This window comes from Motacilla alba, chromosome 3 (assembly GCF_015832195.1).
Source record: "Motacilla alba alba isolate MOTALB_02 chromosome 3, Motacilla_alba_V1.0_pri, whole genome shotgun sequence".
NCBI classification, from domain to species: Eukaryota; Metazoa; Chordata; class Aves; order Passeriformes; family Motacillidae; genus Motacilla; species Motacilla alba.
Window position 1 is genome coordinate 44,811,790 of NC_052018.1, and position 129,084 is coordinate 44,940,873.

Genomic DNA, 129,084 nt, shown 5'->3' on the forward strand with positions numbered 1-129,084 from the left:
TCCCTTGCTTAGCATAGCAGCTCTTTCCACCTAAAAAAGAAAAAACAAAACCAAAAACCAAACAACCCCACAACAACAAAATTCTGTAGTACACATGAAAAATAATGGTTGGAATAATCCTGCCATGCTCCATTGACTGTGCCAGATCAAATTATCCCAGCAAAGGGGTTTGTCACAGTTGTTTGTGAGTGTTGCACAGCTCCCCACTGCCCACTTCACACGCTTACATATATTGTTACTCAGTATTCATGGCAAGCCAAACGTGCTTCTCACCTCTCTCTTTCCAGTCCCATGAATGCTTCACCAGACAGGCTTGCAGTCCTGGCCACTGTTTCTGCTGGTTTTGTGGTCCCTGCACACTGGTTTTGTGATAGTTTGGCTGTCTGATGTTTAGGGAGTTACTTCTGACTTGCCACCAGACAAGATGAAATAAACATTTAGCCTGTTTTATTTACCAAGGAAGAAGGGGAAAAGCAGAAAGCAGAGATCCTGGGCTATTTGTACCAAAAAGAGCCAGGGCTTTGCTGGTCCCCTTCCCTGTCAGTGGGGAGAAGGGCCAGTACCTGCCCACTAGTGACTGTGAGCAAGGTGAGATCCTTAAGCTCATCCCAAAAGTCCCTTGCAAGCACAAGGTCAGGAGGATGGCCACAGTATTATTTGTTTCTTAGAGTCATGGTTAGAGAAAAACTCTCTGCGTTTTAAGAAAAAAAAATGAGGTTTGGTAGATCCAGGAGAATCAAGGGGGCATCAAGTTGTTTTTTGGGGGTTTTTTTGCTTGCATTGCTACAAGCCTGACAGATACTGTAGGTGCGAAAAATATTTTATTAGCACAGAATTGGAGCAACTGCTTTCTGTCTTCTGTAAGTGGTGTATGAAACTCGTGGTGCTCACAAACAGACTAATAACAAAGCACACAAATGCTCTTCATCCTGGCAAAGACCTGTAATCCCTCATTTTCCCTCTTCTCTTCTCTTCTCTTCTCTTCTCTTCTCTTCTCTTCTCTTCTCTTCTCTTCTCTTCTCTTCTCTTCTCTTCTCTTCTCTTCTCTTCTCTTCCTCTTCTCTTCTCTTCTCTTTTTTTCTTTTTGACAAAATCAGGGTCAGTGGGCCAGCACTCATTAATTCCCTTACCAGAGTAAAAATGGAGGGAACTGGACCACCATGCAAATTCCTGTTTTAAGCTCCTTAATGGGATAAATGGGGAAGTAATGACGAAAAATTGTTACAAAATCCTTTAGAAAACCTCTCTTCTCTTGTAAGCCATTTAAAATTTTGAGCATGAGTCTTAGCCATCCCTGTCATTTCCCATTGCCTCTGCAGATCCATTGCTGCTGTGGCTCGTCACACCCGGTGCTGTTGCTTGTGTCACACCACGTTACCGATGTCATCTAGCACGGTCAGGCTGGCACAACCTCACAGCATGGAGGCATCAGCTGCGGCCTCTCACAAAAAATGCCATATTAATACAATGCAGTGCAAGAGAAAAATGTTGGGGAGGTGATTGGGAATTTTGCTTTCCCATCACTGCTGCTATTAATGCTATGTATAATTTTGCAGACAAAAACCAAACCAGACCTCAAACCAGCCAAATCCCCACTGCTTTGGGAGCAAATGTTGCACAGTGAAGGATTGCAGAGTTCATTGGAATATGCTCTTTGCAGGGCTGGTTTGACAGCCTTGAATTTGAAGTTTAATTTAAAGAGTTGAATTTTAGTTTAAAACACACAGCTGGTCTGGAGAGCAGCTTAAATCACAGCTAAAAGCAAGGGTGAATGAGATAGTGTTGGGTGGATGGTTTGAAGTGTTTACATCTGCTGTGGAGTCAAATGCAAGGCTCATTCCCTGATCTCAGGCTTCCCAAGAGGGGTAGAGAGAGATGAGCCAGAGATGGAGCTGAGGGAGAGCTGTGCCCTGGGCGCTGCAGGGGAACTGCCTGTGCTCCTGTGGCACGCTCACACAAATGTCACAGCCACGGCCACCCACTGGTGGCTTCAACCCAAAGTGCAGAGGGACATGCCTGACTGTGGGGTGAGGGGAAGAGTGGCTGGAGGAGGTAGGGGAGCTTTAAATTGCTGCCCAAGTAAATCTGCCTCCCCAACATCAGGAATGTGATTGGGCGGTGAAATCACTTGCCCCATTTCCAAATGAAAGTGAAAAAGGTGATAAAGTGGTGGTGGGAAAAGAAAAGGTTGTGTTCACATGAGGCAATGATTGTCACCCAGCCTCAAAACCTTTGAAACACTTTCTTCTGCAGGCATAAGTTTTTCAGATGAAGAAGGCACTGCAGAGAAATATTAAGGGTCTCCGCACACAGAGGCAGGCAGTAGCAGAGCAAGGAGCACAGCTGGAGCCTCCTGCCTCCTGTTACTGCTTCCCCAACTATTTGAGTCACGGGTCACCATCAAAATTATTATTATTTTTAATGCAAATCCTATTCACACTCTTTTCACCAGTGTCCTGATGTTTGTATTTTTGTACTGATTATATTTCAGCCCTTCTTTCCACTGCTTTTCTTCACAGCCTTCTCTGAGGAGGAACAGATCCCTGACATGGAAGTGAAGCTTTTGGGGAAGGTGAGGGACAAAGGACCAGGGCTTTAAAGACCAGGCAGGAGGCAGGTGACATCCAGGGTTTGGACATGGGGCACTCAATGTGGCAATGGGCAAAAGCCCCTTATCCCCAGGGCAATCCCTGCCACTCCCTACAGATACCCTGAAACTGCCTCAAAGAGGGACTGAGCTACCAGATCTTGCCCAAATAATTTCAGATGGAAGACAAACCTGGCCAGGGTCTGGGCTCTGCCAGGGGGGGACGAGTACCACAGAGGGTACACAGTGCCACCCACTCAGAGCCATGCTGGATCCCGGCCCTGATCCATTGCCCTGCCCAGCCTGTGGCTCCCTGGCACAGCCAGCCCAGTAGTCCTGTGCCGGACACGATGGCACACATCGCTCTCCATCCACCACCAGCATTAATGAACTCACACAGATTGTCATTTTATTTCAAGCATTACCCCATAATTTAAATAATTTGATCCTTGAAACAATTACATTCAATTACCTTCAGATTTCCATGAAATCAGAAAGCATTCAGAGTAAGTGAGAGAGGAAATTAAATATCCCAAACCAACGTAAACGTGTGCAGGCCAGCCTGCTGTTCGGGCAGATGATCGGGGCAGGGGCGGGGCTTGGAGCACGTCTTTCCACCTGGCTGCAGGGGTGACACTCACCCTGTCAGTCACTGCAGCACAGAAGACATCAGCAGGTCTTTTGGGGCAGCTGCCTGCCCAGGTGATGCCCTGTAGGTGATTTTTCCCTGCATCTTTATTAGGCATTTCAGTTTAACAAGATTTGAACCTATAAATCTTTCCGGATGATGAATCAATCCCGTGACACCCGCCCCGACCCTCTTCAACCCTGCCACGCTTGCACAGACACCGTGGCTTAAGTTATGATGGAGTCCGGTTTAAGGGAATGAATTTAAACAATTACCTTAATTACAAGAGCAGTATCATCTTTCAAGAAAGAGGGTCTCCAGGGAGGACAGCTGCTGAGAAGTCATTTAGATGCATGAACCTTTGAAAACAGCGGCGAGAGGAGCTGCGACTCCTGCTCCCAGCTCCTTCCAGCTTGCCCAGCAAAGAAGGCGGTGTGGGATGGCAGCGCTGGGGCAATCAAGAAACCCCCAGGCTGCCGGGACCCCACAGCACCCGACAGTCACGCCCTGCCCAGCCAGGTCCTGGAGGTCACCTTTTGTTTAGGCTCGTCCCTAAGTGGGAGTAAAGCCTCAGAGACTCAGATGTGCTCCGGCAGTCGGCTGGGGAGGATGAGCTGAAAATTAAGCACATGCCTGAGGCAAAGAGAAACCCCAGATTTCAGCCTGACAGCAGCCGAGATGGGCGAGGGGTGGCAGGAAACAGGAGTCCCATCCTGCTCAGACCCCCACCCAGCCCAGCCCGTGCCCACTGAGCACCCCACAGCCCCCTTTGCCCCTGGGACAGGCTCCAGACTCCTCCACCCCTGGAGCAGCAGCCCCTGCAAGGTCACCCAGGTACCTCCCTACCCCAACTCACTGCTCGCTTGAGGATATGACTATTTCCCAAATCACCAAACATCAGGAGCAGCTTTGTAATTTTCTTGGTTCTTTATTACATTTATTGATTTTAAAATATTTTAAGGGCTCGTTTATTGCTGTGTTAAAGAGCTCAGAAAGGCAATAAAGTCACACAGCATCCTTAGTGATAAAAGAAACAATCCCTTGAGCTGCCAAAATCGTGCCTTCTCCTTCCCTTCTGAGCCTCTTTCAAGCAAAAAAAAAAGAAAAACCCTGAGAGGAACTGCAACCAAAAAGGCAAAATCCCATGCACCCAGAGTGGATAGGTAGAACAAAGTGAAATAAGCTGTAGCCAAAACAGCAACCTGCTTCAGCTTCAAAGCAAACTGCTGCAGATAAAAAACAAAGAAACCTTATTCATCCCCAAGTTTAAGGTGCTTGACACACGAGGTCATTCATTAAATGTTTGTTTACCAACTCAAGTGGCTCCCCATGGACCATCCCTCTCTGGCCAGGGTCCACAGTGTGGCTAAGACAGAGGTGAGCCTCCAGGTCCAGAGCAAGCAGCTCCCATGGATGCTTGCTAGGGTGTAGAACACTAACTTGTTTCTCTGCAAATATTTAGGAGCCCTGCTCTCCCCTCCAGCCTTGGGTCCACTTTCCCCCTTGTACATGTCACCCTGGGGGATCAGCCATTCAGCATCTGGACACAGCTTCCCCGTGCTGTGGGCAACCTAGCAAACCCCCGCCGTGGGGAGCAGAAGTGGCAGAGGGATGGCCCCTCATGGACCCATCTTTGAGCATCTCTCTCAAATAATTTTTCTCGCTTCCTGCAGTAGAGATAACTGGGTCTGAGCAGTAATTAAAAAAATATCCTCCAGGTGAGGGGTTTTGTTCCTTGGATTACTCTTCTGTTTCTGCAGTCATTTCCATCCCAGAGGCTCCCCAGGCACTTAACCAATTCAACACCTACAGCCTGGCAGCTGCCAGCAGCTCCCTGCTCTGCAGCAAGAGGCCCCAGCCAGCAAGGACATTCCTGTGTGGAGCACCACCGGGTTCCTCTGATCAGCCCCCAGCTCAGCAGGAGGGCAGCGCAGATGCCTGTGCTCTGCTTCCCCGTGTGCCTGGCCCTGCCTCCCGGAGGCAAAGCCCGAGATGTTGGGACGCCCTTGCTGCACGGATGTGAATAAAAGAGAAGAAATGGCAAGCTGTTCTTCATCAGAGGAGGTGGGGGGAGAGGGGTGCTCTCCCTCCCCAGCAGCTGCCGCAGTGCACGCCATGTCCCTCTGTGAGCTCTCTCCCCTCAGGCTGGGGCAGGATCACATCTTCTCCAGCCTCCACCCTTCCTTTAGTCTTGGAAAACTGGTCTGGCAGTGGGAAAGCAGATGTTATTCCCCCCCACCACCCAAAAAAAAAGGACACTTCTGAGAGCAAGTTAGCACAGATATTCTGAAAGAAATCGTGTCAAAGATGTTAATGGGCAATGCATGTCACACCTGAGGGGATTGAAGGCCAAGAAACCCATTCCCAGCCAGGGATTCAGTCCCAGAAGTCATTTAGTAGTCATTAAGACTCCTGCAAGGAGGAAACTATGCTTCCACCAGAGTCCTCCGCAGCAGCCACTGCCCAGCCATGTCACAGGGAAAGCTGTTCTTCCCCAGACTAAACACTTGCTCACACACCAGAGAGACAGGAAAGACAAGGTGTGATGGTGCCATCTCCTGCCTCCTGCCAGACGAGCACTGCATCTCATTAGCAGGATGGGCTCAGCTGCCACCTTCAAGCAAAGCTCATCAGAGAGAAAGACATTGGTAGCAATTTCATAAAACAAAATTTTATCAAATGTCCAAGTCCAGTAGGTTTTATTTTCCTCCATAGCAAAAAGAGCAGTAAAGAGATATATCTCTATATAAGCTATGTTTGCATACTCCTTTTCCTAATTCAATAAAAAATAAAATCAGCTGCAATCCAAATTCACTGTAATTATCTCTGTTTTTCTCTTGGCAAGTGCTATTTTTAGTCAATACACATGCATAGCCATACTATAGCATAGCTATTTTTTAAATTACATATGCCAGCATAGTTTATAGATTTTAATTCGCCAGGAAGTTGGATAGCCATCAGCAGTCAGGAGCTGAATGTTGTTTGCATACAAACTCAGTTGAGAAACTTCTCCACACAGCATCTGCTTGTAGAACTGAGGAGGGGCAAATCCTCCCCGGGAGCCAAAGCTCGGGACAGTTTTGAGCCTTTTGAACCAAAGGCTCAAATTTCACAGCTCCTGGGGGATGGAAGGGGAGCCTAGGTGGAAGAGGGGACATCAGTGATGGCATGGATCTAGGAACAGAAATGCAGCGCTACACCTGCCAAAAACCTGACAGATGGGCACATGGGACATGGCAAAGGACCGCCTCTGACACCAGTCACAAAGGCCATTTTCTGCTCTCAGGGTGCATCTGCACGTCCCCCCCAGAGATCCCTCTGCATAAACACACAGGAGGTCAGTGGTGGGGGGAGAGGCACAGGGTGCCCCAGCACAAGGGGTGTGACATGTGTGAGTAGAGCCAGGCAGCAGGGCTGTCCTGAAATGCAGCTGTGCAGCTGCCCAGGCAGCTGTGATGCCTACAGATGTTTGCCTCCCTAAGGAAAATGGTACCATCTCTACAGCATGCACTAACTTCCTTTAACAAAAAATAATACTAGCAGAGATCAGAAATAAACCAAAATTTCAGCGCTCAGCTTCAGAGGATAATCTGTGTCTGGACTTTATTTTACTGGGTGGTGGGGAAGTACTTTAGTATAGTTTAGCCCTTCATCACCCCAAAGTCGCATGAAATTCAGAATCCCAGGCCAGACTCTGTTGTCCTCCATCCACACGGACCTCTGCAGAGACTTGTTGGATCCTGTCACAGGTGGGCAGATAGCTGAACTAGCAAAGGTGATTTGAGCTCCTCAAGTGACCTCTGCTGTATGCCAGAGAAGGCTGCTTCTTTTTTTTTCAGATGTGGAATAGCTGCCAACAGAAAAAAAGGGGAAAAAACCCACCCAGAACTAAAACATACTTCCCAGTGGTATTCCGAGCTAGCTGATTAATTGCTTGCATGCTAAACTTCAGAAATCATACTGTGGTTATAAAACTAATCTAATTTTAGTAGGGATATCATTCAAATTAAAGGATTTATTTTAGGGTTTTCCTCCTATTTTCCCTCTGCTATTTTGACACGTACTTCATTTTTGAGGCTGGCATGATGCGCATACCAAAAAGCCTTGCCTGTGTCTAACAAGCTGAACTATTTTATTATTGCCTAGCCTGCAACCTCGCATCCACAGAGACCTGGCTTACAAAGGCTGGTGTCAGCTTCCACATCAGTGCTGTTGTAATGTTTAACACCGAGCACTAACATAAAGATTCAAAGCAGTGTGCTGATTAATTGCTGTCACTCCTGCGAGTCTCCCAGGCTCACATTTGACCAAGAGGTCCACGCTTCCCTTTTAAGACAGTGGGGTTTGAAGAATATTGCTCTATTTTTTTGTTTTAATGGGCTTTTAGCAGCAAGCACAGAAGACGCTGTGCTGGGCAGGGCTGTCCGGGGGTGTGCGGCCAGCTGGAGCTGACCCAGTGCTGCTGCCGGGCACTGACACGCCAGGGACATCCCACAGGCACCACTCAAGGCTTCAGATTTGGAAGAAGAGGTTAGAGGCACACAGTGCAGGGATAATGTCAGCACTGATGTTGCAAGGAGGCAATGGACTGGACAAACTAAGCTGCTTTCATCACAATTATTTCTCTTTAAAGCCTTCTGCTTCTCTGAGCTCATAACAAAGATGATCCCACTGACCTTGCCACCCATCCCTCTCTCTCCTGGTCTCATTGCCCCCACAGTGCTCAATGCAGCACCCTGCCTATTGCTGTGTGCCTGGCAGAGTGTCATTGCAAGGGGCACACCATCACTGAACCAGAACCCAGCACCCTGCATCCAACACCCTCTTTCCAAGAGACAATCCTTCACATGGTGGGGGCCACCATCCTGACTTTCATGGCTCCCAGGCAAGAACAATAATGGGGAGAAGAGGTTCTTCACTCATCTATAAGAACCTGACCCCTCCTGTGACTGGTTCTCAGGATGGGGATGGGCTGGGGCACAAGCAGGTGCCACAGGCAACTTGCACCCCACTGTGAGGTCCAGCCCCAGCTGCCCTGCCTGATCACCTCCAAGTCTCACAAGCTTGCTGAGAGGTGGGACAGAAGGAGAATGAAGAGCCCCTGTATAGTCGTCTCTGTATTTCAAAAAACCAGTAACTTTTATTGTACATACTATAATTAAATACAAATTTGAATGCAAAATATAACAGGGTAGCTTTGCATCTTTTGAATGAACACCTCAGTCCCGACTGAATGAAGGAGGTAAAAAAAAATAAAAGAGATCAAATACACCTAACAAATCTATATCAGGAGGGAACCATAAAAAGATACAACCAAGATAAAACCTTATGTGGGGAAGTTAACTGCACAGAGTAAATCCTCATAACTTCAGGAAGAAGTACCTGTATGAGCAGCCCCTTCTGCCCCAGGATGTTAGAGAGAGTGAATGATGTAAATGAGGTTGCTGAAATTGCCTTGGGAGGGGAAGCTGACACCCACTGCCCTGTACCTGAGGCCAAGAGAGCAACAGGCTCCTGGGAATCTGAATTGATCCAGGGGGACCTGCGCAGCTGGCCCGTATGGGTGGACCAACAGCTGGCTGCAAAATGAAGCAAAAGCTGTCTCATTTCAAGGGACCAAACTGATTGTCATCTGGGCCTCCAAATCTTATCACCCTGTCATGGTCTGTCTCTATTTTACAGCCATTATAACCTAATCTCAGCCAGAGTGATTTACACATAGTAATTAATGGAGCTTCAGTGGTGAGGAAATTGGTCATTCAGTTTGAGTTTAATTTACTGCATGTGCATACATTAGGAAGCACAAATTCCATAGCGGTCTGGGAGCAGAGAAAGGGTTGTGTGCTGGGAAGGAAAAAATAAAACACCCAGTAAACAATTCACCACTGGCTTTCATACCTCCTGCTCTGCAAGTCTCTCCTCGATGGGAGCATGACACACAAATAAACCTGGACAACTCGGTTTGGATCCTTGCAGGTGGAAGACAAAGTCTCGCTGCCACTGCTATCACATTTCCCAGCTGCAGGAAGCCTCACCCTGGCATATTGGTGAGTATGGCTTCATTCTGATCCCTGCTCATGGGTGGCTGTGTTTCCATCAGAGAGGACAGAGCGGGTTGATAGAGTTCAGGGTGTAAGGGCTACCAAAGATGCTGTGTCTGTGGCATACACATGAACAACTCCAGTGAAGAAGAACCATGCCTAAAAACCAGGACAGACTTCGACAGCAAAGGCAGCATTGCATTTTCAGCTACCTTAAGTTAAAGGTGGCCTCATGCCAACCTGGACTTTGGAGCACCTACTAACCACACCCCAGCAAAGCCAAAAGCAGTGCCTGGCTGATCCCCATGAGGGACCAGGAATGCCCCAGAGGGACTGGGGCTCTTCCAGCTCAGGGACTACCCTGCACGAGGTACCTACAGGATGTTCAGCTCTTCCAGGGTCTCTCCCCTGAATGCCTTGATGCCATGAAGCATCTAGCTATGCTGCTTGCATAAAAAGGAGAGCACTCACACCTTATTTTAAAGTGAAGGTGGATGAATTAAAAACAGTTGCTCAAGGTGGTCCATGCAGCTTCCTTTGTGCTGTTAAATTCCACCCATACAATGTAAATGTAATGCCTTCCCTGTTTAATGATTAGAGCATGTATATGGAAGGCTTACACACAGTGAAAGATGAAAATTATTCAGTGCTTCCTGATTCAGCACACATTAGAAATCAAATTCTAGGTAGATTGCATGCAATTTGGCTTTAAAATATTATTGTTAGCTTTACAATCCATCGTGCTAATTAGATTTATTAACAGATTCCATTACCAGTGATAGTTCTGTTATTAAACTGAATGAAAAATATAAACAATTTTGGCACAAAATTATTTCTACCGACTCAATAGTGTCTGCCGGCTCAAACTGCATCTTAAAACAAAAGATCATCACATGAAAGAAATTAGGTGCAACCACGAATATCAATACATGTACTGTGAACAAATTTGGTATCTTAGCTAGAGTTCAGTAGTGAACACGAGCCACCCAGCTCCCTCTTCTCTGCATTCCAAACAAGCACCTGCTTTTATCCAGCGCCTGGGTGCTCTGCCAAGCCTTCAACAAACCCAGAGAAAAGAGGCTTAAAGATGCTGCTGCCAGGGGCATTCTTACATGTTTCCCTGCACATCATTTAAAACTCGGGTGATCACAGCGTGCTGTGGGTGCCCACAAGGCACCCCAGGTACCCCATAAATCAGCTCTTCAGCGTAGGGGCACCCCCATGGTAGAACCATCTCATGTACCTCCCTTTGCAGGGCTTAAAACACAGCTGAAGTGCAGATACCTTCACAAAGATAATCTTCTGCACACACTTTAACTAAAACTAACACAAAGCAACGTTTAAAGCTCAAAATGGACTCATTAACACCCCAATGACCCCTAAGAAAGGAAGCTCGGCCTTCCTCAGGTTTTTATTTTAAAATAAATTCAATAATACACTGATCCAAATATTGAAATGGGTCACCTTCAGCAGGTTTTAAGTGGTCAGCAAGGGGGTGGGGGAAAAACAAATCCCAGAAAAACATACAGAAATCAGTAGTTTCTTGAAAACAAAAAAATAGATCCAAGAAACTTCCATCAAAGCCCTCTTCCCCACCAGAAAGGGGGAGCACAAAACTAAACCTACAGCTCAAACACGATTGGTATCCCCTAAAAAAAAATCCTAGGGTTTCCTGAAGAAATCCATGCCCCTGCCTCCCCCTGCTGAGCGCGGCCGGGAACTGCGCCTGCTCCTTGAGAAAAGCACCTTCTCCTCCACTACAGCTCAATGGTTTTCCCATTCCCAGACACTTGCCAGTCATTAAACCACTTGATTTAATATTAATCAACCATTGTCAACGCTTGCGTAAGGGGGGGGGCAGAAGTTTAAATCATATTACACAAAATAGCCGAGAGAAAACATCACTTTTATAACTTCTTTCTTTTAGCTACACTTACCTACTTCAACAAGCAGCATAAATCCCTCTCATGGTGGTGCCTCCCTGCACTAACTGCAGTCACAGCAGCCTGCACACATCCTTGAGATGGAGCAGGAGGAGCCGGGCCAGTTGCACTGCATCACTCTCCTGCCTGGGCCAGCCAAGTCCCAGTTCTACCCCTCGGAAGTGCCACAAGCCCTGGGATTTGCAGCATCTCTGGTTGGGAGGACAGTTGGGCTCTGCACAGTTGCCTCTTCTGGCCTAGAACAAGGTGCTACAAAAAACAGCACGACAGCAAAAGGGCAGAAACAAATCTGTTCAGGCTAAAAGAACAGTAGCTGCTTCCCAGTTATGCTTGAGACACCATTGCCCAAGGAGTGAAGCAGATTTTATTTCCTGAACTTTTTTGTTGTTGTTGTTTTGTTCTTCAGTTACTAGCCCAAAGTTTCAGAACACTTAGGTAGAAAATTTTTTAGATTGATTCCTAAACCCTATCAAAAAGTGAGGCTTACACAACAGTGAATGCAAAACGCTGCTTGTTCCTGTAGTTTTACCCATCCTGGTAACTGTTATGCAGAAAGGAGTTGATCAATGTTTGAATAACAATTCATATTGTTAATAAAAAAATAGTTATTAATGGACACACCACACAACAGAAGACCAACAACTCAACGTTGGGCAGCTGCAGTTGGGTGGTTTTAATTGTGTGAAGCTCTTCAATACTTCCTTGGTCTCCTTCTGTCTCTCTCGGGAGATGTGGTAAAACCATGCACAGCTACATAGTTGGTATTTCCATGAGAAAATATCAGCATGCCCTTCTCACATTATCAAGATTTCCAATATCTCCACAATTTTTCTCCTCTCATTTTTTACTAAGTTACCTTGACTATACAAGAGACACACCTTTGAAGTATTAGATTTAGCCTTTGTTGGCTCAACAGAATTATCCCCAGCTGTCACCTTCAATATTCAAGAAGAAACCAGTTCAGTATTCAGACCAGAGACATGATTTTTTTCTTTTTAAAATAATTCCAATGCATTCACATCTATATACCTTGACTGTTAACAGCAAAATTTAGAGATTGGTGGTCAGAGTGCAGCCCAACCCATCCAGAATGCTCTTATTATCAACTCTACCTCCTGACTCACCACTCTCTACCCTAAACAACTGCAGACTTTCACTAGGAGTTGTTCAGTCATCTTAGCATTCACCTTTCCTACTTGCTTGAGGAAGAGTCATTAGACTCTTTCCTATCATTTCTCTCACCAGTGCAGTATTTGGCTCAAAAGCCTATGGACTACAACTAGAGCTTTTTATTCGTGTTGCTATTTCTCTACTGCAGTTTGCAAGTCAGAACTGGAGTTACAAGGCATCAAGTGTAGAAGCCATTTAATTTATACCTAGCTTTCGTTCTTGAGTTTGAACATCTGACACTGCTTATGGTTTACAAGTTTTTTCTGCACAATGTGCACTTCAGAAGTACTCTGAAAAATACCATGATCTCATTAGAACACCTTCAAATTTTATTTGCATCTATTGTAATTACAAAGAATATAACAAGATAAATTTTCATTTAAAGTGACAACCCTTTCTAACAAACAAGGCTGCAAATTAGTGTGCACCTATTCTGACTTCGGGCAATTTTTATAGGATGGAAATTTTCCTGCATGAGAACTTGTCACATTTTACAGCATTGTATTTTCATAGTTCAATACACAGGAACAGAAATACATCTATTCCTACTTGCAGAACACTCGTAAGTATTTCTGAAGTACAGAAATGCAACATCTCACTTGTTTTATTGAGAGGAAGAAAAGGAAGAACCCACCCATGGCTTTTGTAAAGTTTCATAGAATACACTAATAGCCCTGATGCTCTCCTCCCTGCATTTATTCTCTAATTAGACTTTTTTTTTCTTTAAAAGGGGTAGGAATAGAATCACTAACTTGTTTACAACCTTGCAGAAGACTAGGGTAGGGGAAAAAAAACAAAACAACAAACCAACAACCTCAGACAAAGATGCACACTATTACAAATGCAAACAGCCATCAAATTGTCCAGTTTATTGATGGGAATTCAAAACTGATACAAAACATGCCCTCTCTGCATGTTGTATTTTACCCTTAAAATGTTTCTGTGTCAGGTAGATTGAGAATTAAGAATATACTTCGGCTTTCAGCATGTACCTTTTATAAAGGTATTACACAAAAGCCACTAGCTTACATAACATGTGGTCCCAAAATTACTTACAGACATTCTGTTTATCAAAAGATTCAGATCTCCTGTCGATCTGATGAAATAAAGGCTTAAAAATGTTTTAAGCCATTAATAAGTATCCTATGGCAGAGTCAAGAAAGTTTATGATTTCCATTGTAATCTCGGGCATAAAAAGGCAACAGTCCTAAAAAAAGCAGCCCTCCAGAATATATGGAATGTGGCAATGGATATGATGCCAATTTGTAATGATCAAGTTAAGTAAAACAGATTCTTAAAGCTATGACTGATGTGAGCAGTATCACCACAAAATAGTTAATGAATACCACAGAACCAAACAAGTTTGAAAGTGAGCAAATGTTGCTTCAATCAACAGATATTTGTAATGTCAAATATACCAAAACATTTTCTAAAATAAATTCCTAATGCAGAAAAATTGATTGAAAGTTTGCTCCTAGCTAACAGTACCTTTTATTTAAATTGGACCTTAAACTGATCAGACAATACATAGCCCACACTTTTGGACATTTATAATAAAAAAGCTTTTATTTTCAATTGAAACAAATGCACCATCCTGCACTTTGAAGGCTATGAGCCATAAGCATATTCCAAGGTGTATCAATGGCAACAGATTTGTTTCACCTCCACTGAGAAGTTACATAATGCACTCTTAATTGGTAAAGAAAATTTAAACTCAGCCTTCTCAAAGCTTCTGTACTGTGTTTCTTGGTTAATTGTACAAGTTCCACAGTCAGACCAAGAGCTTGCACTGTGTGCAGATATTGTAGTCAATCAATAGTATGTTTAATCGTCATCTTCCTCTTCTTCCTCTTCCTCCTCAAAACTGTCTTCAAAACCCTCACTGTCTTCCTGGTCCTCATCACCTTCTATTGCTGTATCCCATTGTGGGTGATTTTCTGGCACTGGTTTTGCTTCGTGAACTTCCAGCTGTAATTGGTTAAGGAAAGAGAAGAGAGGGGGAATAAAGGTTACAGACAATAAACAGCAATTTGGGAAAACAAACAAACTCACACACACAAAACAAACAAGCAACCCAAAAAAGAACCGTTTAAAAAAAACAACTACATAACAAAACAAATCCCATCCCACTCCCCAAACCAAAAACAAAATCAAGAGCTGCTTCCAGAAGTAAGGCAGCCCAGATTTTTCTGATTAACTGAATGAATCTAGGACTAAGGAAGGGCAGGGAAATGGCATGGCAAACTTCAAGGTATAAAAAGCCACAGCAAATCATACTGCAGAAACTGAATAAACATTACAAAAACATGAATTAAAATGCACATGCATGGAAAAGCATCTCAAATTTTAGTCCCACTTAATCCATCGTAAAACTACCACTGTACATTAGGCAGAAGCCATTTCTAAGTCCATCTTTCCCACTTCTTTTAAAATTAGGACAGGATGAATTCTTATTAACAGGACTTCTGGTCTTTTAATGACCATAAGAAATAGTTTTCAATGTAATACAAGTATATAACAGAGTCAAACATCACCTTCAATGGTTTAATCTGGTCCAATCCCATATATGAATCTGATCTCAAATAAACTGTGTACTGATAGTTTCCAGGCTTGCCTGGTGCTGGGAACTTCAGCTCTACCTACAAAAGAGATTTTACACCATAAAGTTCTTACTGTTTTCAAATGACATTGAAACAAGTACGAGTCCTCCAATGAACACTACTACAGAATAAGAGAAAGTTTTAGTTTCTTACTAGGGACACTTCTTTAAATATCTCTTTGTAATAAAATGCCTGCAGAAAAGAGCAACAATACATAAACACAACACCTGCCATGAAAGCTAAAAAAATAATTGAATTACTCAATCATTTTTTTCTGAATTAGGCCAAGAGCTATATTAAGAAAACAATTTCACCCTGCTGTATGCTAAGCCTCAAAAACCCAAACAGGTTAAAATATTTAGTCTGCAGAAAGTTTTATCTTAACTCTGCTGTTATTTGAAATTGAATGTAACATCTAATTTGGAAGAACAAACACATTAGGTCTTCATTTTTCAGAAAAGTGGCAAGAAGAACACTGCCAAAGGTTACAGGTTCAGCAAAGTTTATATGACCCAAAGCTAATTAATTTGTCACAGCCTCTCCTGTACAGAAAGAGAACACTTAATATTTCCAACAATTTGAGTAATTTTAGGAATTTCACTGCGTATGAATACTGCTTTTCATCATCTTTTGGTATCAAGGAAAAAATAAACCAAACATATTCCAAAAGAAACTTCAAAGTTGTCCTAAATTTTTCTTTCTCCACTATCAATTTGCATAGTTAAAAGGCACTTCTCTCCTTTTATCAAGAGAGTAAAATTTGTTTTCCATCTTAAGAGATAAGAATTTAAAAAATTAAAACCTACATATATTTGCATACCAGAGACACTTCAACAGAGTTTAGTAATACACCCCAAATAAAACTCTCCAAGTACTTTACCTCTTCTTTATCTTTTAGTGTACAAACGTGGTATGGCATACATATTAACATCTGCTCCTTCCGATCTGCAATATACAGCCACCACCATTCTTGTTTTTCCTTTCATAAAGGGGAAAAAAACAACAGTTAGAAAACCACCAGCATTACAGAAGTCAGAGAATAAGATGCCCCTACACTTTTCAACAGTCAATTAGGATTCACTGGTCTTTGTAATACAGACAGAAAGGAAAGTTTGTGTCTGGTGGCTTTTTCAAACTCTTGGATGTGCATGAATAAAATACACGGTGGACACTGCACACTGAAAGCAAACAGGTTATGACAAGTAACTGCTGGTCTCCAAAGGCTTCATTCCACATATTCAACTTCAGCTACCATGCGGGACATGGAACCACCCCGAAGAATTGTGTCCACTGAGGATTAACAAGCAACTTCATGCAATATAAAACAACGTTAGGTCCTTCAAGAGAAATCCAACCTGGATAAAAAGCTGAGCATATAAAGCAAGGAAAGTGTAAAAACAGATAAAGAAGTCTTCACAGAAAAGTCTTTTTTCAGGCAAGTGTGCTCTGTCCCACTGCTTCTCCCTCCAAAAAGTGAAATGACATTTGAACACATTTGAGATTTCATTTCAAGGAAATGACTCAGTATCAATCAATATCGATGTATATTTGTAAAGAATGCCCAACAACTGCTCCCTATCACAGACAGGTTTCCAAATAGCTGCAGGTCTCAAGGTTTTGCCATCAGAGATGCTAGAACAGAGTTCCTAAATTAAATTAGTACGATCCTTCACACAAGACAGCAATGCTGTACAAAAATAGTGGTCTTTTCCTTCAACTGAAGTCAGGATTCCAAGACTGCGGCGCAGTTCAGCAGCACAGACACAACAACCATTCCCAAATGGTAAAGACAGTTCTCTAACATCAACTGTTCTTCATTTAAACACTACACCTTTTTGGTTAACCCTCTGGCACTCATTTTAAGCAAAATCCACTTTGTTTTAATAGTAGCTGAAACCGTTTTTTGTAAAAAAAAAAAAAAAAAAGAAAAGTTTAGTACTGCAAAGCAAGTTCCTGTTCCTATACTTCCTTAAGCCTTTGTTTAAAACAAGTGAGAATAGTGAGGGACAAGGGGGAAGACTTCTAGATGGTTATGAAGAAGTGTTTTAGTGGACAGATATTAGTCATGACAGCATAATCTTACCCTTTAGGGAAAAAAGAGGAGTACACACATTCTTTTTAGATAACCCAAATGTTGAACTGTCTTCCAAACCAACTTTTACCCACCCTGACAGTTTGGTAACTCAGGTTTATAACAGACTGGAGTCCTAAAAAGTGCATCTTATTAGTTACAAGTCAAAGCTCCAAACCAGGGAGCCAATTTTTATTACATTTACACCAAAAACAATCAGGCAGTTGCTTCACTGTCCCATAAAAAGTAGTTGTTTTGTTTTATTTTTAATCTAACAGCATTAGAAGGACTGAAATAAAGGATGCACTGGACTTTCAACACCACCAGGGAGCAACTTCTGAACTCCACCCTTGGGAAGCAAATGCTTTTAATATGTAGAATTTGAACAATTTTTGTCTCTACCGGAGTAGTTGAAAGTTCAGTAGATTTAGATTATTTTAACACTTCAGAAGCCAGTGTTTGGTGAGCTGAGATTTAAATCATGCATGTTGAAAAATTACAGAAGCCAAATTAACTTTTTTTCTTTTGAAGTGACTAATTGTTATACTATCACAATTTCACTGAAAAATTCAACCATTTACAACAGCAAGACACTCACACCAACAACTAAAAAAACCCATTAGCACTCCTGAGTCCCAGAACAGAGAAATGTAAAATTAACTCAACATATTAAATACCCATTTTGAAGTGTATAAAAGCAAAAGCATCACAGTGAAGCATCAGCATTCCCTCGTGTTCTTGGAACGGGCACAGAGAACAGGACAAAAACCTATTTGTATGCTATTTAATGCCAGAATGTGTAGAATTCTAAATCCTTCTTACAACTATTCCAAGTGATTTTCTTTAGGAAAAACCATCCCGTGTGATTACAAAGCATAAGTTATTTTATCTGTAAGTTTCAACAGTAAATATATTGCCAATCTTCTTGACAGCTGTAGCAAAGAAGATTCTTAGGCAGTCAAAGTGTTTATTTCCTAGCCAAGAGGCCTCTAGGAATAGAAAGATGAACAGTATAAATAGTACAGATGAACAAGAGCTACAGAAGCAAGATCCATTACAGAAATGGCTAATCCATTTTGGGCCTATGAGGACTGTGACCATAACAAAAAGGACCTGCAGTTGTATCAATGTTCCTTTTGGTTTTACCAAAACATTGTGCTGACTAACTATGCATTGTTTAAAAAAAAAATTCCTTGCTGTTAAGTGATGGAAAGAGACAAAGATCAAAATCATCAAATGGCTTTTCACAAACACTAGTAAAAATAACAGCCAAGTGGGGGAAAAATACCAGGGCAAATGACAACCGTTGATGTAAAGTTCAAAGGACTCTATATTTTTTGGAAATTACAGGAGTGTTCCTGACCCTGAAGTGCCATCACTTTTTTACAGAAAGGACAACTGTGCAGGACTGTGATTTTCCTCTTGCTTATTGGGTGGAATTTAAAGTTTATGCCTGTGAGAATCTGGCAAACTAACAGGCAAGTGGGCAAAACGCCCTTTAACAGATGGGTGCAAGGTTTGGCATGCCAGGGAACCAGTATGTTCATGAAATTGGAACACCAAGGCCAGTTTCTACCTAAAAAATGTCAAAACTACAATCTGTGCAGTTTCTAGACCCATGGATGCAGGAGCAGAAGATAATTCTTTTAGGAACCTGCATAGATTAAAGACACATCTCTGGCAGAGTAATCAACTGCCCCAAAACTTGGATGAAACAGCATTAGGGCGGCCTCCTGAGAACAGGTATTATTATGCTCAGCTACTACTCAAACATCTTTAAAATCTGGAACACGGCATTTTATCTCTAATTTTTTATCTCTGAACTGGCCATGACCACAGTACAAATAATACTCTAAATAACAGATGAGAAAAAAAAAAACAAACCAGAGTATGATGGTTTTTGTTCTTCAGATGTTGCAAATCAACTCTATCTGAACCTGCTCCCACTGCAGCTACAGCACAAAGTACAGCTGCATTCAACTTTCATTAAATCAGTGAAGAGAAGTTGGAAAATTTACAACTGCAGTACAATGAGAGGATATGTGTATCTTTTAAGTTCAAGCATTCAGATCAGCCCTAGATTTCTTTTTAGCAGAAAGGTGTATTTAGGTCTTTTATCACAAAGCCAATTGAAGCTTATGCAGCCCAATACAGAGTAAGTATAAGCAAAGTCTCTGCAAGGGCCCTAATTTCAGTAAAAGAGAAATACAAATATTCAGCATCCCTGAGGCACTGGGCATGGCACTTACTGCCTGTGAGCTTCAACTGATGACCAAAGCCAGCTGCCTTCACAGCAAGGAGGTATTAAGACTCTGCAGCACATTTGACATGATCTAAGGCAGCCAGAAGAGCAGACTGCCAGCACACCTTTTTCCACTATGCTGGTGTACTGGTGGAAGCTGTACTGAGAGATGGGAGTGCACTCAACTACTGTCAGGAAAATACAGCTTCAAGTTCAGCCATTACAAAACTAGATGTCAGCTAAGGCCTTCAGGAAGACAATTTATTTGCCTTATTGGAGATAGCACAACAACAGAGAAGAGATCCTAGATTAGTTCCTTAGTCAGACTGCAAGGAAGGAAAGGAGTTGATTAGCCATTTCTTGAACCACTGGCCAAGAAAGAAAATGTGGCCAAATACTACTCCCTCCTGGTTCCAATCAGGTCACCCCAAGGACCTAACTTATCTGCTCAGAACACAAACCCTCCGTTTGGAAAAATCTCCTCTTTTTCAAGGTTCCACTGCTGTTAAGGGCCTGTCAGACAAGTGAGTGGCTAGCAGTTAGTGCAAGTAAAAACTGATTTATCAGGTAATACTTTCAACACCAAAGGCTGCTGTAAACACACCTTAGCCTATACTGAGTCACCACTCTCAAATATATAATTACCACTCTCAAATATATAATTCCCTCTGACACTCATCCACAGTAGAACTTGTACTTTTGAACTCTATAGGAAACACTGTTCCACAGCTGGCTTTTGCCACTTCCAGACTACACTGTGGTGAACAGAGACAGCTTTGCCAAGCAACCCCATCTTCCATAGTGCACACTGTGCTGCCATCACATTGCTGCATTGAGACTTGAAGTCAACCAGTAAGCCAAAACTACCTGCTGATCCAAATGACCCCCAAACTCTCCTGTGATTACTCATAACATAGGAAGGGTCAGGACCTCCCCCAGTCACAGGCACTTGCCGTTAGACGTAGAGTTAAAAACACCCAAATGTTTCACCTTAAGTTTTATACAGGTTTGCAAGTCTCTGGGAACCGAGTCGAAAGAATAATGAAGAAAAAGGTTTTAGAAAAGTATCTGAAAGTGTTTAATTTTGTAAGTTAAGATTTTTTAAAATTAAAACTAATTTTTCCAGGCATTAAGCTTTTTTAAAAGCCCAATATTTACAGTAAAAAAAATATAAGTGGATGAATTAATTTATATTATTATTAATTGTCATGTTTCACAATGGTAATGTTTTTTATTACTGACCTCAGGAAAAAAAAGACTGTAAACAGGATGTGTTATCTTTGACTTCGTTTCAAGAAGGGCTCGCTCCTTTCTCTGTATACTTTGCTGTAATTCTTGCCACTCCTGTCAAAGATAAAGTTAAAGAATTACCATTCATCTTTTGAATTAAAAAGACAGAAAATGGTCCATGAAAATGGTACATGTGACTAGTTCTCATGCAATACTAAACATTATAAATAGAAAAAGCAGATCTGCGGGGTCTGCACACATTCTTCAAAACTCAGTTCTACAACACTACCTCTAAACACTCTCTACCTCATCCACAGGAGTCCTGATTACAAGTTTGATGATTCCTTTCCCATCAGAAGCTTAATCTCACCCTGTATGGGCCATTCAGCTGTCACTCAAGTCTTCTGTAAGATTTGTGGGGCAGAAATCATCTACCATCACAATGTTTCACTCTCTGTTACACTATTACAGTTTCAGACACATAACCTGACAGTTTACTAGAGTTTACTAAGCACCTGTACAAGTTTGTTCAACTACTCCATCTTTAGAATGCACTTTGCAGCATGCAACTTTACAGCCACTGCCTGTAAAGAACACATTTCAAAGAAGAGACTTTAGGTGAGAAATCTGCAGCAGATAGTAATCAAATTAGGCTGAAAGAAATATTTTTTCTCCTGAAGTTTAGCCTTTTTCTCATGTCATTTCTAAGTTTTCTGACCATACTGAAAAGACTCTCTGCTACTCATTCTGGAACAAACTTGCAATGACAAAGCTCTTACACCAGAATGAGGTTTGAAAACCTCTGGAGAACCAGCATCACTCCTTCATCCTAGTGTTGACTAGCCTGAGAGGATGCTAGAGGATTAAAATGCATTTTCTCTCAACCCCAGAGGCAACATTACCCTTCAAGAAAAAGTAAGGCTTACAGCTTCATCATCTTTGTTTTGCTTCTCGTCTTGTTCTCTGTCAGAGTCTCTGTCACTTCCATCATCTTTTTCACTTTGAGAGTCTCTGTTTGTTTCTTCTTCTTCAGATTCACTTCCTTTATCAGAGACCTCCTCCTCCTCTTCCTTCACAACAACTTCCTAATGGGAAAGAAAAACAAAAGCCCAACACCTCTAACTTAGTTTGTCGGCATTACTGCAGTACACAGAATTCACAGCGCCTGCCTTAAGGCTGGGTCACAGGATCTATGCTCTTCTTGTGTCACAGAGTTATGTCTACAGTGAAGATTAATCCTTTCCACCTCATTCACTAAGAGGAGGACAGAAGCCATTTTCCTTCTCCATATGGCTCTCACAACAGGAATAGGAAAAAACAGTATTTGATTCCCAGACTGGATGTCCCATCTCAGCAAGTGTTCAAAGCCAGACTGGGTGGGGCCCTGGGCAAATTCATCTAGTGAGTGGCACCTCTGCCCGTGGCAGAGGGGTTAGAACTAAATGCTCTTTAAGCCTAATGATCTTTCAACCCAAACCATTCTATGACTCCAGGACTGCATTTCATGAAGTTTTAAGAAAATTACAGAGAACTTAAACAAGTACCTACAACATAGCCCACGAGGTGGAGAAAACACCATGCAGTGAGAGCATAAAGTTACTAAAGCTACTTAATTTACCAGAACAAAGTCTCATGTCAGTCTTCATCTTTAAAGAAAAAGTAGAAGTTACAGAACAATTCACCTCCAAGAAGGAAGCACAACAAGAACAAATAGTAAGAAGAGACTATGAAGCCACATTTTTAAAATATTTGAGCAGAACTTTCAGTGGCCACTGCAAACATTATCATGGTGGTTCCCTGATTACTTCACTAGTAATTGTTAAATGTAGAGAAAACAAATGCTATTTTAGAAGACACACTTCACAAAAGCATAAATAGAAACACAAGAGACAGATACAAAATCTCCAATCAGATTACAAGTGATAAACTGAATAAAATTACAAATATCATTGAATCTATGAGCTACCCCATTAGCTTGTTTTTGCTTCTGCTGTTTCTGTGGTTGCAATGAAGGTGGCACAGGTTTCTTTTTCAATGGTTTCTTTTTCTTTGATTTTGAAGCTTTCTTGGTTCCTTTATTCTTTTGTTGCCATCCTTTGCTCTTAGCTTTGCTGGCATCTCCTTGCTGCAGGAAAGCAGTATTAAAATATTTATTCTGTTCATAAAATTTCAGTCATTCAACTCTACTTTAAGTGTTTTAAGCTGAGAACCAAAATTACAAAGCACAGTTCAAACGACACTTCAGTAGGCATTTCTGAAAAAAATGCTTGAGAAGTGCACAATTAGTAATTCAAGATCTGAGAGAAAGTTCTCTTTAATTAGCAAAAGGAACATTCACTCTTCACTTACCCCATCTTCTGTTGGTTGCTCTTCTGCTGCACATATAGACTGTTCCTTTTCAAACACTTCCTGGTTAGAGAAGAATGGGAAAACTACTAATGCCTCTCTGTACCAAGAGCAAATTATTATTTCATATTTGAACTTAAACTAAATCACCTTAATCAGGTCTGAATATTTTACTCATGGCAAATTCTTTTATCAGTGACAGACACAACAGGGGATTAAGAGATCAAAATTAAACTCTACTTCGAACATTTGGTCTTAGATTTTTCCATCGCTTGTATTATAAAAAATTTAATAGCAACATGTCACCTTGTTCCAAAGAATCTACTTGTTTTATAAAGCACAGAAATCCTAGATCACAAAAGCAAGCAGTAGCAAAATGCTAATTCTGCTCCGGTTGTCAGAGTATTAAAAACTTCAATAGCTGCTCTGCTACTCAGAGACACAGAATAACAAATCAAACCAAAAATGTGAAATGTTAAGACACAACACAATGTTAACATACTGTAGACTGGGACACCTCTCTGTAAATGGATTTTTTAATGGCATTTTTTTCTTGAAAATATACTACATGCCATTAAAAAAATCCCACCCAAACAAAATAGTCACAAGGAGCTGTTATATATAAATATGGCAAATAGGAAATACCACCACAAAAAACATGCATCATACAAAAGGCTAGCTCTTGTTTTACAGTCATGTGTTTCTATGCCAGACTGCCTAGCGAAGGTCACACAGGAAACATCTTAAATGAATCTTCTATCTGCCGTTAGACATTTTAGTTTCTAGGCACCGTTCAATAACCTCATCATTTTCAGTCTCCTTTGCCATTTCCTTTTTGCAACTCCAGCACTGTGATACACTGCTTCTACTTTCTACCTACTGCACCCTTGGCTACCACAGCACGAGCACATGGATCTCATATACACAGACCTTCTGCTGAACTGGCTTCAATGGTCTGATCTCACCTGCAATACTCAGGCTTGTGTAACTTAGAGGTGTAACTCAGACCTTCTGTTTACTTAGACAATTACATCATTAGTACAGATGCAAAAACTGACATTGTAGTCTTTGACATGTCAAAGCTTGTTTAAGTTCTGTGTATTCAAGTTTTTTGTTCAAAGAAAGCCATTAATACATTTTAAGCTTGAAAATAAACACAAGTCAGAAGTGTAGCTGCTAGGGTATAGTATTGTTTTGGTTATGCCCCACTGTCTCCTACACAGCAGTCAATGATCTTCATGTGACACTGGTGAACTTCCTTTATATTCAGTTACACATATTCTGCATTCCACTGCACTGTGTTTCTTTCATAAAAGTGTCTAAAACACCCAAGAGATTTGTAACATTATAAGCCCACATAAGGCAAAATCAAACACTGTCCTGAGGACTTGAGTGAATATTTGATTTTAGTTCAAGAACCAAGTTTCTGAATGTCTCTTTTCCTGCTGTTTACAAAACTCAGAGCAGTATCACTTGCCATATTCTTTTACTGTTCCCTAGACAACTGCAATGGGTCAGAATTTTGATTTTATTCCAGGAAAACTTTCTTATTCAGAAACAAGACCATAAGGACGGATTAAGAGCACAAGTTCTCAATTTCAAATCTTAACCTCACAGTTATGTTTCCAAAACAACCAGAAATGCTTTTTTACTATGGTACACCCACAGCTACCACAAAAGAAAAAGTATTCTTAATACTTACTGCCATGGTCTGTCTTGTTAGTGTGACCAGAACAGTGACAAGAGAACCTACTGTGATGTTGTTGCTGTCTTCATCATCCAAAACTAATTCAAAAAGAAAAACACACCTATTAGACTTCCTTAAAGCCTTTTTCTCCATTAAACATTGCTTCTGCTACTTCTAAACGTAAGCATTCAAATTCCAGAATTTTTAACAAAAAAATAACTTCAAAGTATTATTTAATAAGTCTCTTGCAACCTCAAATATAGTATCAGAATGAGAGCTGGTAATTCAGCAACCTATAAAACCGCAACAATGAGTTTGAAATTTTAATTGCATGAAAGTTGGAAAATTCAAAGTTATAGCTGCTGTGGGAACCATAACCCTGTAATATTGTGCATTATATATTAAAGCATAAAACTTCAGAAACATGAAATACCACACATGACCAGAGGGACCCTGTTATATTTGTTCTGGGAATCATAATTTTCATTTTCCTGACTTTCATATTATTAACAACTCAATTTCAGTGCCACATTAACAATCATGCATTTAATTATTTTTTAAGGAGAAGGCAAAGGAAAATAAAAGAACAGCAATGATTAGTTTAACTGAAACATCAAACAAACCCCACAGGGGAGCCACTAAGGAGTTGATACCTCCAACCTATAAAATAGAGAAGGTCTCAGGTAGGAGAGGAATAGAGTTTTATTCCAGTGTAGACTTTTTATTCATTCCCCTCTAGTCCCTCCCTGGGAAAGCTGTTTTACTATTCACTCGTCTTAGATATTATTTTATATAAGGGCAACACTGAGCTAAACAGAAAAGCATCTGCATGGTTTAATCCTTCACACCACATTTGAGTGCAGCTGTGTGACAAATGAATACTACAGGCAGGAAAACGTTTGTCAAACTATGGGGAGGTACTTCAACATTGAATTTAAAGCAGATTAACAAGACTGTATACAATCCTAAACTACAGTAACATAAAATTTTCTGTTTATTTGTTTAAAAAAGCCCAACAAAACAACACAAATAACATTCAGAAACACCAAAATTAGCAGACATTTGCTTCCTTAACAGATATTTCTTCTAACATTTGCTTCTCACAGGGGACTACACATAAGCCAAATTACAATCAGGATCCCCAAACAAAGCACATCACATTTTGAATGCGATCATTGCTATCACAATGAAAACATAAACCGGAAACAAGAATTAGAACAGACTTTCAAATATCACACATTTACTAGCACTGATCTTCTACAAAGAAAAGGAGACCACAGAACCAATTCAGCTCCCACTGCAAAGCTGTCTAACAGGAACTGCTTACAATATACCAAATCTTCAGAGAGGGAGAGCATTATACATTCACTGAAATAGTGCACACAAAACGTAGCTAAGCATAGCTTGGACAAAATCTGCCAGATTCAAAAACTACACCAGGATTATCACAAAGGAACCCCAGAGGAACCTCACAAATGCTGAAGAATGCTAAACATAAATTCTGGAATAAGTGTAACTGTTTAACACAGCTAATAAAAGTGGTATTTCAACCAAAATTCCACATTGCTCATGAAATATTAAAACAGAAAGACAAAATTTCAGATAAGCTCCTGTATGAGAAACTACTGCTGGCTTGGGAATACATGGAATGTTTCAATGTATTTTATCTCCTCAGACTGTAACTCCCATGCACAAGAATGCACCACTCCAAAGAAGTATGTAATTTCCAGGTCACATAGATAGCAGTAAGTTGTGTTTCAACATCCTCCAAAAGCTTCCTGCCAGCAGACTATCAAAATGTCAGAAGAGTGACATACACAGAACAAAAGGACCTCCCACTCACCCTGTGGTTTTATATCCATAGTGACATATGGAAAGCTGCCAAGGACAGCCATAACTTCTTCGTATTTCTTATCTTCTAGAAAGTGCAGTAAATTGCGACGATCTGAGCCTTTCAAACTCACCAAATCCTGAATACTTTTGATTTTATACTGAAAAAAAGAAGAAAGGAAGTCCCATGGTATCACAGAACACAGTCCACAAATAAGCTCTTCATAATACATCACTGTCGCCACATTACTAATACGTACACACCATTACATTTGGTCTTATAAAAAACCCCACACTTTAGGAAACTAGCAAGCATATATTTCAAGAAACAATAAATCAAAGAGGTTGCACTCAAACCTACTAAACAGAACTGCTTTGAACACTGGTGTGTTCCTTAGTATGTCACCCCTTAGAAATGGTTCTTTGTATTTCTTATAAAATTGTTACTTCAGCCAGGTTTTTCAGAAAGTTGAGCTAAGAAATCTTACTAATAGGGGGTTTTATTTAGATAGAATATCTCAGTGCTTTCAGATTTACAGTAGCAGAAACAACCAAATACAATTTTAGGAGTTTTTGTATTGAACTGCCAACAAATCTAAATCCACTCCTTCTAAGATTTGCAGAGCAGAGCTAAAAGGATAAAACAAACACAAATTATTACCTCACCATTATAAATGCATGTACTTTATTAAAAACAATTTCATGCATCCATGTATACTGATCATACTGCCAATCTAGAGCACTGTATTTTTTAAGAACTCTATGCATGTGATCCTGTGAAACTAGCCTAAAGAACTGGGGTTTTCCCCCTCTTTCATAGCAGACAGAGGTGGGATTATAACATAGCCAAATTATTTATTTTTCACTTAGCTACATGTCAAAAAATACATCTAAACTTGCTTATTTTCTCATATGTTCCCTGTAGTTTAAGACTGGATTTAAAAAGTAAGTCTTTAATGATACCTGTAAGAGAATCTTTTACTTTATCCAAAGGATATGACTACCTGAATATTTCATGAACAAGCATCTTCACAGAGAATTAAAAAAATGCAATACCTAAGAATTCTTAGTCTTGACACTAACACAGAAGCATTTAAACACCCCCTAAGGCTGTAGTTGAAGTGAAACAAAAATTCCATCAGATAAAAAGAATATTTTCAAGACTCATCCAAATTAACCACTGTAATAAAACTATCAGAAAAGTCAACAGCTTCTAGTAGAAGCAAAGGGCTGCTTCTAACTGTTTCTGGCATTCCCAGAAGACACACTAGACTCAAACAAACAAGCAGGCTGAAATGCAGAGACAACTGGTGAAACAAAGTGAAGAAACATATGCAGGTATTCAGACAAGACTATTCTTTCTCATCCTTAAATTCTACAAATCCCAACACTTACCCAACTACAGTTACATAGCAAAAGCTTTGTGAGACACACTCTTTCACACAAGGGATCACAAAACCTGGAATGCCTCCCACAGTAACTGATTTTTTTTATTTTATGAACTCCTCTATGTAAGGGTCCAAATATATTTTCTATCAAAGCACATTAAGAACAATGTAAGGCCAAACAAGCCTCCCACCATCACCCATCCCCAGAAAAAAAGTCCCAGTAGGACATTCCAGACACATCCTGGAAGAATATTAAATAGGAGATAGAATCTGTTTTTGTTGTTTCTTAGGTCAACACAGACTGATCTTTTACACTTCTTTACACTTAACAGATCTCTGATCCTAATTCCCACCTCCTAACTGAGATGGACATCAAAAAAACCAAAAGCAGACAGAACAACTAGGAAGTAGTGTATTGAGTTCCTTAAAAATAAATCTATTTTTATTCTCTTAGTTAATTCATAACCTTGCTTCCTTAGCCACAAATAGGTAAAAAGCAGTAGCAGATAGCATTTTAAGAGGTTAACAAGTATCATTTGTATTTTTATACCTTTTTATGATTGGAAACTCTTCTCAGATTGTCCTCTTCAATGTGAGGCAGCTGTAAAAGGGGAGACTTGAACTGCTGAAGTCCCTGGACTGTCATCTGGGAAAGCTTCATACAATTTTCCAAAGATCCCAAAGATGGAGCACGGAACTCCCTTTCTTGGGGAGAATGAAACAAACAACATAATTTTAATTTTTTTTCTTCTTATACTTTTCCAATGTATACTTGTATTACAGAAAACCTTCTTTCCAGTCCACCAAGGAAAAGAAAGAGACATCTTTAAATGTTCAGTATAATTAACTAGGGAGACTTTTTACTCTCACTCCAGCCACACAGACCAGAAGACACTTTCTTCCCTCTATTTAGGATGTCACAGCTGAACACTAACATGGTCTGAGGGGACAACTGCACAATGTATCTACGTAATTATTATAGACAAAAATTTCACCAATTCAGTGTAAAAAATTTCAGCATCAAAACAAACTTATTTTACATTTGTATGTTTCATGAGTGTGTGTATAACATGTTTCGTGTATCATTTAATATAATTTATCACTAAACATTAATCTTCTACAATATAATATTTATAATATTTTCATCTTGAGAAATGAACATATAGGTAGCAGCCTATCACATACAAGAAGAAAACTGTATTTATAATTGAAGCTAAGAAGAGCATATTATATTATGCTAGAAGGCAATAAGAGCTGTAAAAATATCAAATGCATTACTTTTATAAATAAACTTATTGGTTAAAAGGGGTGTCTAAGCAAACACGTATTTGACTTTTCTTTTAGAAATTACCTATAATTCTTTTCATATTTTAATTTGCAAAAAGACCTACAATCATAATTAAAATTATTATAAGTAGACAAGGAGAAATAAGTCTCAGTCAGAACAGAGCAAAAGAAAACAAAAAAACCAAAAAACTCCACTTAGCAATTATTAATCCTCATCACATCTGCAAAGAAATGCAAAAGCAAAGCAGACACAAACTGCAAGAACTTTGTTTGACAACCATTAATTCATAAATAAAACTTCCCATAAACCCTGTTTAGAGAATTCATTTCAGACCACTTCTTATCTTGCTGATGATTTCTAAGCAGCTATGAGGCACAGTAACAGTGTACATGGAAGATCACTGTTCCCTCTGCCTCAGCTGCCCCTCTCCTCTTCAAATCGTTTATTTCTTCACTAATTACACCAACCTATAAATATCATCAGCGATCGAATCAAATTATATGGAAGGACGTGTGACAATTATATAAAATGCAAAAAGAAGAAGAACACACAAATAGAACTACCTGGCTAGACACACAGGTAACTAAGAAAGATGTAACTTCGACCTTTAAAAAAAAGTAGCAATGGAAAGATTAATGTTCCAACCAAGTAACACTACATTCACCCATCTTACTCAGCTTCCACCTCCCCTATAATTTTTTTGGCTGCTGCTCCTAAGGAAAGACACAGGATTTTTTTTAAGTTAAAAAAACACACGGCAAACCAAGGCAATAAAAGAATCCTAAATAATCTCTGACAAACTGTCTTTTGCAGGAAATTCACCTAGAGCTTTGAGACCACAGAGCACTAGTCAGGGTTGAAAATACTCTCTTTTTTAAAGGATTGACTCATCATCCATCTGAGAGCAGAAAAATATTTTAAAGTTGGAAAGTATGATCTTGGTTTCCTGAAAAGAACACAGGTCTTTATGCTCCCTGAGAGTGGATGTGAGGACAGTATAGCTTTTAACATCCCCCAAATGCCCCTACCATAAAATTAATGTCATTGCTGTACCTATTTTGACAGCTTCTGATTGTCAAATTGCACAATAGAAGATGACCTTTAATGTAGGTTATTAAACTGCCCAAAATAAAGGATCATAGAATAGTTTGTGTTGACCTCAAATATCATCTAGTTCCAACCCCCCGCCTTGGGTAGGGACACCTTCCGCTTGACCAAGCTGCTCAATCCAAACTAGCCTTGAACACTTCCAAGGATGGGGCATCCACAGCTTCTCTGGCAACCCATGCCAGTGACTCCCCACCCTCACCAGCAAAGAATTTCTTATCTAAAACCACCCTCTTTCAGTTTAAACACAACATATGACATTGAAGTAGTCAATCCCAAATGTAAATGCAAATTTTAGTTGCTTGGCAAGGACTGGCATACAACTGGGTCAAGCCACAGCCTCTTCATTACACTGCAGCTTCCAACCTGAATTAAGGAATGTGCTTTGACTGGACAGCTGAACGCATGCCTAACTTCTGCAGGCACTTAGTGGAGCACATCCCACGTTTTTGGCAGCAAACACCTCATTTGGCAAGGCAGCTATCTACTTATCATATTTAAGGATGATCTCAAGGAAGCCATGAAAATAATTTACACCTGCTGGTTCGCAGGTATCAGCTAAATAGCCACAGAACAATGGATGCAGGCAAGGGATGGCACAAAGCAAAGCGCCAAGCTCGAGAAGATTCCTATCAAGTGCCTTTCTCCAAAAGACCTGATTACAAGGTAAGCATCAATTGCTGCAGACATTTTTAAGCTTCTAATAGTAACAAAAGCATTTCTGAATATTTGAAAGACAGGAATGCAGCACAAAATGAGAGACTTCTCATCCCACTATCAATTTAGGTTTCACGAAGTATGATTTGTCCCCAGAACATTTTTTACACAGTATTAACACATGCCATTGCACGTTCATAGAGCCAGGACTGCTGAAAATCTATGACTAATTAGAGCATGTGATCCCTTTATGTACTGCGTCAAGGTTGATTTAAGTGAAAATTAGAACTAGCCCCAAAACCAACTGCAGTTAAGTTTTAAGTCACTTAAAATTATGGTGACAAATATAAACTTAAGCAAAGCACTCTCTTAAAAATTTCAATACATAACTTCAATTTTATTCACCTTTAAAAAATACAACACAAAAGCAAACCAATGCCACCTTTACAATTTCTAGTTGTTTTCCAGGGCAACACAGTTCTCTCTACATGCACAGTCATCAAAAAGAGAGTCAATGCATTAGATTTGCTAAATAAATAGTAAGTTCTAAAAGCAGTGACTTCACTTTAGACCAAAGACCAAAATTCTTAAACTATTTACCTTGAAATCTCCAATTCCATTACTGTTAATGGGCAACTGTTGGGTGCCACCTTCTCTTTAACACCATGTGCTGAGAGCACTGGCATGGAAGCAAGAAGAAATGTTTGGCTGCTTGGTACAAATTTCTGGCTACTACCACTTTCAAAATTTGGAAATAAGTTTAAGAAAATCTGTTAGAGAAATACCAGACAAGTCCTCAACTATAGCTATGATACATGCCTACTTTTTTCCCAAAGCTAGGGAAGTCATTTCTACAGTACATAATGACAGCTATAAATCCTCTTCTGCTTTCACAAACTGATTGAGGCTGGAAGAGATAATGATAACCCCTGGAAATTGTTAGTGGTAGAGGTTGTTCAGATTTGGTTTATAAATAACCATTTTGCATGCTAATAAAAAATTAGTTTATACCACTGTACTTCAAAATACTGTTTCCTTTTATTTTAATTTAAGTTAAAATCCAAAGTTCTGGAAAAGCAATTGCTTGAAAGCAATTTATAAAGAACAATGCATCTATAAATATTTATTTTACTGTCAAATTAAGAATGTATGTCTGTGTATATTCAGAACTGGAGGAAAAGAATACAGCTACCTGAAGGTCATTTAGGTTGCAAAGTACATAATGCACTCTGTTCAGTATCTTATTTCAGCTTTTACAAGAAAAACTATAGGTCTTTCTCATTTTTCAAAGACTTCCAATTCCGTTGCATAAAAAAAGCTTCTGCCTGTGTTATTTTGGTTTCATTTTGCACAAGAGAAAACAACTGTTTTCTAGTTGACTAATATATACATAGGCCATCTAAAAATGTATTTTTCAGAGCTTTGAAGTATTTTACAATATCACAGAGGTTCAGGTATTTTTTATAAAACACTATCCAAATTTAAAGAAAAAATAATCTAAGCTAGAACACAACATCCGTATCTGCTCACATCCCCTCTCATACTTTATTTTGTTATGGAGCACAATTTCCTGCACCACTTGCAATAGTGGTGCAAAACATCTTTCCCCAAAGCATTCTTACTAGGAGGCTATCAATGCTCAAAGGAGTTTTGGTCTAGCAAAGATCAACCAGTCAGTATTGCTTGATAACAAAAAAATGGTGACCAGTTTGACATAAAAAAATGACTTGACTATGTTTGGTGCAAAAAGGGAACAATATCCAAGTCTTTGCTTCCTTACACTGCAAGGAACCATCTTCTGAGTAACTGTTTACAGTGGGAAAAAAAAAGCTTAAATATTATATTTCAATTAAATTATAATTTCTATGGCAGACATACAGCTAAAGCACCTGCCCCTACAACTTCAGAATAAAACTACATAGCAGGCTAAAGAGCATAGAATTCTGATATGGAGAAATATGAGCAACATACAAAGAAATAATGGCAAAGAAATGATCTAAAAAACAAGAGGCACTCATAACAGAAGAGAAAAAAATGTAGAAGTGCAAATGGAAAGAACACAAGTCTTATACTAAACACTGTGCTACTGAAAATGAACCACATCTTGAAGAAAAGGTTTTCTATTACAGTTAAGGATAAACTTTAATTGCAAAAATCACAAGCAGGACACACAAACTCAGGATTTCAGAGCAGCAGCAGCATTTCAATCCTCAAAATAGAGAACTCTCATTACAAAAAGAGCAGAAGAGCATTTAGGCGTTTCTAAATATCAAAGGGTAAGTATCCCACAAAAACCAAAGACTTTATGAAGTATCACAGTGAAGAAACATATTTACTGGTTTTAATTATACAGTTTCTTTTCTTACCTTCCCTGCTTCGAGCCATTATTATTAGTTGGCAGATCACATTAATCATTTCTTGAAGTAGTGCAGGACTCTTCTTAAGGATAAACTGCTGATCTGCAAGATACAACTGGCTGCAATGATGCTGTACTACTTTTACGTAAAACAATCAGTTTACATGAACTGGACCATTTAATGGCATGGTCTTCACTGCTGTTCATTCTTGTATTACCAAAAATGCCACTTTATTCTCACTGACATATCCATCTGTAACATTTCTTAAAAAAATAAACAGGAAAATGAAAGTGCTAAGAGGAAACAAATTTTGTATACCCACTTCCACACCAAATGAAATAATATTTATTAGACCCATCTAAAAAGAAACAACAGGATGCTATAGACAATTTACCAGTCATATTAAAAATCACATTAATTCTTTAGGTAATCACAGGTTAAAACTAGGATTTTTAAGTGAAACACCCGTTTTGCAAAAAACATTATTTGCAATGTATCAACTTTTTTTGAATGCAGTTCCGTGAAGTTTTAAGTACAAACTGTAACTAAGGAAATGAAAGATGAGATATTTTTCATGACTTTTTAAAACTGATTATTTTTCTTATGAAAGGTACTGAAAATTTTGAAGCAAAGCATTTTCCCTGGTTTGTTGGTTTGTGTTTGTTTTTTTTATTTAATTTCTATTCAAATGCAGAACATCTCAACTTTGCTGGTCAGCCTAGAACTATGGCTGTCATGGATGAAACTTAAGAAATGCATTTAGAAACATTTCGGTTTCAATATTTAAAGGTATTAACAATTCCAAAACACACACCAAAGCTCACAGGCAACTGATATTTAAAGCTCTAGTCTTGTCATCTTTACTTCACATAGTAGACTAAAAACCTCCAAAAATAAATACATATGGAAATGCTATAGAGAGCAGCATTATGCTGATCTTGGATTTCTTTGCTCTGAAAAGCAAATATACTTCATGTTTAACATTTTATTCTATTACAAAAATCAAAAACAATTTATCTAAGCCATTTGTAGACAATAGCTTTAAAAGGTAAAATATCAATATTGCAGGGCTGTCAACAGAGTGAGGAAATGCTAAGTAAATGCTCTAAAGGGTCATTAAAGTTGAAAAACTAAGCAGCTTGCATAGAGACAACTGAGCAGAGATCCATTCAACTCTTTACAGGACAAGAATCAAAAGTACTGTAGCATGCAGCATCTTGCTCTGTTTCCAGTAATATCTGATTAGGGGAGAAGCCATTACCTTCTTCAAGGACCTCAGGAACTTGCATCCGGGCAAGATGGGTCAACAGCAGAACTCTGGCTTTCAGACTGTAAGGGTAGGTGAGAGGAGGCTCATTCTTCTTTAAATTTATGCCACCAATTTCTCTAATTAGCTGAAATAAAACAGTTAAACAGCTATTTTATTGCAAAATACAAGCAAATACAGGAGAAGAGTTCACAAGGGAAAAAAAAAGCATGTTCACAAAAGCAAGAGTTTAAGTAACTTTTCCTTGGAAATTTCTGCAGAGATGAACATTAGCCATTTTTATTCAAAACCCAGTTCCAAAAAGTTTAAAAGTGTCTTTATAAACCTCTTTCCAATGTGCGAACAGGTGGGTTGTAAAGATTTGCATGCAATAAAAATGTCTTATGTAATATTAAGTAAATTTGTATTGACAGACAAATATTTTTAATATCTGATTTTATTGCCAAAGTTTACTAGGTTCAACCATATTTCTAAGGCATTGAACTTAATATGCACAAGCAACAGCATAACCTTGAGACCTTTCCCTCATCTAAGACACAGTGAACTTTCCTAGGAATAATTTCAGGTAAAACAGGAAGGAGGTTTACAAGCCTGAAATCCCTGGTAGACTGAAGATCAAGTATTTTAACTTCCTTATAAACCACACCATCTTGAAGTAAGCATGGTGTTCTTTACTGAGAATGACCTTTCCTGCTCCCCACAGGACCAAGACCCACAGCTCAAAGAGGTCTGAGTAACAGTAGCTCAGATAAAGTAGCATTAGTACATGGCCCAGAAGCTTCACTTTCTAAGCTCAAAAATTCCAAAATCTTAAGAGAAAAAGAGAACTTTGGGTATCAACAGCTAAGCTACACCAACCAGTCTTTTCTCTTGGAAAAAAAGAAAAGATCTTCTGACTCTGTGCTTGTAAGAAACTTTAAAGAAGCTTCTTATAAGCACATCCTGGTGTAGCCCCAGATCAAAGTAAAACTTAGAAAAGAGAATTTTGTGAAAAATGGGAACATTGATCGTGGCCCCAAAAGCAGGATACCCTAGCAGAAGTTATTAGCAATACCCTTCTGTGTTAATGCTTCAGTGAATTGTTCTGCCATATAGTCAGAAAAAAACACAGATGACACTGAGTACTGGACCTTTAGAAAGGGAACAAAATTCGTCATAATATGCAAAGTCATGCACTTGCATACAAACAAGAACAGCACCTCAAAGATGGGAACCTGTTAGCTGGAAAACAGAGATACCTAAGATGGGGAAATTCTAAAAACTTACTCATCCCTCTCTAGTTGTACTAAACCACCATATAAAAAAACAGCTGAGAAAAAAAGTATGCTGAAAATCATTCCCTGCAGAAATACAGGAACTGTAGCGGCACCAACTAAGGCACTATTAAGACTTAGCATAGAATACTGTGGACAATTCTAAACAGATAAAAAATAATATAAAATTTAGAAATCTATCAACTGGGAACAGTACCCTGCTCAGCACGTAGCAGGAGGAGCTAAATGAGCCTTTTGGAAAAGAGAGGAATGAAATACAGCAGTTTTTCTAGTTTAGCAAAACAAAGAAAAAAAGATGACTAATGGGCTATTGCTTGTGTCTACAGATGCATAAGGATATACACAGCAACAATAGTTTAGACTCCAGAATAGTGATGATAAAAACCAAGGATACAAATTGGTCACAAACAAGACTCCTAATCACTATAACAGCAAGTTCTGGAAGAGCTTCTCAGCAGGATATGGTTACAGAAGGCTGGACTGCTTCTTAAATAATGAATGATTAAATGTAAAAGGCCTTGCAGAATGCCAGTGCTGGTAACAGCATGGGTGAAGAACCATTGATCAAGATCTTTTCCAGACTTTTGCTCTCATTGCTGAAAAACCCCACTTTACTGTAATTCCATCTTCTACTCAAAGTCCACAACATGATAAGGAATTTGTAAAAGAGACAAAGACAACCAAGTAAATAAAAATAGACTGACTCTTACATTTAGGTCACATTTAAAACATGAAAACTCAGCTGTATGCATGCAAAGGTTAAATCTGTGAGACTACTTCCCCCCTCTTTTTGCCAACTCAAAACACTTTTATTGGAGCATTTTGTATACTGCGTTTTTAACTTCTTAAATCCAAGTGTCAGTTTCTGATAAATAAGACTTTCTAATACTCTGCTAGTAAAAATTATTTGCCACAGTATGCATTTATGGCATCTCTGATGTCGTTGGAAACACTGAATGGAAATAAACATAAAAGGCAATCAGAGGGGAACAGATATTCATGGAGGAATAGTTGTGATACTTGAAGACATTACTAATTCAGACATCAGATAATAATTTTATTTTACTGGTAACATACTCAACCAGATTTGTGTTAACAATTTAAAAGAACATCAAATGGTGACCACCTCCTTATGTCAATTCTCAAAATTTTTAAGGGTTGACACTCTAATTTCCTATTTACTTTACCCCTCCCCAAAAGTCCAATACAGCAGCCTATATACTAAACCAATTAAATTCAAAATAAGCATAAGCACCATTAATGCTGTCTTTTCTTTTTAAAAAGTTTAAATCAACTCTAGCTTCTAACTCCTATTTCTGAAGGGATACAGTTGTCTCACTACAAAGTTAATGCCTGAATAACTTGGATTCTGTCAGCTGGTCATCCAGAAGCATCACCTCCCTCTTCCCTTGAAGGGGTCAGTTAAAACACCTCTGGACATTACTGACCTGTGGTATCTGGATGTTGTCCGCTGGTCTGCTCGTCGCATCTTTATTGTACTGAGGATCAAATTCAGATGCCCCTGCTAAAACCATGATAAGCCCTGCAAAGATAATTGGAGTCAGACAAAGAAAATGTCAACATCCTAAGCCACCAACGGATTTCTTCAGAACCTTCAGCCATAAAACTTATTCCCGTTCCTCCCCCAACAACCATGAATATCTGTGTCCTCTACTTAATGGATCAGTTACTACTGCCACAGGGCAAAGAAGGCAAGAATCAATGTCTGGCACAAAACAAAAGAGAAGATTCAAGGCTCAATTATGCATAGTATGAAGTCCAGCATTTGACACTTAATGTCTCGAAAAAAACATAATTAGACTTCATTAAGACTAGCAGACATCACTGCACAGCAGTTTGACTACTTCTGCATGCTCACAGAACCATTCCTCTCAGCAACCCATGTGCCTGCAGCAGTATCACTATGTGTATGGAAGAGGGAGGCAGGAAGGATAAAATTTCAGCTCCATTTTCTGCTCAGTCAGCATTGAAAATTCACCAAAAAAATTATTCTAACTATGAGAAAAGCAATCTAATAAATAATCCTACAAACAAATTGCACAAAGATGATGGACCACTCTTTTCTTAATGTGATTAGGAAAAATCCATATTACCACAAAACATTCTGTAGTCTAATTAAAATTAAAGCCCTAGACAACTGGATATTTTAGTCACATTGTGAGCTTCCTGCTCATGAACATACCAGACCCCTCAGCCACAGACAATCAGAGAGAGCTCACACAATCATTTGCCCCAGTTAAAATAACTTTTTTAGCAGTAGTTACTCAAGCTTCCTTCTTAAATTTTGAGCAAGTGCTCTTATGAGCAAGTCAAAGTTATTTTTGCCTATCTGCAGTGCTCAGTGAATTCAAACTAGTAACAATGAGTCAAGTTCCCTAAGCATTAATTTCCATTTCCATGCTCAATTATCCATTCACTTCCTCAGCATAGCATATTGAAGACCTTCAGATGACAATAAATATCTTCCCATTATTTAAGATCAACAACTGAAAATCTCCAGGAAAGAAGATTCTGAAAGTTTGTTTGTCCTGAGGCTTGAAAAAATACCTTAAAACAAGGCAAGTCATGCAGATTTATCTCATCATTTTCCTAGCCTGGTTTGATTACATTTGCTGACACTGATATGCCACACTACAGTGGAATTCACAACCAAGCAAAAGCCTTACCTGATCACTGTGTGGTTTGTCTAAGCCACCTCAACTGCACCTCAGTTTTCATTCAGACTGCACAACAGACCTCAGTAGAAAAAACTGACCTGCCTCTGATCCTGGAACTACCTGGAAGTGTCAAGTCCTTAAATAAAGCCACTTAAACCTAGAGTTCACTTTTCAACCAATCTTTAGGAGGAACAAGGGAAGCCTCAAAGCTGGGTTCTGAGCAAGATTCAATATGAAACAAATTACTGTTAACAACAAGCTTGAAAAAAGAAAATGATCTCCCTAAACTTCTAAAGTCTCACCTACTCTACCTGGAGATAGGAAAAAGCATAAGAGTATGACAAGAGTATAAAGCAGTCTGAATTAATCCCACACACAAACCCATGTGTCCTGTGAATAAAAGGGTTATATCTTTCCATACTCTTATTCCCTACACCATTTGGATGATCTGCAAAGCATTTCTGCTTTATTGGAGAAGGATGGATCAAGAGCAGATTTCAAAAATCTTCCAGCTGAAAAACAGTGCAATTCAAAGGAGTAAGAAAATATACTTATGAACCCTTTTTTAGAAGGTTTTGGGGGTTCCTCTATTCTGTTTTTCACTTGCACTGAGCATGCAATCTAGGTAAATCCAATCTAGAACTAAGTAGTACTGTGCCAATTCTTCAGGCTCAATCCAGCCCCTAAACTGTAAGATACAATTTTGCAGCAACAAAGTACACCTACAGTTTTCAGTTTTCTGAAAAAAATGGGGGGTGGGGGTCCTTTAAAATCAGGGAGTAGACAAGAAAAGGAAGTATATTGAAATCTACAAACAAGTAACAAAATAACATAAAATTGATAGCAATTTTTAAACAGAAATTTAGCTCTCTATTCTAACATCTAGAAACAAGAAATGCTATTGCATTCTTTATGCAGACAAAAATATGAAGCCCCTAAAAATTCCAAAGCCTGTTTTTTTACACTAAGAGAACAAAACACACAGAAAACACAGAGCCCAACTGAGGGCTACAGGCAGGTCAGCATGTTTTTCCCAACACACAATACCTCTTTTTCTTTCTTTCTTTTTTTTTTTTTTCCCCGCGGATAGACAGACATAAATATAGATCTATGCAATTCCCTCTCCCAAACATTTACTTTTTACAGAGTATTCTTCACCTGCAACAGATTAAAGTTTTAAAAACACTCTAAAGGAACCAGAAGCATTACTTTAACCTAATTAAGGCCTATAAAATAGAAGCATTTTAATATCAAGCAGACTGACACTTCCAGAGGAATACGTCTACAGTTCAAGATGCCTTTTACTTACGTTTCATATCCATGTTCCGGGTTTTATAGACAAAATATGTATATATTTGAGTTGTTCGAATGAGAATCTGATCTCCACTGTATCGTATTGATCGGTACCACCAGGAACCCTGAAATATTCAACAAGAGCAGACTGATGTCAGCTACAAGGAAACATCAAAACAGCCATACTGCATGACCTGATCTCTGTCAACAACCAGGAAACTCAGCCCAACTGATATTATGTATGTTGAGGTGAACTGAATTTCAAAAAGGAGAGGGAAACAAAAATATATTTGCTGACATAAACTTTAAAAGCACACTGATAAATTCATCTGAGAGAATCTAACATTGAATATTTTTAAAAGACCTCTAGCCTAGAGACATTCTCCCCAGCACATACACCTGCACACATATTCCTTGGTTTATTTCTGGTGTTGTTTTAATAAATCCACTAAACAGTAAATTCACTCGATTTACCACTTGCTATATATGATGTGGTAACTCCTTATAGTGATATTCAGCATTCAAATCTAATTAAGCAGGCCAAGAACAAAGAGATTTCTTTCACTATGAGAAAATCTGCAAAACTGTGATTTAAGTCACCTGACCACAAAATGGTTTTCAGAAGAGGAATCTGGAGGTGGCATGGGGCCCTCACGGTAAATTTTCAGAATTAAGCCATACACCTTCAGGTTGACAGATGAAGAGCAACACTCTGATAATTGCCTAATTAGCATTCCACCAGTGACTCAAATTACAGAACTCACTCTACAGTGGTTGTACTCTCTAATATATTTTTTAATAAAAATGGTGTGCTGGGTTATAAACTGCAATCTGTTCATTAAACTCCTCCCTGTAAGCAAAGCTCATTTAACATAAGAAAACACATTGAAGATACTCCTCAATCTACTGTGAAGTTTACTGTCAGTGAAGAGCAACAACCAGTAAAGTAGTTAAGTGATGCTTACTACTATTAGTTTCATAATAGTTTCTGCAATCTACTTAATTATTTGGGAAATACTAAAGGACTGGCTCCAACAATTTTTTTAATAAATTAAGTTTGATTCCTCCATGAATACATGAATGCTGACAAAATATATTACACAACTTTCTACAATGTTCTTCTGCATAAAAAAATAATTATAATCCCACAGCTATCAAATATTTATAGAAGTAAAAGTATTGGAAGAAAAATGTACCTAGCCAGTCCAAACCTACATGAAAAAGGCTGCCCTAACTGCTTCTGTAGATACAGCTCCTGTCTCTTGCCTCATGTACAGGACATTATTTAGGTCAGCGGAAGCCTGGAAAGAACTACTTATTCCTATTGTCCTTCTTCATTAATCTGGATTCAAAGGGTGGAAGTAGCCTTACTTTATTTTAGATGCCCATCAAACACAGGATGACTACACTGCAGTTAAGTTTGCCTTCTTTATCGATTTATGAAAGAGAAACAGACCCATTAAAGGCATGAATTATCCTGTATGTCTACTTTCAAATGAAATGATAAAGTAACTTGCTCCATAAAAATGACTATTCCTCTTCACTGATTTAAAAAAGAAATTTACAGTGACAAGTCTGAACCTACAAGTCTACATCTGGTATGGGGCAAGAAGAGACAGAACATTTTTTCTGTGCTCAGAACATTTGTTTTTACCAACAGCAAGGTTGTTCTTTCACTTGTGCTGCGATAGACCTGGTGTAAATCACTAAAAGTATCTGTATACAAAAAAGCATCAACTGAATCCTAAAGGGAAAGGCATGAAAAAATTTTGCATACTATATTTCAGACTTTTTATTCAACTATTTGTTGAAGTCAGCACATTTAACTTCTAAACTAAATTTTCAATTACACAGAAAGACTCAAAGGAAAGGAATAATGTCTCTCTGAGTCTCTGCACACACTGATGCAAGCAGCTGCCAAGACCTCAGGACATTTTTTCAAATTAAAATCTTCTTTTCAAGAACACGAGGGCCTTCTGGTGTCAGTTTTCTGAGTCTTGCTTCATGCCACACCCCAAATGCACAATCACCGGGTAACAAAATTTGTTCAAAAGCAATACTGTAGGGCAAACCCAAGCTCTGAAATAATACTCACCTACCAACTGATTCCTCACACAAAGCTATGTCAAGGGCAGACATCTCATGGTGTAAAGAAGATCAATAAAAACTGAAGTTATTTAAACAAAGGCAGGCAGGAAAAACCAGATCAACCACCTGCTTCACCTGCAGTAATCACTCTAGCACCAACAGCTAGAGACATCTCAGTCTTTACTATAACACCACTGAACATCTTCTTGAGCTCACCACCTCAATAATTTTCTTGAGAAAGAAGCTACAAGACAAATTACGTAACTTAATAATTCTTGTGATAGCCAGTATTTTCCCTGGAGTCTCCTCTCTATCATGGCACTGCATTTTTCTGTAAACTCTACAGCAGCTACACTTTTTTCACAATAAAAGAAAACACCACCTTTTAAAAAACAGCTCATCTGCACTCTCTACAAAAGGTAAGAATGAGAGCTCTAAGACAGCTTTGTTTACAACTTGGTTACAGAGAGAAGAATATCAGATACTACTTACCACAACAACTGGAAGAATCACCATAAATGCTAATCCATATACAAACAACACCTACAGAAAAACACAAAATATATTGTATCAGATACTGTGGCTACTTAATAGCACTCTTGTTTACTCTTTATTCTAAAATAGTCAAGTAGTACTGCCACAAGCTTACTAAAAATTATCACAAGCTTATTGCATAATAGTGTAATTATTTCTGAAGAGCAACTTGCAAGTAACATAACCAGGTATGGCTTAAATAAGGAGTGTCAGTTTAGTGTGATCCACATATGAATCAGTTTAAATGATTCACACACTGTCACAGGTCAGTTTCTTCAATAAATAAAAAGTTGGCAGCAAGACTGATGCAGTGGACAGATGATCAAAAGAAATCAAGTCGCTAAGAAAAATACCTTGCAGCAACAAATACAACAGGAAGAACACTTAGATACTGTATGATTGGAGCCTCACTAGCAAACCAAATGGAACTACAGAAACCCAGCAGACAGCTCTGTGTTTCCTTGCAAGAGTGAACACACACTTTGTAGCAGGGGTGATCACAGTAGAATCTCTTTGTCATTGGAACGAGATCCATCTAAAAATATTCATACTTTACTCTCGAAGGTTAGATTTAAGCTACTCTAACACTCATGACTCCTGAAATTTGCTTCAAAGATGTGCACTTGGACCAAGTTTTGACTGAAAATGTGCAGCATTAAGCAAATGCTTTTTTTCAAAACACTTGAAAGTTCACCTTAAAATCTTGAGCTAAGTAAGCTGACTCACCAAAATTGAATTTTTCTGATCCACAATCCAAGCTGGCAAAGCTATACCAAAGCTTGTAGCTGTAGGATGAAAGAAAATAAGTTCATTATAAAATACTGAGGAACATTTTTGAAGTCGCATTATGTCTAACAAAAAAACAAAACCACCGACCCACAGAAAACCCGCTTGTCTTTATAACTTCCATAAGCAAAGTTTTAACAAATACAGCAAAATCAAGCAGCAAATTAGAAATACACCAAGTATGCAATAACAGGACTTAAATTCAATACCTGAAATACCAAATATTTTTGCTTAACATACTGCAGTGAAATAGATAGGCAAGATTTATTCACATACACATTTTAAAAATGGGAAGATTTGTGAGTTTTGCATTGCAGAGTTTTCAGCAGTTTAAATACATATAGTTAAGTAAGCAAATGAACTGCAAGAAAATGGTCTGAACAAATTACTTCTATGGGTAGTTCTGTTGGTTCGTCCCTCTAAGAAAATGTTCTAAGCTGTACACTGTAAACATAAAACCTTCTGTCAGTTCAAATTTCTGTGATTGGTAAGAAAGAAAGAGGAATACTTTCCAATTCAAAATAAGTTAGGCTACAGAAAACAGAAGACATAATTCTCTAACATCTCCAGTATACAGATCTGAATAGAGAGTAGCATAAAATAGCTTTTCAGACACAGGCAGTTAATAAATTAAATTTTGCAAACACTATCTATCCCAACGCTAAGAGTTCCATGAAATCAACCCAGGAAAGAAAAGAAAGACTTTATTGATTTCTAGGACCTGCTTTAAAGGAAAAAAAACCATATTTTCCTTACTACCAGCAGTTCTCCATGAGGAGCAATGCCTTAAATAAAGATGGGCTAGGATCCCTCTGTAGTTAGGCACTACACTGATGTCATCTCCAACAGACTGTGACAGCCATCAATTCAGATAAACAGTTGTTATCCACAAGCCTAACGTGACTTCTCTAAGTTGAAAATTACTATTCCTTGAGTCTCCAATCAAACATCTGACAAGCCTGACCACACCTCAGCCTTAGCAGTTCAGCCAGACGATAGCCAGTGAATTCACCACATTAAGTTACAGGAAATGGCTTGCACTGGAGAACGAAGATCTCCAGACTCTAATTTGTTTAACGATTACGGATTTTTAGAAGAATCTACTAAAAATCTGTCTTTTATTGATGGAGCAAATTTCAATTGACTACAATATTTTTGACCTTTAGAATTGTAGCCTTAAATTGTTCCAGGAACAGAAGCAGTTCAGTAAAAAGCTCTTTCTCTTCTGCTCTGAGAGTCTCCTTGCCCCTACTAATGCTCACTGAGCTGAAGCACCAGCAAATACCAAGGGGAAATAGGCTTTAATCATATGGCACTTTTACTAGACTACCTTTATACTCTTCAAATCTTCCTCACCTGCTTGTAAACACTCTTTGAATGATTTTGCATTTACTTTTAGTGAAGCAGCAAGTCATGCAAATGCAAAAACCCCTTGTTTGCCTGCCTCTGGCCTCACACTGCCTCAGCTGGAGAGAGAGGAACGCTGCTCCCTGTTTCTCTGTGCTGGGCACAGAGGGTGGGATGTACCACATTGAACTTGGTTGAGCATGTCTAACCCCAGGTGTGCTTCATCTCAGCCCAGGAAATACCTCCATGAGGGACTGTATCCATCCTTTGTCTGTACAGAACTAGAAGACTAGAGTACATAGCTTGGGTACATGTTTTTACACCACAAATGTATAAACACAGAGAAGAGGAATTTCACTAAATTAGAAAGCCCCTCACACTTTAATGTGGAACAAGGTTAGAGAATAGAGGAGAGAGAGAAAAGTTCAGGGACTTCTCCCACTCTTCAGATGTCTCAAACAGTAACGAGAGGTCTAGAAATAAAGCAGAGAATTCTAATTCCACTGAAGTCTGAGGCAGAGTTTTCAGAAGAGCAGGAGGCTTAACACTCACAGTACAACTGCTACCCTGCCAAAAAATCATTTCATTTTTCCCTCTGGGAATGCAAAGTCTCTTAGGTTTGTAAATACAATCACTAAGCCAGCCGAGGATCTTTGTGCCTTCTCAAGTTTTAGCTGAGTTTTCTTTTGAAGTCACAGCTTCAGGTCCATTCAAGGACACTGACACAACTGCCTAACTTCAAATCCTATGCCTTGTCAACACTAAGTGAGTATCTTATGGATGTGAAAAACAATTTAGCATCCAGAAAGGTCCTAGCAAAGCTATTAAAACTTACAGTACCGTTTTGCTGATATTGCGACAGCATTTCTGAAGAAAGACTTTATCTGTATTTTGTAGCAAGAGGGACAGAGACCTCTTACTTGCCAAGCAAAGAAAGTACTAGAAGCTAGGAGCTGATAGAAATCTGTTATGCTATAAAACACAGAGATTAAAGAAGCTGATCCACCTCCTTAGTCCATCAGAAATGCTTTTGTCAGACTGTGATATAGTTCGCAAAAATGTTTTTTTGAAGGAAGAGGGAAGATTTTTATTTCTTTGAAACACCAGTTCAAGGGCTGGTGTAGGCTTTCATAACTTTAAAAATCAATGTTCTATGTTGGGTGGATATAATTTAGAAGAAGAATTTACAGAACAGATGACAGAGTACCCTCATGTCATCCTGTAACTTCAGAATGAAGCTACAAATTCCATTTATTATTTCCAATCTGGCTGGAACTCATTCTACACAGATATGTTGTATAACTTGCCTTAACAAATGGCAGATTTCCATTTTGCCTGTAATGAGTATCAGCTAGAAATAGGTAACATTTTTCCTTAGTAGGCCACTTAAACAATCACAAAGGTGTTTTACAAGCAATTCACACAACTGCAATTCACACAACTGCAAGTAGGGAAAAAATTATGAACTTTCAGTCTTAAATTCATTTAGTTTGAATGACCTACTGTAAAACTTTAACACACCACCACCAGGATTATTTTCATGGAGCAACCTGCCCAGAAACAATAACCCCATGTGCATCCTTTCAAAGTGTGTTTACTGCACTATGGCTACTCTTTCAATATACATGTCTAGTATTTGATCATAAGCAACAAAAAATGTTTAGAATCTACAAGTTTCTGATAAGCAGTATTCTTTTTTTTGCTTATACCTCCATTAATATTGGTAAGTCTCCCTAGATGCTGAAGCTGACTAATTAAAAAAATTCATCTCTTTTCACCATAATAAAAAGTTTGAGAAGTGTAAAGCAAACTTTTTCTTGCCCTTCCCTGCTACCATCCCCAGAGCCGGTTTCACAAGCAAAGAATTGGTCAGATGTGTTGCTTTAATCACAGGAGAAAGTTATTATATAAAGCTCTAAGTGCTTCTTGACTGATCAGATATTACACATCTCAATGTACAGTGATTACAGAACCTCTGTCATTCATAATTATTACCTTGTGGTCCATCTGGATTACCAAATTCTTCCCAGTTTTTTCGTGACTCCTCATCAGTTAAGCTAGTTACAAGAAGAAATATTAAGTTAATACAGAAAACATTTCTCTAAACCATTAACAAACAGAAACTTTAAAATGTGGCAGTCACACTATCCTTTAGAGGTGGTTTGGAAATCTAAACAGCTTCTGGTATTTTTTTGTATGAAATCTAATAGGAAACAATACTCCTGTATTCCTCCTTGATAGACAAGCGAATTCTTTAAGGACTCTGACAGGCAATCAGACACAGAAGATGCACATGCAGGAGATGGCACAATCACATCTCCCTTTCATGACAGTGACTGAATACCCATCAGCACACAGTATTTCCTGATGCCAGGTTACAGCACAGAAAATTTTGATAGAAAGAGGTTGAAATTTATCTTATTTTTTGGAAGGAAGGTAAATATGGAATATTGATCAGAAGTAGTCCATATGGGCCTATATCTTATTCTAGACCTTTAACGTTTGGTTAACTAGTGTTTGGTTGTTGTTGGGTTTTTCCCCTGGAACTACCAAGTTTTATAATTTAATACTCTTTCATTAAATAAGATACCACCTCCTAAATCTCACAGTTTCTGTGCCTGTTCAGTAATGACAGTTTTTTGGCAATTGTGCGCCTCCTTGACAGAATCCCTGTTACTAGAAGGAAGACTACTCTTTAGAAAACAGAACACCTGGCTTTCACTGTATGAAAGATTTTATCTCACATAAGAAATCCAGTGAAGAAGTCAGGCCTCTCCTGATCAGTTCTAAGTCTCCCATTTGTTGACAAGCAGAATCACCAAATGGGCAGCTTTTATAGTGTTTCAAGACATCGTGGCTAAGGAACTTCACCATCATTTACCTCACAATATACCTCTGCCACAGCCCATGCACTAGCGTTTGAAGTATCAACCTAATGCACAAAGTGTTTTGAGTACTGACTTGTAAAGCAAATAATTTACATGTTTCAGGCGTTCAAAAAGGCACACCAGAATTTCCTACTGAAGACATTTTCGAAGATACAAATGTGTTTAAGCAAAAAGTATGATTTCCAAACTGCTCAAGTGGGCATGGTGTTGGTTCTCCTTCCCACCACTTCCCAACCAGGAGTCTCCATCAGTAAGGTTAACCACACACACAACGGACTTTCAAGGCAGAAATCACCAACTTCCTAGGTTCTCTGATGATGTGACTGGCCCAATAAACCCCAATAACTGAAGAAGTCTCAGAGGCAATGGGCAAGAGTGACATGCTGTGACCACAGTGACTCAGCACAGCTGCTGCAGAGAAGCTGACTCCACCTCAGCACAAAGGGGACATGAAGGTGGACTTTTTTACATAAAAAACCTATCAACAGCTGAGGGGATCAACTGGTGGTATAAACATTTCTCTTTGAGTGCTTAAAAAAATTATGAATGTCTCAAATTTGAGACATCAGCATGGGGGAGTAAATACCTGGCTGAGTCCACCAGAGTACAAAAACTAGACAACTAGAATTCTGTAGAGGACAATGGGCTCCAGCTGGCTTCAAGCCACACGCCTTCCCATCAGCATCCTGACAGTGAGTGTATCAGAGACACCAGTAATGGGAATCCCACTGGTATTGTGATTGAACTGTGTACTGAAATGCCTGTATTTTGATTTCCTTTATACCAAATTCTTATATTAGATATCTCTCAGGTACTAAAAAAATAAAAATGCTGTAAGAGATAAGACCAAAAAACGCTCTAGAGGAAAATCAGATTCAAGGATACAGCTTTTAAGAACTATACAGGAATTATGAAAAGTCACCAAGTAAAAAATCAGGACTGCACGGCAAGCATAACTGGAAAGGGATAGGGGCAAACTGAGAGAAAACGGATCCAGAATGAAAACCTCCTTTTCACTGGACGGAACAGTTAAAGTACTGTCTTTTACTCCTTGGCTTTACCACGAGGTAAAATGAACAGTAAATATATTTTCTAAGCATCGCTTCAAAACTGCGGTAACAGAGTCGGTTGGTTAAAAACCACAACACCCATTTTGCTCTCTGTCATCTTTAAGATTTAATATGTGTTACACTGGAAACACTTTTCCTAGCTGACATGAAAGTTAACACAAAGAACTAACAACTTACAGTATTCTGACAGGTGCAAAACAAATTATCCTTCCTAACTCGTACAAAGCAAATACTCCCTGCAGGAAGACATGTTTTGACTTTTGTAACATATCTGAACACATTTCTTCCTGCCTGCTTACACCACCCTTGCTCTTACTGTAAAGGCTGTCCTCCCCATAATATTATGATTCCCTTTTTTTCATAGGCAAAAAAGAAACTTACGCTGCATAGGCCTTAGCAATCCTCATGAACATAACTTCATCTCCTCCTTTATCTGGATGGTATTTTAGGGACAGTGCACGGTACTGTTTCTTTATTTCTGATATACTTGCTCCCTTCAAAAGGAAAGGTTTGCATTTATTAATAAATACGTTAAATAAAATTCATTCTTATATATAATCCTAATACACACTGCATAGTATTTTTCTGAACCATTCACTGAAGAATTCTATTCTAACACAGGATCATGAAGCTATATTTCATTAAAACATTATTATTTTTCTGATAACATTCTTACAACCATTATTAAGACAGAAGTTCAGAGTCTAACTAAAACACATTCAGATGACTGAATACTGGGTTTTATCTGGATTATTTTGCTTGTCCATCCATAGGAATAAGAAAAAAAAAAAGGAAGGCTTTCTTATCTGTTTGGTGAATCTTAAACATATTCATGAATACAAGGAATTCTCATTTGCAGTATTCTTCTATTTAAGCGTAGTTCACAGATCAAGTATGATGGTCCACTTGCAGTTTGTATGCAGAAATAAATCTGTCAGTCACCAGGAACAGCACATTTCCCTGTCCCTTAAAAACACCTTTGACTAGAATCATCCTACCCATAAATTATTTCAAACTTCTTGAACAAAGGGAATACATTACCTCTACCTGAGAAAGACTCATTTTTATTCTACTCCAGCATCCTGTTAAATGCCACCAACGCAATCCCCTGTGCATTAACTTCCAGCTTGGACTGTCAACTTCACTACTCAAGACAACAAACAAAACTTTATAGTAAGTTCAGCTAAAGTTTTTTCTATATGTTATCTGCTAAGTTTTGCACAACAATTACCACAAGACTTTTCAATATTTTGTGCCAGAGAAGCCTAGCATGCTGACCTTAACTGCATAATAAACACATAAGAATTTATTCACAGATGATGGTACTGTTTCAATAAATTTAAACCAGAAATTAAACTACCCTGAGGCTTCACTTGCTGCTACTTTATCTCACTTTATACAGGCTGCCATATTCCAACACTATTTTTCAACAGCGTGCCTAATTTAATGCACAGGATGAATTTACTCCATTATAAATTAGACTTTAACTAAAACCAGGTGTTTCAAGACTACTGAAAGAATGTCAGATAAGGAGAAGAAGCTACAAAGTAGGGGAAAAAGAACAAAGGGAAGGAAAAAACCCCAAGCTGTTTGAGATGTGTTTTCATGGCTCACAAGAATGCTGCCTGTAAAAAAACAAAACTAATTTTTTCTCTCTGACACAGGTGCACACAATCCCAGAAAAGTTGACAAGTTTTTCATCTATATTAATTTCTTACTCCTCATTTTCAAAAGCTAAGGTACGGAGGTTAGGCCTGACTAAGAGAAATGCTCAGTAGCCTTGGACAGCTGGTGTCAGTCTGCTTGGAACACAGAGCGTGCTTGTATATAATCACTTTTGAGATTCATCTTTATGCCTTGGATCCCATCTTCATAACTGCAGTACAGATACTTATTAAATAAATAATTAATATTTAAGCACCTTATGTGTTAGTGAATTCCAGTGGTATGTTTCAAAAAGAGCTATTCTATGTTCAAAACACAGTGCTGATATTGCATATAAAATCTGATGTAAGTACATTATCTGGACTTTGTTGGTGCTGTGGTTCTTCTCAGGAAAAAAAAAAGCCTCTTGTTATAAATTGATACGCTAACATAAAATAAAAAAAATATCTTGACCAGAGTGTGAATCCAAAGAAGTGAGTTACTGTGCATCAAAACTTTGAAGTGCTTGCATCTGCAACCATTTTAAATTTTATTAAGTTTGGGGGGCGGGGGGGGGGCAATGTTTGCTGGTGTTTTAGGGGTGTTTTTAACACCAATAACAGTTCCATTATCTAACTCCACTTCAGCATCTGTACCACTTCATCAGCAGGACTGGCTACAACTCTCAAGGCTCCACTTGAATGGTAACAGAAGAAATCTGTTCATTTTCCACATAGTCCAAACTGAAAATCTTTCAAGAGATTTAATAGAAATTGTCCAGATTTTGAATTATTTTCTTGAGCCCTACTTCAACTATCCATCTTCACAGCCAACTTTTCATCCCCCTCTTAAAACCTCTGGCTTTCATTCAGCTTGTCCTTATGAGAACATGCTCCATCCCTCGGTTCTTGAGGCATTCCAGAACTGGTTTCTTTGCCTGGGTAAGTTGCACATGTCTTGAGCATGTGTACAAGTTTTCATCAATAAACATAAAGTTATAATTCACTACATGCATTCATTTCTTTCCCCTCTGGGTTGCTACTTGTAGAAATTTCAGAAGGATAACAAAGGAAAATACTCTGATGACCTAATCCCTAGCCTGATTTGTTTAATCAAAGTTAACCCAGTTATACAAACATTTAAACTGCATGGGTCCAACAGATACCACTTAACAGTAAAAATTTGTATTGCTCCTTCCTGTGCATCAGTGAGAGAGGTCAAGTCAGCAATCAGTGAGTTGAGCAGCAGCTGAATTGCAGTAACTTGGCTCCAGACATGATAGGCAGGTTCTACCTGTCTAGCTAGAAATAGGCTACAGACTTCTCACCTGCTATAAATGGCTTTCTTAGCACAAGGTGCTGCTTTTCTTCTGCTGACAAGTCAACATCATTTAAAGGCAAGAGATGTGTTTGCAAAAGTTCACATACGTATTAAGCTCTCACACTAACAATATACATCACATTTAATCAAAACAGGTACATTCAAAGCTCATTCATGTTCTTGTGCTGAGCTGGATCCACAGTGTATTTCTTCAGACTCGAGAGTGAAACATACCTCAGACCCCAGAACTGGAAAGATGACTCTACTGTTATTCAAAAGAGGAGCCTTGGATCAGGAAATAATTAACATAAGCAGACAGTCTGCTCAAGATATTGTGGTTAAGAAGAAGAGTTTAAAAGCAGATCAGAAAGTCCGTCCTTGGGATATGTAATTTTTTGCATCCATTTTGAATCAGTCCTTCAGTATAAACCAAGCACTGCATCTACTTTCTACATAGGCACTATATCTTTTTTTTTATCCCAGTTCAATAAACCTATTGGCTGGGATCACTGTTTAGAATTTGTTGTTTGCATTCACAGATACAACCAAGATTCAAACTAGCCTGCACTACATCAAAATGTGCATCACCAACACCCTTCAGTGAAACCTCTCATTTACAAATATTGCTCTGTACAGAAACTGTAAATCAAATGAATTCACATTCTTGTTTATACAGTTACTTCAGCATCCCTAGAAGTTCCTATTCAGAAGATTTACACAGGGCAAACAAAACAGTTTTTTTGGTTGTTTTCTTGTACACAGAGAGGAAAACAGCATCAGAATAGGATTTTAAAACACCCACCTCACTACATTACTAGAATTTTGAAGGAGCTAGATATAAAAGTTATAAATTGGTGCAGATAAAGGCAAAAAACACATAACAACTGACTTTATAACGTGCAGCAGTAACTTTCACATGCCAAAAAAGAACAAAACCACTAGACAGATTCACTAAACTTACTTTGTTTGAAAAAACAAGTCCAAGATTAGACATCTACACACAGCATATACAGTTACAGTAGTACAGACTAGTGAAAGATGTTATTACTTACAGGATCCAAATGTAACACTTCATAAGGGTTGTATTCTTGATATTCTCTGTCTGTTTTGGAAACTTTGTATGCAAGGAACAAAAATAATGCCCAGCCAGCAAGGAGGACTATTTTCCTGTTTGGAAGAAAGAGAATTTTTAAATACACAAATCACTAGCTCTAGCACCATTCTAATAACACTGAAAGACATCTCATATCACTCTTCAAGAAACAGTATTAAAACAGCAAGAAACACTAAAGCAGGTATTAGTATTTCAGTTTTAATAGCATTTTCCTCCTAGCTTTTAACAAGGACAATCCACTACCACAAAGTCTCCATTTTTTAACTGTCTCTCCTCAGCAGGTATACACTATTCTTTCCTATTTTTAAAGGATGATTTTAACTAGATCCTAGACAATGTGTTAAAAAGAAAAAAAACAAAACACAAAAAGCTGACACAGGTGCATAACAGACAGCAAAACATTTTGAGGATGGGAGTAACAAAGAACTGATAAAGGGTTCTCCTTCAAACATACAAAGTTATTATTCTTCTATATTTGAATATATATGTTCATATATTAAATATTTAAATCAAAAGATTGCCCTAGCACTATTAATTTCAGTGAAGGAAATTATTTTTTTGAACAAATAAATGCATTGTTTACTTTTTCTACAGCTGAGGCTCACTGGTCTCATTCCTCAGGTATTTTATACAGGACAAACAGTAGGCATCTTGATTTCAAGCCCTACTAGACAATAATGATTACCTACTATTCAAATATTGCAAATTGCAAACGTGTCTTTAGTGATGCAAAAGTAACTAATCCCTGCTTTGATTACAAGCCAGTGTATTTCTACATAAAATAAAGTAAGAATTGCTTTAATGGAAAGCCATGCAAATGAAACGTACGTACTTCACTGTAGGAATTATGTTCTGCTGTGGCTTCAGCAGTCGCAAGCGGTACCACAAACACCTTCCATACACATTCCTTATATTCTTTAATCGAATTTGTTCTATAAAAATAGAGAGATTGTGATTAACCAAGCTGACAAAACACAGAACAGCAAACATGTCCACCTCACCCCGAACAGGCAGTACAAGGTCAGTTGGAGGACTAACATAACGTCCGGCATTACCAAAGGAAAGAATGCATTCTATCCATTTAAGTGATGCTGTACATGCATAAACGTAAGAAGTTGGTCAGATTACTCTCTCTACCTAAAAGGAATCTGTTCTCTTCTCTATATGCCACATAGTAACCATCACATGTGAACCCAACCTTTGCCTAACATGCTTCTGCCACTCAACTCCAAAAGTTTCTCTTTTCAGTATGTCAGCTACCGCATGCAGGAAAAACAAACAGAATGCAACCCACAGGCAAACTGGTGTTTGTATACAAAGAGAGTACAGCAGGAGCAACAGTAAGTTGTGGATAAATCAGATCTTTTTTGCTTTGCCTTTGTCTGGCAAAAGGAGCCTCCTTTTTACACAAGTGAATTTACCATGCCACAGAACTGGCACACTGCCTTGCAATGTCCTGCAGACCCTGATCACACTGTAGTGAACACCTTACACATTCCTCAAGGTAAAGCTCTACAGTGAAATATGAATTGTACTTTCTCTGGATCTTAACTCTGGAATCCATATTCTGGCAGGGAAAAAGGTTCAGAGCTTTAAAAGCAGACAAGTCGAGTTCTCTCATTTCTTCTCAGTCCAGATCATGGCTTCCCATTACAGTGTAAGAGCACTTCAGACAACATCCTTTGATATGGGATTACAGGGAGACAAGTGTGTGTGGGGTGGGAGTAAATGCTTTTCCTCCAGTCAAAACCACTCCTCGTTCAATGGGCAAAATCCTTCACAATAGTGAATCTCTCCTACGGTTTTAGGAATAGGTATTAGAGAGCCTTGGAAAGCAAAGGCATAATGCACCCGTGGGGCTTTTGAGTTAATCTCACTAACACTAATCCATGCATCAAGGTACTGTTAAAGCACCCCTCTCACAAGAGGATGTAGACTGCCACCTCATTGCTGTAAATAATCTGGGAAAGCACCCCATGCTTGCTTTATTTTCTTCCACATGCTTCTCAATGCATCCAAAGTTCCTGAGATTCACAAGCAGATCTTCCCCAACACAATTCTTACTCGCAAGAGTTCTCACAAGTGCATATTATAGTAACTTTAAAAATGTATGTGAATGTCCAGCCAAAACTACATCTTACATGCTTTTCAAGTTCAAGAAACGTAACTAGTACTGATACAAAAGAAAACCTGAGTGCCATCTCTTTCATGAGTTTGTCAGAAGCCTTACAGAAGTTTAGGTAGATGACATAGGTTGGTCTTCCCTTGCTGACTGCTGCAATCACTTCTTTTGTATTCTGGGCATCAAAACAGGTACAAGTAGAGAGTGTTAAAGTAAACAGTTGATTTATCTTGATCAGAACTTAAGCAAACCTCTTGAAAATCCAGTTCTTTATGCCTGAGGCATGTGCTTCTTCTGCATGGGTAATGCAGACCACACAGTTCTTGGGTAAAACAGAACAACCTAACGGGTTGGAAAGGGTGGAAAAGACCTCAGGAGATCACCTAATCAAACCCTGCTGCTAAGAGGAGAGTCAAAAAAGCAGCTGCTCAAGGTCTGGCTGTATGCCTTTGGAGTGGCATCAAAGACAGAGCTCACTGTGCCTCTGAACAACCTATTCTACAGCTTGACCATCCTCATGCAGCAAAAATTTCTCCTATCTGTCTCAACCTCTGTTCTGATTTACCAATCCCACAATGGGTGAGGAAACAGGACATAGAGACACAAAAGAAACCTAATTACAGGTTGGATTTCCAATTTTCAGAGATTATATTCAACCTGTGTTAATAATTCAGCCATGCCTGGCTTAAGTTTGGTTTTGAAGTTCATCCATCTTACATACTTGCTTCCAAAGAAACAGGAGGATACACCCAGTCCTCAGGAATGCCTGACAATTGATCCCTACCTAGACCTAATATTTTTTTTCAGGTTCTGGAGGTTCCAAAAAGTGCTTTAAAAAAATTAAAAAAAAAAAATAGATACCTAAGGGGAGATTCTTTTTTATCCTTCTGAGAAAAAAAGAGAAAATTGCACATTTATTGTTATTGGACACAGGCAATTCTAGAAGAGAGAGAACAGAAAGAGGTACAGCTGCAATTATACTGAGAAGTTTTAATTTCCAGAATCTTGTTTCAGCTGCAACAAACAGCTGATATTTATATCTAAAGCATATAAAAGTTACAAAGTATCAGTCAACTTTTATGACAGCCAAAAGCAAGCAAAAAGCTAATATCCAGAATACATGGAAGCCACCAGTTTTCCATTATTCTACCTCAAACTGCAGGAAAGGACAGAAATACATTCTAGCCTCCTTTGTTCTTTCTACCTTCAGGCTACTACAAAAAGCAAAGTCACATAGTCCAGAATACAGTTCCAGTGGACTCTGTCAGAAAAAGAAATAGGAGGAAGTGCACTGAAATATTCTGCCCACCAGTTGCAGACAATTCATCCAAAGGAGAATGGTTTTGAAAGAAAATTTCTTCTTTCAGCAAGGAACACAGAGCAACACAGTTCTGCAGCCCTAGGAAATGCCAAGATCACTTTAAAGCCAGACTTTCACATAACTCATTTGTAGTGTGTCATCCTCTCTCCACACCAGAATGGAAAACTCGTACCTGTGGAAAACATCAAGAGGTGCAAGCAACACACACAGCATGCAAGTCTTGAGTAAAGGTTACAGTGCAGGGACACCATGGCTCTAAGCATACATCCCTTCTGTTAAAACTGAGGGCAACAGACTCAATTGAAACACTCCAGAGTTTCCAGATATCCTGGATTTTACAGTTTTAATCCTCTAAACTGCATACTTAAGTAGGCTCCTATTTACTCTCAACAGTTATATGTGTATGTGTGTATATATATATATATGTGTGTGTGTGTATATATAAATGTGTGTATATATATAAATGTGTGTATATATATATACACAAAATTGTGAGTATATATATATATATATATATATTTTAAAATCGTGTATATATATATATATATATATATATATATATGCAAAATCTGAACTCCCTGGGCTTTTTTCTACTTCATCAATAACAGAAAACAAATAATTGTACAAACAACTTATTTACTGAGGTCTTGAACTAAGGCTCTCTGTAAGAATTTACTTTCTTAAGCACTTAACCATTTCTCGGATAACAGATAAAGCAGGAAAAGGCTACCCTACTGTTTCACTAGGCCATCTATGCTTAACTCTATTGACATTTTCCTTGATAATTATTACAGAAAAAGACTCCACATGGATATAATATGTTATCTGAAAATAATTTTTTAAGTCACAGGATGAGGATAAAAACCCCACACACTTACTTTCAAAAATGACACTGACAAACACAACTACATTGTAAAAGAAGTAACCCATGTTTGCCAAAAACTAAGAGGCAGGATTGAAACTCAAGGCAATCTCGCTAAGTCAGCAACCCCTCTGAAGTACTGAACAATTTCAACTTTATTATAATAGGATTGACTTCTACTGTAAAACACCAAATTAAGAGGCAGGAAGCAAATTAAATTGATTTTAAAGTGTTCTAAAATGCTGTTGCTTAAATGCAAAAGCCTTCAATAAGCACTAGTGTTCCCACTGGGATTACTTGAAAAAAAAATTTTAAATGGAAAACATGTTCCAGGACTTTGAATGGACCATAGCAGTGAAGAATTAAACCATCTGACAGACCAGCTTTCTAACCTTAATGTCTATCATTATAAGAATTGTCCTCATTACCCTCATTATTTATCTATAAAGAGGTCATGTCCAGGTTAGCCTCTTAACTAAAACATTTATAGCTGATTAATCTCACCCTAGTTGTTTTCAAAGCGATTTTTCTCTCTAGTAAAAATTCACAGAAATAAGCCAAAAAAATCATGTGTTTTGAGTAACATTTTAAGTATTAAAAGCAGTTTCATTAACTGCCCAAGCAGTTCATTAACTACAAAGAGACCTGCAAAATACTTAACAGTAAAGCTGCTTTTTTCCAGAGCATGTTTTGCAGCAACTAGATAAAGCTTAAAAGGAACAAAAAGTAACCTAACTTTCCATTCCCATAATTCCACATATATTTGCTGACCAAAAGATAGCATTTGTTACTAACAGTTTTAAAAACAGCAACATGAGACAATTCAATATCCTGAAAGTTAACCTCTTTTCAGAGTTTACTTACCCAAGCTTTGTGTTTACAGTCAGCTGGCTACAGTTCCACATTACACTACTGCTAATCAAGCCATTTCCAAACCTTGTCCTTCCTGTTAGTGCACTGTCTCATTCACACTGACAAAACAGTCAGCAGAACTAACTACAATAACATGTAAGCTCTATCACCTAAATTATCAAATTTATAGTAGGGCTGGAGCTATAGCTGCACTGCAAAACTTGAACAGAATCTGAGAGGAATCAGAAAACTGGACATTTTACTGTGGAACAACACCCACATGAGTCAAGGTTATCAATTTCAGACAAAGCCAACAATAATGCCGGGCTCCAAGATTACACGCTCCTAACTATTAACTGAATTTTATCAGTTTGGTGCGGGGAGGAAACCAGAACGCATTCAATCCAAAATAAATGTAAACAAAAGTCACTTAACATATCATCAGTCATTAAAAATGCTTGTAGTCAGTACTGCTCTGATGCACACCCTGAAGAAACGCTAATAAAGGATGGAATTAGTGGACACAAGGATAAGTACCATACATCCATTTAGCATCAGTAGAGTCTTTGGTAAAGTCCTCTGAAGGAAGAAAACATACAGAACAGATCCTGCTGATACAGTCTGTGGTTTCCAAAAGGCTTTTGAAAGGTTCCTTTTACAAGTCTTTCAGAACAACCATCTAACTATTGCAAAAATAAATATGTGACTAGAAGACAGAGTGAATTGCCAATTCTCCCAGCAGAAGGAAATCGCCAGGAGCTCTGCAGGAATCTGTGTTGAAATTGCAACACATTTCATTAATAAGTAATCAGACTAAAAAGGTGAGCAGTAAAATAAAGCTTCTGGATGATATGAACTTATTCTGGGTAACAGGGACAAGGGCATCCTGAAGAATTGTAAAGATCAAGCAAGTGCACTTCTGAATGGCACGTGAAATTGAGAGTATGAAAACAAAGTCCAGTGAGGGCTATTCTAATTCTATGTACACAAGGATGAGCTCAAGGCTGGCCATTACCACTCAGAATGCTATCTTGGTGTTGTGAGAAACTGTTCTACGTAAAACTCAGCTGAATGCTTATTACTAATAAAAATCAGAGCATGTGTTTAGAGCATTCCTATGAGAAAAGGAAGGGATTATTAGGACATACCTCCGCCACATAAGCTGGAGGTATGTCCAACCTTGAGGCTGCACATACCTCAAATGTGATGCACAGTCCTAGCCCCACCTCTTTAAGAGGGGCAACCAGAAAACATTCAATTAAGGTGAACAAGGGCCATCTAATGTATAAGGAGATTTATGTCCAAAATATAATTTACAAATCTTCCAGCTGAGAGAGTAAAGTGCAAGGAGAGGTAATGGAAGGCTGTAAAAAACCTAAGTGACAGCCAGGACTGAACGTTTACTTCCTCTTCCAGTAGAGCAAATAAGGATTGTTAAGCAACATCAGAAGCAGCTGCAAAACAAAGGTGATTATTCGCCGTGTGGGCAGCAGATACCGTGACCTCCCTCACATAGGATGGTACAGATGCTATAGCAAAAGCTACTGAATTCAAAACCACTGGAAACACAGAGAATATGCAAAGGAAATACTACTTATGCTTGTCCTGTTATTCCTTCCTTAAGGCATTCACTTCTGTAATACTACATAAAAAACCCCACCTGATCTGACCCAGTATGTCCATGCTTTTGTTTCTAAAGAAAAAAGGGCATGTGAAACTTTATTGGCAAGGTAAGCCTTTGTAGAAGCCACAATGCTCACAAATATCCTAGTATCAAACAGTTCATCCAGCCAACCATGATAAAGGAATCTTCTGAATTTAAAATGCTTGTAAGCAATTTCCTGTAAAAGAGAAATACTAGGTGAAAATCTGAAAATACCTCTTAAATCTTCTTAATTGTATACTTATTTAGAAGCTGGTGCAGACACTAATCTTTTTGCTCAGGAAAGAAATTAGGTACCTGTTTTGTGTTCTTGCACCTGTACCCTGCTCTTGATATTTCCAGCCAGCACAACCCTTCTCACCATGAAATTGAGATACATGTCAGGTCCTGACTAGTAACTGAGGGAAAGGCCTATAAACCCCACAATGGCAGAAAGCAGCACCACAGGGGGCAAGGATGCAGCATCAGCCCCAGTCAAGACTTGTTCAAATTGCTGCAGATCTGAACCCTTCTTCACAGGCATGAATTTGAAACACAAACTAAAAAAAAAAAAAAAACACCAAAAAAAAAAAAAAAAACCAAAAAAAAAAAAAAAAAAAAAAAAACACAAGCAACAAACCAAAAAAAAAACCACCAATCTATGGAAGCACTACTGATTCCATTTCCTGTCATTTACCTTGCTTCTCTCTCAAATCACCCGCTCCTTCTCCAGGACCAGCTTAGCTGCCCGTGAAACCATAACTGAATCTAATTCTCTAATGCATAGCCTGTATAACCTGGTAGTTTAGTGTCATCTCTGTGAGTAGTCAAGACAACCTTGCAGCAACTATTAAATGAACAAGGCCTGTAATAAAACCTTCAGTACACTGTTTTCATAAGCTTCCATAACATAGGATGAATTTTTTAAAATAGAAACTACTTTATTTTTATGTACACGTAATGAAAAATAAAGTTCTTGTAACGGCTTGATCCTTAACTTGCCACAAAAAAGCTTTTCAGCATTTTGTATTCTGGACAGTCTTGAAGCTACTCAACTAATCTCTAATACAAGGCTATTAATTTTATCTTATTGCTAGGAAGCTATAGTGGCTATAGTAAGATTACAATACTTTTTAAAAATTCCATGAAAAGACAGGCTTTTTTTTTTCCAAATAACAGAGTAATTTGAGTAACTCTGTGCAAATGCTTTGTTTTGAAAAATATTTTTAGCGATAATTTCTAGACTTTACAAGTGGCATATCATGATGTTTGCCCCTTCTTCAAATGTTTCTCAAAAAAAAAGCCCTGCTGCTTCAAAACAGCAAAATAGTGGAAAAAAAACACAACAAAGTTAAGTATCACCATTACATTATATTCTGCCTTCAGTAACCTAATAAACTGTATTTTTCAGTACTTGAAATGGTTTACGTCAACCATGGCGTACTCAATCTCTCAAAAAGCTCAATTTGTAGGTAATAACAGTCCTTAGATGCATAACTGAGTTTCACTGACCCTCCCCCCACTTCCTGACACAATGATAAAAGGTTATATTAACAGGAAAGGATAAGCACACACATATGGGCACAAAATGCTTATATTCACAGATATCAAGTTTTCACACCCATGCTTATCCACCACATTAGCAATGAGCATGGCATCCTGTGCTTTTATCCTGTCCTTTACCAGCATCCTGTACTTTATCCTGCATTACCGAATGCCAAAATGCTGTGAAGTACTTTGGAGTAAGGTTAATGAGATTTCAGTGAGCCGTGGGTAAGGACAGGCATCACAGTTAACCCACTCCAACCAATCTGATCTCACACCAGAGGATTAGGAGCATCACAGGAGAATTTTACCCAGAGTGGGAGCAGCAGCAATGCTGCTTCCTCTCCCTCAGTTGCTGTGAGGTACAAGTGCTCATTAATCCATTACAGATAAAACTGAAGAAGGGCTGCCTGCACTGACTTGAGTCACATCCAAGCTGCACATTCGCTGTTTGTCCTCAGCCAAATAAACTTCACAGCCTCAGTTTCCCTACCTGCATCTTAAAGCAGGGGATTAATAGGAAAATCTCTGAGGTCAGCCTCAACTGACACAGAGGAAAAACACACCAAAAAATTACAGAGAAACCTTCATTACTGACACTACTACACAGAGATATCCAGTATAGTGGGCAGATATACTGAGAAGAATGGTTCCTAAGACAGCAAACCTTTACAAAACAACTTTCTCAGGACTTCTGATCAAGGCTTTGAATGTGAATGCCGACTACTACCCACAGAAGTATAAAAGAAGCCCTACTGCTTCAAAATAGCAGTACAATAAAAAGTAAACAAAATAATATTAAGTATCAACATGGTATTATAGTCTCGCTTTTAACAGTCACCAAATAAGCTGCCATTTTTAAATATTTCTGTATATTTATCCACTCTCAATACAAAAAAGGCTGGAATAGTTTTAGGGTTCTCTAACTGCCTATGCTACTTCCTACAGGCATGGCAACTTCAAAGATTAGCAGGAAATTGCCTTCTTTAACCAGATTTTTTAAAGTTTTTCTTCGTATTAGCCCAGTGTTCTTCAAGAAAACTTTAGCTGTATCTCACACAGAAACATCTGAGAGGGGAGGGTGCAAAGTAAAGTGTTAGTAGTGAGCAACAGGACAACATACAGCCAGGCTGGGGAGCAGCAACAAATACAAAAAACACAAACAAACAAAAGCCAAGCAAATAATTTTTTTTTTAGTTCTTAAATACCATAGACTTTGTATGGATTTCTATTATAATGAAAGTTAACTAAATAGCTTTTATCTATTTCATATCAATACTTTTTTTCTAGATACAAAATTGCAGCCATTTATCTGGTTTTCTTCCCTTCCCTACAGTCAGTTTTTATGTTCTTAAACTTCAAGAAGGAAGATCTACATTCCAAACAGAATAGCTCCTACAGCCTCTTTTCTCTCAGAGAAGAGACTGCAATCTTGTTTTAGTGTTGTCCTTGCATTCGCAGCTGTTATTCTTAGGGGTTAGTGAAATGTTTTCAACATCTTGTTTTGTTCAAGTTACTATAAAAAAAATCAGGATAGATACTTCCATTCTTTCCATCAGCTTTGTAACAAATTATGAATACCCAATGCCCTAAAACAGGATAATTTATTTAATGTAGACCGAAAGAAACTAAAAAAGATGAACTAGAAAGCTTCCAGATACATGTACTTAACTACAAAGCACATCACAATCTCTGACCACCTGTTTCAGCACAGCTTTATAATTATGTGCCTCAATCCAGCAGCACACGTATAAGTCAAAAAGTACACAAAGTCCAGCAAACATATCAGCATTGTGCAACAACTGCCATATTATCCAACTAAATTAATTCACCCCTTGCTCTCCATTTCCTTTCTAGATGCTGACATTTAATCTACACAAGCTTACACTGAAACTTCAAAGCAAGTCCAACAGCAGGAAGGTGCTTTGATGGACATTCCTCCACCCCTAACTGCTGAGGGAAAAAAAAGAATCTTCTCCTTCAACTCTCACAATTAACTTTTAGGGAAAAAAAAACTTGAAAATTCCCATGCAGAAAATACCTTTTTAGCTAAGAATGAATCTGCACCAGAATAACTTTTTAGCAACCACATTTTTTGTTCCAAGAGCAATCCTTGCAACGGTTTTACTCACAATAATTAGGCTAAATTAATACCATATTTTCCCAAAACAAAGGTAACCCAGAAAAAGTATGACTTCTTTTTCTAATAAAACATATATACACACATACATGTTTTAAAGAAACGAGTCAAGGATAAACAACATAGCCTGAAGCCATATTCACCATCACCTGAAGCCACCACCAACAATGAAAGAATCAGTCTTCGTTCCCTCAGTCACACCCTGTACCACCCCAGCTACACACAGTCTTACACAGAAATGAATACACGTTAAAAGTAAGACAGAAGAAAGAGAAGAAAAAAGGGACAACAATCAATTTTAGCCAAAATTACTTTCTTCCACTCCCATACATTGGTGCTCTATTTGGCACAAGGGATGGGGAGAAATACAAGACTTAACTCTGTTAGAGCACTGCTACCTCAATGCAATTATGAAACTTCAGTCCAAGACACAGAGCTGAACAATTAACCTTCTATAAAGGCCTTGTTAGCTCTGGAGTGAGCACCAAGGAGGTAAAGTCATTTGGACAAATCCAGTTTACAAAGTCAATTACCTGCTTGTTTGGTTTATCAAAGCTGAGGTAATGAAATTATGGGACACAGGGTGTCTAGCACACCAGAGCAAAACCCTCCCAGATATTAGCATCAACCCCTGCCACAGGCTGCAGCAACACTTCATATGGACTCTATCAGAATGCCTGGAAAAAGTAAGTTTAGACACTCAGGAAAAAAAAGCAGCTCAAATTTTTCTCAGTACTTTAGAGACATAAGTTACATCATGCTGTTCTTCCAAACAATAGTATTGAAAAGGCTTTCCAAAACTTTATTATAAGAAGAACTAAAAGCAAAATGTTAATGGCTTGCCAAAAAACTATTCTACTACAAATCTGACATTAGGTAACACATTTTTATTTTCCTTGAAGTAGTAAAGCAATAGAGATCCAGATCCAGTCTTACTTTCCAAGCTTCACAATAGCAAAAAGAAACTATTGTTTTTTGCAGGGGGGCGGGGGGGGGGGGGGTATTTATTCCATGAGCATTTACTACAAAACTACAGCACAGAACAAATCCTAAAATATTACAAGCCATCAGCAATTCCCAGATTTTTGCTGTAGTTCTCCCTCCACTGGCACTCTGTAGTGTATCACAGACCAGCAATCCATGGCAGCCCATCTGCAGACGGAAGCAGCAGGCACCAGTGGCGTGACCTTCCTGCAGCGAGCATTTCACCCTTGCGAAACGCTAGCTCTAGTCTGCTCTTACAACACAACGTGGCTGAAGCTCCTCTTCCAACACAGTTTTTTTTTACCAAAAAAGGAATCTGCTCTGTGTCTTTTGGATGCTCTGGTTTGCATTGCAAAGGGGTCCTGAAGTGAGGAGGACAAGCACCGATTTGCTTCAAAAGTTCCCCCTCGTCTGATCTTCTTTGTCACCGGGGTGACAAAGGCTGCGTTCTCTAGCACAGGTAGGGCAAAACACAGCTCCAGAACAAAAATGTTACTTGGTTCTACACACAGAGGGCAGAGGTCTTGGCAGAGCTTGTTCTCTTTGGCCCAATACTGTGCCTCAGTACTGGAGACTTCACTCTAAATTAGCATCAAAATAACATATCAACATCCAGATATTTCTGCTCATTGAAAGAAGCAGGAGTTACTAGTGTTGGAAGATTTCTGTCTTTCTGAAGACACAGGCTGCCTTTCTGCTTCTGAAATAAGTGCTTTTACTGTTTTGTTTTTTTTAAACTAGTGAATTACACTGAAAACAAGAAGCAGTGGCTAAACAATTAGTATTTTCCATCATCACAAGGTTTTAATTTATTCCTGAAATCTTGTTCAAATGCTGGAACAGGCATGGTTGAATACATACAAAAAGCTGTGAGAAAAATACTGAGAGGATTTTGCTGGAAATTACTTGCTTAAGAGCCATACACTTAAACAACTTCAACACCACAATGTTCTACTACTTAGCAGATTTACTTCATAAGAACTTACTTAGTAGATCAACATTAGTCCCAAATGATGATCTGCATGACGCCTCAACTCTTTGTTTAAACAGAGCCTACAGAACAGAACTCAATCAAGAGACTGCAGGCACGCCATTAACGCAAATGCTAAAAAGTGGACTACATTCACATTTTAAAATCCATTAAGATAATTATGAAGCAGAAATCATTCTTCCATCTCCCTTCATTTCCACTGGTGATTTTCACTTAGTTGACTCATTTCTTTGCACCAACGGCATAACAAAGTCTACCTTTTGCTTTGGAAAGTATGGTTTGACACAGCTTTGTAAGAATCTAGCACTGAATGCAGAACAATATACAGCAGCCCCCCTAGATACTGGACAACGCTGGCTAGACAGAAAAAAATCAGTAATAAATTTAATGGCAGGCCTATTTGGAAACTGGGTGAAATCCATACAGCCATATTCCAAAGTCCGGTTTTCATTTTCTGCCATTGTATAAGGATAGCTGACAATCAACTATGTAAGGCTGGTAAAGTGCTTCAAGTCTGACAGCATTTCTGCAGCTTTTCCTGCTTCTGTCAGCCCCCTGAAACTGATGCTAACATCAGAGTGTCCCTGCTGGCCATACCATTCTGCACAGCACCTCAGGCAAGTCACAGTCGTTCTCCCAAGAAGCAGCTTTTAAGAACTACGGAGGAAGGAAAGCATTATTCAAGAGAAAAAGCGATTTTCTCCCCCACTTCCTCCCACCCTTCACCAGAACAAAAATAAAAATCTCGATGTTTGGAAAAAGGTTACAGAAGTAATATTTTTTTCTCTCTGATTCCCCACTCTGCAAGAACAACCCAAAGATTACAAAACACCTTCAACAACAGCAACGCCTCCCTCCTGCAACAGTCAGGACACAGAAAGAGGAGGCAGAGAAACCTTTCCTTTCAGCAGAGAGAACTAACTCCTCAGCTGTACAACAGGTAGCAAGGACCTGGAAGGCAGAGACCAACCCTCCAAAGAGGTTTTGGTCTCCAGCCAGGGCCCTGCCAGATGCCACCGGCACGGCAAGTCTGGCAGCAGCCAAGACTGTGAACAGCTGTCATTTAGCAGCAAAACTACATTTGTTCTATCCTACTCCTTACTAGAAGGTACGGGATTAAGATTTCACTGCTAGGTATTTCTTCTACATATAAAACTAAGTTAAGCAGAACCTGGCAAGCCATCTAAATTGGCATCAAAGCCACTAAGTAACCAGCAGATACTGAATGTAAAAAGATGCAGGGAACAAAAGGGAGTCTTCTCAGATTGCAAAGCACAAGTGTTCTTAAGAGGTCAGTAGGTTTCTGCAATGGGAACCAGTATCAAGCATCCCTGTTTTACTAAGCACTTAACACCCAGCCTTTAAACACAATTTCTACAGCCTTTTTAATCTCAGAACTGCTATTAAAAATGTGTTCCTGTGCAGCCTGTATACCAAAACGCCTTCTCCTCCCAAGAATAGAGGGATGCAGGAAAGACAAAGTGGAAATGAGATTCGGAACTAGTCAAAGAAACTTTATAACACCGTTCAGGGACCCAAAGTATCATCCCGAGTGGGGAAAGAGAAATTTAGCCCTCCGGACATTTAACAGTGATTTGCAATGGGGAAAAAAAAAAATCCCCGTTTTCGCACCCGCTGTGACCTTATGGCACATAAAAGCTGAACCCGGTAACTTTTCCTCTTTGTCCCCAACTCAATAGCCTGTTCCTTCCCCACGATCAAAATTTAGGTCATCCTCCCTGAAACACTCCGGGAAGACAAGGGAAAACGCAAACCCCAAACAAAGCCCCGGACCCCGGCGCAGCGATGACTCTGCAGGAGCCGCGGCGCGGAGCCGGGCGCGCTCGGGGGGCGGCGGCCCCGGGACCCTTCCGCCGGCCCAGGTACCGCTAAATGGCCGCCGGCGAGCGCAGCGCGGGGCCGCCGCCCCTCCAGGCGGGCCCCGGGGGCGCGGGCAGGGCCGGACGGGCGCCCGGACCGCGGCGGCTCCGCGGCGGGCCCGGCCCGGCCCCGCTGTGTCGCGGCGCAGAAGCCGGCCGTGCCCGCGGTTGGGCCGCTCACCGGCGTGCTGGTCCCGCGGCCACAGGTAGTAGGTGGCGGGGATGACGATGAGCCCCACGAAGCTGGTGAGGAAGTAGAAGAACGTGTTGCCGCTGTCGTCGTACTGGAACTGCTGCCCCGCCATGGCCGCGCCGGCCGCCCGTCCCCGCCGCCGCTGCCGCCGGCGGCCCCCGGTACGGCCGCCCCGGGATCCCGCGAGATCGCAGGCTCGCTCGCCCGCCCGCCCCTCGGCAGGCCGCGCAAGGAGACGTGTCACTACTCAGCCACCATAGCCCTGCGGCGTCACCGGCGCGCCCGCCCACGGCCCCGCCCGGCCGCCCATTGGCTCGGCCCAAGGCGCCGCCCCGCCGGGATCGCGAAATCCCGGGATCGGGGATCCACGGGATCGCAGCGCGGGCCCGGCTGCTGTGGGGCTGGTGTGCCTGTCGCGTCTGATTTCCCTGCTGGACCAGGGTTGTCTCAGAGAACGTGCCACAGAATCACAGGTTCGTTAAGCCTTAAAGAAATTTCTGGATCCGGTCCAAACCCCCTGCCAAGGAGTAGGTGACAGCACCTAGAGCAGGTGACACAGGAAGCCGCCCAAGCGGGTTTGGAATGTCTCCAGAGAGGGAGAATTCACGACCTGCCCGGGCAGCCTGTTCCAGTGCCCTGCGGCCCTCCCATGTAAAGTTATTCCTCATGCTGAGGTGGAACTTCTGGTGTTCTAGTTTGTGGCTATCCTCACCCTGTCACTGTGCACCACCAAAAAGTATCTGGCACCATCCTCTTGACAAATGCCCTTGGGTAATTTATATGCATTGATGAGATCCATTCTCAGTCTTCTCCAGACTAAACAGCCCTGGCTCCCTCAGTCTCTCCTCATAAGAGAGATGCTCCTGACCCCTCATCATCTCTGCTCTTTGTCTCTCTGGTGCTGAGAAACCCAAAACTGGACACAGAACTCCGGATGTGGCCTCACTAGGGATGAGTAGAGAGGCAGGATCACCTCCCTTGAGCTGCTGGCCACACTCTTCCCAATGCACCCCAGGGTATCACTGGCCCTCCTGGCCACAAGGATGCTGCCAGCCCATGGTCAGCTTGTCATCCACCAAGAGTCCCAGGTCCTTCTCCACAGAGCTGTCTCTAGCACATCAGTCCCAGCTTGTACTGGCACCTGAGGTTATTCTTCCCCAGGTGCAGTATCCTACACTTGTCCTTGTTGAACCTCATTAGGTTTCTGTCCACCTAATGCTCCAGCCTGTCAAGGTCCTGAACCCATTCAGCAGGATAGGATTGCATCCGTATGGTTCTTGATGCGTCTGCAGTGAGGGAGACTCCACGACCTCTCTGGGCAGCCTGTTCCGGTGCTCAGTAATGTTATAAATAAGAAGCTTGACTAGGCCAATATTCAAGCAGCAGTCAATTTATTAATTAAGGTGGTAAAATATGAGCAAAACAGCGCTGGGTACAGTGGGGGAAGTTTTCCCTCCAACTGCACACCGATGGTTGGGGCGTACAGATATTTATAGGGGCGCACATAAGCTTTTTTCAGCAGTTTCTATTCCTAATTTTTACGTCACAATTCTGTACACTATTGTGAGTTAGTTTTCTCAGGATGTACCCCAGAAAGGAGTATTCCCAGATGGTGGGGTCCGACTTCTGAAAGAAGAAAGAGGTCTTCCAGCTGGTGCGGTCCAGACTCCAGATGTGGGCCCACCTTTTAATTGCAAAGACTATAAATCTCATAGCAGTGATGTCCAGCTTCCCTTGGTCGAAGCTATCAATCCTTGGGTTGATGTTCATCTTCCTTTCTCAAGCTGCTTTTTACTGTTTTGCTAAGGTGTTGAGATAAGCATATTTCCTTTACATATATTCTAAACTTATATTTTCAAAGCTCCTTACTACAAGCAATATTCTAAAATTATACTTCAAAAGGTTATTATTGCAAAGCTGTTTAATCCTTAGCTACGTGCAAAAAGTTCCTGTCCAGTAGCAACATCCTTAAAGTTTTATTTTAGATGCTATAAAAGTTAATTGCAAACAAAGGATAAGTTCAAAGGCCTTCTTCCATGCTTTACTCCCTCAGTTATTTTTTTTTTTTTAATTCATCCTTTAATTGTCCCATGATCAGTTTCCATACATATCACAATCACAAGCACACATGCTGCCTGTATGTACCTGACACGAAACACAGCTTTGTATCTCACAGTAACCTGCACGTAAAGACGGTCTGACTCACGTTTGTGTGGAACTTCCTGTGCTTCAGTTTCTGCCTGTTGCCTCTTGTTCTGTTCCCACCAAGAAGAGCCTGGGAACAGGAAGGTATTTCAGACATAATGGAGTTCTCAGAATTTGAGGGTGGACCCTCAGCAAACATGTGAGAGCAAAAATTTAAAATATGTCTCATGCTGAATTTAGCTGCAGGCATGATCATGCGCTACAGGGAGATGTGACCCTAGAGGTGTGAAATCAAAAGGCAGGTATTGTGATGATCCTATTCACACCATTAATGGCAATTTACCTCTTTGAGGGAGAAAAAATTGCTAACTATGCCCCTTTATGGGAATGTACTCATCTCTACAGATTCACGGTGTGGTGTACAGGTACTCATAACTGCAATCCTATAAAAATCTCACATCTTGAGTTCTTATAAGTTCAGGCTATGGGAAACTGTGACACAGAAATGGTGATGGCATCCCATGCAATAGGAGCATTAGGCATACCTTAGAAAGAAGTTCTGTCCCAACATTAATGAAGACTGATGTGGGAAGTGGAGAGAAAGGTAACACAATGCCGCAACCAATGAGTTGAGCACCAAATGTCCTGGTGCCACGATGTGGTAACCTGGGAATGGATGAAATCCCTAGTTTTCTTGGAAATAATTTTGTGTTAATCAATTTTTTTAATAAAAGATTCTAACTTTTTCATTGATATGCTCTGTAATTGTTTCTGGTTAGATCCTTGTAGGGTTCATAGACAAAGTTTCAGATATTTCCTTCTATGTCTTTTGCTATATACCCTGAGTATTGTACACTCCCTGCAGTGATGGCAACTATTGCAGTAGACATTTTGGAAGATCCCTGAATGCATTAAAACTCATCTCCCTCTGGGTTTCTAGTCCTTAGTGTTTTACAGCGAGGCAGTGAAAAGCTGCTGTGCACAGTAAAGAAGACATGACAGGTAAAAACCTACACATGTAATCAGACCAGTTTTGTAAGCAGAGGAAATGCTCTTCCTCCAGCTGTGTTCATTTGCTGAGTTTGCTGCTTCAGGCAGATGAAGGCACAGAGCTTTCACAGACAATTATGTTTCTGCAGGTTTTGTGAAAGCAGCCTGTTAGATGAGGAGGCTTTGTGAGGGCACCAGCTTGAAGGACGAGCGGTGGGTGAGCCAAGATCTTACAAGGCACTGTAAAATCCACACAGGAAGCAGCATATGTAAGTGCCCTGTAGAAAATCTCTGGTCAATGTATTCAGCAGATCACAGGAGTCAGGCCAGGAGGAAAGCAGGCACTGCTCCCATTGCAGACCATCAGATAGTTTAATGCCATTGTTTTGGAACCCAGTTACAGATTTTCTGTCTGTTGTTGGCAACATCGCTCCTTTGCCCAGTTGATGTGTGAGGGGATTGTTTGCCTGCTGACCTAGTGAGGGAATCATAAGGGGCAGCTTTCAGCCTTATCCTCTCTCTGCTTTCTCCCTGCCAGCCTGTTCCAGCTATTAACCAGGAGCCACTGGAAAATAGGGCTGGAGAAAAATAATTCCTACTGTCATCTCCAATATGCAGGTTTTCTCAGCCAGAAGGGGGGATGCTCTATAACTGAGCAGTAGTGAGCAGAGACCATTCTAACCTATACCCCTATGGTTTATTTCAGTGGCATTCCTTAAATACTCGATTTCCCTATTAGTGATCCCTTGCTTCCCAGGAAAAGGAAAGAAGCAATATTTCTTTTTCCACTCATGGCCTGCCTGAAAGGTCACCCAGGTAAAAACAACCCCAGCTCCTTGGCTTTGAGAAGCAATGTGGTCCCCTGCAGCTGAGGATACTATTATGGGATATCTTGATTGGATAAGTATTTGTAACCTAGAGGAATCTGATCTTCCCAAAATGCTCTCAAAATACTTTTAGGAGCTGTTATGTCAATTCACCAAAGTGCCACCTTTTTGCAACACAGCCCTAGCTGTGTCATGCTTCTAGCAGTTGCCATGAGCCCTTCCACATAAGCAGGGTCTGCACAGGTGGATCTGCAGCCGTGGGGGCTGCCCCCAGCATCTCCCAGAGCACTTCTGCCATCCACCTGGCTTTCCTTCAGCACCCCACACTAGGTTCAAATTACTCAGTGTTGCACATGTGGTCATTTGCACAGTGGTTTCACAGTCACTGGCACTTCTCCTGCATATCCCCTGCTGGTGTTTCTGGTCTCATGGGAGATTGTCAGCTGCTGATTGCCTCTACCACACCTTCAGGCTTTTATCAGGCTTAGTTACAAAACTGCAGCTGACTGAGTTCAGTCCTACCTTAATCCCTAATCGTATGAGCCAGGGACACAAATTACTGGCAGAAGAAAGTGTGCTTTGACAAGGTCCCCAAATCTCTGTAGAAGAAAAGCAGTGACAAACCTGGTATGGTGCCAAAGATGACAATCAGACTGGTTTAGTGAGTAGGAATGGTGAAACTTGGAACAATGCAGCTGTAACAGATGCGTACTTTCAAACAGAAGATTTTATGACTGTAAAAGGAAATTAAAACCTAGCAGATATGTTGTACCCTGTGGGAATTTGTGTCCCACATGTCATGACCGTCCTAATCTTCTGTGAGGTGATGGACTGCCTTCCCACAGCTGACAGTCTGGAGAGCAGGGATCTCAGGAGGTAGTGACTGGCCGGCAGACAGGGCTGTGGAAATTATGCATAGCAGGCACCATAGCAGGGTTCGGCTCTAGGCTTAGGCGGAATCAGTAAGTCAAAAACAGACTCTTCTATGAAGACCTTTTTATTAGCAGTGCTTCAGATCAGACTAGGCACCTCTGAAGATGGACCCAAATAAAGAAATCCCTTAGCAATTATACCTTTACAATCTAAGTTCACCCCTCATGTGACAGCTAGGACCAATGGAAATATTGGAGTCTGGGGTCTTCTTACATTTTATTGATTTTCTTGCTGTTTTGTAAGTAGACAGTTCTAAGTGGGCATTTCCCTAGACAATATACAGTGGTTCTGTATCCTGTTTCCCATCCTCTTAGGTTGTTTTCTGCTGGTTCTGTAGTTAGCTACTCAGCATGCTGTAATATGGATATGGATGTCACAGCACATACAGCACAATCTACAGGCATTGCATAGTCTAGCTATTAATGTTTAATCTGCTAGTGCTGAGTTGAAACTAACATCTTCTACAACAGTGATCCCTTTGTTTTTATTAACATTGCTCTTCTATGGGAGCAGAATACCCTAAAGTGTTGAGCGCAGCAAGTGTTACCACATTTAATACAAACAAACATTATTTCAAAGATCATCATAAAAATGAATAACCTATAAAGAATTCATTTTGCCCAAGCTCCTAATCTGGTAGCCAGGAGATGAGCCAATATTTCTTGCTGGAGTATTGGTGAAGTGACCATACTTCTTGGAATCTTGCTGAAATACTGTCCTATTATATTTTTTGCATTAATTTTACTTGTTCCCACAACTTTGAACATTGGCTGGGCTGAAGTCCTTCCACCCTGGTCAATGCACATGCAACAACTGGTATTACTAATTGTGCATGCCCTCCCTTGTGAAGCTAAGAAAATTAAGCTGCCATCCCCAGTGAGTGTTTAAATCCACATGCTGCAGCCATATCCACATAATCTATCTGCAATCTTTGGAATGGGAAAAATGCTCATGGTTGATTTCACAAATCAATTTTATAGGTAATAATTTATGACAGGTGGGACAGGTATTAGTAACTCTTTTTGCAGCTGTGTAGACACCCAGATCTGCTCATACTTGTACTTGATTAGCCACCGCTTCCATTATTCCCTGAGCTTAATCATGGAACCACTCAGTTATCAGTTATTTCTTCAGTAAGACAGGTTTTCCCCCTATTCCCTGTATTCCATCTTCAGTCTTGCACTGCTTCCAACTTTTTCCACTGTTCCTTTTCTTCACTTGTCACACCTGATTGGTCATAATCCTTCTGGACGGTCAACATCAGGCCATGAGCTCTTACATGAAGTAACTGCCATGATGTTCACTGCAGGTTGACAAACTGTGGCCTTTGCTGCTGCATCAGTTAGGGCATTCTCTTGGCTGATTACAGAAGTGTCCCCTGTACAGAATGGACAGCAAACCACAGCAATTTCTTTGGGAAGTTGAATTGTGTCCAACGAGTCCCAAATTTCTGTTCCATTAGCCACACCTTTTCCTGAGGAAGTGAGACACCCCCGTTCTTTCCACAAAATGCCTATTGCGTGGCATATGCCAAAAGCACACTTAGAATCTGTATAAATACTTATTCTCTTTCTGCTTGCCAGACATTGCTGCTCCGGCTAAGGCAATGAACTCTGCTCCTTAAGCTCTAACTGTTGCTGGAAGGGCTCTGGCATCTGCAACCTGCTACTGTTCCACAACTGTGGAGCCAGGCTTTTGCTGCCTGTGCTAACAGTAGCATGATCCATCTGTGGATATAGACCTGTTTTTTGTCTGTCTGTGATCGTGCCTCACTGATAGTCTGGATTACATCACATCAGTGGAGCTCTTCCCCTTCTCCTGGTACTGGTAATAGTGTTGCCAGGTAGAATCAGACATTTACATTTAAAAGAGTTAATCTGTATTTATGTGCACACTGGGGAGACACAGCTTGTGTCTTTAGCGCTTGTGAAGTAATTCAAATTTATGTGGCACATAGATTGTATATTGGGTGCCCTAATACTGAAGATGGAGTTGTTCCCCCTGTTGTAGCTGCCACTGACATGGAGCTGATGTATGTTGGAGCTCCAGCTGCACCAAATCCAGTTGGACAGAATAAAATGCCACAGGTCTTCGATGAGGTCCTAATTTCTGCATTAATACTCCGCTACCCACTCTTTTTTTTTTTTTTTTTTTTTTAATGTATATACAGATCAAAAGGCTTTGTGTAGTCTGGAAGTCATAAAGCTGAAGCCAAAACCAAGGGCCCTTTTATAACTCTGAAGGCTTTTTCGTATTCTGGCCCACATGTAATGGGTTCTATTTCTTCATTTTTTGTTGTTTCTGCCAGAGATTACATTAGTTCCACTCATCCTGGTATCCACAGTTGGCAAAACCCATCTGCACCTAAGAATCCTCATAGCTGGTTGTGGGTTTTTTTAACTGGCCAAAGAATTTAAATTATAACCTTTACTCTTTCTGTATCTGTTACTTGCTGTCCTTCCTTTAAAACAAATTGCAGATATTTTACTCCCATTTGACACAGCTGGAGCTTGGATAGAGATGTGCCCTTGGTTGCTAAGACAGTACATAAATGTTTAATATCTTTCAAACAGTCATTCCAATTTCTACTAGGTGTTAGAAATAAATTATCTACATATTGCACTAAAATTAATCCACCAGGTAACTCAATATCCTTTAAATCTTCTTTTAATATCTGAGAAAATATGGTGAAAGACCCATTAAACCCCTCTAAAAGACAAAATCACATCAGCTGAAGTGTCTTCCAAGCGAATGCAAACAAGGGATGGCTTTCTTCATCTGTGGGAATACTGAAGAACACTGCAGACAGATCAGTCACAATAAAACATGTAGCCCAGTGCATGATTTGCAAGAGTGGAATCTGGCACTGAGGGGTGTGAGACATGCTGGTTTGTTGCTCCCAAATCTGCAATAAATTGAAACGCGGAATCCCCATCTTTATCCAATCTGGTTTTTTTGGTTTTTTGTGGTTTTTTCCAGCTGGTAACAGTGGGGTAGAAATGGGAATTCAGCCATTTCCAAGATCCCTTGGACAAGGAGCTGACATACGTGGTTTTGATGACCTTTCCCTGTTTCCCGGGCATGGGATGCTGCTCTCAGCAGAGGGCGCGCCTCCCTTTGTTTTCAGGCGCATTTCGGCAGTCTCGCGTCAGTTCCCGACTGCCTCCGCATTTCCCTGGGCATCCCTTCCAGGGGTTTAGGCATCTCCTAAAGGGCTCCTGAGCTTCAGATGTTACACATACCCCCGTGATTGTCAAATCAGGACTCCGAATGATAGATGTAATTGTACATCCAGAGTTTGGAGGCGATCTCTTCCTAATAAAATAAAAAAAAAAAAAAAAAAAAAAAAGACAGGGACACTTCTAATACAAATCTTCTCCACATTCCTTTATTTCCTATTTCTTACAGTAATTTCCACATCCCATAAACTCAGATTTCCACAGTATTCTGAGTTCTTGCCCTCAGTCATTGCAGATTACTTCATGATTCCTCTCTTACATCCCCCATGACCCGTTCCCCATTATGCCCCCTTGTATGCAGTGGGCATTTGCTTTGCCAGTGACCAAGTAATGGTCACTTTACTTTCACAAAGTAGTGACACTTTTCTTCCTATTTAATTACAAATCTTCTAAATTTTTTTCAAATCTGCTATCTGACCTATCTCTGTCCTCTCTTCAAGGGGGAAATCCCTTCCTTCACCCTATTAGTTGTAAACTCTTTGCCAGTACTGCCGCTAAAAGAGTAGCCTCTTGTTGTTTTTCCTGTTTCTTTTCCTTTGCAAGTTCAGCTCTATGTGTGTTTCTTCCCATCCATCAAACATAAACATGCAACACATAAACGTAACCATAAAACTTGGGGTCTTTCGTAATGTCCCCCCTTGCCACCCAACCATATGTTCTTTAAAGTATTTCTGTATATCTAGGGTGACCAACAAATACTCTTGCCACTAGCTCATTGTTAAAGCTCTGTGTGGTCATTCCTCTGTGTTTTAATAAATCCCACCGTGATCGTCCCCAATATCACTGAGGTGTTCCTATATCCTCTGCCTACATTCCTGTACTTTGGTCCAGTTCGCTCCAGATTCTCCACAAGCTCTTACAGCTTCCACTATATTATACCTCAGTTCAGGGCATCCCCTTCCCTATGCTGGGTACATTCCCCAGACCTCTATGCCAAATTTGTGTGCCTTACTCTGATCAAGCCATGCTTACCTCTCCTACCATGCTTCTGAGCTGGAACTTGAACCTACTTGAAGACAGAATATCCAGAATTTAGTGGTGGACACTCATCAATCAGTGTCTCCTGTCCCCAGAGTTCTCAGGTGATGCCAGCAGCTGGACATTGGGAGACTAGAGCATCCAACATCTAGTGCTGGATGCCTTGAGTCCCACAGGGTCCCCAAACTGCTGTGGAAATTACACACAGCAGCTAACACTGCAGGGTTCAACTTCAGGCTTTCACTGAATCAACAGACTGAAAAGAGATTCTTCTACACAGTCTTTTTTATTAATAGCACTACAGCTTGAGCTGGGTGCCTCTGAAGAGGGACCCTGAACAGAGAGATACCTGGACAGTTATTTCCTTACAATCTAAATTCCCCATCCCTCATGCAACGATTCCATAATACTGGGGTCTGGGATCTGCTGGTATTACACTGATTTGATTTTCTTGCTGTTTCAGTTCTAAATGGTCATCTTATCTGGTAAACAGTGCTTCTACATCCCATTTAATATCCTCTTATGGATGTTTTGGCCAATTCTGTAGTTATCTATTTGGCATGTTGTAACATGGCTGTTACAATTCTATAGGCTTTGTGCACTCTAGCTATTAATGTTTATGCTGCTAGTGCTAAATTTCTATGAACTTCTACAGCAATGGCAATCCAACACAATGCTGGCACATTCTTCAGCTCATGCTGCTGCCAAACAAGTCTTATGAGAAGGTGATGAATTTCCAATGATTTGCCAGTTTTGTAGGTATACTAGTTCCCAATAAAATGCAATGTGGCATTGCACAAGTCTAGCATATCTGGGCCATCAAAGCAACAAAAGAAAGGTGAGAAAGAGAGAAGATGAACAGGTTTACATGGCATATTTCATTGAAATGGCAATTGCTAACAAAACAGCTCTTTGTGAGGGCTTCAGAAGAATCTGTCACCATGGAAAAGCTGAAAGACACCAGGATCTGCACTGTGTGTGGCTGGGATCCACCTCAGGCTGCCCAGCCTTGTTGGGTGGGCTCACAGTACCTGTTTTGGTTCTGCTCCTGATCCACACAGCAAGCAGTGTCTCACAGGAGTCTTTATGCTTGGCCCAGCTATTTTAGAAATGCTCTTTCTCTCTGTCTATCCTGTGACACAAAATGGTCCATTTTTCCAATTACTTCCAGTCAAAAGTTTAGTGTGACCACCCTGAACAGCCATGAACCCTGTTGTTTTCCTTGTGGGAATAAAACTACTGTTGTCCAGAGCCATAGAGGAGCTCTAACATGACCGTTCAAGGAAGAAGGGTCCCGTGTTTTTCTTGGACTGCCTACAGGAGTGTAGCTCCCTCTTGGAATTGCCCCATTCTTGCATACCCCAGTGTCCAATTTGCTGCCCAGCAGAGGTGAGAAAATATTTTTTTTTTGGTTTCCTTGGCACGCTTCCTAACATTTTTGTGCAATTTCCACAAATACCCCCATAGATCCACTCCTGGCTAGGCACAAAGATTGTGCCAGACCAATAGGAATGGGATGGGGAAAGTGAAGGAGAAGAGCTGAAGGGCAGGGGCATGGAAGCCTGTAGGATGGATACCGTGGTTTAACCCCAGCTAGCTGCTGAAGGACAAGGTGAATCCAGTTGGTTTGCAGAGGGGTGAATCCAGTTGGTTTGCAGCTGGCTTTATTAATTGCACAGTGCAATTCCTTATATAAACTGGGGGGCACTGCCTGTGGTCTGGCTGGGCATTGGTAAGAAGATGGTGAGCAATTGCTATATAATACTGTCTATCATCCATACTATAGTTGCTCGGAGCATGTTAACCCCATTACAGAAAAAATTACCCAGGACAAGCACATCAGTGATGGAACAAGGGCTGGTTTCATCTGGCAACTCTGTCCTGTGCACTCACTCACTCACTCACTCACTCACTCACTCACTCACTCACTCACTCACTCTCTCCTGGTAGTATGGGAAGGAGAATCAAGAGAGTAGAAGGGAGAAAGCCCATGGGATAAAGACAGTTCAACAGGTAAAGCAAAAGCCATACATGCAACCAAAACAAAATAAGGAATTCATTTATAGTTTCCCATGGGCAGGCAGGTGTTCAGCCACTCCCAGGAGAGCAGGGCTCCATCACATTTAACAGTAACTTGGGAAGACAAACACCATCACTTCAAATACCCCCTCCTTTCTCCTTCTTCCCAGCTTTATGTGCTGAGTGTGATGCCATATGGCATGGGCGATCCCTTCGGTCAGTTGAGGTCAATTATCTAGGCTGTGTCCTCTCCCAGCTCCTTGTGTAGGCCCCTTTCTGGTGGGATGGGATGAGAGAAAGAAAAGACTTTGACTCAGTGCAAGTGCTGCTCAGCAGAACTAAAATATCCCTGAATTATCAGCTCTGTTTCCAACACAAATCAAATCATACCGTCCTCATATCAAGTACTGTGAAGAAAGTTAACTGTTTTCCAGGGAAACCATGACAATGGGAAAAGGAAGCTTTCCTGGGCAGCGTGCTGAATACTGCAGAACTTCATCCAGTGGATAGTTTCAGATGAGAGTAAATTGTGGGGTATTCCTGCTGAGAGGTAGCAAATTCAGGAAGAAGGTTCTAGACCAAAGTGCTGGCAGCTTGTGTCTCAATAGGGCAGAGGTTAGTGGCAGCTCAAAACCCCCCAGTGCTCCTGAATAAAGTGCAGTGCCAGAAGAACCAGTTCAGGGGGAAGATAAGAGCTTAAGCACCTTATATGCTCATCTGTAACAGTTGGGCTGTGACATTTGGGCTGTGACTTCCTGGAATTTTACCCTGAGCAGAAATCCAGTGGCTGAGTTCCATCAGGAATCAATTTGGTTGACATTTTGGCCTACTTTATTCTTTGCTGTTGCTTGCTAGGGAGTAACTGTGAGGATGCAATACTGAAGCTGAGCAGTGCTTTAGAAGCTGAGAGTTTCCCACTGACCTAGGGCCTATGCCCCTTCTTTCTTTCTTTTCTTTCTTTCTTTCTTTCTTTCTTTCTTTCTTTCTTTCTTTCTTTCTTTCTTTCTTTCTTTCTTTCTTTCTTTCTTTCTTTCTTTCTTTCTTTCTTTCTTTCTTTCTTTCTTTCTTTTTTTCTCTCTTTTTTTCTCTCTTTCTTTCTCTCTTTCTTTCTCTCTTTCTTTCTCTCTTTCTTTCTTTCTCTCTTTCTTTCTCTCTTTCTTTCTTTCTTTCTCTCTTTCTTTCTCTCTTTCTTTCTCTCTTTCTTTCTTTCTTTCTTTCTTTCTTTCTTTCTTTCTTTCTCTCTCTTTCTTCTCTTTCTTTCTCTCTTTCTTTCTTTCTTTCTTTCTTTCTTCTCTTTCTTTCTTTCTCTCTTTTTTCTTTCTTTCTTTCTTTCTTTCTTTCTCTGTCTTTTCCTCCCTTTCTCCCTTCCTTCCTCTCTCTCATTCCCCCTTTCTCTGCCTTTCACCTGGCTGCACACAGGGAGCAGCCACGAGCAGCCCACACCTTGAGGAGGTGCAGGCTTTGCCACAGGGCTTCACAGGGCACTAATGCCAGCAGTGAAAGCTGGAGCACAGCTGCTGCTTCTCTGGAAGTTGGTAAGTGTTACAGCTAAATCCAGCAACTGGGACTCAGGGGTATTATGAGGATAGGCACAACAAAGATGCAGTAAGTGGATTATCTGAAAAGTCCGCACCCCCCTTTTTCCCCTCTAAGTTTCCCATTGTTTTTTAATTAACTATTGTATGCCATGTTGTTAAACATGGCCTAAAAATGGCGCAATAGCACTGCCTTTAGAAACAGAAAATCATTTGTAAATTATGCTTACTGCTTGTCACTCAAAGGTCTCCAAACTATATCTGTTTTGATAGTTGACCTTGCAAACTCAGGAAGACAGAAATAAGTCACAGAGATTCCTGTGGGTTAAACTATTTTCCAAGCTGATTATGAAGCTTAGAGCTCAAATGGTCTTTGCACAGAAACTCACAAAATACCTTTTCTTTTTCAAGGGTTATCACCACCTAATTCATTTTACCTCTGATTTCGCATTAGAGGTATTGCTTTCCCCTCTGCTGCTCAGAAATTGCTCAGGAAGTGTGATATTATGGTCCTCCCCACAAGTCTGCTCCAATATACAGCAGCCATCTGTTCACCATGGCTGGGCTTTTTTAACAGATGTTGTTTGAATGTTTAAAAGAGGCTTTCCTTGACATTTTATTTATTATGATCGCAATCATGCTGCCAGTGATCAGGAAAAATTCACATTGACACCATTGCCTGGCTGCTACCTGTGCAAGATTTGTCCAAGAAATAGTTGTGAAACCTTGAATGTGATAAATCATGAATTACAACCAGACAATGTCCTGAGTTGGAGGGGACCCACAAGGACCATAGACTCCAGCTTGTGGCCCTGCACTGGACAGCCCCAAGAATCCCACCATGTGCTTGAGAGGGTTGTCCAAACATCTCTTGAACTCTGTCAGGCTGGTGCTGTGACCACTTCCCTGGGGAGCCTGTTCCAGTGCCTACCCATCCTCTGGGTGAAGAACCTTTTCCTGATATCTACACAAATCCTCCCCTGACACAACTTCAGGCCATTCCCTCGTGTCCTGTTCATGGTCACCAATATTATGCACAGAGGCTTGTACTGACTTCCCAAGAGTTTTCATCAGCTTTCATTTATGATTTTTAATTAACTACCATTCTCTGATTTACTTTGTTCATTGCTTCGTTTTAAGGGGTGACATTGTCTGGGTTTAGGTGAACATTTCAGAAGGCAAAGGATGAAAATTCTTTTTCTTCATGATTGAATACTAATAGATGTCATGGCAAAAATAAAAAGGACTTCAAAAATTGTTCCTCCTGGCTGAACTGATCTACACTTACCACTGGTGGCTGGAGCAGACACCTGTTGACCTATACCCCTGTATATAGAACTAGAGGAGTGATGGGAAAGGGCAACTGAAATGATCCAGGAGGTTATCTGAAGATCATCTGATGGGGAGCAAGGAGGCAGGATGGGGTGCTGCAGAGGAGGGGGCTGAGAAAGGACATACAAAGGTTTACAAAGCTTTAGCAGCAACAGCCAAGTGGCTGCATCACAAATACTGCATCAACAAACATCAGAATGGGGGAGACTGGAGGAAACAAGTAGGAGCTTGGTTTAAAAGAGACATTTGTTAGGCTGGTGGCAGTGAACTTCTGCTGCTGGCAGCTACATAAAGCTGGGGGATTCAAATGGTATCAGCAAGTTGACTAAGGAATTAGATGGACAATAATAGAGACCATGGGTGGATGCTAAAAAGGCTAGGCTAGGACATACCCCTGAACATCCCTAGAACAGTAGAACTAGATAGATACAGCAGAGAAAGGGGCAATGGTCTGCAGGAGGTGGTGAGGCTCATGTGCTCTCTTCTGATAGCCTCTGCCCAGTGAAAGCACCAATGTGTGCTTGTACTCGTGTGTACCTACTGTTTTTGGCCCTCTTCTCATTGAGAGGTTTCTTTGCTTCAAAAAATTACTTTTTTTTTCCCACGAACAGTCTTCTTGGCTGCAGTGTAATCAACAACTGCTTGAAGACACTTTGACTTTTCTGCTTCTGTATCAGAAATGTCCAGCCCAAATCCATCTTCCCTGGCCAAGGTAATTTCCAGTTGGTCTTAAACATTCCAGATGAGATCTTTCATACAACAGGAATTGGCTGTGGGATCGGTCTGGCTACACAGTTCTGTGACGCTCACTTCAATGCTGCCCATGGTAAAAGATGGGAAGTCTGCAATAAATGAAGAAGGGGGTGAAGCCTCTTTTGTAAGGCCTTTGGTGCTGGACTCTGGTCCTCTGCTTGCTGAGCTAAAATAATGGTCATGGGCACTTCAGGCACAGAGGGCAGGGAGTGCAGGGAGAAGTCTGAATCAGAGGAATTTAGCCCATCCTGGCAGGGATGGGGACATGCACATCTTTGCTATGAATGAAGCCAGGCCACCACTCCAGGTGGCCCTGACCACAGAGGGAGTCACGTCAGACCAGTAAATGCACAATAGCTCCAGCCCAGCCAAGCACAGCTCTCACAGCTGCAGCAGAGAAGGCATGCCCACAGTGGGCAGCCTTGCTGCTCAGTGGGGGGGCATTTTAAACCTTTTTGGGTTTTCCACCATGACTCTGTCAATCTCTATGAAGTAACAACTGGTAAAAATACCATTATGTGTTTTCATATTTATTTTTCCTTCACTGATTTCCATCTTTTTTTTTCCCCTTCTGTAGTTATCAGTCTGACAAAACCAGAGCTGTTTTGTATTCTCCATCTTATATGTCAGGCACCAGGTAATAAAGATCTGCAAACCAGATGCAGAGGCTGTGCAAGCATAATGAAAGGAATAATGTGATTCTGTAGAGCTTTTATTCTCGTTCCTCATGAAAGCACAGCGCTTAGTGACAAAAATCTGCCACCTCAACCTTTTCAAACATGGGCTGCTATGGAGAGTTATTACTTTGGTGAGGTGAGGATGTAAGATTGATTTGTACAATGTCATCACACCATGATGACATTGATTCCATTACCAGTATTTATTTTCTAAGCTTTTCCATTTACAGGTCATTTACCTTTTTAAACTACCATAGCAAATGGAAGAGCCATGTTCAGTGCCACATCCACAGCTGTACTTGGGCTCCCCCTGTCCCCGCTGTGACACACACCCCCTGCCCGAACTGCATCCAGAGTTTTGCATTATTCTTTCAGATGCGCAGTGCTCTGCATTTTGCCACAATTTTCTGATGCAGTAAGGAAAATAGGATAACGTACGAACAAATGGTTTTTTAGGTTCCTAAAATCTACTTTAAATTGATTGAGCAGATTTTTAAAGACAAATACAAGGACCTTTAGTGCTCTTCTCCAGTTCTGACAAAGGATTAACAGAGACCAACACCAGGCTGAGACTTTGTGCGTTGTTATGTTGATTCTTTTTTTCACAGCTGAGCTTTATATCTCAAAACACCAGTGTTTCTAATGCAAATGCTACAGCCCTTCACTGTAGCAACTTAGAGGAGCAATGCTATGATTTTAATAAAGCTGTCAGATTAAGTGACTGCATGGTTACACCATGATATTAATACATGTTCTTAACTGTCAATTAGTTAACTGGCTAATAAAAAGAGCCAAGCTTATAGGATTTCACTAATGAATATAATGCTTTGTTTCTGGGCAAAACATATGCTTTGGATATATAATTAGAAAAAAGCCCCCCTCTCTCTCCCCCATCGAGAGAGCATGTGCAGCTGAATAAAGGAGCTCATTATACCTGCGAGGGGTCAAAGTCTGTGGATCTGTAGCTTATGGTATTATGACAGATTACAAAATCACTCTATTATGTTAGTCAATCTGTTTCCAAGCACAAACTAGCAGGGAGCAGGGCACTAGAACCTCCCGAGCAGGGCACCCTTTGGCTGTTCCCGGCAGTCTTATGATGGGTCAGCTGGCAGTGACACCACCTCTGACAGCTCACATGTCAGACCTTCCCTGCCTGACTTCTGCCTTTGTTACCGCAGAGCCTCTTCACAGACAATCAATCCCTGCTTCAGGCTGCAAACAGCTCCCGGTAAGAGCTGAAACAAATTTGAAATCCATATGTAGCCATCACTTCTGCTAATGAAAGGGAAAAGCAGAGCACTTATGCTCCAGCTGACCTCTCTCAGGCTCTCACCTTAAAAAAAGAAAAAAAAAAAAAAAAAAAAAGGTAAATAAAAAGTTTTAGAGAGGGGAGCAGCTAAACAGCAACAGCTGGGAATGAAAGCATTGAGTTCAGCTTTGGTGCATGCATCAGTTTAAAAGGAAAAAGGTAATTCATATGTAGGATAAAGAGATTTCAGACATGATGGAGACTCTAAGAAATGTTTGACTTTCCTAATCTTTCAGGGAAATTATTCTGCTGGAAAGTCTTATTCAGTCAACTCAGCATAAAACTCTTTGGTACCAAGGGGAAAGAAAATCCTCTTGTATTTGAGAAACTCAGCAGTAGTCAGCACTGTAGGCACATACATTTCTGACAGACCACGACCTTCTGAGATTCTACTCAAGAGAGAATGGTTCCACCACTGCCTTGAGCTGTTTATTTCACTGCCCTCTCACCAGTCTGGCAGCTGTGCCAAGACCAGGAGGGCCCCAGGGCTCCCAGTGTAACACAGAAAGACTGGAGAGTAAAGCAGAACCAGCAGGATGGCTTAGGTAGTCCTCAAGGACTGGAACTAACAAAGCCATATTTGTGCCCCATGATAAATTGATTGTAGTGCCCAGGAAGATGCAAAGTCTGGCTGTAGCTTTCCCTGCAGCTGCAGCTTCTACAGGCTCTGTCCTGTGGAATTTTGCCATGGCTAACCAATGGTGAGGTCAGGCTGCCACCTCTTTGAGGGATTGGGTGATTTATTTCCTCTCCTCAGCAGCCCTTATCATGAAACTTGTAGGAACTCCTGTCTCCTTGCATGTTCTCCCTCAAGTCCAGTTTGATTAAGATTTACCAAGAGATTGCAAATATAAGAGGTCATAATCTGGATTCAAACCCTTTAAGACACAAGCTTGCTTCCCCCCAAGAAGCCAAGCTCAGAATGTGCTTGTCCTGTTATTCATTGAGAGCTTTTTTTTTTTTTTTTTTGGAATATCATGTAGAGAACACAATTTTAACCATCCCTTGTTTACAACAGCTACTTGAGGGTCACTCAGCAGCAATAGCAGCAGCAGCTTCTTGCATGGTTAATAAGGGATTGAGCTTAGGGCTGGTCCCAGAATGAAGGCATGTCCAATGCTCACCCTGGTTTGGGGTAAACAAGCATTTAAGGAGCTATTTGGCTCTCCCTGAAACAGACTCAGGGCTTCCAGCTCCTGCAAGTGGACTGCTCAAACCTCCAGGGATCACAGCAGAAGCTTTGACACCAAACCCACAAAATGCCCCTCCTGGACACACCTGAGCATGGAGCCAGGTGCCACAGAAAATACAGAGCAGAGAGCCCCAACATCAGGAGGAGCCACAGCCCCTGGAGAACAAAGGCTGGCCAAGAAGAGGTTTTAGTAGGATTATACTGGACACCATCCTGCCCCAGCAAGGAGCTGAGCATGGGATGTGACACCCGGCAGTTCTTCCTCAGCCCCTTCCTAGAGCTGCTGGGTTCACTTTCAGAGGTATCCCTGCAAAAACAGGAAACTGAGAAGCTCAGCATAAACTGATCTTGGGGCAACCGTGTCTGGGTGGTCCTGCATGAGCAGAGGGATCACACCAGAGGTGCCTTCCACCCTCAAGTATTCTGTGATATTTTGAGGAGGACCAGTATGCATTTGACAAGTATAACACTGCTGAGATGTGGATTCATTCCATTGCCTGCATGAAGTAAGGGCCGTGATTCTGGAATCAAACAACCACTGGAGTGATGACAGCTGAATCTTCAAAGCCACCCTGGGTGTTCACAAGTGAACATGGACGTGGCTGAAATGCTGCAAGGAAGCACTAGAGGGAAAAACTGAGGATTTATGTGAAAAGCAAGCAGAGGGAGCCGCTTACAGAACCCAGTGAGGAGTTCTTCCCACCCTGCAGATTCCAGGAGCTGTGTCAGCTATCCTGCCCTGAGTGGAACACTGTTGAGACACCCAATCCTGAGTGAACCACGTGCCTCTAGGAGCCCCTGCCTCCCCTCCACGTGCCTGCCCATTTCAGCAGTGATTTCCTTGGCATTGCAGTTCCCTGGGCTCCCCAGTGGTTCCTGACCTGGCAGGGCCATGTGACCAAGTAAGTCACGGTGTGTGTTCTGGGACCTGTAAACTTGTCCATCAACTTCTTCTTGCTGCACCCTTCCTTGGCCTGCTTGGTGTTTAGCAAGTGATCACGCCATTACCTGTTTGTGGTTATAAACTTCACCACAGTTACAAGGCACTCTCAAAATTGTAACTTTTTCATTTTCAGTACCACTCCAAATTAGCAAGAAAAGCTCTGAAAGGTGAAATAATAAAGTAGGAAACCTGTTCCTTTCTTGAACCATCAGCTCAGGTAAAGAGATGGAAAATTTCCCATAACTAAGTTGTGCTGTTATTAAAACAAAACCAGAAGGGAACTTCTCCTTTACTGGGGAGTAGCTTTTCCTGGCAAACACCAGGAAATCAAAATTGATGCATTGGGACCAACGTGTCGTTTTCAATAAAAACTCCCAAGTTTTTGGAAAAAAATATGTGGCTGCTTTGCTTATTCATCACCTCAAAGATAAACAATCTGTCAGTCTGTTTCTCTTGGAGATAGTATCTGCTGTACTTCAGGAGCTAGCTTCTCAAGTTCACTCACAGGTTTTCATACACATTTACCCATTTCAGTATAGAACATACAGTGTTACCAGTCATACAAACACCCTGTTAATCCCTGGAGGCTGCATCCAGGCATGGCAGGAGTCAGTTCATGTCCTTGGAGGCTGACAGAGCGACATTAGTTTACACCGGGCAATGCTCTGATGTGCTGGCTAGCAGCCAAGGAGTTCATGACTTTTATATGTTCCAACAAAAGGCGTTGAAAAGAGCTTTTGATCTGGTTATTTGGTGAAAGAGATCAAACGTTTCCCCTTTGCATCAATCCGTTTCATGTTTTCAGTATATAAACTAATTTTTAGAAATCTCATCTTGCAGGTGTTTGAGCACATGGTTTGACAAACAGTGATTTGGGGCATATGTTCTACTGGGGGAACTGCAGAAGAGAAGCAGCAAAGGTTTAGGAAAACCCAGCAGGCTTAGCAAGTGTGAACAAAAACTGATGGGTCCTACCCACGGTGCTGGAGTTGGCAGGCACGGCGGAGATGGGCTCCTGAGCTAGAGATGACCCACCACAACAGCTCTTATGTTCTTCAATGGGCGCTGCTCATAGGCAGTCGTCACCCCAAAGGCTGTGCCAGGAAACTACAGATGCTTGGGGTCTGTGTTCCAGCAACACAAGAACTGCATAGGGGAAGCCCCGTGGTGCTCCTGCTGTGCCAGGCTGCTCCCCCAGCCAGGACCTGCCTGCCCGGCCTCTCCCGGGCTCCTGCCAGGCTCAGGCAGCTGCGTCTTCGCCACTGGGGCAGGGAGCTGCAAAGGCTCCTGCTTCCACGTGGGCAGCAGGGCTTGCCCAAGGGTCATGAGAGGCTGAGCTCACTCACACACCACTCAGCACTTGTTTTCTGACCTCTGCAGCCCCTTTGTGAGCCCTGGCTCACACTTGTTTGTATGAGCCTGGCTATTGTACGTGAGCCAGGCTTTACTGTTCTTCTTAAAAGCTGTCCCCAAAATGAGATTTACTTCTAAGAAATAACAAAGCCCAGGCAGGCAGTCATACCTTCTTCATCATTCCTGGGGTTTTGATTTCTTTTTAAATGACCTCTAAAATATTTTCTCATTAAAGCAAGGTCTATTTTTAAGAGACCAATGTCATTTAATTAGTCATTTTGCACAAGAGGCACATCTAGCTGGAATTTATGCTCCTTTTATCCCCTTTTAGCAGATATGCATTTTTTCCTAACAGTGAGTAAGATGGGGTCTCTTAGTCTCTCAGTCTCTACTTTTTTTCCCTTTTACCTCATCTCCCCTCTCAGATGCTGGAAGCGAGAGCAGTAGAGTCTGTGCACCTCCATTTCACAGCTTGTCTGACTCATGGCACAGGAGCTAAGAGGTAATACACTCTGAAATCAGGAAGGTGCACTTAAAAGGAAAAAGAAATGCATATATATATATATATATATTTAAAATCTATTTTAAACACTTTCATCTGTTACTTCTATTTCTGTCCACATTGACTTAGGCTTATTGTCCTCTCAGAATGAGTTTCCAGTGTAAAAATATGAGAGTTTCATAATGTCAGACCATGAAGATAACTCACAGCTTGATTCCTACCCCAATCACATAAAGGATGGTGCTGCTTCTTTTACTGAGCTATCGCAGCTGTGTGAGAATCAGTCTTCAGCGGAAAAAAATGCGGATCTTCAATTAAAATGATCAGAAATAGAAACCAGAACAGGGAAGAAAACATGGGTTTACCAAGTTTAAGTGCCTTCAAGATCTTATGGTTGATTCAGAAGAGTTGGTTGAAGCACAGAGCACATGGGTCACATCTGGCATCCCTGTGCTGAGAGGCCGTGCATCCAAATCTCTGTCATGTGTCCTTTTTGCTTACAGACTTCTAGACACAGCAGCAGCAAAAACATTGAGAAGGTGAGAGATCAGGCAGAGCACATCTGTGCCTGCTTTGCTTTATCCTTGAGGTTTCCTACCTGTATGTAAGACTGCTGACTGCTGCAGTCAGCAGCAAGGTGTGCACTGCAGGGCAGCCACCCCATCTGAGGACAAACCCCTAAGCCTGGTCCCTGTCACAGAGCTGTAGTCCCTCTGCATTCTTGTCAGAAAGCACAGGACATGGGGTTTTACTTCTGACCTCTTACTACAGAGAGCTGCTTTCACTTGAACAGAAGCAGGCATCTGTATGTGTTAAGAGGCAGAAATCTGCCCCTGTTACCAGTCGCTGGGGATCAGCTTGTGCACACAATCTCCTCAAGAAAGTGAGAGAGAAGCCCCATAAAGAAACAAGGTCCTTTCACCTGCTTGATTTTTGGAGTGGTTCCTCACTACCCAACCATTTGTGAGACAGCCACATGCTCCCCAACAAGGCTGGCACACACACAGCTGGTGGGCCAAAGCAGCCTCTGCTACACGACTCGTGGAGGATGCAGGTAAATATCACAGATAAGAACTGGCAAGTTTGCTTTGACCATGCCAGCCAAGAGGCAAGCTAAAAGCCAATTAAATTGTTCCAGGAAAAAGAAAGAAAAGAAAAGCTTAATCTTAGTAAAAATATAGTCCCTGAGCACTGGCGGGGTCAGGGTCAGGTTGGGTTACGCGTTGTATAAGTCCCCATTATACAAGCCAAGGCAGGGCAGAGGCTTTCCCAGGACTATTCAATCCTCCTTTCTCCTGCTCGGTTTCACTGTTGTTCCCTCATTCCTTCCTTCTCACTATCCCTTCTTCTGATGCTTACTTGGACATCAAACAGGTCAGTCCAAGTGCTTCTATTGCTGTGAATTAGAAGATCACACAAATCACTTCTTCTTTGAATAAAATATGACTGTGGGAGCTTATGAGTTGGCCTAAAGTTGCTGCAATAAAGGCAGCTGCTTATCTGTGTAGCAGAAAAAATAAGCATGTTATGCAGTAGGAACTGAGCTTGCTGTAACACAGAGTGACCAGAGCCCAGAGCCTAAATGCAAGCATCACTTACATCTGTGCACTTTGGAGAGCAACAACAAATGGTGCTGATAATTAAGGAAAAACACACAAGTATTCCACAGAAATATGACTGTTACTATTTTTCCATTTTAAACCAGCCACTGAGGACAGTGTTTTCCCCTTGAAGCATGCATGTTCCTCTCAGGACACTCCATTATATTCACCTTCAGATTCTGTTCTTCTATGGAAAAGTGTCATATCAGTGGCAAATTAATATCTCTGCCAACACTCACAAGCCCTTTTTTTGCATCCCAGCACTCACTCTTCAGGCAGATGTTCTGAAAGCATCTTCAGGTTTGTTTGTTTTTTTTGTTTCAATGGAGCAATGCAAAGTAAGGCTGCTTCCCCTAACAGACTTCCAGAGTGCATTTGCTCCTCCAGAAACAGCTTCCTTCAAGCGCTCAACTCTCTTATTACCAGATCACTTTTGACTCCGTGTTCTATCACCTGAGCAAAAGCAGCACTCACCAGAAATAACATGCACTTTCTAGATTGAGAACCAACATCCGCATTTGAAAACCTGCTCCAGCACAGTGCAAATGCACTGTATTTTTTTATAATTTCTACATGTTTAAGTAATTGCTCTCAACTCAGCACACATCTGCAATAATTTGGACCACATTTCTCTGGGTTTGATATTCTAAGTATTCTTAACCCCAAGACCCCAAAAAGCTGCTGAAACACGTTGGCAACTCATCATAATCTTCCAAAGAAAAAGAAACATAACGTTGTACTGCAAACTGAAAATTCATTGCAGTTTGGAGAACTATGGAGAATATACAGATGCCCCAGCAAATACAACTTGCTTCTTAATCAACAAGAAGGGAAGGTAATTATCTAAAACGGCATTTTCATGACAGAGGGAAAGAACAAAACAGAAATCAAAACCCACTGAAAACCCAGTTGAAGTTTGCCACTATAGCAGGAAAAGAACACACAGTTTTATCTGGAAACTGGAGAGCTTAAACCTTTCAGACCTGCCCAGTATTATGCAAAAGAACAGACTTTCTATTATACATTACACAATACTGGACAGGTGTGAATACCTGTGCTCTTACTTCCCTGTCTCCTTCTAAAGACTCCTTTGAAAACCTTCTGTCTTTACCACATCTATCTTGGGACTCTTCCTTGCAAAGCCAAGATGCCTGCTCCTTGCAGCCTGGTTTTTGATGCAGCACAGTAAATTGCTATTCTTTGAAATGCTTGAAAACAGTTTTTTGAATGAAGTCCAAAGGAAGATTCTGATTGCCAGTGGCCGTTCTCTCTGTCTTGACCTAGATCAGTTTGACATAAGCCATTTATTTCATGGTTAACCCCAGAAAAATCCTGAAGGGAGTATTAAGTTCAGCATTAATTCTGCTCACCGGTTTGGTTCCACTTAGTTTTGGGTGAAGGAGGTGCCACGTTGCAACTCTCCAGCCCATATTTACCTTTTCAAATGCTTTAACCAAACCCCATTTGGGAAGCCTTCTGTGACTCTCACACAAACTTGTTGTTGCAGAGGAGAGAAAGTCACACCACTGTAAGTGCTGAGCATTACAATGAAATATAAAGCAGCATTAAAGTTGCTCTGTGCTTAATGCGGCGGTTTAAGCAGCTAATCTTGTTTCGGTTGAATGGCATGTTCATTACAGCAAATAAATCAGTAACGTGCAGGATTATTGAAGAGGAAAGACACATTAAACCAGTTTAGGGCATCATATTGATTTTCCAATTTTTTTTTTAGTGTCCGATTTAGCTTGGCGTTTTTCAACAGTCAGTTCTAATAAATGCTTGTATAGCGCAGATTAGGCAGGTGGGAACACTGCCCAGAAAGAGTATTATGAATAACTTAATGCACTGGTTTAATTGCAGCAATCCATGATACTTACTGTGCTGGCACCAGAGGAGAATTTTCAGTATTAAAAGTTAAAAATTCAACTGAGCTACTAGCAAGTATCTTTCTTTTAATAATTATTTGGGAAAAAAAGTCCATTATTTTCACCTCAGATGGGAGCAGAGGAAGATCAGAGCTTATGTAACTATTTATTTCTCCCACAACTAATTAAGATATTGTTAAAAAATAATGAGCATTTACTTGACATAACTTCGCTGCCTCTCTGACATTGCAGCAGTGCCCCTGCTGTCTTTGTGCTCAGTCAGCCCTATTCTGCTCAATCCCCCTTGCAAACAGGATGCACAGAAGTGAAAAAGCCCAAACCTAGCTCATATTTCAAGCAACAGGCTCCTTTCAAAGCTGTACTCTAGAGTATCCCCATATCTCTTCCGCACAGCACCAGTTCCCTGGCACTGTCCTTGCCACAGTTGGGAGCAGATGCAGGAGGAAACCAGTTTGGGGCAGCACCAACTTTCCAGCAGAGCAAAGCCCTGAAGCTGCTGCCACTGCAGAAGAAGCCACTGGTCTGACAGCTCCCTAAGCCCACACCCATCCTGGGTACAGACCATGCCAGGAACACTTGAAAGGCCGGCAAAGATGCCAGTAACCTCTCCCAAGTGCAGGTGTTTGATACAGATATCACACAACTGATGGTGGTCACTGATCACATCACCTGTTTTCTTCCTCTCCACGTTATATTTGCCTTAGATTAGGTTAGGATCTCCAAGATAGAAACTGCACTTCAACTATCAGCACAACACTAGGCACATAAATCACCCTGGCTGCCTCCAGCAAGTAGCAACACCCATCACAATGTTGCTGGGAGAAGCAACACTCCAGAGAAGTCTTGCAGAATTTACTGGCTTCGCTCCTCCAAGGTAACTTTTCATTCTGGCAAAGATACAGAATGCGCATCCTGCACAAACTTAACGAAGGTCAGGCTAAAAATGCTTACATCAGTCCCGGAGGGAAAATTCACAATGAAATATGAACAAAAATTGATAAGTTACCCATACATTCTGATTAGGAGTACAGTGATTTTGCTAATCACACAGCTTATCATCCCAGAGGAACTCTATATTCAGGGCATGAAAACTAAGGTAGAAATTAGCAGAAATATAAGATTTGATGGTACTTGATTAACTGTGCAGAAAGCACCAGAAACAAAACATTAGGATACTGAAGCTATTTTGTGATCATAGCAGATATTTGATGAAGATGCAGAAAAGCAGCCATTACACAAAAAAAAAAAATCTATGTTTTTTATTAAAGAAGTCCCATGTTTAGTGTTAAACAGTAGTCCTCACTCCGCTCAAAATAGAACAGGAGCTTTAAAGAACCTTTGAACTAGGATTATTTCAACACCATCACACAATCCAGGTACCCTCCCAGAAGAAAGCAGTTGCTTTGAACACAGAAGCAAGTCTCTGCTGTCATCCCACTACTCACTCCCAGTTCTGACCTGTGTAGGCCCCCCACCACAGAGCAGCGTGGGGCTCAAGCTCAGCTGCACTGCATGCAGCAGGCCCCAGGCTCATTTCCACCAGGAGGCCAGAGCATCCCCCTTCCAGCTCAGCTGCCATCAAGGTCCCATCCATGCCCTTTTTCTCAGCATCTTGCAACCACCTGTGCACTTTAGCAGCCTCCCCTCTGTGTGCGCTTAGACCCCCATTTCTGAACCCCTGCTCCACTCATCCATTAAATCCTCTACTCCTCCCTCTTGCCCTTCTCCTGTGCAGATTCCCTTCAAGTTCCTCTCCTGAATATACAAGCGGATAGAACCACACCGACATTGCAGCGCCCCCGCCTTCCTGGACATCCCTTGCAAGGGACAAGATTTAAATCTGCCTTTGCAAATCGCACTAGAGCACAAGGCTCCTGCCATCAGGCGAGACACCCGACTCTCTCCATGGTGAGGCAGTGCGCTGCTGCTTTTTAAACCCTGCAGCCCTGCAGCGATCCACCATCGTGCCTGCTGAAGCTCTAAGGGGCTGGTGCAGGCAACCAAAAGCTCCCCCACAAAGACAGCAAGTTATCCCCAGCTGCCTTACTTCTGCACACCCACCCACGAAACTCAGTGGAAGCTGACACGAGCCTTGCCCTAGACTGCAGGAGGCTCCGACAGAGCTAAAACTCCACCCCTCGGCAGTGGCTGTTCTGTAATTCAGCACAGCACTGCTTTGAAAAAACCCTTCTGGTGCTGTTGTCCCGCAAACAGCACAATGAAGAATAATAAGCAGGTGAGCACAAAGCCAGAACAGGAGGAGTATAAAACTACTACAGATGAAGCAATTAAGTAACCACGCTGTTCACTGTTTAGGTACAATCTTTATTAGAGCTGACTTTGCACGTTTAGGGGTTTCCTAGTAAGTTTAAATAAGAATCAAAGTGCCACCCCCCACAGTAAGAAATCTTTATTTCCACCAAAAAAAATTACAAACAACCAGTATTTCAAAGTTTATGCATTTTAATACATAGAATACCAAAAAGGAAAAAAAAATAACAAAAGATGAAATACTAGCAGCAAAAAGAATTCTATCTGTCTTTCAAAAGTCTGTTTGCTTCCCCATTTCTCTAGCAAATAGAGTATAAAGAGAATTCAATCAATTTATATATGAAATATCCTACCAAAAATATAATACTGTGTAAAGAAAGTTTACAGTAGAAAGTTGGGGGCGAAGAAAAAAAAAGGAGAAAATCGTAGATTTAACATTAAAAATCTCAAGTGTAAACTTTGCTGCTGCTTTAAAACCAAAACCAACAAAAGTCACATGAATATTTCCGTTTAGCTTAGGAGCCAGGAAAATAAGAAAAGCTGATTTTTTTTTAAAGTGCTTAACCACCATATCCAAAAGTAATGACTTTCAGACCTACTTAACATGAATGTGCTCAAAAAGCCACCGCTTACAGTATAAAAGCTGTCATTCTGAAATGCTGCACATACAAACTGGCTTTATCTGCACGAATGAAAGATTCCTTTGAACAGCTCTCAATCATATGATGTCCCAAATCAATGTAATGCTATTAGAGCAGGCAGCTGAGTAAGTACCAGAAAGTTGAAGTTTAAGAATAATAGATATAAAAAAATACTTTTTTTTTTCCTTAAAAGGCAGCATGCCTCTCCCAGCCAAATGAAGGCCCTGTTACACAAGAGAAATGCAGTTTTATATCATTGTTGTAAACTACCTAAAACAAAGTGACTGCTGATCTAGTAACTCACACGTTACACAGAGGAAGACAGATACTGCTTTCTGATAAAACACAAAAAGGCAATCATATGGGTGGGACCAGTTGCTAACACAGTATTTTACTTATTATTAAACATACTGTTTAATAAACTTGTTAAACTTGACTTCAAAACCAACAGCATGTCCAGACAGAAGAAAAATAACAAATAAAAATAAAATAATTAACAAGACAAATAATTTGAAGAGCTTTAGGACTATTTTTGTTACACTGTTATATATTTATTTGAGCCTTAGTGCAAAGGAAAAATTCAACATTATAGGCTCCAAAGCAAATTAAATACAACTACTTCACAGGACATTTTGACAGACATCAGGCACAGATTCCAAGAGAAAATTTTTTATTTTTCTGTAATGACCATTCATTTTTATCTCCAGGTAACAAAACACATTGAAAAATTGGAGCAAAGGCTCTGGCATTCATTAACCTCAGGTACTTTGCTTTAATAACTTTGCTATAAATAACTTAGACACTACCACTCTCCCAAATCAGAAATACAATAAACAAACTGAACTGCCACTATTGCTGCAGCCATCAATCTGTGCCCACAATTTGGTGCTGACAGCAGCACCGCCCATCCCCGCAGTTATTGCACGAATTTCTCCATCAACTTTGGAGTTCTCCAAGTTTGAATTTGTTTACACTCATGTATTTCACAGGAAAAATATTTTAAAACTATTTCTTGAAAGTCACCAATTCCAAACACAGTATATTCATGTTCTTCAGAACAGGTTTTAAGTAAGAGAACCCACTGGTTCACTTACTGCTAAAACAGATTACCTATAAAACACAACTTTTACCCGACAAAGTTCCTGTAAACACCTCTGTATTAAGCCACAGCAAGCTGTAGACCAGTAAATTCAGCATCTCCAGTGACTTGACTTTACCTCACTTCTCCTCTACAAAAACAAAAAACCACCAAAATGTTAGAATTAAAAAGAAAAGGAAATGGCATAATAAACACGGAGTGAAACCTTGTTACCCAAGCAGGTATGTAAAATGAGCTTCTGAAAATGTTAGATTTGAAAAGCAAAAATTTTAGTGGTTGAAGTGTGCAAAAGACTAAATATGCCACCAGTTTCAGAGAAAACAGAATACTGTAGCCATCAATAATTACTATTCAAGTCCAGCACTGGCAATTGTGCTGCTTTTGTTGCCATTTCAGATACTATATATTACCACTTTCTCTGCATATTTCATGCCTCTTTTTAACAGATGCCAGCAGCATGACTTTCAGTGGTATAGGAAAGATGGGAACTTTTTTGAAGGGTTCCTTCCATCCCAAGTCTGAATAATGTGGAATTAAAAGTAATGTTTTAAGCAGAAACATAAAACATTATTTGAAATTTTGTCTGTCTATCAAAATCACCTCAAAAAGACTCAACATCTCAGGTTTTTGTGAAACAAATATAGGAAAATACCATGCAAGGAAAGTGTAGCTGTTCTACCGATGTGAAGTACAAAAGCTTAGGAACAGAAAAACACAGCTTCAGCTCGAGACTGAAAAAAACCCACAGATTTTTCAAAACCAGAGTCCGTACAGTGTCGCACAGCCCTGCCTTGTCATGTTTGTTAATATCCTCGCTTAGAAGTCAGACAGCATTTTGTTTAACTTGTGTTGCTCTGTATCATTACACTAAACCATAATTAACTCCTCTTTTGTGCCGGCCTCATTCCAACACAATTGTACCCACTGTATACCAGCAGCAGCTCTCAGGTTTTGTTTTGCAGCTCAGCTGTATTTTTCTTGGATGTTCACAAGATTGGCATTTGACTGGATGCGCTTGGCTAGAAAGGGAAAAATTATATGAAAATTAAACACAAAGAATTCCACAAAACTAGTCTCTCCACTCCCTCTATTTATCCGACACAGACTTGCAAACAGCTTTCTGTTCACATCCAGAAACTTTAATGAAAAGATATGGCTGAAGCTCTTTACTACCCTTCTTCAGGGGACAGCAGCAGACTAATAGTTGCTATTAGCGCCGTCAGCACAGCTGCAGGCAGATCTGGCTGGGCCTCCTCTTCCCACAAGAGCCAAGCAAATCCCTGGCACCTCCCAAGTCCAACAGAGAAATGCCAACACCACCACTTACGCAAAATGAGTATCCGTTTCTTCTGCTTCGAGTGAAGGAAGCTACTCAGATAGAAAACAATAGGTAGGAAGAGAATAAAGGATGAAACTGCAATCACTGGGACTGTATCACTGCAGGGAAGAGAACAGTTGAAAGTCCTGCTCCAAAGCTTCCGAGTGATGTTCATCTAAAAGGAAAACAGAAGCAAACCATGAAAGCAAGCACATGCATTTTTTCTGTGCAGCATGGCATGGCAAACACTCAGGCCTCAAGACATGCAAGTGTTCAAGTGTCACCTCAGAAAACTGCACTTGAACAGATCTCCACCCAGATGCAAGCAAATACCTGGAAATGTTGAAACAAGCTATTTAGAGAGATGGAGCCAAGATTTCACATCCAAACTTTCATAAGCTTCAAAAGCATAACTGTACTCAGATACACGTAGATACTGCTGCATGCCTGTTTCCCAGAGCGCTCACTGATAATCTGTGGGGACGGGGCTAATCCCATACTTTTGAGGAGCACTCCTTCAGCCCAGCCACTTGAACCCCACAATATACCAAAGCTTTTTCCAAATATATGTTGTCAGTGCTGAGGATCCCTAAAAACAGCTGCTGTAATAAGGAATCAATTAACACACCAGCTAGAACAATAGCAGTAAAGCCTCACATTAAAAGCCAGAAGATTAAGAGATTTATTTTTATAAAACCCATCTCCTTCACAGTAAAAAGAAATGAAAGTACAGCTACTCAAACTGGGATGTGCTCGGGAGATCAGGAGGTTCAGTCACATTCCTGAGGTACTGCCCAAGGACAGGACCTCACAGAACAGCCCCACCAAGCACCCCCCCCACTGGACACCAGCCTGCCAAAGGCACTGCTGCCCCCTGCCCAAAGGAAAAAGCAATCCTAGTATGAAAAGCACAAATGGCTCAGATTAATAAAGTGCATCAACAAACACTTACTGCATCTTCCACGTCAATACACAAGTGTGCGGAGTGCGCAGATTCACCGCCTTGCCTGTTCATCCTCTGCAGGTGGGTATACAGGTCATTCAATTTCGTGTAGGTTTCGTTGCAGTTTTTGCACACTTCTGTGTAGTTATTTGGTGACAGATCAATGCCTTGCCCCTAGGGTTATAAAACTCTGAATGAATGACAGTTTAAGACATTAAAAAAAAAAAAAATTTGGTTTGATTTGTTACTGCTGACAGGGACAGACCGTGCCATACCAAGCAATCCTTTCCATCTGTGGCCTTCAGCACTCTATGAATGCAATACAGGACACTTGAAAACAAAACTAAAATCTCTGAAGATATTTCAACCCAATAATGGCTGTACCAGCTACCCACTGACCAGTGGGTTACATTCTAGTTTAATCACTTGAAGTTTTCAATAAGCCAGTCCACACTGCTCCTGACCAAGGCCTAGAAAGGCACTTTTCCTAGAAAGCATTAATAAAGAAGGGGGTAGTTTCCTCAAAGATTATCCCATGCCCATTGAAGTAAACCTATTTTACTTCTGGATGATCCTGAAATCCGGCCAGCTCCTGACTGAAATGGAATATGCAGTTTCTTAGGCTATATAGGGCATTTTCTCTGAAGACAATTACATTTATTTCACCAAGGAAGTTATATTGTCTTTGCAATATAGCCAGCCTTTAACCACAAGTAATTTTAACAGTCAAAAGAAATGCTACAAGAATTAAAGGTGGCTGGTCCTTCTGAGTTACAACGTATTATCAAAAGGATATTTATAAACTGAATTTCTACATAAAAAAGACAACAATTCTACAAAGCAAGAGCGTGCAGACATGCTGGTTTTTACTATGTAATTATCAACTATTGTGAATTCAGAAATTTTGATGTGAAGTAGCATTGCAATTACAGACAAAATGAAGTCAAGGTGAGTATCAATTAGAATTAATTTCAGGCACTCAGTCTGTAAACAACTGCATTTTACCGATCACAGATTTATCTGCCTACAATTCACAAACTCAGCAGCAGTTTATTTGCCCATTCTGCATCTACAGTTTATTCAGAATAAATAAAATTTCAGTAGCAGTTAGAGGATTTAGTGCTTCTCTTAAATACACAGCATAAATACCTGAAGGTTATGTTCAAAACATGTCAGAGATTTATTAAATAAATCCAGGAATTCTTCAGTAGAATTTGATAATCCCTCACTGTTATTCTTTAAACAATCTGTTGAAAAGAAAGAAAAACATTGGGATATTTTAATTTCTAACATGTCCACAGCCAGCAAGCCCCAGACACTCTACTCCTGCAAAAAGAGCTCTCAACTATAAAGGATAGGTCTAGTCAACACTGCAGTTTCCTTATCTGCCTGCCACTGATATCTCAGACCTGCTGACCTAACGCTTCATCGCGAACACATTTCAGAATTAATTGGCCTTGATTAAGTGAAAGATGAAGACTATCATCAAGAGCTTTCTGAAGAGGGGGACTGAATTATCTTTGGACTTTGAGATAAAACAAGACATTACTTTTATTTCCCAGCCTACAAATCTGGCTTTGCCCAGCAACAGTAACAGCCATTTTGTGGAAGCAGAAGCACCAGCAGCAGAGATGAAATGGAGAGCACCCAGGAAACAGCTAGACCATGAACACAATAGCAGAAATCACAGTGTAATTATTAATCTTTAAGAAAAGAGCTGAGCTTTTTACTAGCTTTGACAGAAGCTCTGGGGCTTTCCTTCTAGTCATGGGCTCAGCCCTATGTTACTGCTTCCGTCCATCCTACCCTACTCCAGGTGCTCTAATCAGCCAGACCTTTAAAAACAACATTATTTGAGGAATTTAGGAGTTCAGCAGCAGCACTGTGAAAGCAAGCCAACATTCTAGAAAATTCTCCTGAAAGTAGTAAGCACCATCAGTAGTTTTCTGACAGACTACTGCCCTCAGATTTTGGCCCTTACAAGAGAAAGCACTCTTGGAGTGGCTGTAGTTCAGGATTTGTGTGTTATCTACTGGCTGTATTCAAACAAACACACACAATTCTGATCTGTGCAAATTTTAGGAGCTACATCATCACAGTAGCATGAGAGCTACAGAATGAGTCACGTACTGGCGCAGTTGGCTGCCTCCCAGGTTTCATTGAAGAACTCCGAAAGGGTCACAACTATCTGCAGCCTGTCTGAGGTCAAGATGCTTTTGGCACAATTGTGGCTCTCAGAGGAATTCTAGAAATAAAAGGAAACAAGAAAGGAAGCGAAGAAGTGTTAAAAATACAAAGGGGAATTTCTGAAATGTATTTTACACAAGTGCATCTAAAATATTCACAACACATCACATGGATATTTCTGGAAAAGGCAGAGCAGAAGTGATGCAACAAAAGTCCTTTGATTCTCCAATTCATGCTGTGAGCAACACAGCTTACTGCACACAATCTCTGCAGGTCTACTGGGGCTACTTGCAAGTCAGTCAAAAATACATGGCAAAACAAAAAAAAAAAAAAATAGAAAAAGCAAGCACACGGACAGGACCTTTTCTGCCAGGCGGCTCATATTCATCCATTCCTGGGCCACGGCCCGGGAGCCAGCTCAAGGCATGTGCAGTCAGAGAAGAGGACAGGGTTGTCCTCATTAGACAAAAGGAACATTTGAGGGAGCTGAACCAGCGAACTGGCCTCAAACAAACCAAACCCAAACAGAAACAGCCTCCAAAACTGCTGCACCAATGTACTCTATCAGCAGCAAACTTCCCCCAGCGCAGCAACACCAGGAACAGAGTCCTCTGTGGAGCAGTGCCTGTGCTCACTCACCCAAGCATATGTCCAGGCCAAGCTCTCAGCTCCCCAGACACAGCTACCAAGCTCATCTGTCTTAATGAGCTGTTCAATGCACTCCCATCCTCAAAGCAGGCTCTGCCACAACCCTTACCACAACTTACTCTCTGGACCAAGCTCATAAAGAACACACAGCAACTGTAAAAGCAGTTGCAGAACAAACAGGAAGTATTCTGATCAGAATTCAGATACAGAACCGTGACCTCCAGTCAGCTGACTCCTGTGCTCTAGCTCCCGGTGTCTGGCTGCTGAACTGACTTAAGCACTTCTCAAAATTGCCAAAGCTGCCAAAAGCCTCTTTGATAAGTGATGTGGGACACAGAAAAAAACCCAATCTCTTTAATGAGAAACTTGTTCCTTACAGTGCTGTACAAGAGATCCAGTTTCTCCCTCTCGTTGTTAAAATGGGGAGGGGAGGTTAAATAAGAACTTTCCCTGGAGGCTCAATTGCAGAAGTCAAATATTGCCACATCTGGTAAGTCCCACACTTGCTCGCTTTCATTTCTACTAAATTACAGATATGCAAGAATGTTGTTTATGCAGGAAACTCTGGTTGCTTCACAAAGGCTGTGAAGCTTCCTCACCACCTGGGCTCACAAGTAGGAAAAAAACACTTCACCAAAACTGAACTGATAGACCCAAGTCATTCCTTAAATAAAGATTGCCTAATTGATTCTTTAATTAGCCTGGTGAGGAGGATTTTATATTTCAGAGATGTCCAAAACTCAAACCAGCTGCTCCTGTCACACTGCACTCTTAACTACTGTTAAGACAGAAACATCAGATACCTGATTAATTGCAATCAGGGACTGAGGCTGCAAGATTAACTAGTTAGTTAATCCACACAGAGAAGGAAAGCCAACAGAAGTGCCTTCCAAACCACACAGTGGACAAGTCCTCCCAAGCTGCTAGCACTCAAGCACAAGCAGCTGCAATGAGTTCACACATATTCTAACTACCACAATACATCTGGCTACTTAATCCTAGCCAAAAGATCATGGTAAAAGTACCCAAGAGAATTACACATTTAATTTCTCACTTTCACACCACCTAGTCACTGGTGTGAAACAGCTTCCATAAAAGAAACAAATAAACCACAAGTTTGCAAACTAAATCAAGAGACCACTGGCTACATATTTGCCCTGGAGAGGACAATTACCAAGGGAACATACACGCACTCCTCCAATCCAAGCACTAGGGTGGTGAGGGGAAATAGGAAAACAACCCAAAGCACTACCCAAAACCAGCACTGATACTTCTCCAATGACAGGAAACTGGGCAGTGAAATGGTTCACAGGCCACTGTGGCACCTATTTCTTGCCTGGGCTTGAAGAGCAACAGATTTTTCTCATTAATAGCAACTCTAAATCTTGGAATTCAGAAATCCCAAGACTGAAAGCACGATCCAGGGTACATACTCCTATAAACTTACTCTCTGTCAGTTCTCTTACCAGGGCAGCCACTTTTAGCCATCATCACAGAACAAAGGCCCTTTGGTCTGATTCACTAATGTGATCCTCACATTATCCCAGGAACTTTTGCAATTGGATCAACTCGATGGAGGATGTAAACAGAAGACCCAGCTTCAGTCAAACTCCTCCCAGCAGTAGGGTGCACGGACCCCTGCCAGTGCTCAGGCTTTCTACACACTCTCCCATCAGCTTTGGAGGCAAGAACACTGTGACACGGCTCCTCACAAGACGAGGCGCCTCACTCGCCACAGCTCCACAGAATTTCCACAGCTCCATCAATTTTCCGGGAAGTGCCAGCTAGCGAAGCTCTACAGTGCTCCCCATTAGCGCTCACACAACCTGTGAGCCAGAGCACTGCTTTAGCCATTGCTATATCAGCGAGAGCGACTCGAGTTTTTCCGCTCGCACAGCTTTCTCCGCAGGTGGAGCCACTTGCCCCCGGCCACGCCGGGAGCGGGCGGCGCGGACCGCGCCACAACACAGCGGAAGGAGGGAGCCGTCCCCGGCAGCAGCGCTTCTCGAGCACCCCCAGCCTCTGCCACCCCAGCGAGCCTTTCAGCCTGCCTTCCCGAGGATCCCACCGCCCCCTGACGTGCCCCGGCACCCAACTCGCAGGCCTGGAAGCCCCAGGGAAAGGGGCCAGGCCCCCAGCCCGCCCCGGCAGCCACGCACCCCCCCGGCCCCACGGACGCACCCCGACGGCGCTGGCGATGCTGCCGTACTGTGCGAGCAGGCGGCGGTAGGGGCCGTGGCAGCCCTGGCACAGCCGCACCGGGCGGGCGCGCCGGCCCAGGCAGCCCGTCAGCGCCGCGCTGCCCTCCGCGAAGGCGGCCAGGAGGCTGCGGCACTCGGGCTCCAGCTCGGGCAGGTCGCCGGGCAGCCCCGCGCTCCACAGCTCCTCCGCCAGCTCCTGAGCCAGCTCCAGCGCCGGGGTCTGGCGCGGCCCCGCGGCGGCGGCGAGGCCGAGCAGGGCGAGCGCCAGAGCCGGCAGCGGCCCCCGGCACAGACACCGCGGCGGCGCCATGGCGGCCGCGCCGAGGAACCGGAAGCGCCGCGCCGGGAAAGAGCCGGCCCTCGCCCCAGGGGCGCCGCCGCTGATTGGCCGAGAAGAGGAGGGGGCGGGGTAGAGGGCGGGGAAATGGGCGGAGAAAGGGGCGGGGTCGACACGGGAGGTCCCGAGGGGGCGGGGCGGGAGCTCAGCCCTGGGACTCATCCCGGGGACTCACTCATCCCGGGGACTCATCCCGGAGTCCATCCCGGGGACTCACTCATCCTGGGGTCCATCCCGGAGTCCCAACCCGGAGTCCCATCCCGGAGTCTCATCCCGGGGACTCGACTCATCCCGGGGTCCATCCCGGGGACTCATCCCGGGGACTCATCCTGGGGTCCATCCCAGAGTCCATCCCGGGGACTCGACTCATCCCGGAGTCCCATCCCGGGGTCCCATCCCGGGGTCCATCCCGGGACGCGGCGCTGGAGTATCCCCAGGGCCAGGAGAGTGTGCGAGCTGTGCCTGTGCCCACGGGATGTAGCTGCCTCGGATGCATCCTGCTCCGCGGTTTCTGCACCGTGCGTTTCATCCAGGTCATACTCTCTTCACCCGAGAAGGGATTTTAAGAGTATGTGTCGTGTGGGAAGTGACTTTGAAATATGCCCAAATACAGCAACAATTTAAGGGTAAAAAAATCCCCCAAACAGAGAAAGAAATTGTGATGGAGAAATAAACTGCAGGTTTCCGTAAAATATTTCCCACGTTTTATCTGAAGCTGGACGCCTCTGTTGGTACCTGGCTCCAAACTTCCCCGGGGCAGACTCCGAATAAAACCACATCCACCAAAGGAAAACTCTTCTCGGAGCGGGAGGAGTGAGCAGAGCAGTGGGTAGCCCCTCCCGGGGGTTGAAGTGCCAGGCTATCCGATAGCTCTGTGTGGCAGGACCTCGACCCCGCGCCCGTTCCTTCTGCCTCAAGCTCTTTTCAGCCACTTCCATGGGCATCTCACCGAGGCTGGGGTTTGTAGCACTTTGGTAAGACACATCACAGAGATGAAGGAGAGCCCTGCGACTCCATAGCGCGATGCCTTTGGGAATAACAGAGCCAAGCAGGAATGCCCCCGTCTGGGTTTTTGCAGCCAATTCAGTGGCAGCGGTGATGGGACACAGTGCTGGCCGACAGTGTCGTGGCAGTTTTGGCAGCTGCTGGGAGCTCAGAACTGTCTGAAGTGGCTCCCAGAGCAGCCAGCTGTACCCAGCTCCTCCAGCACCGTGTCACCTGGCCCACCTGGTGCTGGCTTGTGCCAGTCATGCCGCAAACATCACCAAAATATCCAAGAGAGATTTGGGAAAACACAGAAGTTAAGGCGGTGGTACCTGGATGCCATCAACAGGCAAGGAGCACACAACAGAGAGTTGTCCGTCTCTGAGTCTCCTGAATGCCTCGGCTCTGAAGGACTGGCTTTTAAAGCAGTGAACGAAACAAACGAAAACGGCGTCATGACCATGACACAGACAAACGCGGCAGTGTGGTCAAAATGTACCAGCCTGGCTGTACTTGCAAATGACAGGGGCAAGGGCCCTGGTTTGGGTGCCAGACCGTTCCTGAGCCTTGCTGCCCAGACTCAAGGCAAGTCCCAGGGAGGTTTTGCCCAAGGCCAGGCAATACCTTCCCGCACAGCGCCTGTTGGTTTGGGGACCGCATCCAGCAAGCGGAAACCTGAGGCTGTTTAGCAGGACGCGTTTGCCCAGGTGGCCCCGGCGCCAGAAGACTGTCACCCTTCCGTGCCTCCCAAGTAGAGGTGCAGCCAAAACATCGAGAAACCCTGGGGCGGCAGCGCTGCCTGCACCAAGCCCAGAGACGGCGACAGGGGCTGCTTGCCGCCCCTAAGCCACCCTCGGGCCAGCCGGAGTCCGGACAGTTTGCCCGAGCTGGGAGCGGGGTGTTCCCGTAGAGCGGGTGACCCTACAGAGAGGGTGCCCCGCAGAGGGGGTGTCCCTGCAGAGCGGGTGCCCCGCAGGAGTGGTGTCCCTGCAGAGCAGGGTGTCCCCGCAGAGCGGGTGTCCCTGCAGAGGGGGTGCTCCTGCAGCGAGGGTGTTCCCGCAGAGCGGGATGCCCGGGGCCGGGCAGGGCCGGGCTGTCCGCATCCCCGGGAGAGGGCAGCAGCACTCCCGCGCATCGCCCCACCGCAAAGGGACCTCGGCCTGTCCCACACCGCCCCGACGGCAGCTGCGCCCCGGGGCAGCGATGCAAACACGCCTCAGGCCAGGCTCTCGGCATCCTCACCGGGATTGTCCCTGGCGTGGGTCTGCGGGCACCGGGAGGGACCGGCTGGCGGGGGCAGAGCTGCGCCTTCATCTCGCGGCTCAGGGAGATGCGCTTTCCCACGTCTTAAGAGACTTTAATATTCTCCTGTGAGATAATGTGTTCTTCCTGCGTGTGAAAGCTAGACTCCGGGGGTGTGGAGGAAAAAAAATAAAATAAAAAAAATTTAAAAAAAAAAAAAAAGGAAAGGGAAAAGGGAGAAAGAAAAATTTTTAAAAAACCAAAAAGGGAAGGGGGCAGAATAAAGAAGAAAAAAGGCTCAAGAGTTTCAGATGAGATCTCTGAGGTGTAACCAGTTGCTACAGACCAATAAGGAAGAGGTCTGGTCACTAAGTGCTTCTCTTTTTCTATCCAAAATAAACATGACACTACAAAGCAAAAAATAAAAAAGTCACTAACTTGTTCAGCTGTGGTTCAGATCTGGGCTTGAAGAAGGCATGGTCCTCTTCTCGGATAACAGATAAATTTGGTTACCGAGCAGAAACAGGTACGTACACTGAGAACTCAGCTGTCAAGCTTATTCAGTTAATTTTGTTATAGACTTAGTGACATTACCTTTCTGCTCAACTTAATCAAAGGGGTTGTACTCACAAGCAGGATTTGGCCTTGGCCAGCAAACCTCAGAAATATTCAAGAATATCAGAAATCATGTGCGGGTACACCCAAATATTCTTGAAAAGCCATCCAGGTGGGTTTCAATACCTGCCCTGACTACAGACAAGAGCATTATTCCACAGAAGGAAAAAAATCTTGCCTTTAAAGTGCAGAAACAGAACACAGAAAATGAGTATTGATCTCCTATGCCATCTTGCTGGATCTGAGGAGATGGCAGTGCGAGCCAGGCAAAATGAACAGTTTGAAAGTGTGAACCTGTTTTTCCCCTCTGATTGTCAGTCTCCCTGTTTCCTTCAGTGCTCTTTCTCCTAAGTTATGCCACTGTAAGATAAAAAACAAACTCATTTTTTCAAGTTTTCTTGTTATCTTTGAGCAATGATGGCTTGGATAAAACCTTTACACCAGAGGGCTGGAAAAAGAGGAACAGACCATAAATGTAAAGGCAGTGACAGAAAATTAAGTGATGACTAAGAGTGAAAGGAGTCAGGGTGACTGGAAGGCTGGGTGCTTGGGGAGTGCAGTGGTCTCTGTAAGGGAGAATGGGGCAGGCAGCAGCTCAGAGGACAGGAAGAAAGGGGGGAAAGGGCTCTGCCTCCTAGGCCAAAACTGCTGCACAGGAGACAGACTACCTGCCCATCATCTGAAATAGGGGCTGGTAAGAGCAGGGAGGTGTGAGAGTTTTCCACAGAGAGGTGTTTCTGGCATTTTGGAAATGGAAATATTTTTTAACCTTGACTAACTTCATTGCAAAGATTACAAAGCTCAACATGAAAACAGGATCAGTGTATTATATCTATTCTCTGCTTACAGAAAGCTTTTCTTCCTGCTCTCCATCACAGTCCTGCACTTCCCTCCCAATTCCCAGGGCCATTGTAATCTCCTTCGTGTCCTGGTTGTGGCTGATGTCAAAGCCTAACCGTGAGTCACCTGATTAAGTCACTGTTTTCCAGATTCTACAGAAAATCAGAATGTGATTCAGGAAACAGTAGCACATATGTGATTAATAAAGGGCGCGCACACATCTTCATCACACCCTTGACAATGAACTTGTGAGGAAATAAATATGTTAAATGAACTGTCAGTATGTTGAGGCATTTGTTGGTTAGTTGAAAGTCAAAATCACCCTGTCAATACTGTAGAGTTGGTCTGAGCCAACCCCTATATTCAAAATATTGTGTGAGCTTTGTTTAAATGACAAAGACTTGTCTAGCTGCACTATTTCTGACCAGCCTGAGCCACTGTCCATTTGGAGCATTATTTTTCTATGTAGATGGCAAAGAATATGAAAACCTTCTCACTCAGGGCAAGAAGATAGAGTCACACCTGCACTAAACCACGAAGAATGAGCAAAAGGTCTCAAAAGTCAGGAGAACAAAAAGCAGCTGATTCACAATCACTTCAGTCCTTAATTCAGAAACTCCCCAAATCTATCCATGTCTTTGCAAATCAGATGCCAAATCCTGCCTGGAGCTTTTAGGACCAATAATGTTGCATCAGCCACTTGGAAGTCAGGGAAGATCAGATGCTGGAAAAGTGAAGACACACACTCAGGAACATCATTCTCTGGGTAAGGACAAGAAACTATCACCAGCTATAACTTCTTCAATGTTATACTTACAGAAAATGTGTAACAGTGCCTCATATGGAATGCTTTTTTAGGAATGTTCTGCAAATTGGTTTATTCTCTGAACTGCCAAATGAAATAAGGGAACACTCCTAAGCTCCACAGTTTTCCAAAGAGCTGTGGCTAGGTCTGTGGTGCCAGGCTGTCCAACTCAACTGCAATGTGTTTGTCTTGGGCAATTCTATGGAAAAGTGTGAAACAGGCTCTTAGCTCACCTAAGCCAAATCACCACATTCTCATTTTGGAGAATCATGAATCTCTTCCATGTCAGAGTAAGGTTTAGGGTTAGATGCTACCTAATTAAGCTAACCCCTCCCTTTTGCTAGCTGTTCACTTGGGGAGAAGCTGGACCTGCACTTGACATCCTCAGAGGATCAACAGTTATTTTTCTGACTATCACTGTCCACAGAGACCTGCCCAGGACCCATTTTCCATATCCACCTGCTCCTGGAGTCTCTTGTTGTAGCCTCTGGTGGATACTCAAGCTGCCTTCAGCTGGAACTAGCTGGGTGGAGGAGTGGAACTAGCTGGGTGGCACTGTCCTGTGCCTGGGGCTGGGCTGTCAAAAGGCACTGAAGTGACCTGCGATGGTAAGCCAGAAAGCCAGCTGTTGTTTTCCCATTTCCAAACAAATACAGAGAAAATACCGAGACAGGCCATCCATCTTCCCCCTCTTCCCTATTTAGCACCAGCACAATTCTGAAGAGAGAAAACTACCCTACCTCTTTGTATAAGGGCTTTTTTTTTTCTGTAGGCATATAGCAGCATAATAGCTTCAGAAATCATATGTAGTGCCATGTGATCTTTGCTTAGACCTTAAATATTTGCATATAATCCTCTCTATGAATCCAACGCACAGAGAAATGTCATTTCCATGCACCTGCCAGAGTTTTTACTGCGGAAAAGGAAAAAAAGTAGGTACATTGTATTTTTAGAATAGTGACTAGAAAAACAATAATTGTCAGTGGCAATCACACCAGCCTGTAAAGATACAGCTAGAACTAAGTTGATGGGATTTTTTTTGTTTGGATTTTTTTTTTCCAGGATTCGGCACTTGAGCAACTGAATGATACCACATTTAAGGTCCTGTGTGGCATTGCCATTTTCTTACTCATACGCATCTAATTAAGTCGTAATTGTGCGGTTCGTTAGAAAATGAAAGAAGAGCTGTTAGACTGGATATTTTTCATGTCAGTAAAACAGGATGATACCGATGAAATAGCTAATGTGTAGAAAAATAAAGTGTGGAAAAAGACATTTGAAGACAGTGTTTAAAACCCAGCAGAAAGATTAGAAGCAGCATAATAGCAAAATCACCACGAATAACTTCTTGATCAACACAAATAATATGAAAGCTATATTCTTTTTATAGCTCACTGGAGTGTGGCTGACCGTCCATGCTCAGAGATACCCAGTGAGCCAAGTTTTGCTCTTAATTATCCTGGGGTCAGGGTGTTATCATCCCACTCTCTTCTCCAGCAGGAAGCAAACCAAAACTGTTCTTCCCTTTTGCACAGATTGTTCCCTGCTACTCGTATATCTCCATTGAATTTCATCAAGTTCCCAAAGCACAAGCCTAAAACATGCCTCATAAGGGAAAGTGGCTGGGCTTTGACAGACATTGGATCTGTTTGTACACCTGTCAAGTTTCATTCCTTGTGTTTCAGCCCTTCTGAGATGAGCCAGTGGAGGACACCCTCCAGAAGCAGGAGTCCTTCCCTCCTGTACTTTTGTGGCCAGGACTGAAGCAGTGCTGCAGGAGCTGACATGAACCTTAGAACAATCAGCTAAGGGAGAAAGAGTATTTTTGCAAGTGTCTCCATAGACATTTGTCCTGCTGAGTTTTTTTGCTTTACATCTCTTTTTTGAATTATACCTAGGTACTTCCTATTACACATGGTAGTAGAAAATTATCTATTCACTACTATAATTTTCTGGAATAGGTTTCCCTTTCTTCTCTGGGTAAAGTGTCACAGCAAGATGAGCACTAACAGAAGACAGCATAAACGTGGCAGGTTATTTCAGTAATGTATCAAATGTAAGCATTTTTACCCCACAGAGTTGCAATCTTACCTGAAGTACTAACTATCCACGTTAATTCTGAGAAAGGGAAAAAGAAAAAAAAAAGAGTATTCAGCACAGTTTTAGGTTATTGTAACAACAAGGTGGCTTCTGGCAGAGGGTTGGCAGAGACACCTGTGGAGGGAAAGTCCACTGTGGCTGCATCCCAACAGGCCTCAGCCAGCTACAGCCACACTGCTGTGAGATGTGAGGAACTTAGGAAGAGCCAAGTGCTGTCCCCACTTGGGGTGTGTCACCAGCACTGGTGGTGACATTGTGGTTTCCATAAAGGGCCAAATTTTCTCATTTGTGAATTTTCAAGTCTGTTCCACAAAGTTCACCAGCGTTGTATGCCTGTGAGAAAGGGAGTGTGCTTTGGTCAAGTGGCTGAAAACATGATATTGAGTACCAGATGGATAGCAGGCACCAATAGGAGCTTTCAAAAGGCTACAGGCAGCTGAAGACTGGATGAAATTTTGTAAACAGTTGCCTTCACACCTTGCAGTGTTCATCACCATGTTTCACTTCCAGTTTGGTGCTGTAACCTGAAAGTCACTCTCTTCTTCCAAGGATTCACACAGAATTTATATTAAAGAAAACAAAAAAACCAGCGAATACTGTCACAGTTGTAAATATCACATGTAGTGAATGCAACTTCAAGTGTTGGGAGGATATTTATGGATGTTTTATGTGCAATACCTTCTTTTCAAAATTATTTTGTCCATTTGGAATGTTTCTATTTTAAGAAATGGTCATTCCGCCCCTTCCTCCTCGCCCCAAAAAACACCTAAACAACTAACCACCAACAACAACAGATAAAAAACCCACAACCCATTCCCAGTCTTAAAACTGATCTAATACTGTATACTCAATCTTTCTCTGCAAGGAGGGACTGTGCAAACTTCACTTCAGGGACAGTGCAGGTAACCTGGCCATCCTGGGCACACCATGACCATGAAATCTCTGGCTGGCAGAATTTAGCTCCAGTCCATATTCAAGGGGACATTTACACTGGCTCCTTCCAGGGGCAAGGGACTCCAAGTAAATTTTCGAGAAGTTTCAGTGGCAGAGCAGAGGTTAGGCTGTGAGAGTCTATAAAAGAATAGAATTTTACTTTCTTACTCTTCTACACTGTATTAGTTGAAGTGTTTGAAAGAGAGGAGTAAATTATTCGACACAAACCTGTCAATTCTTCAGCAGCTTGGCCAAGCCTTTCTGAGCAGCAGGGCTTTGTGGATGTCTGCGACCGTCTTTCGTGCGCCGATGTCTCACCGTCTTCCAGCTATTCAGAGCCTGCATACCTTTGTCCACAAATGATTTTAAGAAAATAAGCAACGGGTTATCCGGGGAATTTCCCACGGGATTTTCAATATGTTCACTCGCGGTGGAAGCGGGGACACGGGGACACACACAGACCGGAGGGTCCCCGGCACGGGCTGGGGCCAGCCCCCGCGCTGTGGGGCTCCGTCCAGCAGCCGGGCCCCCGCGGCAGGAGCTCTCCCTGCCCGGTTCCCTGTGGCGAGCTGCCGGGCCCCGGCGTCGCGCGTGGAGCCCCCGCCCGTGGGGCTCTCCCCCCGCAGCCCTCCCGCGCACTTGGGGGCATCGTGGGCAGGCGGCGGGGGGGAGGACACATGAGTGTCCGGACGGGTGGACAGACGGACGGACAGACTTCAGGTGCGCCCTTCCACTCGCTCACGGCTCTGTCTCGGCGAGGACAGTGCGGGGGCAACCCTCGGAGCTCCCTCCCACGCAGACCTCTGGAGAGCAGCTGTGATTTGTTTTTTTTTTTTTTCCCTGCTTCGGAGCGCAGAAACACGGAGAGCAGGTTTGGGGCTTTTTTCCCAGGCCAGGTGTTCCCTTGCTCACAGCTCCAGAAGTGGCCGTAGGGCAGGCTCACACAACACAGCAGAGGAAAGGACAAGAGCCGGTGAAAGCCAGCACACTCCCGGGGTACACGGGGCCCCCGCAGAGCCTCACGCACACGGGAGCCGGGCACACCGCCCCTGCCACAGGTGAGGCGGGCGCCGAGGGCAGCGGGGCTCAGCGGCAGCAGCGACCTGTTGACACCAGCGACCGGACAGGCAACACTCCCGGGGCCGGGGGCGGCCTCCCGCTACTCCCAAAACCTCCCACCCTTTTCTCCTGGGCAGGGCAGGGCCGCGGGCAGCCGCTGGGGAAAACTCGCTCGGTGCTGCGTCGAGGATCCCGGGATTTGCCCAGGCTGTCCTGCGCCCCTTGGGTAGGGGGCTTGGGGAGGACGGGGGTCCGAGAGTCCGATACAAGCCGGGTTTTTTTTTGGCGTGGGGAAGGGGTTGTTTTGGTTAGCGGCCGTGGCTGCAGCCCCGGCGGTGGCTCTGGGAGCGATGCCGCCCTCCCGCCCCGTTCTCCCGGCCCTGCCGCCCCCAGTCCCCCGGCCCGCCCCGCCGCCGCCGCCGGGGTCGCCTCCCCTGCCCGGGGCCGCTTTGGGACTCGGCTTTTTGTTATTTTCACGGAGAAGATATTAATTAAAAGAAATACATGATTAAAAAGTAATGAGTTGAATAAAAATTATCTCCGCTCATTTTCTGATTATGTTAATTGTTAAAAACCCTTCAATCACGCTGTTGCAGTCAATGGGTTTTAATGTGAAATTAGTGGGCTCTTGATAACTTACAGTCCAGAATAATCCTGGAGGTTTAGTCATCATTCCTAATAACGAGATGTTACTGAGAACGGAGATTTTACATGATTTTGCCACATTCAGCCCTTCCCCCATGGAAGGATCCGTCTTTGTGGCACACAACTTCAATTTTCATGCCTACGACTACTTTGTTAGTCTTCCCCTGTGTACTGCTCCATTATACGCCAATTACATATTTTATGTGCCTGTGTGTAGTCTGAATATTTAGAAAAAAACCGCCATGTGTCCGATATAAGAAAAAAAAAGCAATTTTGTCCTTCATGTACCTCTAATTTTATTTTTTCCGTCCAACCCGTCTTGGATATTACAACTCTTCCTTTGCTCTGATTAATTATCTCCCTAAGAGATAAGAACAGGTTTATACTGAAAATATTCGAAGTAATTAAACTCCTCAGGGGGGAAAGTATTTTCTGCAGGCTTTGGTATCCTACGGGCTTAAAGACTACGGGTTGAAATAAATATGGAGAGTTTCTTCCATGGGTGATAGCAAAGAGCCGGGAATTTGTTAACTTCAGCCCCGGGGTTCGGAAACGCCCTGATAATCCGCCTCTCGGAGAGGGACGAAATGACGGCCCCCAGTCCACTCCTTAGAGCCAAGGTGTTTCTGCCCCAAAAATTGATTTAAGAGAGGTTTCATTTTCATGCAGGAAACTAAATGCATCCTTTTCTGTTCGACAGCCTTGAAAATTGTCCCCTAAAAGCCTCTCCTCGCACGCACCTAACAATTTCTCGAAAATCTCGGGCGCTCGCAGCAAGCTGACTCCTCGCTGGAAGGAAAGAAGGAAGGAAGGAAAGGAGCGGGGCGGAACAGAGGAGCGGCTGCGGAGCAGCGATCCGTGCTGCCAGCCCGGGATGTGCCCGAATTCCTTCGCAGGGGCTGTGCCCGCCGCGGGCGAGGAGCCGCCCGGGCCGCCGGGGACCCGGCTCTGGGAGCGCTGGGAACCCACGGGCAGCCCGGGCCCGATCAGTGCCGCTCCTTGAGATTCAAAAAGGGGAGGGGGAAGAAAGAAGGGGGGAGGCGGGAGGGGGGGGGGAGGAAAGACGGGGAGGAAAAGGCAGCAGCAAAATTGGCGCTCTCTGTTAGTGCCTGTGTGCGCGCATACCCACGTATTCCTTCCCCCTGAGACAAAGTGCTGGTGCCTGCATCCCTCTGTCACTGCAAGGATGTCTAATTATTGCTGACAGATAAGAAAAGACGTTTTCGGGCGGACCGAGCGGGCTGGCGAGGGGGCGGCGGAGTGCGGGGCGCATTCCCGGCCAGCCCTGCACAGATCAGGCTGTGGAAAAGTCTCCGCCGCGGCGACTTGGGCTGCCGCTGGTTTAATATTGATCCCCTACTACCGCCAGCGAGGAGCGGGTGTTTGCTGACCTTGCGGGGAGGAGGGGGTTAGGGCCGGGTCCTGCGCGCTGCTCCTGGCTCCTTTGGGGTGGCCAGGATCGGGCCCTTCGTGTCCTCCCTCCGCGGGAAGCCGCGGGCCAGGGCCACCTTCCCGTTTCCCACCCGTGCCTGCCCTCTCCCCGCCCCCGCCCCGAGGCAGCTCCCGAGGGCGGCGGGCCTCGGGGAGGAGGGGGAAGTTTATGTCCTAGTTTGTTGTGAAGGGGAGAGCTTGGGGGTTTGTGGCTTGGTTTGTTGTTGTTTTGGTTTGGGTGGTGGGGTTTTTTTTGTTGGTTTTTTTTTGGTGTTCTGGTTTGTTTGGGGTTTTTTTTCCTGGTTTTTGTTTTTTTTTGCTTGTGCTTCTGGGAAAAAAATAAAAAAGAAAAAAAAAAAGAGCTATTTGTTTACAAAGCCCCACTGCCCCCATCTGAGCCCACCCGGCGGGGCTCCATCGAGGAGCGGGGGGGATCCCTCCGTGCAGGGCCCCCTCGCCGGTTCATTTCCCTATTTGCATCCGCAGTTAGCTGAAGATCATTTTAATAAATAACAATGAAAGAGGAGCGCATCTAGAGGGCTTGTCGGCAACATTCAAAAGCCAATAGAGTTTATAATTTTACTCTATCATTTCTTATTGATTAGAGTAATCAAGATAAAAAGCTAGCCGGGCTCCGAGAAGTTCAGCGGCATATCATTAAAGATAAGAGTCAGTTAATTCTGGCGCAGGGGTAATGGTGCCGGCGATGAAGAGTTCATTTGCATGAGATGCTGAGCCCCGTAACAAGAGGACAAAAATCACTAATTAGGACTGCAGAGTGTCTCGAGTTCTTCAAGCACCCTTTAGAGATGAGGGATGATGCAAAGCGACCGCACTTTTATGTAAATTCGGGCTAGGACACCGCGACCGGGGTGCTGCTCCCCGGCAGGGATTGCCGAGCGGGGACGGGTCGGGTCCCCGGGGCCGCTCCGGGCTCCAGCGTGCGCGGCCGCCGCAGCACCGAGCAGCCCGGGCAACTCGGGGGAAACACGGCCGCAGCGAGTGGAGGGCTTGCCCTGAAATCTGCGGGGTGGGGGAACAGGACAAGAAGGAAAAAAAAAAAAAAGAAAAAAAAAAAAGAAATAAAAAGAGGAAAAAAAAATTAAAACAAAGCCAAACCCTTTGCTGAAAGGTTTATTCGTTGGCTGGAAAAAAAAATAGAGTGACAAAAAAATAAGCCTCACACCAATGAAAAATAAGAAGTCTGCACTAAGGTACCCGTGAGCCTGCGGGTTGCTAAAAACTGGAGGGAGAGCTTCGCAGCAAGCTGCGAGGAGAGCCCTCATCTCTGCGAGGAATGGGGAGCGCCGCCGCCCCCCACTTTCCGAGAGGCGAGCTTGGGGTCAGCCACTCCCTCCCGCTGCCTGCGGGCTCCCGGACACCTCCTTCCCCACGAAGGAGCACGAGTGGGACCATCGCCCCCTCCTTCCACCAGAGCCGCTCTCTTCCCCCTTGTCCCCCTCTCGTCTCGCTCCCTCTGTGATCTCACGGACAGACCCAAACCCGAGCAAAGCCCCTCAGCTTCGGGCATCCCTCCGGGGAGGAAGGACACCACACCCGTGGGGCTTTGGGGAAGCCCCCTGCGAAGGCCGGGGGACCGGCAGCAGGCTGGTGGCTATCGAGTTGTTTACTTGCCCGAAAGGTATCAGCCGCGGGAGGCTTGGCAGCTGGCTGTCAGCGCTAACTTTGCCCCTCGCTTGGCCGGGGAGTAAAGGATTCACGGCCTTCTTTGGGCTAATTGTAGGTGTCAGCGTGGAAAGCGGCAATGTTTGCCGCCTCTCAAAAGTCTCTCTGTGTCTCTCACCCCCCGGCAGCTCCCGGCCGGCCCCGCCGCGCCCCGCCCTGCGCGCAGGACCAGGTGTCAGGCTGCGGGCAGCCCTCGCAGCCGCCTCCCGCTCTCCCCCGTGTTCGCACCTTGCTGTCTCCACCCGTGTCCCTCCTCGCCGGCCCCCGGGGCGCGCACACCCCCGCGCACGCTCTCGATCCACGACCCCGCGTCCGTGGGCGGACACCCCTCTCCCCTCTCCGCTCCGCGCAAACTTGAGAGCCAGCGCTCACGCCCGCGCGTCGCCGTCCGCAGCGCGCGGATTCCTCGCATTCCCAAAATCCCTTCTCGCGCACGTGCGCCTCTCGGCGCCCCAGCACACTCATATGCACATGAGTGCACCCCCACCTTCCCTGTAAGCTCACCTGCTCACACGCTCTCAGACAGACAGACAGACGGACACCCCGCTTCACAAGCCTCCCCCGCCCCCCTGACACCCCCTGTCCCCTCGCACACCCCCCGAGCCGGGGCCCGGGACGGTGCGGAGGAGGGTGGCCGCGCTCCTCCCGCCTCGCCTCCGCGGTCCCCGGCTCTTTGGACTTTTGTCTGGCTATGTGGCTGAAGGCTCCTTTCCCCTTGTTCTTCCCATAGAGAATAAAGTCAGTCTGTATTTAATGGTTATGGCGGATGTGAGGAGGATTTGGCAAATGAAGAGGCCTTTTGCTCTAAAATATTGTTCCTTACGTCGTGTGAGTCTACCAACCCACCACGACCCCATATTCTTCTCTGGGTGTCTGACTCGAATGACAAACGAGCTGATTTTTTCAGTACATCGCTGGGAAATGTAGTGAGTGATAATAGAGATTTCTCTTTCATTTTTTACGCTTGACTTGGTTATTGTTGCTTTTCTTTTCCCGTGATTCCTTCTGAGGATTAGCTCTGACTTCCCCACTATTGGCGGTCAAAGTGGCCCAAACTCTGGATGACAATTGATGGGGATCAGGGGATTGCCCATTCTGTGCCTGTAAGAACTGATTTGTGCCAGAGAAACTCATCAAGTATAGGCGAAGAATAAAAAGCATTTGGGGGTAAATGTATTCATTGAGAAGGGTTCTTCCAAATTGCTTCTAAGTTTTCTTAATGAAAAGTAACGCTTGCAGCAATCAACGGCTTTTTGACGGATTACAAACCTGGGTAGGACTATGGGGCTGCATTTAAAAGTGCCCTAGCCTTAGCATGAGGGCAACTTGCTCACAAAAGTGTAGGAACGAGGGTCAGGCCGCAAAATACAAAGCTGAGGTTTGATGCGTGTAGGAGTAATGAAAGGTGCATTAATTTATTAACACGGTGCGCACAGGAAGAGTGAAAGAACAGCCCGGTGTAAGAAGAATCATTAACTCCCTACCCCAGGGACCCACCCAAGCCTCGTCATTTACATCAAAATAGTTATTGTATCTTTAGAGAGATAAAAAAAATCCCTCTGCAGCCACAGTCCGTGAAAAAGGTGGAGGAAAAGAGAAAAGAAAAAAAAAAAAAAAAAGAGGAAAGAGGAAAGGAGAGGAAAGAGGAAAGGAAAGGAAAGGAAAATGAGGGAAGAAGGAGGAGAAGGAGGTGGTGTGAGCGGAGATACAGAACGGGCGAGAAGGTGCAAGGGCGCGACAGCCCGGCCCCGGCCCCGTCGCGTCCCCGCCGAGCCCCTCTGCCTCCGCTGCCGGCGGTCTCCCGGGGCGGCGGGAGCGGGCCGGGCCGGGCCGGGCCGGTCCTTTGGGCAGCAGCGGAGACGCCCCGGGGCCCCGCGCCCTCGGTGCCCCTCCCCCGAAGTGTGGCTTCGGGCGTTTAAACATCGATTTTGTTAATTAGTCTAATCATTAGGGGCCGGGGACAGCGCCTGGCGAGGGGACCGGGCTGGAGGCGGCATCTGCGAGGGGTGCGGGCTTTGTCCAGGGCCGGGTCAGCTCTCGGCCCGCCCGGCCCGGCCCGGCCCGGCCCGGCCCGGGCTGCATTTCGCTTTTCGTGGGGCTTTTCTTTTCTTTTTTCTTTTTTCTTTTTTTTTTTTTTTTTTTTTTTTTTTTTTTCTTTTTTCTGTCGTATTTTTCTTAAGCAGTCGAAGGACACAATGAGAACGGCCCCGAAGTGAAAAGGGTAAGGCCGGGAAGGGGAGCCGGGAGGAGTCTCCAGTCCTTTCCCGCATTCCCTTCAAACCCGAAAGGCTGGAATATTAACTTTTTTCCCCCTGCATCTTGTCAATGCTATCATGGCTTTGATGGGAGGGTCTTCAAGGTGGCACATTTCTGAACTTAACCCCTTTTCAAACTAACTCTCTACCTCCCTTGTTAGTGCCCAGCTCTGAACTTCTGAAGAGTATTTTTGTGTGAGTCAGGGTTCATTCACTCGGGGGCTTTTGTAGGACTTTCTTCCTTTCAGCCCTCAGTGTGTTACACCAATTAAAGGACGACGTGCTGTAAATGTAATGGGCCGAGCAGTGATTGTTTTTGACAAGCAACAAAACACATAGATCCACCCCTTAGATTAGGCCGTTGAAGGGAGGTTCATGCCGGTCAGTTTACTGAATAGTTCATGAACTGTAATTCTGAGGGCTTGTGTGAAAGAAAATGTCTCTCTCCCTTTCTTTTCTTTTTTTTTTTTTTTTTCTTTTCCTCTCTAAAAGAAGAAACACCAAGCATCTAGGGGGAAGGGGATGGCTTGGGAGGGTGAGGGGAGTTGGAGGAGAGCAGAGGTGGCTTTGTCTTGTCATTTAGCAAGAAAAAAAAAAAGAAGCTAACAGTCAAGCCACTTTATGTCACTAAACATGCCAGCCTCCTTTGCAGAGATGGTCCTCTCCATGCATCTTCATAGGCAGCCTCAAGCTTATAACCTGCTACCTGCTCCCATCCACTCAGTATTTTTATCTTGTTCAGAGCTCCCTCAATGCAGAACCAGAAGCATTTCACAGGAGGAAGAAAATGTGGATAGGAGTTGAACCTTTGAGAAGCACAAAACACAAGAAAAAATTATCACATCATGGGCCTGATCCTGTTCCTCTTCAACTCAGTGGATAGAGAGGTGGAAGAAAAGGGGAAATCCTCCATAACCTGTAGAGGACCTGAGTCAAAAGTGGTTTGGAAAATGGAAAATGATCCTTTCTCAAATGGCCAAGAAGGTGCTTGACTTATCTATTAAAGTCAAAGCAACTTGGATCTTATCAGGGAAGGGGAGACACAGCCACAGGCTGCGGAAAGAGTGGGAATAATGAGATGGATGCTTCTTCTTGAAAAGAAGAGTATTTCTTCTGCCTTTCCTCTGGAAGATTATCCAGGGCATGTCACATTCTCTTTAATCCTAGAGGCATCTGTAGTCCTGCAGCTGGACGGGTACCATGTGTGGGTTTGTGAAGGGAACCACAATAGTTCAACTCTGGGAAGATGGGCTGGGAGCAGATACAGCACAGAAATGCCATCAGAGCCCCTTAAGAAGAGATATACCTCTGCATGTGACTCCAAAAGTCAGCCTGTGGGGCGATCCCTGAAAAGTAGTCTACCTTGGGAATTCCCGCTGAAGAAACACAACATGATCTGCTCTCCACTTTTACCTCAGCATCATTTCACCCCCAAATTGATAAATAAAATAAATAATCCCTCTTGCATTCAGATATATTGTTCCTCTAGGCATTTTTTTGTGACTCCCATGCTTGGCCAAATCCCTGTTAATTCCTGTGGGGCCCCAGCAAACCCCAATGACATTTGTGGAAATTATGTGGGCAGCTCTCACTCCAAGATCCTGAATTACAGCCGTGCAATAACAAGATTGGAGCCATCTGAGCCTAGGTAGCAGTGCACAGCATTTTTTTCTAACCCTTCCTTCCTTCAGTTCAGTACAATGGGACCTAATTCCCGCAACACTTTTTTTGGATGCAGCAAGTTGTTTACACTGGTGATAAGCTCACTGTATGTGCTGTAAAATTTGTACTTGTTACTGCAGGAGATTAATGAATATGTGAATCACAGCTGAGGAGTTTAACTCTCATTGACTTCATTATGCAGAAGGTATCAGGAAACAAAAAGACACGTGTGCTAACTCATAAACAGAAGTGCATCTCTAATTCCAGTCTGCAGGCCCCACTAGAGCAGACTTTACATCTGCTCCCCCAAAAGAACAGTGTGCTGCTCATGCTGGCACATGGACCACAGTCATCTGAGGCCACAAGTGCCACAGGAGATGGGGTTGCTGTGTGGATGATGGGCGCATATCAAAGGGCAGATGTGTGTTTTGGAGGTGTGAGAACTGCTCCTGGTGGAGGCGGATCAGAACAGGATGGAGGTCAGTGAGTGCCTTGGCAAAGGATGAGATCACCATCTGATCTGTGTGCTTGACTAGTGACAGTGCAAAATACTGTAGCATACACAGAAATAGGTAAAAAAGGCTCCTCCTCTATTTCCCATCCTTCTCAACAGTAGCAGGAGAAAGCTCCATCTGATAAAATGGAAGTGGAGGTATTTCTGCAGACAGAGGTTTCCCAGAGAATCTATTCTCCTTGTTCCTTTTCAACTAGGTCTTTTGAAAGACTTAGCTCAGGAAAGCTATGAAAATTTTCTTTTTCAGGTTGGAACATAATATTCTATGCAGCCAAGCAAAACAAGTTATAAATTTATAAACATTTCTGTCATGCAAATGGCCTGTTCTGGTTGCAGTAGGGCAATTCTCATTTGGGAGAGAAAGCATAACCTGCACTGGGGTTGCCGGTTGTACGCAATGTAGCCGTCCTAAGCCCGTGCCAAACAACCTTTCTGCTATGCCAAACCATCCCAGATTTTGTGTAAATTTATTACACCAAGCACACAGCAGCTGTTTAATTGCAGAGAATTTAGGACAGGAAGTGAAGAATAAATCTGCATCCAATTGAATCCGCAGCATGTAATTATCTGGAGCACAAATGGGTAAATAACTAAAACTAATGTGTCTAGGAAAATAAAAGCACACATATAGACACATATTTGTGTGGGGAATGGAACTGTGTTTCATTCAAGTAAAATGACTCACTAGCAGTGTTCCCTTGATCTGGCTCCAAGTGTTTACAGTGTGCCTCCGACTCTCTCCTGAAGAGTGCTACATGACTTCAAAGCACGGTAACTTTTTTCCAGGTGTTACAGAGTATTTTACAGCAGCAGATCTCATGACCTGATGGCTCAGAACAGCAGGGAGGAGTAAATCAGCCTGTAAATTCATCACGGAAATTAACGGAGATTTGTGCTGCACAAGGCTGGCTATATTCTCTTCCAAGGGAGGAAGATGAATGAGGAAAAAACCACCTACTTTCACCGGTGAAGAAATGATTGTGTTTGTGGCTTCCGCAGAACTGGAGAAAAAGAGGACTGGGAGGTGTTAATTTTTATTTATCTCCTCTCAGACAGAAGTGCAATATTTTTCAGTCTTTGCAATTCTGTACTTTTCCCAAGGAGAGCAAAGAAGAAGGGTTGTGAGTGTGTTTTTTCTGAACAGGTTTTAATCTTTGCTGATTGCTGTGAAAATTCATATTGGAAAATGAACCGCTAGAAAAGTATACATTCAATGGAGGTAGACAGGCTGCAGTAAGCTGCCCCCTTCCCCCCATCCCAAAATGTGGGGAAAGTTTTCTGTCTTGTAGGGAGATGATTGACAGCTAATGTAATCTCCTGGGGAGATGGTTTTCAGATCTCCTCCCCGAATAGATGTCGAAAGCACCATCCTGCTTATCCAAGTTAATACGCTGTGAATACAGCACTGGGTAGCTGCATGCAGCAGGATGGCTGCAGTCCGAAAAAATCTGTAACCCACATTTACTCATAAATATGGTATCCAGAAAGAAAATGTGCCTACTAATCCGCTCCCTGCATTTTCCCTCTTCTCCTCTATGTAATTTTCTGTGGCTTGCATAACCATTGGACACTCATGCTAATGCTGTATACCCATTCCTGAAGCTTTGAGCCACTTTTGCAATCTTCTTAGCTCTCAGGGTTTCTCAAACAACCAACTGCAAGGGGGGAAAAAATCCACTGAACTAATCGTACATATTCTTTTGGGTGGAATTATTAAAGATTTTTTATTTTATTTTTTTATTTTAATGGAGATGTGTTTTGGAGATGAAGCAAACAGAGAGGATCAAAGCAATTTTTCATTACTGGGTGGCTGAATGATGGTTAGTAAGACTAGAGGAGATTGACTGTTTTGTAGAGAGATTAGCAGAATTCACATTGCCACTGAATGAAAGGTGGAGGAGGCAGAAACCCTAAACAAGTGAATTCAATTACTTATGAAAGGAATAGGGTAAATGAGGATTCTCTCTTTGGGTTTGCTCCAGGAAATATTTCTGAAAAGTTTGTTGAAGAATACCAGTCATCCAAACCCTAATTTTGCTATTATGTAAAAACTCGTTGCTCCGTGGCAGCTTGTGATTTGGAAACGCTTCCCTTGTTTTGTGTACGCTGTTGGCACGTCACCTCTTCATTTAATTTCGTTCTCAAATTACACCACCCAGTGCAACTTGTTTGCACATGTGGCGAGGATTTCAAAAGGAATATGAACTTGATCCCAAGCCCACCGGAGTTAAAGAACACATCCTCCTCAGCTTCCCTGGATAACAGCCCCGGAGGAGGGAGCAGCAAGCCACCTTCACGGGCTGCGGGTGTGATCGCTGCTTCAGGGAGGATTGCGGCGCTCTGAGCTCTGGCATGCCCTGGCACAGCCTGAGACAGCCTGAAGTTCATGACCTGGGAAGTTTAGAGTTTCAGTTTATCTGCTATGTGGCAACATTGTAAGCAATATGTCACGGTAGAAAGCGGCGTTTGTTCCACGGGCTGCTCGAGCAAGGTCTGTCGATTAAGAAGCAGCAAGATCTCAGTGCAAGCTTTTATCTCTTTTGGGCCTCCCTGCAGCAGGACAGCCCGCCCAGGTATGCAACACTCTCCCCTCTCCCCAGTACATTTGAGGGGTATCCCAGCTCCCCTAGGACCTCCAGGAACTCCAGATCCAGCACTGAGAGCTGAGGCAGTAAGTCCTGCAGGACTAGGCAAGGAGAAGGTTTCCCAATGGCACTACTTCCCCCATCCTGGTGTACCAGAGGACATTGCTGAACAGACTCAGAGTGGAGAGACATTGATGTTCCTGCAGATGTTCCTTCCAAGAAGAGATTTCTTCTTTCCACACCAGCTGGGCCCCTGACATCTCCAGAATTGTCTCTTACTGCTGCAAACATGACACAGCCTCCTTGCCTTCCTACCTCCCGCTCTGCCTCAGCCTGTATCTACCAACTTCTGTTCCCTTCCCTGTAGGTGCGTCTGCCCCTCCCAAATTCCCCCAGCTCAAGGGACACAGTTCCATATCTTTGGGCCTGTTAAAACCCCCTCCATAGTTTTAGATGCCATAGAAAAGCGATAAAGTCTCTCAGCTGACAGAATTATTGGGCAAGGTGCTGTACAGGATGCAGGGGACAAACTGGTCTCTGCCTTTCTTCATCTCCTACGTCATGTTCTCAGTTTATCCTGTCCCCTCTTGATCTTTCCTCTCATCCATTCCCACTGCAGCAGGTGGGGCTACATTTTGTTCACTCTATTCGTAAGTGTAGTTTGTCTGTGTGGTCTGGAAGTTTAGACAGGGACTTAGACTGATAAAAACAAGGTAACTTTTGAGGATCCATCTCAGCTTTTTTTTTTTTTTTTTTTTTTCTCACTCGCTGGAAAAGCAAACCAAATTTTCTTCTTCCTGAGACTGATATGAAGGTCTTACACACACTGCAGGGCTGGCAGGAGTCATGAGGACAGATCCCTCTCTGAAGCAGAGTAAGAGAACTACCCCAAACAAATATGCTGGGTTCACATCAGGTGCAGGAGAAGCTGGCAAAGGGTGGCTGTGTAAGGAGTTATCTTTTCAACTATTTCCAGGGTCCACCCTTGGAGGACACATTTACTCTTCTCCCAGTGCCGGCAGCAAAAAGAAACACTCAGAAAACAAAGTTGCTGGGAAAAACAGCTGCCTTAATGGAGCAGAAGAGTGCAGAGAAGGTGAATCTGCAGCTGCGGGGAGTGGGTGCAGTTCCATGAAAGTAAGTAAAACTGTGCTTCTCTCTTCCAGCTGATGATTGTGACCTACAGTCCTCAGCTGTACAATACATGCCATGTATAACATGTAACAGACTGTCTTCCTCATTGGGGATGTTCCTGTTTGCAGAAGGAGTTCAGGAGACTGAAACAGTCATGGGCTCTCTTTCTGCATCCCTTCTCTAATAAATTGTCAGCCAGCTTCTTCCTTAATCTGTGTGTCTATTCCATCCCAGAAGCCTAACTATTGCAAGGAGTTCATTTCTTGCCCAATTTCTTATGCCTTTTACTGGTGTTTTACTGATCACAAATCCTCTAATAGTTTCTCCAAAATTTTTTGCGCTCTCGAAATGTCTGGCAGTTTCAAAATTCATGTGTAACTCAGGACTGAGCTGTAAGGTATTTAGGATCATTGGCTTGTACAAGAGCCATTTCTGGATAAGTTTTCCTGCCTTTTATATACTTTCCTCTTTAATGAGACAATGACAGTTTTGACAGTGACAATTCTCCAGTACTCAGGGATGACAGCATTTGCCAATAAATTTGCTAGTTCCTCAACATGTTACACGCAAAGCAGAGTCTTTGGGAAGATACGAAACTGACTTCCAGCAGGCAGCTGGGACAAGTTGTCCGCAGCACCTTACTTATTCCAGGGAGTGGGTGTGACTATATATGCTACTACTTCTCCCACTTGTAGGCAACCTGCCCCTCTGAATGCCTCTTTATTAAGGCTCTTGACTACTTAGACCATCCTTGATATTAGATCTTTAACTTTATACATTAAATACTAAATGTTTACATTGATATAACCTATGTATTCTTTCTTTCAGAGCAGCTTCCCATCTGCAGGGACCTGCATCTGGGTCTAGAGGGGCTACAAACCCCCTATGGGGTTTTAAAATTGGATCTGCCAAGAAAAAGGAAACCCTGATTCTGAAGTGGTTAAATCTCTCATGCCGCTGCAGTTGGTGCTTTCTTACCCAGTATATAAAGTGAGTCTGCAATATTGGCAAACCCACAAATAAGGTCTTCGTAGTAAATTCAGAGCCCCACAAAACTCTGCACATCTGTGACTGCCTGGGAAATTGCCCAGTCCTGTGCACAGCCATATTTTTCCTTTTGCTAGAGGAAACTCTCTCTTGCCAGGTTGTGTGTCCATGAGAAGGAGCCCCTTTTCAGAGCAACTTTCATTTCAGGAAGCTCAAGTTCAGTGGTAGCCTTGATCTGATCCCAGGCTATTTGTAAATGCAGCCTTTCTTACCAGCAGTCTCTGAGCGTGCCCTGAGCCATCTCGGCAGAGCAGACAGGCTGAGAGGGACCTATTTTGCAGTGACTGCTTCCAAGATCCCTCAGTGTCAGCCAGAAGCCGGCACTTTCAAGTGCTGCTTACTGACGCAGTAGAAATGCTGTCTCCTGCCCTTCACCCCTGCTCTTTGCTTCCACTGCCACTTGCCAACTCTCCTTAAAACTAAGTATGGAAAGCAGACTGCCATATCCAAGGTGTAATTCTCTCACGGTAATGGCCACACCTACAATGGTGTTCCTTCTTTCAGCACGTTCTACTTTGTCCCAGGGCACACAGCACCACCTCCCCTCACCAGGCCTGTGGATGACGTCCAAGTCACTGCTGAAGGCACCTTTAGGTCTTCAGTGGTCTGTACAATGCCTTCTCCCCAGACAGTGTGGGGCAGTTTAATGGGTCATTGCCTCTAAAGATGAGCCTTGAGTCTTCATTATGAAGTAGAACAAGCGACTTCAAGACTCAGAGGAGCTATCCTTGATCCCTTACCAGAGGCAGAGCTTCACAGTTTTTTTCATTAACTAGAGTCATTAAAAAGACATCTGACCCAGCACTCACACTCTCTCTGTTTGCTGCCCATAGCTCACAACTGCACAATCACCATATGGTCTGGTTCTGTTGGTGTTCACAAGAATTTTGGCTCAACAGAGGACTGCAACAATTATTGGCCTCCAAATCTGCACCGCCTGCAGCCTGGGGGAGTTTCCTTCATATAACATTTAGCCAGCTTCTCTCTGGCCCAAACAGCCCACCACACAAGTGTTGCTCCCCAAGTGGTGTCCTCTGACAGGAGATGAGCTTGTGAACGCTTCAGGGGCTCTGTGGCAGAGCCAGCCTGCAGCAAGTGAGAATCATCCCAGCATTAGCTTCAAAGCTGCGCTTCTGCTCTAAAGCAACCTGCTTATGCAGGCACCATTCCTGATGAACATCAGCATTCACTGCCAGGGTTTCCCAGATCTCAAGGTGCATCTTGGACCCTCCTCAGCTTTCTTTTACTATCTCTGACCCTTCTGCTTCCTTGTACTTTCAGGTCAATGAGCTGCACCTTTTCCCCTTCAAAGCTGGGCAAGGGCTTTCACTGGGTTTCACCAGTTGCTCCATTTTGGCCACACTCCAGGCTGTAGTTATTGTGCTATTTCTCTACCTGCTCCCCTTAAATGAGCAGTTAACAGGGCTTAGCAAACATTTTCCCCTTCACACAAGCCAACTTTATCCTTCCTTCTAATCACTCAGAAGTGCCACAAGGAGGATTCCCATCCTGTGTGCAGACTCTCGCCCATACTCCTGGTGCAACATTGAGCTCCTCTCTCTCTGCCCCGCAGCAATGTTCCCTTTCAGCACACAGCTGCAGCTGAGCCCCGTGACAAATTCCAGCACCTTTCAGAATGGCTCTGGCCTCCTTTTGCTGGTCTTTGCAGGCCAGGCCAAGTCCAGCTGAGTCCCTCTAAACTGGTCCATTGCCAAAGCATCTTGGCAGACTTTGCTGGAGGTGTGCCAGGAGGGAAGGTTCCTCAGGTTCTTCCTAGCTTGGGTAGATTCTCCCCTTCTCTTCCCTGAGACCCCAGTGAGCCCCAGACTACTGGGATGGTTTCTGGCTTTGGAATGTGTGCCCCAGTTTGGAAACGAAACTTTTTTTTTTTAATTTTTTTTTTCCTGCAGGTAATGTTTCAGACCTATTTGGTTCCTGGGAAACACTGTTGCTGTCCATCTTCTCCGACACAAGGGTTCTGGGCATGCCTTCTCAGATCATTCACTGCAGTTTTTAGCCAGTTTCTTACGTATTGGTACAGTTCGACTTCTTTCTTTCCTGTTTCTGCAGTTGTGACAGTGTTACAAAGCTAGGCAGCAGAACTCCTCTGACAAACTTAATTCCACATCAGGTTTCTGACTTTTGCAACTTTTTGATTTCCTTGTGCTGTTGGTATTTTTAGCTTTTTTAATCCTCACTGCTGTCCTGCTCAGTTAGTAACCTCCAAGCTTGCCAAAGATTCCTTGGCCTCCTCTGTCCCCGGAAAAGCTGCTGGTCCTCAGCCATCTGGTTACTGGTTCCTTATTCATTTATTTTGAACTTGTTCCAGCTTCTGCTGCCCCTAAAAAAATTTACCTCCAGTCTCAGCCCATCTCCTAAGCCTTTCAGCAAAGCCTTCAGATGTTGCTTTAATCCCTTCTGCAAGGTCTCATGCTCTTTTCTAAGGTCTTTAGACCTTATTTTAGTCACTTGTGATAGCCCCCATTTCTGCAGGTTTTGTTCATAGAATTCCACAGGAAGTCTCAGTGCATGGCAGAGCACAGCATTCCTGTTTTCCTTTCTCTACTGGAAACAGCTCATTTGATATAAACTGGAATTGCATTTGCCTACTTGGCAACCCTATAACTTTGGAGTCTCATGGTCAGAGTGTGGTGAGTAAGAGAAGGAGGTACTTTTTTTCCCCTTTTTTGCATTTCTATGTAATGAACTTCTGGCTTCAAGCAGAGATGCTTCCGATGCACCTTTAAAAGCATTTTGCACAATTATAAACCATCTCCATTTTATTTATATCTGTTCCTGAATACCCCCATCCTACTCTTTAGAGCTGATATTGCTCTATCTTGCATTCATCCATCTCTTTATTAAAAACTATAAATCATCTTGAGCTGTTCCAGGAGTGAAATTCCCTTCCAGCATAGCCCCAGCATAGCCAACTGTCTTCTCTTCTCTAGTCAGCTCCTCTTCCACCTCATAGCTCTGCAGTGGTCCTTCATTCTTCCCACAACTTGTTATATTCGGGCGTCCCTTGACAAGAAAATGCTTCTGCTTTAGATGAAACACTCAGTTTGAAGAATGAGCCTAACTCAGATGAACTCTCCAGATCCTTGTTATACTCCAAGGAGGGAAGTGCATGTTCAGGGCACAGTTCGTCTTATCTTGACATGTGAGGCTGAAGAAGGTCAAAACAGTGAGATTTACAAGTCGTCCCCTGCCCACTGTGAATAGAAAAAGGCACTCAGGACACGAAAACAGGAGCAGATTACAATATTTAAGTGGAATTATCTACCTTCTAGATACTTGGATATTCCCTGAAATACCTTCCATTATGCTTTTAAAGATGGCGGGGGGAGAAACTGCACAGGCAGCCAAAACCAGGCTCTAGAGGACTTCTATCAGTTTTGATTTGCCTTCTGTTGAATTGTCTCCTGTAACTGGTTCCTTCCTGCACCATTTTAAGAAATTTGAGCTAAAAAACCTCAAAGCCAGTGACTTCTCTGTCACTTATAAGTGTTGCTCTATAGAATATATTTTAAAAGCAGTATGTGTGCATCTTTTACCAGCCTTCTCAAAGATGTATTAACTGAAATCACTGTAAAATTGTGCTTGCAGTGACTTTTGTTTGCTTTGCTCCCAGTCACGGCTGCCAAGGGGAAAAAAAATGTCACATTTAAAATGCAATAAAATTCCATACCAAGTATACAAATTTTGTCTGCAACTCCAGGACCTTCAGCTGAGAAAAAAATAATCTCTAAGTCATCATATTCTCTTGTTCGATATGTTTTTTATGGCTGTAGCTGCAATAGGCTTCTCCCAGACTTGAGATTTGATCCTGCTCATACACCTTCATTAGTAATGCACTGATTGCCAGGGTTTTGTACAAATGTTGTTCCATAGTGCCTGAAAATTCATTGCAGGAGTGCTGAAGTTAATGCTGACGTGATCTCTCTATATGGAAGATGTAGTGGCATGAAAACATGTCTAAGCAACCGAGAACCTGTATTGCTCTACCCAGAATGATTTCCAAAGCCTCCCAGGGATGCCACCTTAAATTTAGGAACCTGCCTCTTGTCGGAGTCCAAAGCTCTCAAAGCCACAGGACTGCTACTAGAAGACAAAAGGAAGTAGGAAAACATAAAAATCCAATGTAACTCTTGTAGAGCCTCTGCTGCTCTGTTATAAAAGAATAATAGTGTATGGCCCTCTTACAGCACTTTATCTGGGGATCTCGGTGGTTACACAATGGTTGAGTTAGTTTGTCTCTTAGCCTAAACCAGAAAAATGTCCAAAACAGAGCTGTGGGAACACAGTGCCTCTCCAGTTCAAATCACAAGTCTCTGGGAGCCCTTCAACACGTGGAGAAAGCCTTGCTCATGGAATATACCTTGTTCCATCTCCGTGACATGGTTTAGCTCCAGCTGGCAGCCAGTACAAGGCAGACAGTCACTTACACACACACCCACCCCAGTGGCGTGGGGAGGAGAATAGGAAAAAAAGATAAAACCCATGAGTTAAGATAAGAATAGTTTACTATTGAAAATAAAACAATGATAATAATAGTAATAGTAATAATTAAAACAATAGTAGTAATGAAGACAACAAAAAGAGAGAGATAAAGCCCAAGAGAGGCGCATTATGCTCAACACAATTGCTCACCATGCACTGACCAATGCACAGCCCA

At 42.4% G+C, this 129,084-nt stretch overlaps 2 protein-coding genes across 2 annotated transcripts; both read right to left on the minus strand.

Annotated features, from left to right (window-relative positions):
• Positions 1–13,219: 13,219 nt before the first annotated feature.
• Positions 13,220–67,162, minus strand: SEC63 (SEC63 homolog, protein translocation regulator). Its single transcript, XM_038131773.1, has 21 exons — positions 66,996–67,162; positions 53,308–53,407; positions 52,414–52,528; positions 48,779–48,891; positions 46,435–46,496; positions 43,033–43,091; positions 42,265–42,315; positions 39,701–39,809; positions 37,162–37,256; positions 34,434–34,566; positions 33,182–33,274; positions 28,314–28,468; positions 26,389–26,536; positions 24,561–24,643; positions 22,862–22,921; positions 22,479–22,637; positions 21,439–21,597; positions 20,525–20,626; positions 15,850–15,948; positions 14,904–15,008; positions 13,220–14,337 (listed from the first exon to the last, which is right to left on the minus strand). The coding sequence occupies exons 1-21, from the start codon at positions 67,117–67,119 to the stop codon at positions 14,194–14,196; spliced, it is 2,268 nt and encodes a 755-aa protein (XP_037987701.1). The 5' UTR covers positions 67,120–67,162; the 3' UTR covers positions 13,220–14,193.
• Positions 67,163–94,665: 27,503 nt separating this feature from the next.
• On the minus strand, positions 94,666–102,870 carry OSTM1 (osteoclastogenesis associated transmembrane protein 1). Its single transcript, XM_038133436.1, has 6 exons — positions 102,513–102,870; positions 99,627–99,741; positions 98,646–98,743; positions 97,506–97,670; positions 96,563–96,728; positions 94,666–96,254 (listed from the first exon to the last, which is right to left on the minus strand). The coding sequence occupies exons 1-6, from the start codon at positions 102,840–102,842 to the stop codon at positions 96,199–96,201; spliced, it is 930 nt and encodes a 309-aa protein (XP_037989364.1). The 5' UTR covers positions 102,843–102,870; the 3' UTR covers positions 94,666–96,198.
• Between the last annotated feature and the right edge of the window lie 26,214 nt (positions 102,871–129,084).

Bases quoted from the DNA above. Each gene is read 5' to 3' on its own strand.
- SEC63 (XM_038131773.1), bottom strand. From the start codon at position 67,119: ATGGCGGGGCAGCAGTTCCAGTACGACGACAGCGGCAACACGTTCTTC. The intron at 48,892-52,413 runs GTAAGTAATAAC...TTCCTTTTGAAG, and splicing joins AAGTGTTACATTTGGATCCT to GGAGCAAGTATATCAGAAAT. The intron at 22,922-24,560 runs GTAAGTATTAAG...TTCTCTAACCAG, and splicing joins TAACAAGACAGACCATGGCA to GAAGTGTTTGAAAAGGAACA.
- OSTM1 (XM_038133436.1), bottom strand. From the start codon at position 102,842: ATGGCGCCGCCGCGGTGTCTGTGCCGGGGGCCGCTGCCGGCTCTGGCG. The intron at 98,744-99,626 runs GTACGTGACTCA...TCTTTTCAACAG, and splicing joins GGAGGCAGCCAACTGCGCCA to ATTGTTTAAAGAATAACAGT. The intron at 96,729-97,505 runs GTAAGTGTTTGT...TTTTCCTTTTAG, and splicing joins GTATTGACGTGGAAGATGCA to ATGAACATCACTCGGAAGCT.